The following is a 141,322-nucleotide window of genomic DNA, read 5'->3' as shown; positions in this document are numbered from 1 at the left end:
CAGGAATTCTGCCCCAGGTGCCCCCACAGCCGGGATCGGACCGGGAGGAGATGGGGACAGGGCAGAGCTGGGGGGTGTCTCCTCCACATCCCGATGGAACTGCTCATTTCTGCTGGAATCAGCCCCTCAATGAGCAAAGAAGAGGCTGAGGGAGCTGGAAAGGGGCTGCAGAATCCCTGAGGAGCTGGGAAGGGGCTGCAGAATCCCTGAGGGAGCTGGAAGGGGCTGCAGAATCCCTGAGGAGCTGGAAGGGGCTGCAGAATCCCTGAGGAGCTGAAGGGGCTGAGGCTGGAGCAAAGGAGGCTCAGGGGCCCTTGTGGCTCTGCACAAGGCCCTGCCAGGAGGGCACAGCCGGGGGGGTCGGGCTCTGCTGCCAGGGAACAGGGACAGGAGCAGAGGGAGCGGCCTCAGGCTGGGCCAGGGCAGGCTCAGCTGGGACAGCAGCAGCAATTTGCCCATGGAAAGGGAGCTCAGGCCTTGGCAGGGGCTGCCCAGGGAGCTTTGCAGTGCCCATCCCTGCAGGTGTGCCCTGGAGGTGGCACTGAGTGCTCTGGGCTGGGCACAAGGTGCCCATGGGGCACAGCTGGCACTGCATGGGCTGGCAGGGCTGTGCCAGCCCCAGGGATTTGGGGGTTCTCGGGAATTCCACCACTTTCACTCCAGTGTCCCCCCTGAGGGACTTCAGCCCATGAGCATCTCCATGGGTGCAGCCAGGACTTTCCACAGCACCTCACACAAAAAATCCCAAATCCCCGGGATTGGCACAGCCCTGCCAGCCCATGCAGTGCCAGCTGTGCCCCATGGGCACCTTGTCCCCAGCCCAGAGCACTCAGTGCCACCTCCAGTCATTCCTTGAACAGTTCCAGGTGATTTCCCCACCTGCCTCAGGTGGCTGCAGGAGGCAGAGGGGCTGGGGCTGCACAGACATGGTTTGGTGATCACAGATGAGAATTAACTGATAATTAACGCCATTAAAAGATGACCAGCTGTGGGCACTGATGCAGAAAGTGTCAACACCGGCCCCGGGAAATCCTTGCCCCGTTTGGAGTGACCTGCAGGGCTCCAGAGCTGCCCATCCCTAAAGCTGGCAGCTCAGCCTGTGCTGCTGCTCCTGCTGCTGTCACAGCCCTGCTCTCCAGAACTGTCCCCACGGGCATCACCCTGCAGCTCCCCAGGCCCTGCCTGGTGCCAGGGCTGCCCTGGGGCTCTGGGAGGATCAAATCCCAGCAATGCCAACAGCAGAGGGGCCAATTATCCACTGAGTGCATCTGGAAGTGCCCCTGATTCCCTCTTTTCCCTGTGGTGGTGATGCCTTGGGAAGGCTGAGCCAGAGCAGAGGCTGGGCAGAGCTCCAGAATAAAGCAGGGATTCATTCAAAGCATCTCCTCCATGGATCCACCTTGGGCAGCACCAGAGCCCAGCCAGGGCTGCACCCAAGATGAACCAAAACGGCCCCAAAATGCACGGCCGGGCACGGGGGCTGTCCCTGGGATCAGTTCTGCTCCATTTGCACCTTGCAGTTCATTGTCCCATTCCAGCTTTAGCCCAGGCAGTCCCACCCTGCTTGTTTTTCTCTCTCCAGCCCACGGGGTTTGTGCTCCTGGGCTGAGATTTGGGTCATTTGTCCTTGGTGCCCAGCTGGAGCAGGAATTGTTTTGTGTCCCTGCTCTGTGCACAGAGCTCACCATCCCACAATGTGAACCCAGACCCACACACTAAATCTGAAAAATACAAAAGCCAAACCTGAGGCATCATTTCCCCGTGGCACAGCTGTGATGCTGTGCCTCAGGATCAGTACTGAAGCTCCCTGCAGCTGGGGGTTCCTCTTTCGTTCTGCTTTCCCCCCATTTTCTGCCCCAGGGGAGGCACAGGAGCCCAGCTCAGCATTCCCCATGGATCAGGGAATGTGCTCTGCTGGAAGGACCCCAAGGATCATCCAGCCCAGCCCAGCCCTGCACAGACACCCCAACAACCCCAACACTTTTCCATTGTCTGAAACCCAAGGGCTCGCCCAGCTCCTGCCATCAGCTGGGGAACAAACAAATTGGAAAAACTTGATGAACTTGAAAGCTTTTAGGCCTGAAACTCTGAGTGTTGGACCTTCTGACAGAACAAAATCCTTTCAGTTGCCAGAGGGTACCAATGGTTTATTGTGGAACAGATGTTTATGAAATTATTGGAATCATCTAATAATTCTATATAATTTTTCCCCTGTAAAGGTCTTTAAACATGACTGGTTTTCTGTCTTTGGGCATTTGGCTCTCCTGGTACCTTGGTGTCCTCCTTGTTCCTTCTCTCAGTCTTGATTTTGGGTCCCTTTTCCCAGTAGACCTGGACCCAACCTGGTGCACTTGCAGTAAACCATTAAAACAAACCAAATTGCAGAGCTCAAAATCTCCACAGCAGAGGAATTTCTCCTTGAAAGGATGAAGGTGCCAGTACTGAACTCCTGGGGCTTTTTGGGTTTGTTGCCTTGTTTTTTTGTCACTTTGATCATCAAGTATTTATTGATTTAATTGTTTTAATATGTATTTAATGTTGATATATTAAATTATTTTAATGTTGATTTATTAAATTATTTATGAAATTATTTTAATATGTATTTAATGTTGATTTATTAAGTTTTTTAAATGTCGATTTATCAAATTATTCATAATGTTGATTTAATAATTTTGTTATTAAAAATAATAATTTCAATTATTTAGTAATTTAAAAATAATTTATTTTAATTATATTAAACATTTTAATTTTAATTATCCCAATTGTTTAAAATTCATTTCATCTTTAAAAATATTTTAATTATTTTATTAAAAATAATTTTAAAATATTATTTTATCCTACGTGTGTGCATTAACAGGATTATTTCCAGGATCTGGGATTCCTGGTGGATAAACTGGGCCAGCAGAGTGTCCTGGGTTGGCCAGGAGAGCCCCTGGATCCATTCCCAGCATTGGGAAGGGCATTCCCAGCAGGTCAGGGAGGGGATCCTGCTCCTCTGCTCAGCTCCAGGGAGGCTCACCTGGAGTGTCCTGTTCAGTTCTGGGCTCCACAGCTCAAGGAAGACCAGGAGCTACTGGAGAGGGTCCCGGGAAGGGCACAGAGATGATTTGGGGTCTGGAGCATCTCTGGTGAGGAGAGGCTGTGGGAGCTGAGCCTGGTTGTGGCATTCACTTCTCTGAACAGAGAGAGACACAATTCTCTCCCAGGATTTTCCTGGAAAGGCAGTGAGAACTCAGGGAAGAAGAGAAAATACTGATCTCGATTCACTGCTCCTGTGGTTTGGCACCTGTGGAATGAGTTATGGAGATCGTTCACCCAAAGTGATTTGGGAATTGGACGCAGGTGAGGGTTGTTTGGATTTCCTTGGCCAGTTGGGTCAAAGCTGTGTCCTGGCTGTCCGTCCATCCATCCATCCATCCATCCATCCATCCATCCATCCATCATCCATCCATCATCCATCCATCCATCTATCCATCATCCATCCATCATCCATCCATCATCCATCCATCCATCCATCCATCTATCCATCATCCATCCATCATCCATCCATCATCCATCCATCCATCCATCCATCCATCATCCATCCATCATCCATCCATCCATCCATCCATCCATGCATCCACCCATCATCCATCCATCCATCCATCCATCCATCCATCCATCCATCATCCATCCATCCATCATCCATCCATCCATCCATCCATCCATCATCCATCCATCCATCCATCCATCCAGGTGTCAGGATGGTGCCAGACTCTGCTCAGTGGTGCCAGTGGCAGGACAAGGAGCAATGTGCGGGGACTAAAACACAACAATTGCAGCCCAGCGTGAGGCAGAACTTCCTTCCCTGGAGGGGCAGAGCCCTGGAACAGCTGCCCAGGGAGGGGCTGGAGTCTCTGGAGACATCGCAAACCCCCTGGTCACGTTCCTGTGTCCCTGCTGCCCTGACCCTGCCTGGGCAGGGGCTCGGTGACATCCAGAGCTCCCTCCCCTCGCCCTGCGCTGACTGAGGGATCCTTTCCATCTCCCCAGGATGAACCCCGGCATCATTCCCAAGGCAGGGCCGGTTGCTGCCCCCCAGCCGGGGCAGGCAGCACAATCTGCTCCCTGCGGGCCGTTAATGGCCCATCCCGCAGCCAGGGACCGAGTTTGCGACGGAAAGAGCCCGTATTGTTTGCTTAACAGTCAAGTGACAAATTATTTAATTAGCACATATGCCATTTGTCTCCACAGCTGTGTTCATCGTTCTAATTGCAAAGCAGCCCTAATTTATTGCGCCTATATTGCTCCCTAATACTAACACGGTAATTATATGCTTCCATTAGCCCACTACACCCTATGGAAGCAGGAAAAAACCCGGGAAAAAGAAGATTAATTCCTCCACACGATGTGTTCCTCCTCTGGCAGAAGTATGGGTGGCTCTGCGGGAAGGGGAGCTCAGGCAGCAGCTGGAAAAGCGACACCTTCCCCGGCGTTTTCCTGCCAGCCGCTTTCTTTATAAACTTTGCATTGCCGGGATTTGTCCGTTTGGGCTTTGTTTTGGGAAGCGTTTCCTCGGGCGCACAACCCTGCTTTGAGATCTCCACCTGCTGGAGAAATCCCTGCACGCAGGAAGGAGCTCCGGAAAAACCCCGGCTCCTCCGCGGCCGGACCCGCTTCTCCTCCTCCTCTTCCTCCTCCTCCTCCTCGGCAGAGCTGCTCCGGCCGGGCAAGAAGCGGTGTTTCCCACCTGTCCCATCTTCCCCACCTTTCCCACCTGTCCCACCCTTCCCATTTGTCCCACCTGTCCCACCCATCCCACCTGTCCCACTTTTCCCACCTGTCCCACCTTTCCCACCCATCCCTCCTGTCCCACCTGTCCCACCCGCAGCTATTCCCCTTCCCAGGTGTGTCCCTGGCACTTTGGGACGCTCTGCTCCGGGCAGGAGAGCTCCAAGCCCTCCTCAGGTCACTCTGGAGAAGAACAGAACACCAGCTGATGTTCCTGCTCTGGCAGCTCCTTGGGAACCATCCCAATTTTCTCGCTCCGATGAACCTGGGGTAGTGGAGGGGATTGGAGCTGGATGAGCTTTAAGGTCCCTTCCAGCCCAAATCATTCTGGGATTCTGACATTCTGGAGTTTGGGCATTCTGGAATTCTGGGATTGTGGGGTTTTGGGGTTACAGAATTCTGGGATTCTGGGGTTTTGAGGCTCTGGAATTCTGGGATTCTGGAGTTTTGGTGTTCTGGAATTCTAGGATTCTGGGGTTCTGGGATTCTGGGGTTTTGGGATTCTGTGGTTCTGTAATTCTGGGGTTCTGGAATTCTGGGATTCTGAGGTTCTCAAACGATGCTGTTTCTAACAGGAGGGAAAGCTGGGAGCCAGCACCTCTGTCCGAGCCCCCTCACCAGGACTGGTCCTTGTCCTGAGGGGTGGCCTGAGCCTGCAGGGACGGGAATGCCACTGTCCCAAAGCACAGCAGGAGCTGAGCCGGGGATGCTGTCCCGGGAATGCTGTCCCAGGGATACTGCTCCGGGAATGTCCCAGGGATGCTGTCCCGGGAATGCTGCCCCGGGGATGCTGTCCCAGGGATGCTGCCCCGGGAATGTCCCAGGGATGCTGCCCCGGGGATGCTGCCCCGGGAATGTCCCAGGGATGCTGCCCCGGGAATGTCCCAGGGATGCTGCCCCGGGGATGTCCCAGGGATGCTGCCCCGGGGATGCTGCCCCGGGGATGTCCCAGGGATGCTGCCCCGGGGATGCTGTCCCAGGGATGCTGTCCCAGGAATGCTGCCCCGGGAATGTCCCAGGGATGCTGCCCCGGGAATGCTGTCCCGGGGATGCTGCCCCGGGGATGCTGCCCCGGGCTGGCTCTGCCTGAGCCCCCAGCCAGGGCAGGAAGGCCGGGCCCGGGGCTGCTGTCACCTCAGCCAAGGGGGATCAGATCAGATCACCCCGGACCCCAGCCCAGCCCAACAGCTGCTGCAGCCTCTTCTGCTTAGGCTGAGCCTTTGAGGGCGTCCCCAGCTCGGCAGAGCTCAGCTAAGCCCGTCTGAAGTTGAGAGGGTTTAAGCACATGCCCCTCTCTCCTTGAGGCCGGGTTTAAGCCCCTTGAAGGGCTGCGGAGCTGCTGGGAGCAGGGGCAGCTGCAGGACCTTTTCCTTTCCCCTTTCCTTTCCCCTTTTCCCTTCCCTTCCCTTCCCTTCCCTTCCCTTCCCTTCCCTTCCCTTCCCTTCCCTTCCCTTCCCTTCCCTTCCCTTCCCTTCCCTTTTCCCCCTTTCCTCTTTTATTTCCCCCTTTCCTTTCTCCCTTTTCCCCTTTCTCCCTTTCTCTTTTTCCCCTTACAGACAGTCCGGGGGAAGAGAAGGGAAAGGAAAGGGGAAAGGGGGAAGGGGAAAAGGGAAAGGAAAGAGGGAGGAAAGGAGGAAAGGGAGAAAAAGGGGAAAGGGGAAAGGAAAGGGGGGAAAGCAGGAAAGGAAAGGAAAGGGGAAAGGAGGAGAGGGGAGGGGGTAAAGGGAGAAAGGGGGGAAAGGGGGAAAGGAAAGAGGGAAAGGGGAAAGGAAAGGGGGAAAAGCAGGAAAGGAAAGGGGAAAGAGCGAAAACGGGAAGGGGGAAAGGGGGAAAAGGAGAAAGTGGGAAAGGAAAGGGGGAATGGGGGAAGAAAATGGGAAAGGAAAGGGGGAAAGGGGGAAAGAAAGGAGGAAAGGGTGAAACAGGAAAAAGGGGAAGGGAGAAAGGAAAGGGGGAAAGGGGGAAAGGGGGAAAGGAGAAAGGGGGGAAAGGGAAAGGGGAAAAAGGGAAATGAAAGGGGAAAGGGGGAAAGAAAAGGGGAAAGTGGGAGAGGGGAAAAAGGGAAAAGGGAAAAAGGGCAAAAAGGGAAAAGGGGCAAAAAGGGAAAAGAGAAAAGGGGGAAAAGGAAAAGGGGAAAAGGAAGGGGGAAAGGAGAAAGAGGGAAAGGGGGAAAGGAGAAAGGGGGGAAGAAAAGGGGAAAGGGGGAAAAGGGAAAGGGAAAAAAGGGAAATGAAAGGGGAAAGGGGGAAAGAAAAGGGGAGAGGGGGAAAGGGCAGCGCTCTCAGGTGGCTGCTCCAGCCCTGCCTCCCGCCAGACGCCAGATCCAAGCCGGCAAATGCAGCTCCATTCTTTTTCCCCCCTTTTTCTCCCTTCAATGCGGGCTACAAGGCTACTGCCAAAAACATATCCAGCACAATCAAACATCAGATGGTGACTCCTTTCCCACAGCTTGTGTGAGTGAAAACAGTGAAATTATACCCATGTTTTAGCGGCGAATCCCCTGGTGTTCGAGCGAGGCAAGCCCAGCACAGGGCTCTTGTTCTCCTGCTTTTTGTTCCTGGACTTGCACTGTTTTTAGCACTGGACACCATTCAGCCCCCATTCAGCATTGTATGTCACTTCACATATGGTTCATCCGCTCCAAATGTGTGCATGTACCCAGAAAATGCAGCTTTTCATTATGTATTCTCTATGTAACAGAAAAGATTAAGATGTAAGCCCGGTGAATGCAGCAGGAATTAGTTGGACAGATGAATAAGGGAAAAATGAATCTGGAATGACGGCGGATTTAGTCTAATGATGGTGGGAGGGCGGTAAGAACTTGGTGGTAGGTTTCAGCCCTTTTAATCCCAGCCTGTGTGTGTATTTTGGCAGGAGAAATGTTTCTTCAGAACTGCATCCAGAGGGATACAGTAAAAACACTTTTAACCCGATCCACATGAAAGGCATCAAAATTGTCAGGCAGCGCAGCGCCCGCGCCGCCCCAAACTCCGCTCAAATCTGGGGCAAAACCCCGCAGAATTGGGACAATAAACATAAAAACCCCCCACCTCCCTGAAAGCCTGCAATATCAGCCCTGAATTTATGCATTTCATTCACTTATTCCTCCTCTCGAGATACGATTTCCATGAATATCCGCTAATGAGGAAGCCTTTGATGCCGCTCGGAGAGGGGATTTCGGTTTTTAAAGGAGAATAAAGGGACTGAAGTTTCCTCTCCCCCTCTGCCCACGAACGCTTCCCTCAAACGTGCCCGACGGTGAGTTAAAGGTGCTTTTAAAATTCAGGCGTTTGTGCCACTTCAGGCTGGAAGTGTCAAGGCGTGGATAAATAGAAAAGCGGCTCGTTTGCTAGCGGCCGTTTCCAGCGCTCGACAGAAAACAAGGAGGGAGAGAAACGCCGGCCCTCAATGGGAGCATTTGGAGTTAAGCTCACTTCCTACAACACTTCGCACAGGGAGAAAGAGAGATTTCTCTTTTTTTCTTCTTTTTTCTTTTTTTTTTTTTTGGGGGGGGGGGGGGATTGAAAATGAGCATTTGCATGACAATGGAGATATTTCAAAAGTATAAACACAAAGGGCTGCAGCCTCAGAGGCTGCCGGGTCAGCTGCGCCCCGCTCCCGGGTGTGCGGCGCATCCTCCGCGCCCGGGAAGGGACAGCGGGGCCGGGAATGGCCGGGGCCCAGCGGGGCTGAGGGCTCCCTCAGCGGCTGCTGGGCCCCACAGGGCCTCTAGGGACATTTCTGGGTCTCACAGATCCTTTAGAGACATTTCTGGGTCCCACAGATCCTTTAGAGACATTTCTGGGTCCCACAGATCCTTCAGTGTCCCACAGATCCTTCAGCGACTGCTGGGTCCCACAGATCCTTCAGTGACATTTCTGGGTCCCACAGATCCTTTAGAGACATTTCTGTGTCCCACAGATCCTTCAGTGTCCCACAGATCCTTCAGCGACTGCAGGGTCCCACAGGTCCTCTAGAGACATTTCTGTGTCCCACAGATCCTCTAGGGACATTTCTGGGTCCCACAGATCCTTCAGAGACATTTCTGTGTCCCACAGATCCTTTAGGGCTGCTGGGTCCCACAGATCCTTTACTGACATTTCTGGGTCCCACAGATCCTTTAATGACTTTTCTGTGTCCCACAGATCCTTTAGCAACTTCTGTGTCCCACAGATCCTCCAGTGACTTTTCAGGGTCCCACAAATCCTTTATTGACTTTTCTGTGTCCCACCGATCCCTCAGTGATTTCTGTGTCCAACTGATCCCTTCAGTGACTTTTCTGTGCCCCACAAATCCTTTATTGATTTTTTTGTGTCCCATAGATCCTTCAGTGTCCCACAGATCCTTTAATGACTTTTCTGTGTCCCACAGATCTTTTATTGACTTTTCCGTGTTCCACAGATCCTTTAATGACATTTCTGCGTCCCACAGGTCCCTCAGGGATTTCCGTGTCCAACTGATCCCTTCAGTGACTTTTCCGTGTCCCACAGATCCTTCAGTGACATTTCTGTGTCCCACAAATCCACCAGTGACATTTCTGTGTCGCACAAATCCAAAGCCACCCCTTCAAGTCTGAAATTGAATTTGAATTTTCCCTCCCGTTAGGATTTTAAAATAAAGATTTCATCCAATAGGATTTCAGTGAATGTCACCCTGTTTTTTTAAGCTTTCCCAAGCCTTCTGATGTTTACATTCTTGTAACGAACTTTCACACACACTTTATGTAAATAACTCATTATTTCGCATTCTTTTATGGGAGAAGAGAAATTTGATGTACTGCTGGTTTGTCCAGTGTCATTGGGGAGGTGGCACTGTCACCTTCCAACCCACTGTCACTTTTAGAAACCTATAAATGTTAAAATCAAAAATTAAAAAGTCCCTTTTACCTTGAAAAGAGCACCATGTCCACATCGTGTTATTTCGTGTCCTATAGGAGCAAGTGAATAAAGTTCTCCATTCGAAAAATAAAAACAAATTGATCTGAGCAGGGAAACCTCTGGATAAATAACAATTCCTCCTGCCTGGCACCAAAGATATTCTGACACATCCTGTGCACATGGGTGGCTTTCAGCTGTCCCTGTTAAACACTGACAGCCTGAAAAATAAGGAAAAAAATTCTCCTCCTGGGTCTGTTTGGTACATTTTGACTGAAAAGAAAATCAAGTGGTTTAGAAATCCTGGTAATTTTTTTTTAAAATATCCCTCTGCTTCTCCACAAAAGGATTTTAAGGATTAATCCCTCTAAGAAGCTGAATAAAACCTTTCTAGTCAGTAAACTAGAAAATTAAACATATTAAATATATCTTAAATAACATAATTACACGTATCCTAAATAATATAATTAAATATTTGATTCTGTGAAGAAATTATCTCTTTTTCAAAGCAAAATAAAATTTAATTTTTAATTGAAATTCTTCAATGCCAGAAGGTCAAAATGTGTCAATTTGGTCTTGAGAAATTTCACCACCAAGCCCAGGGGCCTACTCTTTGGGTGGTGGTTGCAGAACTTGGGCTAACATTGTTATATTTGATATTTTCACCTAAATTTCACCATTCTGACAACATTTCCAAAAACTGACCAAAAAAATCAGTGGCCCGACTAAGACAAACCAGTTTGCTTCACCAGTTAATTTCATCAGTTCATTTTACCGGGTAATTTCACCAGTTTATTTCACCAGTTAATTTTACTAGTTAATTTTCACCAGTTAATTTTACCAGGTAATTTCACCAGTTAATTTTGCCAATTAATTCTACCAGTTAATGTCACCAGTTAATATTATCAGTTAACTTTACCAGTTAATTTCACCAGTTGATATTATCAGTTAATTTTAACAGCCAATTTCACCCATTAATATTGCCTGTTAATTTTACCAGTAAATTTCACCAGTTAATATTACCATTTAATTTCACCACTTAATTTTACCAGTTTATTTCACCAGTCTATTTCATCAGTGAATTTCACCAGTTAATTTTACCAGTTAATTTTGCCAGTTAATATCATCAGTTAATTTTACCAGTTAATGTCACCAGTTAATTTACCAGTTATTTCACTAGGTAATTTCACCAGTGAATTTCACCCCCTTTTCCCACCCTCCCACAAGGACTCACACCATGACCTGCAGCTCCTTTCAGCTCCCCCAAACCTGGCTCCTTTTTTGCCTCTTTTCTCGTGGGTACGGATTTAAAATTCAGAACCAGAAACCCCAGCTTGGCACAGCCCAAAGTCAGGCTCACCGCGTGCCCTGCAGCTGCTTTAAGCCAGGCTTAAATCAGGCTCATTTTTGCCTTAAATCAGGCTCTTTTTTGCCTTAAATCAGGCTCATTTTTGCCTTAAATCAGGTTCATTTTTGTCTCTTCCCCCCCAAATTCAGGTTTAGAATGCAGAACCAGAGCAGGGATTCCAGCAGTGCAGTTCCCCTGTGCCAAACTCAATAATTGCAATAATTCCTCCTGAGGATGGGAGGGCTCAGGTCTTGGCCTTTATCCCAGTTTCAGGTCATTTCAAACATTGAATTTATGGGGTTTTGGCCCTGCAGGTAGTTTTCCAACTTTTGCAGTTTTGTTTGTGTTTCCCCCACTTGTCCACCTGGAATTTTTTAGGGGATATTTCCTCCCGTAGGATCGAGTGGCAACTCATTAAGTCAAAATTCTTCATTAAACCAAACTGGAGGCTGCAGGTGCCACCCACAGGGCCCTGGGCTTGTCCTCAGCCTGTTCCTCCTGTGCTGTACTAATAAGTAGATGGGACTTCATTTTTTTGTGTAGAAAGTCTATTTCTTATTTACATAATTCATTTTTCATACAGTTTTTCACATACTTAGTGTTGAATTGTCTAGTAGTTTTCTCCTTACTCAATTTATTGCTTAGTAAATGGCATTTTACATGTTTATTAAATCTCCTTATTCTTGGACTGTTTACATATCTTCTTTATTGATTCTTATGGGATCGATTTCTTGGGTTTTAGGGGTAAAGTTATTTTTCACACACAAACAAATTGGCGTGTTAACTGATTTTTATTTTCATAATTTTTTTCCACGGTAACAAATAGATTAGCTGTTATCTGTGCTTAGATGAATTAGTAGGTTATGATATTATAAGGCTTTTTTAAATAAGATTTTTACTTGTAAACAACAATTATCTGATTGCTTGGAATGTGGTCTGGAGGTTGCTCGCCCACAGGTGCATCCTTGATTGGTTCCATGTGAATTGTTTTTAATTAATGACCAATCCCAGCCCAGCTGGGTCAGACTCTGGTCAGTCACAGGTTTTTATTATTCATTCTTGTCCAGCCTTCTGATGTATCCTTTCTCTTTCTTTAGTATAGTTTTAGTGTAGAATTTTGGTAGGGTAATATATAATATAATATAATATAATATAATATAATATAATATAATATAATATAATATAATATAATATAATATAATAATCAGCCTGCTGAGAACTTGGAGTCAAATTCTCATCTCTCACCTCATCCTGGGCACCCTCACACCTACACCACAACACTGATCCATCAAAGTAAAAATGGAAGAATTTAATTTTTTATGTCATTTTCTCCAGGAAAGCTGTGCCTGACACATTTGGTGCCTTGAGAGGCAGACCTGGGACAGAGGCTGGACAGAGTTACAGGAATAAAGCAGGGATTTATTAAAAGGCCTTTAAAGGATGCACCTTGGGCAGCACAAGGGCCTGGCCGTGGCTCCACCCAAGATGGACCCTCAGTCAGGAGCTTTCACACTTTTATAAGTTTTGCTCCATTTCCTTATTTGGGTTAATTACAATTACAGCCCCAGGTGATGCAGTCGCACCCTCACAGTTTGTTCTCCTCAATTCACTGTTTTTACTCTTTTTGGGGCTGAAGCTGCAGCCCCAGGCAAAACCAGATCTCCTAAAACCATAAAATGTTTTTTATACCCTTTTGTGTCATTAAATAAAAAGTCCCCATTGTGGGCATGGATGGTTGGGTATTGGGTTAAAAGTGACAATAATTGAGGTGTAATTTCTTAATTGGACAGTTTATCCTTCAAAGGCCTTGGAGAGAGAGACAGGGCTGCTCATCCCTCACTGCCCTGGCACCTCTCTGGGCTCTGAACATTCCCCAGCCCCTGGCCTGTGCCAGCTGCCCTGGGCACAAGTTCCCAGTGTGAAAAACACCAATCACTTGTTTTTAAAATGTTAAAAGTTTATTAGTAATAAAATGGTTATTAAAATAGCTATATCATTACAGTAATAATAATTTGGACAATTTGGATTAGGACAATATGAGACCATAAAAACAAAGAGTTACAGACAGTCTGGGTACCTTTTCTGGGCAAAATAAGCCCAAAAAAGGACCCACGTTAACAGAGGATTAACCCTTAAAAACAAAAACCTGTTGCATATTCATACAGCTCATCCATGATGCATAAATTCCATTCAAACACAGGATTCTGGCTGGGCAGTGTCAGCTCCTTCCTCTGAATCCTGATGGTGTCTCCAGGGCTGAGTGAGGCAGGAGGAAGTTCATTTCTTCTGATAATGGAGCAATAAATTCCCTTTCTCTGAAAGATTCAGGTGTCCTGTGGCTGCTATCTGGTGTGAGTCCTTTCTTTAAAAAGTATATTACATAGCAGAGTTTCTACTTTAACATTTTGTTATAACCTAAACTCTATTTAACATGCTATTTAAAAAAATTAACACAGCATAAGTTTCTAACATAACACAAAAAATATTTATTTTAATATTTGCCAAAAGCCCATCATAAAGTACCCATTTTTGAGAGCAGCCTGGTGGCAGCCCTGCAGGCTGGAGCTGGAGCAGTTTGACAGAGCTGAGGAAATCTGGCGCCGCCGTTGGGCCCTTTGAGCTCGCCCTCAGCTGTGCTCATTTTTTGTCACCATATTGGGGCAAGCCGGGCTGTTTTGTCACTGCACGCTAATCTGACATCTGATGTCTGCCTCGCATCATTGTCTGGGGCACAGCTGGATCCAGCCCAGCAACACCCACCGCACTCGCACCCTTTAATTCTCATTTTCCAGCGCTCGGGGCCTTGTTTGTGGGAGGCCAAAAGGGCTGGAAAAAATCAATTACTGCTGCAACAGCCCTTGGCACCCACTCTGCACGGGCAGGTACGAGGGGGAGCAGTGTGGGGATGGTGCTGCTGCCCCTTGGCACACGGGGGGCTGAGTCCGACCAGTTAAACCAGTGAGTTAAACTGGGGGAGCGCTTTAGGGGGTCCCAAAATCTTCTGGCAGCTTTGCTTGTAGGGGAGCAGCCTTTGAGTTGTGTTTCTTTGAGTTGTGTTTCTTTGAGTTGTGTTTCTTTTAGATTTTCCTCCTGTTCCTTTTCCCTCTCCCCAGCCTGGCAGCCCCAGCCCCTTTGAGCGGAGGACTCGATTATCCCGGTTATTAGTAGGAATCTCCAGTTGGACCTTTAAGGAAAGGCAGCGACTCCAAAGCATCTTTCAGCTGTGTTTCTTTGAGTTGTGTTTCTTTGAGTTTTGTTTCTTTGAGCTGTGTTTCTTTTCCTCCTGCTCCCTTTCCCTCTCCCCAGCCTGGCAGCCCCAGCCCCGCGGCACGGATGACTCGATTATCCCGGTTATTAGCGGGAATCTCCAGTTGGACCTTTAAGGAAAGGCAGCGAGGTGTCAGTTGTTAACTTAACACAGCTCTGCAGCGGGCTGAGAGCTCGGGTCGTGACCCTATAATGGCCAGCCAGCCTATTAGTTCAGCAAAGCCGGGCTCAAATGTCATTTCAGCACCCGGCGGATGCTTGAATTTATTACCCGGGAAGCTCCCGACTTGAAAACGATAGGATTTCTCCTCCAGCAGCTGCTGGAAGTCCCCTTTTTCAAAATAATAGGGACAAATCTGCACTTTCAACGTTCTTAACTGGTGGGGTGACCTGTGGTGAACGAGGAGGCCGAGCAGGTACAGCAGATCATGGAACCTCCAGGAAAAGGGGGGGCAAAGGAAGGATAAAGGCAAAAAGAAATGCCAATCAAATTGAAATGATGAGCCCATTAAAGAATGATTTTCGCTCGGGCCTCACCTTCCGCAGTGCTCACATTTTTATGGTTAAAACCCACAGGAAGCAAACTCTGCCCCTTCATGGCACTCCCTCCCGCCCGTTATTAATTCCTGATATTTGGTGATAATTTTAGTCGAGGGGGAGAGAGGGGAGAAAAAAAAAAAAAAAAGAAGAGGAAAAAAACCCAACCCAACCAAAAAAATCTCGCTGCATTCAGTCCCCTGAGAATGTTGGGTCGAGTTTTTTGATCCCTGTTGCTCATTGATTTGAGGGCTGATGTAGTGCAAGGGGTCCCTATTAGTGGCGTCTGTCACTGCTGTAATGTTTTTGTTATTTTTCCTCATTTGTTCGCTCTGACATCATGTCATTACAGAATGGTGCTGTTCAGGCCCTGCCTTGGCTGTTCGTTAGCGTGTGTTTAATGAGCAGCTTAATTGAGCTGTCTACTAGGCCACCTGTCACCCTCCGGACTTATTAACATACTAATGGCCTGACATTGTCCTCGCTGACAGGCAACAGGGTTTACCGATTTGATGTCTGGACATGGGGATTTTATGCAGGAATGAGAGAGGATATTGGGAAGGAGGTTTAAAAACGCAAATTAACTCTTTGGTATCTCCGTATTTACGGCTGGCTCGGAAAAGTTCAACACAAAGTGGCCGGGGGTGGGATGGGGTGGGCTGGGGGGAGCAGCCCTGCTTAGGCAGAGCCACTTTGTCACCGATGGCAGCACGTTTGTGCAGGGGAAAATCTGCTCGGGGTAAGAGGAGCGGGCTTTACTTCTATTACAGTATTATTGTTGGGGCTGCTTCAAAGGAGAAATCTCCTTAAGCCCACAGGAAAGTTTTGTGACTGGGCTTTTCTCCACTGTGGCTAAACAAGTGAAAGGCACGAAATTTTCCAGTGAAGGGATTTAAGTGCACGACATTGTCCCCACCTTTTAAAGCCAGATGAGGACATTCATCCCCGCTGAACGCTGGGCTGGGCTCTAAAGGTTCAAAGGGGTGCCTTAAGTGCGTGCAAGTTTAATAAAAACACTTGTTTTTGCTTGTTTCTGCTGGTTGCTGTTGGATGGGTTTTTCCCGACCTTCTGCCGGCGCTGAGCTCGGCTTTGCGGAGATCCCACATCCAGATGGGGCTTCCCTGAGCCCGGCCTAGCTGTAAACCCAGCTCTGGGGCCGGGGGCTTGGGTGCTGGGGGTGTTCTTGCAGGAGGGAACGTTCGAGTTGGTGGGGCTCGTGAAAAACGCCTATTTGATCATTGGCTTTTGGCAAAAACTAAAATGAATGTTACATGTGTTGTGCTAGAAACTTATGCTGTGTTAATTCTCTTAAGTAGCGTGTTAAATATATCTGTAGGTTATAACAAAATGTTAAAGTAGAAACTATGCTATGTAAGATACTTTTTTCCTAAAGAAAGGACTCGCACCAGACAGCAGCCACAGGACACCTGAATCTTTCAGAGAAAGAGAATTTATTGCTCCATTACCAGGAGAAATGAACTTCCTCCTGCCTCACTCAGCCCTGGAGACGCCATCAGGATTCAGAGGAAGGAGCTGACACTGCCCAGCCAGAATCCTGTGTTTGAATGGAATTTATGCATCATGGATGAGGTGTATGAATATGCAACAGGTTTTTGTTTTTAAGGATTAATCCTCTGTTAACGTGGGGCCTTTTTTGGGCTTATTTTGCCCAGAAAGAGGTAGCTGGACTGTCTGTAACTCTTTGCTTTTATGGTCTCGTCCTAATCCAAATTGTCCAAATTATTATTACTCTAATTATATTGCTATTTTTAAATCATTTTATTACTATTAAACTTCTAAAATTTTAAGAACAAGTGATTGGCGTTTTTCACAGGCTCAGCTGGAGCTTCCAGGAGCCAGAGGGAGCAGAGCAGGGGGAACCCTGAGGAGCAGTTTGCTGCTGGGCACTGGTAAAAACAAGAGCAGGCTCCCGGTGCTAAAGTGATTTCAGCATTTATTAAGAATATAATAAAAGAAAGGCTAAAAGCCAGGGGGCCCGGGCTGAGCAGGAGCGTTCCCTCAAGGATGTGCAAGGCCTGTAGTGATGGCCCCGATGGAGCAGCACGGATTCCCTGGGTCAGGAGCCCCTTTTTATCCTGTTTTTTGTCCCTCTGGATTGGTTTCTGTTTGCACCCTTCATTTGGATGAGGGTTTTAGGCCTTGATTGGCCATTACAGCTGTGTCCAGGCTGACTGTGGTGCACTTTACTGAGGTGTGTGATGGTACCTGGAGCACTGGATTTCTTACAACTACCCTTTAACCCTTTCACAATGTAATAACCAAACTAACAGTTCATGTTAAAAACGAGAGCAGGCTCCTGGTACAAAAGTGAGTTCAGCATTTATTATAATAAAAGAAAGGCCCAAAGCAAGGAGGCCTGGGCCCAGCAGGAGCGGATGCTGCAGGGCCTGTAGCGATGGCCCCAATGTCCCAGGGGAACTGCATGGATTCAGTGGGTCAGAAGCCCCTTTTATCCTGTTTTTTTGTCCCTCTGGATTGGTTTCTGTTTGGATCCTTCATTTGCATGAAGGTTTAAGGTGATTTGATTGACCCATTACAGCTCTGTCCAGGCTGGCTCGTGATGCACTTCACTGAGGTGTGTGATGGTACACTGAGTGCCATATTTCCTATAACTGCCATTTTAACCCCTTTTACAATATAAAAACCAAACTAACAGTACTGTGCTTAACGATCTATCTACTATTTTACAGCAGTTTCTAATCTATTTTTACCATTTCAGGGGGCTGGGATGTGCCCAAGCCATCCTTCCCTGCTGGGGACACCTCAGGGAGCCACCGTGTCCCACCTGAGGCATCAGGACAGTGGAAGAGGAATGAAGGTATGAATGAGCTCAGGGGAAAAACCGAGTTCCAGGCCTATTTATCCCAAAACAGGCAGCGACGCTCCCAGCCTCCAGCAGCTGGGCAGGACCTGGAGCTGCTGCAGGAGAGGGATGGGACTTCCTCAAAACCTCCCTGCTGAGCCAAACTGCTCCTGCCAGGAGAGCAGGAGAGCTCTATCAGCAGCTTGGGACCCTGAGCCCAAACCTGCCTTACCCCACACCAGGACCTGCCTCCTCCTGCCTGGCCCTGCTGCCCAAAATGTGTGATGTGGATCCTGCCCACCCCAGAGCCTGGCTGGAGGGATCAGCCCTGCACAGGCAGAAATTCAACAGGAACTATTAAATTCATCACTCTCACTGTCAGCAAAGGAGTAATTTCTGTTGGTTTGAAAAATCCAGCCCTGAGGGACTTGTAGGAAATGGGGATGTGGCACCTCTTTCCTTCCTGCAGTTTATTGTGTACAAAATGCAGTTTATTGTATACAAAATGCAGTTTATTGTGTACAAAATGCAGTTTATTCTATACAAAATGCAGTTTATTCCATCCAAGGCATTACAGCCGCCCAGGGTTGTGTGTGACAGAGCTGTGCCCACAGCTGTCAGCTCCAGCTGCAGGCAGGCCTGGAGACCCTTTGGTTTTGGTTCCAACCCATTATATACTTTTCTTTTGGTTACAATGCATTATTTACTTTTCTTTTGGTTCCAATGCATTATATTCTTTTCTGTGCTGAGCGTCTTCATACAGCAGAACCAATCTATACCTGAACTATTATCTCTAGCCCATCATAACTACTGGAATTACCATATTCATGTTACTGTTCTCCAGCCACTCAAAGTCAGTACATTATAATTTAAGCTAGAAGTTGTTTTTCAGTTTTCTTGCAGTGGAAAATTCTGAGACCTTTTTTCTACTTGCAACTTTGCTGCCTTGTTTGCCTGTGCTCTCTTTCTGCTTGGTAAAAACATCTTCTTGCCTGAGGTGGGTTTATCCTTTGCTCTAAGACATAAAAACTCCTCTAACTAACACACCTTTGCCTCCTTGGTTATCCAGTGAGACTGGCTCAGCAATTCTTTTCTTCTCTATCAAAACTTGCTTCCATCTCTATTCTTTCATCAGACTCTACATTCAAAAATCTTTCTGCCAAGCATCTGTGAGACTTTCTTGTCAAAATTTTATCCTTCCCAGCACTGTTCCCTGAGGGGGGGTCACATCCCAGCAGCATTCCTGATCCCTCTGTGCCTCCCTGAGCCCCATCCTGGGGCTGCCTGAGGTGAGCAGATCCCTCATTCCCAGAGATCTCCATGGGAATTTGTGGCATTTTCAGGGTCCCCAGGACAAAGGAGGAATTGAGAATCTGACTCCATGTTCTTAGAACGTTAATTTATTATGTATATATTATATTATATTATATTATATTATGTTATGTTATGTTATGTTATGTTATATTATATTATATTATATTATATTATATTATATTATATTATATTATATTATATTCAAAACCTATACTAAAGAACAGTGAAAGGACACAGACAGAAGGTTACCAAGAATGACAGTGAAACTCATGACTGCTTCCAGAGTCCTGACACAGCTGGACAGTGACTGACCATTAAGTCAAACCAATTCACATGAAACCAATCAAACACCCACCTGTTGGATAAACAATCTCCAGACCCCATCCCAAAGCAGCAAAACAAGGAGAAGCAATCAGATAATATTGTTTTCCTTTTTCTCTGAGGCCTCTCAGCTTCCCAGGAGAAGAACCCCGGGCAAAGAGGATTTTTCAGGGAATGTGATGGGGACAGGAACCTGCTGTCCCACAGGAGCCCTCCCAGCAGCAGCTGCCCTGCACAGGGACAGCCCCAGTGAGCACAGAGAGCTCATCCCAGAGGGCAGCCCTGTGCCCTCCTGTGCTGCGGGGCAGCCTGGGCCATGCTGAGGTCAGGCCAGGGCTGCTCGCTGCTCTGAACCCTGCTCTGAACCCTGCTCTGAACCCTGCCTGGGTCACCATGTGGCTCTGGCTGGGAACGGAGCCCCAGTGACCCTGGAAGGGGCAGGGCTGGGGATGCTCCTGCAGGCATGAGGAAATGCTCCTGCAGCACTGAGGGGGCTGGGGGTGCTCCTGCAGCCATGAGGAAATGCTCCTGCAGCACTGAGGGGGCTGGGGATGCTCCTGCAGGCATGAGGAAATGCTCCTGCAGCACTGAGGGGGCTGGGGGTGCTCCTGCAGCCGTGGGCAGGGCTGGGGACGCTCCTGCAGCCATGGGCAGGGCTGCTCCTGCTCTGGGGAACACGGGGACAGCAGGACAGCAGATGGCAGGAGCAGCCAGCGCAGATGGCCTGGAGCCCTGTCCTGCTCCCAGCCCCACAGCACCAGGTCCTGCTCAGAGGTGCTCTCAGGGAATGCTCAGCCTGGTGCTGTTTTTGCAGTTCCTGTGCCCAGGGAGCAGGAGCAGACAGGATCCACTCTGCTTGGATGGAATTTGGAAGAAAGGAAGTGGCAGCAATCTGTGATGTCCCAGTGCCCACCTTGTCAGTGGCTGCTGTTCAGTGCCACAGCTGGGAGATTCATTGTCCCCACAGCTTGGGTTTGGGACCCTCTTGTCCCCTCCCTGCAGCCAGCCTTTGGTCACAGCCCCTGGCAGGGCCTGCAGGGGCTCCAGCAGAGCTGCAGAGGGACTGGGGACAAGGCCTGCAGGGACAGCACCCAGGGAATGGCTGCCAGTGCCAGAGGGCAGGGCTGGGTGGGATCTGGGCAGTGAGGAATTGTTCCCTGGCAGGGTGGGCAGGCCCTGGCACAGGGTGCCCAGAGCAGCTGGGGCTGCCCCTGCATCCCTGGCAGTGCCCAAGGCCAGGCTGGGCACTGGGACAGTGGGAGGCGTCCCTGCCATGGCAGGGGTGGCACTGGGTGGGATTTGAGATCCCTTCTTCCTCCTCTTCCTCTGCCCTCCTGGACTGGCCAGATCCATCACTGGTGAGTGACCCAAAATTACCAGTGGTGGTAGCTCAGTGCTCCTGTTCCTCCCTGAGGATGGGGCCTGGCCATGGCAGCCCCAAGGACAAAGCTCCTGTCCCAGGGAGCAGCTCTGGGTGCTGTCACCTCCACAGGAGCCAGCGTCACATCCCCTCCCTTCCCTGGGGGCTGTAGGACAGAGGGACAGTGGGGACAGGGGGGTCTCATCGTGGTGCCCTGTGAGGCTGAGCCAGAGCAGGGCTCCAGAATAAAGCAGGGATTCATTCACAGCATCTCCTCCGTGGATGCACCTTGGGCAGCACCAGAGCCCAGCCAGGGCTGCACCCAAGATGAACCAAAATGGCCCCAAAATGCACGAGCGCTCTGAGGGCACCTGTGCAGGTAACCCAGCTGCTCCTGCCGGGTGGGCACGGGCAGAGCGAGGTGAGGGGCTGCTGCCCCCACCCTCCTGCCCCAGCCCCTCCTGCCAGGGAATCCCTGCAGGAACCAGGGGCAGAAAAGTTGGGAGCAGCCCTGGAGAGGGGCAGTGGCGACCGAGGGCTCCCAGGGAGCTTTTCCTGTGGATTCTTTGCTCTTTTCAGCCAGGGTGGGGATTAAATGTGTGAGAGGGGATTTCTTGTTGGCACTCAGATGTTTATCAGTTCTTGTCTCTGTCACAGTCCCACAAACCCTGAGTTCTGCAGCACTTCACTCCAACAAACTAAAAATGGAGCCCTGTCTCTCTCTCTCCCTACAAGGCCTTTGAAGGATAAATTGTCCAATTAAGAAATGAAACCTCAATTATTTTTGCTTTTAACCCAACACCCAACCACCCGTGCCCTGCAATGGGGACGTTTTTATCCAATTCCACAAAACAGCCCGGGGGTAAAGCTGGTACTAATGCTGGGGACGCCTGGCCTGGCCCAGCCACTCCCTGAGCCCCAGAGCACAGCCCAAACTGAGCCTGGCCTAACTCTGAGCGCAGCCTGAGCTGAGCTGGGACTAACAGTGAGCACAGCCTGAACTGAGCCCAAACTAACGCTGAGCTCAGTCCCTGAACTGAGCCTGGCCTAACGCTAAGCGCAGCCTGAACTGAGCCTGGCCTAACACTGAGCACAGCCTGAGCTGAGCTGGGACTAACAGTGAGCACAGCCTGAACTGAGCCCAAACTAACGCTGAGCTCAGTCCCTGAACTGAGCCTGGCCTAACACTGAGCGCAGTCTGAACTGAGCTGGGACTAACAGTGAGCACAGCCTGAACTGAGCCCAAACTAACGCTGAGCTCAGTCCCTGAACTGAGCCTGGCCTAACGCTGAGCGCAGCCTGAACTGAGCCTGGCCTAACACTGAGCACAGCCTGAACTGAGCTGGGACTAACAGTGAGCACAGCCTGAACTGAGCCTAGCCTAACACTGAGCGCAGCCTGAACTGAGCCTGGCCTAACACTGAGCTCAGTCCCTGAACTGAGCCTGGCCTAACGCTAAGCGCAGCCTGAACTGAGCCTGGCCTAACGCTGAGCATGGCCTGAACTGAGCCTGGCCTAACGCTGAGCATGGCCTGAACTGAGCCCAAACTAACGCTGAGCACAGCCTGAGCTGAGCTGGGACTAACAGTGAGCACAGCCTGAACTGAGCCTGGCCTAACACTGAGCGCAGCCTGAACTGAGCCTGGCCTAACACTGAGCTCAGTCCCTGAACTGAGCCTGGCCTAACGCTAAGCGCAGCCTGAACTGAGCCTGGCCTAACACTGAGCATGGCCTGAACTGAGCCTGGCCTAACACTGAGCGCAGCCTGAACTGAGCTGGGACTAACACTGATTGCAGCCCAAGCAATCCTCCAGCAGGAGGGGATGCTCACGGGATGCAGGAGGGTGTCCCCATCGTATTTTCTGGAAAAATGCCTTTGCCAGGATTCTTTACCTGGGAAGCTGAGAAGCCTCAGACAAAAAGGAAAACAATATTAAACAATATGATCTGATTTGCTTCTCCTGTGTTTTGCTGCTTGGGAATGTGGTTGGAGATTGTTTATCCAACAATTGTGTGAATTGTTTTGACTTGATGACCAATCACGGTCAGGCCGTGTCAGACTCTGGAAGGAGTCAGGAGTTTTTAGTTAGTATCTTGTTAAGCCTTCTGTCTGTTCCCTTTCTCTGTTCTTTAGTATAGTTTAGTATAGGATTCTATAATTTAATATAGATCATAAAATAATAAATGAGCCTTCTGAGAACATGGAGTCAGATTCATCATTTCCTTCCTGCCATGGGGGACCCCAAAAATACCACAGGAGGGGATGCACAGGGGATGCAGGGGGAGATGCAGGAGGGGATGCAGAGGAGGCTGCAGGGAGATGCAAGGGGGGATGCACAGGGCATGCACAGGGGATGCAGGGGGGAATGCAGGGGGATGCAGGAGCCCGAGCTCACTCCCGCATCCTCTCCCCGAGGCACGGAACCATCCCAAACCCTGCCCGATCCCAAACCCTGCCCCATCCCAAACCCTGCCCCATCCCAGACCCTGCCCCGTCCCAGACCCTGCCCTGTCCCAAACCCTGCCCCATCCCAGACCCTGCCCCATCCCAAACCCTGCCCCACCCCAAACCCTGCCCCGTCCCAGACCCTGCCCCGTCCCAGACCCTGCCCCGTCCCAGACCCTGCCCCGTCCCAGACCCTGCCCCACCCCAGACCCTGCCCCATCCCAGACCCTGCCCGATCCCAAACCCTGCCCGATCCCAAACCCTGCCCGATCCCAAACCCTGCCCCGTCCCAGACCCTGCCCCGTCCCAAACCTTGCCCCGTCCCAGACCCTGCCCGATCCCAAACCCTGCCCGATCCCAAACCCTGCCCGATCCCAGACCCTGCCCGATCCCAGACCCTGCCCCGTCCCAGACCCTGCCCCGTCCCAGACCCTGCCCGATCCCAAACCCTGCCCGATCCCAGACCCTGCCCCGTCCCAAACCCTGCCCGATCCCAGACCCTGCCCCAGCCCAAACCCTGCCCCGTCCCAGACCCTGCCCGATCCCAAACCCTGCCCCACCCCAAACCCTGCCCCGTCCCAGACCCTGCCCCAGCCCAAACCCTGCCCGGCCGTCCCAGCCCTTCCCTTCGGGACCATCATCTCTCGCCCCTCCCGCTCTGACAATTAGTCCCTATCATTCACACTGTGCAATCAGCTGTTAAATCCTCGTTTATGCTAATTGGAATGTGAATGTGCTGCTCGGCGAAATGTTAGATTGCCATGTTTACAAATATACTCCAGGTATTTGGAAATTTAGATGATCCAAACCATACTGCTTAAGCTACTGGTGCTGCCAGTTTAAAGAACTTAAGCCTATTTATCGGTTATTTAACAATTCTTTGCACATTCCGCCGTTTTATTTGTGCAGCCCCTTGCCACACGATCTCGCTGCTTTAAAAAATCCATATATAATCTAATAATTGGTAATTTCAATGGCAGGATTTAATTGCCTGCAGCCTCGACGTGGGTAGCACGATTTACCCAAAACATGTTTTCCTAATCCATGAAAGCGTCCTTTAAAGCTGTTGCATTTGGAAATAAAGAGGAAAATCACCTCTTTGGCTTAGCTGCACCTCGGAGACCGCAATATGTCCGCGGAAAGTGATTTCCCCGAAGCTATTACAGCATAATAAGCTCAAGAATTAGTTTCAAGTGAAAGTTTATCTCATTATGAGCTCTGACCTGTGTGCAGCTCACACTCCCATCAAAGGCTGAGCTCTCCTAATGGCTCTGCTGGGATGGAGAGGGGAAGGTGAGGCCACCCAGAGCCACGGAGTGCGCTGGGCCTGGAACATCCCCTGGTTTAGGAACATCCCCTGGTTTAGGAACCCTCCCCTGGCCCAGGAACATCCCCTGGTTCAGGAACTCTCCCTGGTTTAGGAACATCCCCTGGTTTAGGAACATCCCCTGGCCCTGCTGCAGCAGCTCCGGAGCCAGGGCAGCTCCTGATGGGGGTCAGGGCCCCATCGTGCTTCCCCCGAGGGGTTTGGTGGGTCCAAAACAAAATCCCCAAATCCCCGGGGCTGGCACAGCCCTGCCAGCCCATGCAGTGCCAGCTGTGCCCACCTTGTGCCCAGCGCAGAGCACTCAGTGCCACCTCCAGGGCACACCTGCAGGGATGGGCACTGCAAAGCTCCCTGGGCAGCCCCTGCCAAGGCCTGAGCTCCCTTTCCATGGGCAAATTGCTGCTGCTGTCCCAGCTGAGCCTGCCCTGGCCCAGCCTGAGGCCACTCCCTCTGCTCCTGTCCCTGTTCCCTGGCAGCAGAGCCCGACCCCCCCGGCTGTGCCCTCCTGGCAGGGCCTTGTGCAGAGCCACAAGGGCCCCTGAGCCTCCTTTGCTCCAGCCTCAGCCCCTTCCAGCTCCCTCAGCTGCTCCTCACAGGATTTACAATTTGAGGAGTCAGGGTGAGACCCAACCTGCTCCTAATCCCCTCCTTGGGAAAACAATTAATTCAATAACGAGGAGTGGAAGCTGCATCTCGCTCTGGAGGCTTCTGATAAAGCTGTGGGTTGTGCACCAGGCCCTGGGCAGCCCCTGCTCACTGGGGGTCCCACTTCCCTTTGTCCCTGGGCACACTGAAAAGAGCAAGTCCCTAATTCTGGCTGTGAGTGGATCCTCACCGCAGCAGTGCCAGACTTCCCTGGCGCCCTGCTCCATCTGCAGCCCCACGGGCACCCCAAACCTCTGAGAGAGGCAGGGGGTGAATCCATGGGATGGTTTGTGTTGGAGGGACAGCACAGCACAGAGCTGCTCTGGGCACCTGGGGCTGCCCTGCATCCCTGGCAGTGCCCAAGGCCAGGCTGGACACTGGGGACAGTGGGAGGTGTCCCTGCCATGGCAGGGGTGGCACTGGGTGGGATTTAAGGTCCCTCCCTACCAAAACCAGTCTGGAACCTCACAGTCTCAAAAGGAAGCTGCTGAGCAGAACCTCACACAGGGAGCTGGAAACATTCCAGGGAGCAGGGCTGAGATCCTGGGGCAGGGGAGCCGTGCAGGAGGCACATGGGCAGTGCTGGGGCAGCTCCAGGGCAGCAGATCACAGCACCCACAGCCCCTACAGCACCCACAGCACCCCAAACACCCCCAGGTGTGGCACAGCAGCACCCCCAGCGCACGTGGGGCGGCATCCCCCACGCACATTCACTGAATCCCCGAATCCCTGGCGCTGGCACAGCCCTGCCAGCCCATGCAGTGCCAGCTGTGCCCCATGGGCACCTTGTCCCCAGCCCAGAGCACTCAGTGCCACGTCCCCTCACGCAGGGACAGTTTGCTGTGCCAGTCTCTGCCCACATCTGGGAGGTGTCTGTGTCTCTTTGTCACCTGCAAACAGACACAAACCAAGGTCAGGTCACTCTCGGGGTGTTTTGGCTGAGCAGGGCAGGAGCTTTGGGGGTCCCAGCTCCATTCCCACCTCGGGGTCTCTGCAGGAAGGACCCAGGCCCAGCCTGGCAAAACTGCCAGCCATGGGAACGAGGAGGATGAAGATAAAAACCGCTCAGGGCTTCAGGCCAAGCCCTGGAAGCAGAACAGGGAGCTGGGATCCACCTGGGTGCTCTGGGACCTGCGCTTCCCACCTGGAGTGTTCCCCACAACCTCTGTCCCTTTCCACCTGTCCCACTGGGGGACTGTCACCTGAAACTGGGACTGACCCCTGGCTTATCCCAGAGCCTGGCATCATCCATGCCTGGCATCATCCATGCCTGGCATCATCCATGCCTGGGCCTCCAGGAGGGCAAAGAGGTGCAAAGAGCAGCGGTGCAGGGAGGAGGCTGCTGTCCCCTCTGCTGTCCCCTCTGCTGTCCCCTCTGCTGTCCCCAGCCCTCTCACCCCAGCTGAGTGACTGCAGAACCATGGAACAGCCAGGATTGGAAGGAGCACACAGACCATCTCATTCCAGCAATATTCCAGCAACATTCCAGCTCCCCAGTGCCCACCAGAGCAGGAGAGCTGCACAATTCCTGCTGTCCCAGCACCCCCAAGCCCTGGCCTGCAGAGCCCTCCCTGTGACACATCCTGGCTCTGGTTTCTGATGTTTTGGGTCCATTTCATGCCCTTCCTTGCCTCTGTCCTGGGTGGGAGCTGGGACGATCGGCAGAGCAGGGCAGCTGAAGGCGCTCCAGGTGCTTTCTGTCAGCAAATCCCTCCCTCAGAGAATCCTCCTGCAGCCTCCCAGCCCAGCAACGGGCGCTGCTGGGGAAAATAACATATTTGTTACACTTATTTAGAAGTAGAACCAAGGGGGGGAAAACCCAACAACATTTTTTTTCCCCTAAAACCACCTCTTTTTTAAGGATGAAAAGTCAGTCATTCAGCCAACCTTCAAAGTGCTCGACTTAATCCTCGGGGGGACCGGGTCTCGCTTTTCTCGGGCCAGCTTTTCGCCCCTTGTTCACACACCTTGAGACAAAGGCCGCAGGAAGGAAGGAAGGAGGCGGGGGGGGAAGCCAGGGGTGTTTTTTGTGCGGGACTCGGAGCAAATTTATTCCGGAGAGCGCCTGAAGCGGCGCCCGGCAATGCGAAGTGTCCTCGGCGAGGAGAAAAGGAGAAAAGAGCCCCGAGCAAAGCGGGCCGGGCCATTCAGGAGATTTGCTCGGGCACTCGAGGAGCGGGGCGGGAAGAAAGGAGAAGCTGTTGTCAGGTTCGGGGCGTTTATCGGCTCCCCTCGAGACACTTGACCCGCGCTGGGACCCCCTAATCCGCGCTCTGCATGCGCGGCCGGCCGGGCGCTGCCGGCGCTGCCCATTGTGTGCCCATTGTGTGCCCATTGTGTGCCCGCCGCCCCCCCGGGGCCGTTCCGCTCGCAAGCGCTCCCACAAGTTGTTTGGGCTGGCTCTGCCGAGGGGATTGTGCTCCTAATGAAACAGTCTGGTCATTATACAGCGGCCGGGCCCGGGGACAAAGGGGCAGCGGCGGGGACGGCCTGGCACACAAAGAGTTACTGCCCGTGCCGCGGGACCGGGGGGATCACGGCGTGGGGCTGCCTCGGTGGGACACCCTGGTGAGCACAAAGCGGCCCCGGGGTGTTCGCTGAGGGGGGAAAAGCACCAAAAACCCCCTGGTTTGGGGCTGGTTCCTTCCCAAGGAAAAGGGGCAAGGGAAGAAGGAATCACCTCCGCTGGATGAAGATGGAAAAGCACCAATACCCTCGGTTTAGGGCAATTTCCTTCCCAAGGAAAAGGGGCAGGGGAAGGAATCACCTCCGCTGGCAAAGAACCCCCTTGGCAGAGCTGCTTCTCCCCTCAAACACCCCGATTGAGTTAATTCCCAAAGCCTGGGGAATTGTTGTTTGCTGAAGGGGGAGAAGCACCAAAAATCCTTGGTTTGGGGCAGGTTCCTTCCCAAGGAAAAGGGGCAAGGGGGAAAGGAATCACCTCCTCTGGATGAAGGGGAAAAAGCACCAAAAACCTGGTTTGGGGCAGGAGAAGTTTCCTTCCCAAGGAAAATGGGCAGGAGAAGGAATCACCTCCGCTGGATGAAGGGGGAAAAGCACCAAAAACCCCTGGTTTAGGGCAATTTCCTTCCCAAGGAAAAGGGGCAGGGGAAGAAGGAATCACCTCCACTGGCAAAGAACCCCCTTGGCAGAGCTGCTTCTCCCCTCAAACACCCCGATCGAGTTAATTCCCAGAGCCCGGGGATTTGCAGCATTCATTTCCATGATTTTTAATACCTGCTGATCAAAACTGTTTGCAATATTTTTTTAGGTTTTTAATTGCATTAATCATTAGCTGTAATTATTTCGATTTAGGAGCTCCTTTGTTCAGCAGCCAAGCGCAAACTCGGTGGAAACAGCTTGATTTTCACGAGGCAGGGTGACTTGCTTCACTTCACGGATTGAACCGAGCGGAAACCCCAGAGCAGGAGCGGGCCGGGAAATTTTCACCAGGTGATTTATCACCGGAGGGACACTTTAAATCTGGATCAGTTTTATTAAATCTGCCAGGCATTTATTAAAGCCAGAGCAGGAATAATAGCTGGCTGCAATATCACATAATGACCGTCATTGCACAAAGCCCCAAAATAGCAGCTGAATATGGTTTGGAAGTAACAAACAAGGATAATCCCGGGACGTGTCTGAAATAACTTGTGAGCTCCTGAGCCGGGTTGGGATCCCAGCCCCTCCAGGGCTCTCCTGCAGGACCAGAACTGGGCACAGCCCTCGAGGGGTCCCAGCACAGGGGACAATCCCAGCCTTGGTCCCCACAACAGTTTGGAACAATTCTCCATGCCGGTGCTGTTGAGCTTTTCACCTCTTAATTTAAAGCGTTCAAACCCTCTTGATGTGAATTTACCTTTTGGTTTGGAGCTCTCCCAGACCCCCAGGCAGCAGCTCCTGTACCTGGGACGTTTCTGTGCTGCTAAACCAGGCTGGAACTCTGTTCCCACTGAACACAGAGAGACAACAGAGCCCAGGGGTGTTTATTAGTGTGAGGAAGAAGGGAAACAGGGATTTTTATTCACTGCAGCTAAAGGTCTGTGCACAGGAGTTCAACAGTAGGATTTTTAAAATTCAAAACATACGAATGAGCAGCACTTCATTGCAGAGTTGAAAGATAATTGTGCAATTAACGGTAGAAGGTCAATCATGCCAGAGCTAGATGCTTCTGACAGATAGGGATAATCAATCCAGCCTCCATATGAAAGGCTCGGAGGTAGCAATGGAAAAATAACACAGTGCCAATGTTTCTGTGCCCTAATGAACACCAGACTAGTCATTATTGACTGGTTTTTACTTATTTTAAGTGCCAGAGCACAAGTATCTGCTTTGATTAAATGGAACTTCAGAATTCAGCCTGCAGTCCAGCTTGTGTCCTGGTGTAAGCAGGGACATTAATTTGGGAATGCAGCAAAGTCTCCCCATGGCAGCTGCAGTGTTTGCTCAGGAAAAGCCTCGTGGCAGCATTGCAGCTGCACAGGAGAAGCTGCAGGGAGAGCTCAGAGCCCCTGGCAGGGCCTGCAGGGGCTCCAGCAGAGCTGCAGAGGGACTGGGGACAAGGCCTGCAGGGACAGCACCCAGGGAATGGCTGCCAGTGCCAGAGGGCAGGGCTGGCTGGGATCTTGGCAATGAGGAATTGTTCCCTGGCAGGGTGGGCAGGCCCTGGCACAGGGTGCCCAGAGCAGCTGGGGCTGCCCCTGCATCCCTGGCAGTGCCCGAGGCCAGGCTGGGCACTGGGGACAGTGGGAGGTGTCCCTGCCACGGCAGGGGTGGCACTGGGTGGGATTTGGGGTCCCTCCCAACCCAAACCTTTCCCTGTTTCAGTGATTTCACTGAAAATAATGAACCACCCCCCAAAGAAGGCAGTGTCAGTACAGATAATTTGAAGGCTGGTGCTAAAGCTGGGCAGGAGCCTCACCTCTTCCATTTGTTCCCCCTTGGCTGTGCTGGGCATTGGGGCCTGCCCAGCACCTGCAGAGCAGAGCTGGGATCCCCCTGTGACTCCAGCTGGCCCTGAGGGTGCCCCAAACCCCAAACGTCCCTGTGGGGGAGCTCTGGGCTGTCCTGGGCCACTGCAGCCCCCTCTCTTGGCCCTCAGCTGGGACAGCAGCAGCAATTTGCCCATGGAAAGGGAGCTCAGGCCTTGGCAGGGGCTGCCCAGGGAGCTTTGCAGTGCCCATCCCTGCAGGTGTCCCCTGGAGGTGGCACTGAGTGCTCTGGGCTGGGCACAAGGTGCCCATGGGGCACAGCTGGCACTGCATGGGCTGGCAGGGCTGTGCCAGCCCCAGGGATTTGGGATCTGTGGAACTGCAGGACACTGTCACTGTCACTGTCCCATTGTCACTGTCCCACTGTCATTGTCCCACTGTCACTGTCCCGCTGTCACTGCCCCACTGTCACTGTCACTGCCCCACTGTCACTGTCCCACTGTCACTGTCCCGCTGTCACTGTCCCACTGTCACTGTCCCACTGTCATTGTCCCACTGTCACTGTCCCGCTGTCACTGCCCCACTGTCACTGTCCCACTGTCACTGCCCCACTGTCACTGCCCCACTGTCCCACTGTCACTGTCCCACTGTCATTGTCCCACTGTCACTGTCCCACTGTCACTGTCCCGCTGTCACTGTCCCACTGTCACTGTCCCACTGTCCCACTGTCACTGTCCCACTGTCACTGTCACTGTCCCGCTGTCACTGCCCCACTGTCACTGTCCCACTGTCCCACTGTCACTGTCCCACTGTCATTGTCCCACTGTCACTGTCCCGCTGTCACTGTCCCACTGTCACTGTCACTGCCCCACTGTCACTGTCCCACCACACAATCCCAACCCCTCCCAGACCTTTCCCATCCATCTCCTCCCTTGGCCAGGACCCCCCTGCAGGTGCCCACCCCACACATCCCCTCCTGCCACCCCTGCCACCCCCAAACCCCCCAGAGCCAAAATCCCTCCTTTTCCTTGGACAGTGGTGCACAATCCCGCTCCTGCTTGGATGGAGAAATCGGGAACTGCAGCGGGAGTGAAGGAAAGGGAAAGGCTCGGCCTCACCTGCGGTCCGGGGCAAAAATCACCTCCCTTTTCCAGCGGGATGGGAGGAGGAAAAGGAGCTTTTGGGAGCTCTTTCTCATCGGAGAGCGAGTCGGCAATTAAAGCTGACTCCGCTTATTCATTAGATCGCATTAAAAACCGCAGCAAAAGCGGAGGGGGAACTCTCTAAACAAATTTGGGCCACTCTGCCCTCATTCATCGCCAGTTAGGAGCCGTCAATGCGCTCCATTTGTGCTCTAACTGCTTCTGAAGCGCAACCATATGGTTGCGTTAAAAACATCTTTTTCGTGCTTAATTTGAGGCACTGATGGTCCCTAATCAGCCGTGTGCGGATGAGCCCCCTAATTGATGGCTAATGAGTCACGTGCGTCCCGAATTAATCCCGTTAATCACCGGCCTTGGGTGGCGCTTCCAGCGGCCGCGTCCCGGCTGCTGCAGGTGGAGGGGATGGGGATGGGGATGGGGATGGGAATGAGGATGGGGATGGGAATGAGGATGGGAATGAAGATGAGGATGGGGATGGGGCTGGGGATGGGGCTGCCCCTTTCCCTGCTCCTGTCCATGTCCCTGCTCCTCTCCCGCTTTTCCCGGGCTCAGAGGGGCTCAGCAGGACTTTGGGATGGGGCTGTGGCTGTGCTGGTACAGAGGGATTTGAGTTCCCTCGGTGTCAGCCGTCCCCGTGATCCCTGTCCCAGCTTATCAGGGAAAGGTTTGGGTTGGGGGTGACCCCAAATCCCACCCAGGGCCACCCCTGCCATGGCAGGGACACCTCCCACTGTCCCCAGTGCCCAGCCTGGCCTTGGGCACTGCCAGGGATGCAGGGGCAGCCTTTCCTTGTGTCCTGGAGCGAGGAGGGGACGATCCCTGAGGGCTGGATTGGACACCCTGGGGATGGATGGATGAGGAGGAACAGAGGGATCTGGGGGACCCTCGGGGGTTCCCTGGGGCTGATCCCTGCAGGGCTGGCTGGGGAGGGATCCCATCACCTTCCCCAGCAGCAGGAAGGGACCCAGCTGCAGGTGTCGGTCCCACCTGACCTTCCCCAGCAGGATTTGCAGGTGTCGGTCCCACCTGACCTTCCCCAGCAGGATTTGCAGGTGTCGGTCACACCTGACCTTCCCCAGCAGGATTTGCAGGTGTCGGTCACACCTGACAAATCCCAGTGCAGAGGGACTCGGTGGCAGTGGGGACACGGCTCTCCTGCCATGATGCCATGTGGGCACTGTCACCACCGGGTCCTTCCCATCACCTGGCTCTAATGAAGCCCTGAGCCCCCTGTGCTGTCAGCGGGGCCCTCAGGAGAAGCCCCCTTGTCACAAAATTTGGGAACAAGCTGCTCTTGAATGGGCCCAGGAGCAGGAGGGGGCTGTTCCCTCCCTAATCCCACATCTCATAGCACGGGCTGGGGACAAAAGGCAGCTCCTGCAGCTTCCTGTGCCCTGACTGGCTCGTGTGACACATCCCTGCTCGTGTGACACATCCCTGGCTCGTGTGACACGACCCTGACTCGTGTGACACAGCCAGCCTGCCCCGCTCCAGCCCCACGCTGCTCCTGGAATGTCCTGGAGCTGAACCAGCCCCAAAAGGGACCCGGAACACCCCTGGAACACCCGGGCTGGTCGGGCTTTCCCCCTCCTGGTGCTCCTGGGAGGATGTGACTGCACCCACGAAGTCCAGGATGATCAGATTTTGCCATGGCAACGCGTTATTATAAATGCAAATGGGGAGCGGGAAAGGGGGAAGCCTTTGGTGCTCCTAATGAGGTGACAAAAGGGGATAACAGGGAAATATTCCATGTACTTGGAATCTGGAAAAATCCTCCTCTCCTCTGCCATCTTCTTTTCTGGAGAGCTGCTCAAGAGCTTTTGGCTGCAGCCCATGGAAAAGATAATGTGGTTTAATGTTATTTTTCTTTAGTGAGTGGCGGGGTTGACACTCACCTGCACCACTGGAGGTCTGAGTGGCTGCTGCTGCTTCGGGGATTCGATCTCCAGAAGGACCAGAAGGAAAAGATCAGTGGGAACATCACTCCTTTTAAAGCAGCATCTCACCACCAGAAGCTGCTCTACCCTGACCTTTCATCTGTGTTTACAGCACCTGAGCCACTCCCACGTTCATTAGGCATTTTCTGCATGTGGAACAAGGGAACTAATTGGGTTTAATTGTGACAAAGAGAAGCCCTAGTTCGTTAAGAGTGAAATGCTGTGCAGGACCTTGCACAGAGAGCACCTGTAGCACGGTTTTTTCCTAATTATCCGTCAGTATTTACCTTCTTCACTTGTGCAAAAAACTTTGGGGAGCACCATGAAAGCGGCAGCGAGCAGCCTCAGTGCCAGGTAGGGAGGAGAGGTTGGAATCACTGCACGCGCCAATCCCAGCCCCTTTCCATGGAAAAGAAAGGCAAACTCCGGATGCTGTCACGGATTTCCACATGCGAACAGCAGCGTGTGGGGACGCTTCCCCCTTGGGGCTCTGCAGAGATGCTGTCTGCACAGCCAGCAGCCCTGCAGGCACTCCCAGAGGTTCGGGGCTGGGTACCAGGGCTGGAACAGCTGCTCCTCACTCGCTGCCCTGCTCCGCCTGCAAACCAACCGGGGGCTCCCCCATTCACGAGCCCCTTTCAAGGTCCTTCCAAAATCCATGTCTTTAATGCTCCTGCAAACTCTCCCTGCCGCACAGCCTTTTTTTTTTTGCCTTTTTTTTTTTTTTTTGCTAATTTGATGAAGACCACACACATAAAATCAAACGCTTTTGTCATTTGCTTCTCATTGTCGCCCCTCGGTGAAAGGGAGCATCGCCTGCGTGGCGCGATCATAAACATGGGAGCCCAGAGCCTGGCACCTCTCCAAATGTTCATTTCTCGGGGCAGCACTGCGGATAACCGGGGGCTGCGTGGTAACTCTCACCTTGGGAGTGGCCGGAAGCACCGGGACAGTTCTTGTGTGCTGGGAGTGTCCAGGGCAGGGAATGGGGCTGGAAGGGGCTGCAGAATCCCTGAGGAGCTGGGAAGGGATGAATAACCCCCCATGTTTGTACAATGTCTGTATTCATTTTCTGTGCTTTATCTATTCTGCAGAAGGGATTTTCTCCAGAACTGTTCCCTCTGACTCGCAGGAATGGCACACAGAGGTGAGCCCCTTCCAGCTGGGAACATTCCTGCTCTCTGAGGATCCACCTGCTCCCTGAAACTGGGAGATTTTCCCTTCTCAGTCTCTATTTCAGCTCCTCACTTCTTGTGGCAGGTGGATTTGTGGGTGGGTTTGTTCTTTGGTTGGGAATCGCTGCTGGAGGAATATTTGGGATCCGATAAACTGAAATAAACCTGAGTTTGTTCCTCTAAGTGCCTAAAAATGGTCACATCCAGAAAAACAATTACACTTACACTAGTTATTCCAAAGGACCAGACACAGATCCCAGAATTCCCAAATCCCTGGGGCTGGCACAGCCCTGCCAGGAGCCCATGCAGTGCCAGCTGTGCCCCATGGGCACCCTGTCCCCAGCCCAGAGCACTCAGTGCCACCTCCAGGGGACACCTGCAGGGATGTTTCCCCTGCCCTGAGCTGTCCCCTCAGTGCCCCTGTCTCCTTCTCCCTGTCCTATATCCCCAGTGCCCTGTCTCATTTCCCCTGTCCTGAGCTGCCCACCCAGTGCTCCTGTCCTGTCTCCCGTCCCATTCCCCCATTCCCCACTCCCCCTCTCCAAGCAGCTCCCACGAGGATCTGCCCTGGCAGCCCAGCAGCTGCCCCGGGCCCGTCCCCTCCGGTTTGCGGTGACAGAGCCGTGCCCCGGGGGCCACCGGAGCATCCCGGGGACCCAGCGGGGGCTGAAGGGAAATTCCAACACGAGGAAAACCCGAGCCCCCTCCGTGCTGCCCGGCTGTCCCGCACGGCCAGGGAAGGCCAGGGAAGGCCAGGGAAGCCGGGCTGGGCCGGGCAGCGCTGCCGGAGCCCCCCGGGAGCTTTGGGGCGGCCCCAACTGCAGAGCCCGCGGGAGGAACCGGGACTGAGCCACGGCGAGCCCTGCTCGGGGCCGGGAGCTCGGGCCGGGCTGGGTCACGTTCGGGGAGGTCAGGGAAGGTTTTGGGGCCATTCGGGGCCATTTGGGGACGGTCGGGACCGGGACACCCGGGGGGGGGCGGGGCGCGCGCCCAACGGCCCCGCGGCGGCCGCGCCACCAGCGCCCCCCGGCGGCGCCGCGCGAAACTGCAGGAGCCGCGGAACCACCGGGACCGGGACAGGGAACAGAACCGGGACCGGGAACAGAACCGGGACCGGGGAACAGAACCGGGAACGGGGAATAGAACCGGGACCAGGGAACTGAACCGGAACCGGGAACAGAACCGGGATCGGCACCGAGACCAGAGCCGGGACCGGGAACAGAACCGGGATTGGGGAACAGAACCGGGACCGGGGAACAGAACCGGGGAACAGAACCGGGAGCGGGAACAGAACCGGGACCAGGGAACAGAACCGGGGAACAGAACCGGGAGCGGCACCGAGAACAGAACCGGGAACGGGAACAGAACCGGGACCGGGGAACAGAACCGGGATCGGCACTGGGGAACGGAACCGGGACCGGGGCACAGAACCGGGACGAGGAACAGAACCGGGAGCGGGAACAGAACCGCGACCGGGGACCAGAACCGGCACTGGGGCTCGAATGCTGGGAACAGAACCGGGACCGGGGTTTGAGCACTGGGACAGAACCGGCACTGAGGCTCAAGTGCTGGGAGAGAACCGGGACCGGGACTCGAGGGCTGGGACAGAACCGGCACTGGCACTGGGGTTCGAGTGCTGGGAACAGAACTGGGACCAGCACCGGGGTTTGGGTGCTGGGGACAGAACTGGGACCAGGGTTCGAGTTCTGGGACAGAACCAGGACTGAGGCTCAAGTGCTGGGGACAGAACCAGCACCGGGGTTGGTGAGCTCAGGACAGAACCAGAACCAGAACCAGCACCGGGGTTGGTGAGCTCGGGACAGAACCAGAACCAGAACCAGCACCAGCACTGGAGTTGGTGAGCTCAGGACAGAACCAGAACCAGAACCAGAACCAGCACCGGGGTTGGTGAGCTCGGGACAGAACCAGCACCAGCACTGGGGTTGGTGAGCTCAGGACAGAACCAGCACTGGGGTTGGTGAGCTCGGGACAGAAGCAGCACCGGGGTTGGTGAGCTCGGGACAGAAGCAGCACCAGCACTGGGGTTGGTGAGCTCGGGACAGAACCAGAACCAGCACCGGGGTTGGTGAGCTCGGGACAGAACCAGCACCGGGGTTGGTGAGCTCGGGACAGAAGCAGAACCAGCACCGGGGTTGGTGAGCTCGGGACAGAAGCAGAACCAGCACCGGGGTTGGTGAGCTCGGGACAGAAGCAGCACCAGCACCGGGGTTGGTGAGCTCAGGACAGAACCAGAACCAGCACTGGGGTTGGTGAGCTCGGGACAGAAGCAGCACCAGCACCGGGGTTGGTGAGCTCGGGACAGAAGCAGCACCAGCACCGGGGTTGGTGAGCTCGGGACAGAAGCAGCACCAGCACCGGGGTTGGTGAGCTCAGGACAGAACCAGAACCAGAACCAGCACTGGGGTTGGTGAGCTCGGGACAGAAGCAGCACCAGCACCGGGGTTGGTGAGCTCAGGACAGAACCAGCACCGGGGTTGGTGAGCTCGGGACAGAACCAGCACCGGGGTTGGTGAGCTCGGGACAGAAGCAGAACCAGCACTGGGGTTGGTGAGCTCGGGACAGAAGCAGAACCAGCACCGGGGTTGGTGAGCTCAGGACAGAACCAGAACCAGCACCAGGGTTGGTGAGCTCGGGACAGAACCAGAACCAGAACCAGCACTGGGGTTGGTGAGCTCGGGACAGAACCAGCACCGGGGTTGGTGAGCTCGGGACAGAAGCAGCACCAGCACCGGGGTTGGTGAGCTCGGGACAGAACCAGAACCAGCACCGGGGTTGGTGAGCTCAGGACAGAACCAGAACCAGCACTGGGGTTGGTGAGCTCGGGACAGAAGCAGAACCAGCACTGGGGTTGGTGAGCTCGGGACAGAAGCAGGCCCAGCCTGGGGCCGTTCCCTCTGCTCCTGTCCCCTTCCCTGGGAGCAGAGCCCAGCTCCCAGCTGTCCCCTCCTGCCAGGAGCCCTGCAGACGGACAGAGGGACAGAGTCTCCGTGCCCCTGTGGAAAGCAGCCCAGGAGCAGCAGCAGGAACCTGTGAGCACAGCACAGATGCTCGGTGTCCATCCCCACCAGGAGCGTTCCCAAGAGCAGCAGCCACTCCTTGGACATTCCGTGTTTTATTGAGCTGGGACTCGGGGTGGGTGAGGTCCATGAGTTCAATAAATACTGCAGAACTGCCTGAAGCCCCACGGAGTTCGAGCAGGGAGGGAATGCAGGAGCAGTAAATTGGTAAGAGGTTTAAAAAATCTAACAACTACCTGAGGAGTGGAGCTCCCTGAAAAGAGATGGCAGGTGACCTTCAGCAATGGCACGTGGCCCTCACAGAATGGCACCTGACCTGTGGCCAAGGACAGCACTGGCTCCCCTGCCGGGAAACTGCCAAGCAATTAGATCAAATTAGTGAATTTAATGCAGAATTAAACGCAGGGCAGCAGCTCTGCCTTTCCTGGCCCCGCTGGAGGACACTCAGGCAGTGCCAGGCTGTCTGGCCAGCTGGGGGAGAAGAGCCCAGGAAGCAGCACCCCTTCCACCCACCTGCTCCTTCCAAGGGCGCTCTGGAAAGGCAGAGCAGGGACAAGGAGAGGGAGCAGCAGTGGGACACAGGCTCTGGCAGGGTGGGGACACTGCAGGTGTGCCAGCAGCTGTCCCTGTGCCCTGGCAGCCACTGAACACACCCACCCTGGGGGCTCCCAGCCAAGGAAAAGGGACCAGCCAGGTGTGCCGCCCCTCTGGCACACCTGGAGCAGTCTTTGGTGACTGCAAGGCACAGTGTGGAGCGCCCAGGACAGACCTGTGAGTGGCACCAGCACGTCCCTGTCCCCAGTGCCACCTGCAGGGCTCCATGGAAGGCCACCCAGAGCACTGAAACGCCTGGTAACCCAGCTACTACAGCTATGCTCACCCCATCCCTGTGCGTGGGGAAGCCACAGCACCCCTCCCAGCCCAGCCCAGCCCCAGCACCCTCCCGTTCCTGCAGACGCTCCTGTCCCAGCAGCTCCAGCCAGGGGCAGGGGCTGTGCCGGATCCCTGGGGGGGCCCTTAGGAGCCACACATGAGGCACTCCTCCCTGTTCTCCAGGGAGCACACCATGGCTGCCTTGTTCCTCTCCTTCTCCTCCTCCTCCCTGGACGCCTTCTCCCGCTCGCGCAGCTTCTCCTTGTTCAGGGTGAACTGGATGGGGTTGGCAGCCGGCTTCGTCCTCAGGTAGTACATGCCAGTCTTCAGGCCCTGGGGACAGGGGAGCTCAGGGCTGGGACAGGACAGGGACCCCAGCTCTGGGGACAGGACAGGGACCCCAGCTCTGGGGACAGGACAGGGACCCCCAGCTCTGGGGACAGGACACGGACCCCAGCTCTGGGGACACTCCAGTGCAGCACCCCCAGCTCTGGGGACACTCCAGAGAGGCACCCCCAGCTCTGGGGACACTCCAGGGCAAAACAGGATTCTTGGAAGAAAACAGCCATTTGCCCTTCCCAAAATCACTGAGACCAACTTGCTGTGCCAGAACTTACCAGTCCCTGTGTGCCAAACTCACCAGGCCCCACTTGTTGGGAACAACCTCCCCCAGTCCCAGGTACAGCTTTTGTTTTTTGGGAACAGGCCCTCCAATCCCAAACACTGCCCCTGTTTGTTGGGAACAAGCCTTAATCCCAGGTAATGCCCCTGCTTTTGGGAACAAGCCCCCAGCCCCAGCTGATGCCCCATTTTGGGGAAGGAGCCCCAATAATCCCAGTTGATGCCCTGTTTGTGGGCAAGGAGCCCCAGTAATCCCTGTTTATGGGGAAGGAGCCCCAAGAATCCCTGTTTTGGGGAAGGAGCCCCAAGAATCCCTGTTTGTGGGGAAGGAACCCCAATAACCCCAGCTGATGCCCCATTTTGGGGAAGGAGCCCCAGCAATCCCAGCTGATTCTCCCATTGTGGGAAAAGAGCCCCAAGAACCCCTGTTTGTGGGGAAGGAGCCCCAGTAATGCCAGGTGACACCCCATTTGGGGAAGGAGCCAGCTGTACCTGTTTCCAGCCATAGAAGTGCATGCTGGTGAGCTTGCCGTAGTTGGGCTCAGCAATGTGGATGTTCAGGGACTGGCTCTGGTCGATGAAGGCCCCTCTGTCTGCAGCCATCTTCAGGATGGTTTTCTGGGAGATCTCCCACACGGTCTTGTAGAGCTGCTTCAGGTCATCGGGGATCTCGGGGATGTTCTGGAAGAACAGGAGGAGTTTGGCAGGGTGGGAAGCACTGAGTGCCCATATATCCCCATTTATAACATGGAATTCTTCAGTGACTGCTGGGGCTCCAGCAATCCTGACTGGAACTGAGGCCTGTACAGCTGAGCTCTATCCCTGAGTCCAAACACAGAATCCCAGACTGGTTTGGGTCTGGAGGGACCTTAAAGTTCAGCTCATCCCTGGCAGGGACACCTCTCACTGTCCCAGGCTGCTCCAGCCCCAGTGCCCAGCCTGGCCTTGGGCACTGCCAGGGATGCAGGGCAGCCCCAGCTGCTCTGGGCACCCTGTGCCAGGGCCTGCCCACCCTGCCAGGGAACAATTCCTCATTGCCAAATTCCCAAAAAACAGAGTCCCTCATCCTCTGGCACTGAGAGCCATTTCCTGTGTCCTGTCCCTCCATCCCTTGTAAACTGTCCCTCTCCATGTTTCCTGTTGGCTCCTTTAGGCCCTGGAAGGCCACAATTAGATCACCCTGGAGCCTTCTCCAGCTGAACAATCCCAATTCCCTCAGCCCTTCCTTGCAGGAGAGGTGCTCCATCCCTCTGATAACCTGGTGGCCTCCTCTGGACATCCTGGGTCTGTGAGCACCTGCAAACCCCCTCAGCTCCCCCTCAGCACTTACACGTGGAGATCAGGAAAGGTTCTTGCCCAGAGGGTGCTGGCACTGCCCAGGGAATGGGCACGGCCCCGAGGCTGCCACAGCTCCAGCAGCCTTTGGCCAGCGCTGCCAGGGCTGCCCAGGCTGGCCTTGGTGGGCTCTGGGCAGGGCAGGGCTGGCACTGGGGGTCCCTGGGGGTCCCTGCAGCTCAGGACATTCCATGATACTCCCTGCTGTGGAACCAGCCCTTTGTCTGCTCCTGCTGAGGGGGAATCCAGAGGGAGCAGGAGGTGCCTGGCAGCAGTGCTGCCCCTGTACCTGGATGGAGCCGTTGTTGGCGATGATCTGGTTCTTCATCTCCTCGTTCCACAGGCCCCTCTCCGTGAGGTCCTTCAGCAGGTGGGGATTCACAACCTGGCAGGGGCAGAGCCAAAGGTTTTTAAATGGCTGAACAAGATCCTGCACGTTCCTGACTGACCCTCACCCCTGGGAGAGTCCCAGGCCAGGCTGGAGGCACCCTGGGGTGGTGGAAGGGGTCCCTGCCATGGCAGGGCTGGAGCTACATGATCTCTGAGGTCCCTCCAAACCATGCTGGGATTCTGCTGGACATGGCAAATGAGAAGGGGGCTGCATGGAACTGCCCTGCATGAGGAACTCCAAAAGATGGGAAAAGGAGAGATCTCACCCTCAGTTACAGGGGCACTGGCCACAACCTGAGCTCCTAAAGAAGAGTGTGAACATCCAAGACTGATGTCAGGAGGGGAGAGAACAGAACAGGGGCAGGCTGAGTACTGGGAAGAAAACACAGCCCCCTTTTCCTGCTTTCCTGCTGGGACTGGGGTTCCTGTCCCCCAGCCCCACACAGGGAGGCAGGGCAATGATCCTCCTGTTCCACCTCCCCACTCCTGATCCTGCAGCCAGCAGGAATGGAGAGCACTGAGACACCCCAGAGGGGATGGACACACCTCCCAAACAGGGACAGCCTCCCTTTGTCTGCACAGGGGGCTTTGCTAACTCCAGCCTCCAGAACCCAACCTGTTTCACTCCCTTTCCTGCCTGACAGACCCCTCTGAGCCCGTGGAGCTCTTCCATGGCCCCTTCAGACCCTCGAGTGCTTCACAGCTCGTTCTCAGGACCATGGTCTCAGCTTCTCTTCCCATATCCCTCCCATGACATCCCCACCCCCTCAGCAGTTATTCCTGCAGCCCACCCTGAGGCCCCACAAAGGCTTTTCCCAGACAAAAGCAGCACTTGTTCATCATTTCTCCTATTGCCTGGCGACTGTGGGACACACAGAGCTGGACTCCTGCAGCAGCCAGTGCTCCAGGTCCCCTTGGGCACAAACACCAGAATGAACCGAGCCCCAGGTGTGAGGCCTCCCCTTGTCCTCCTGAGCCATAACACGTCAGGCAGGAGCAGAGCTGGGGCCCAGAGCTCACCTGGAACTCCCCCGAGAGCACCCTGCGTGTGTAGATGTTGCTGGTGTAGGGCTCGATGGACTCGTTGTTGCCCAGGATCTGGGCAGTGGAGGCCGTGGGCATGGGGGAGATGAGCAGGCTGTTCCTGACACCGTACCTGGGGACAACAGGACACGTCAGGGACCGGCAGCCAAGGGACACAGCACAGGGAAGGGCCAGGGACAGCAGGGAAATCAATCTGGGATAACCTGCAAAGCCTCACATCGCCCACAGGGAGCAGGGAAGCACCGCTGAACTGGCACGGGGGGTCAAGTGCAAGTGGAACTGGGGGCTTTGCTGCTCTCATCCTCACCAAATGATTCAGTCATGGGAGGGGTGCAGGGAAGACAATCTGCCAGGCACTGCACCATCCCCAGCCCTGAGGCAGAGCTGAACCAGCAGCCCATGAAGAGGCTGAAACCTCTCCACACACAGGACAGGGGACAGATTTACCACGTTTAAAACTCAGAGCCAAACAGCCAGAATCAGTCCATGAGAGGCACTTCACACTTCAGGGATTCCTGTCCTCAGGATGTTCAAGGCTCAGCTTTTCCCTGGCAGCAGGGAAGAGCCCCAGGGCCAGCTCATGGCTCACTCCTCACTGTGTTTGTTCAATGGGAACACAAATCCTCCTGCTGGATGCACCCAAAATGGAATTAGAGCTCAGCTAAAGCAGAGCAGTGAGGGTGGGCTCCTCGGCTTTGGAAAGACAAAAAGGAAAGAAAGCCACCCAAAAAACAGCTCAAAGGAAAGATCTGCTGGGTGGGGGGGACACATGGGGCTGTTTGCACACTTGGGCCCTGCCTTCAGCTCTCAGTAGACAGAACACATCAAATCCTTACCCAAAGCCAGGCTGGATGGGGCTGGGAGCAGCCTGGGACAGTGGAGGTGTCCCTGCCATGGGAGGGGTGGCACTGGGTGGGCTTTGAGGTTCTTCCCACCCAACCCGGTCTGGGTTTTATCTGACATCTGCTACAAACCATGCAGGGTTACTCACTTGGCAATCTTCTCCTTCAGAGCCTTCCAGTCCCACAGGTCAGAGGGGGTGACATTCCACATGTCATACTGAAGGATCTGAGGAACACAGTTTGGTCCAAGTTAGAGAGGGCACTCTTTTCTCCATTTTTTATAAAGCCCATTGGAAATGGACCTGTCATTCCTCTTAATTCGTCTATCCCATTAGATCTCAGTGAAGCTCTGGTATGACCTAACAAACACTCCATCTTGTGACTGCTCCAGGGCACAGCCAGCACAGGCTGAGTCTGCTTGTCTTTTCAAATCACAGAATCCCAGAATGTCCCGAGCTGCAGGGACCCCCAGGGACCCCCCAGTGCCAGCCCTGCCCTGCCCAGAGCCCACCAAGCCCAGCCTGGGCATCCCTGGCAGCGCTGGCCAAAGGCTGCTGGAGCTGTGGCAGCCTCGGGGCCGTGCCCATTCCCTGGGCAGTGCCAGCACCCTCTGGGCAAGAACCTTGCCCTGCTGTGCAGCCTGAGCTGGCCTGGCCCGGCCCCAGGCGCTCCCTGGTGCTGTCCCTGTTCCAGAGCAGAGCTCGGAGCTGTCCCTGCGCTGCCCCTCGGGAGGAGCTGCAGCCCCGGGGAGCTCTGAGCTCAGGCTGCTCCAGCCTGGGCTGCCCAGGGCACCTCGGGGCCCTCTGACCCTGCCCCAGCCCCGGGGAGCTCTGAGCTCAGGCTGCTCCAGCCTGGGCTGCCCAGGGCACTCGGGGCCCTCCTGACCCTGCCCCAGCCCCGTGTCCCTGCTCTGGGCTCTCTCCTGGCTCTCTCTACTACTGAGACACCCAGAGGTGAGGTGAGGCCAGCCCAGCCCAGAGCAGAGTGGGACAATCCCTTCCCTCTGGGCAGCGATGGTGTCCCCAGGACAGGGATGTCCCTCCTGCTGCAGGGCACTGCTGACTCAGATGCTGCTGCCCAGGAACCGGGTCCCTGCAGGTCTCTGCAGCAGCCCGGGCACAGGATCAGCTCCCAGCTGCCCATCCCCGGCACTCACCCCCTGGCTGACCGGCGAGCCCTGGTAGGTGTCGTAGGGGCCCTGCTCCCTGGCCAGCTCACAGCTGGCCTCCAGGGCCCCGTAGTAGATGGTCTCGAAGATGTGCTGGTTGAGGCGCTGAGCCTCGGCGCTCTCGAAGGGGAAGCGCATCAGGATGAAGGCGTCGGCCAGGCCCTGCACGCCGATGCCGATGGGCCGGTGCCGCCGGTTGGAGCGCTCCGCCTGCGGGACAAGGACATGTCACCTAGGGGACAGGGCATGTCACCTCCGGCATGGACACATCATCTCCAGCACAGGACATGTCACCTCCGGCATGGACACACGTCATCTCCAGCACAGGGCATGTCACAGCACGGACATGTCACCGACAGGACAGGGCATGTCACCTCCGGCACGGACACATAACAGCACAGACACATCACCACCAGCACAGGGCACGTCACCTCCAGCACGGTCACACCACCTCCAGCACAGGACACATCACAGCACGGACACATCACCTCCAGCACGGACATGCCACCACCTCCAGCATGGTCACACCATCTCCAGCACAAGGCATGTCACCTCCAGCACAGGGCATGTCACCTCCAGTATGGACACATCACAGCACACACATGTCACCTCCAGCATGGACACACCACCACCTTCAGCACAGGGCATGTCACCTCCAGCACAGGGCACACTTCACCTCCAGCACAGGACATGTCACAGCACAGACAGTCACCTCCAGCACAGGGCACACGTCACCACCTCCAGCACAGGACATGTCACAGCACAGACAGTCACCTCCAGCACACACAATGTCACCACCTCCAGCACAGGACATGTCACAGCACAGACAGTCACCTCCAGCACACACAATGTCACCTCCAGCACAGGACATGTCACAGCACAGACAGTCACCTCCAGCACAGGGCACACTTCACCTCCAGCACAGGACATGTCACAGCACAGACAGTCACCTCCAGCACACACGATGTCACCACCTCCAGCACAGGACATGTCACAGCACAGACAGTCACCTCCAGCACACACAATGTCACCACCAGCACAGGACATGTCACAGCACAGACAGTCACCTCCAGCACACACAATGTCACCACCAGCACAGGACATGTCACAGCACAGACAGTCACCTCCGGCACACACAATGTCACCACCTCCAGCACAGGACATGTCACAGCACAGACAGTCACCTCCGGCACACACAATGTCACCACCTCCAGCACAGGACATGTCACAGCACAGACAGTCACCTCCGGCACAAACAATGTCACCACCAGCACAGGACATGTCACAGCACAGACAGTCACCTCCGGCACACACAATGTCACCTCCAGCACAGGACATGTCACAGCACAGACAGTCACCTCCGGCACACACAATGTCACCTCCAGCACAGGACATGTCACAGCACAGACAGTCACCTCCAGCACACACAATGTCACCTCCAGCACAGGACATGTCACAGCACAGACAGTCACCTCCAGCACACACAATGTCACCACCTCCAGCACAGGACATGTCACAGCACAGACAGTCACCTCCAGCACACACAATGTCACCACCTCCAGCACAGGACATGTCACAGCACAGACAGTCACCTCCAGCACACACAATGTCACCTCCAGCACAGGACATGTCACAGCACAGACAGTCACCTCCGGCACACACAATGTCACCACCTCCAGCACAGGACATGTCACAGCACAGACAGTCACCTCCAGCACACACAATGTCACCTCCAGCACAGGACATGTCACAGCACAGACAGTCACCTCCGGCACACACAATGTCACCTCCAGCACAGGACATGTCACAGCACAGACAGTCACCTCCAGCACACACAATGTCACCTCCAGCACAGGACATGTCACAGCACAGACAGTCACCTCCAGCACAGGGCACACTTCACCTCCAGCACAGGACATGTCACAGCACAGACAGTCACCTCCGGCACACACAATGTCACCACCTCCAGCACAGGACATGTCACAGCACAGACAGTCACCTCCAAGCACACACAATGTCACCTCCAGCACAGGACATGTCACAGCACAGACAGTCACCTCCGGCACACACAATGTCACCACCTCCAGCACAGGACATGTCACAGCACAGACAGTCACCTCCAGCACACACAATGTCACCTCCAGCACAGGACATGTCACAGCACAGACAGTCACCTCCAGCACACACAATGTCACCACCTCCAGCACAGGACATGTCACAGCACAGACAGTCACCTCCAAGCACACACAATGTCACCTCCAGCACAGGACATGTCACAGCACAGACAGTCACCTCCAGCACAGGGCACACTTCACCTCCAGCACAGGACATGTCACAGCACAGACAGTCACCTCCAGCACACACAATGTCACCACCTCCAGCACAGGACATGTCACAGCACAGACAGTCACCTCCGGCACACACAATGTCACCTCCAGCACAGGACATGTCACAGCACAGACAGTCACCTCCAGCACAGGGCACACTTCACCTCCAGCACAGGACATGTCACAGCACAGACAGTCACCTCCGGCACACACAATGTCACCACCTCCAGCACAGGACATGTCACAGCACAGACAGTCACCTCCAGCACACACAATGTCACCTCCAGCACAGGACATGTCACAGCACAGACAGTGACCTCCGGCACACACAATGTCACCTCCAGCACAGGACATGTCACAGCACAGACAGTCACCTCCAGCACACACAATGTCACCTCCAGCACAGGACATGTCACAGCACAGACAGTCACCTCCGGCACACACAATGTCACCACCTCCAGCACAGGACATGTCACAGCACAGACAGTCACCTCCGGCACACACAATGTCACCTCCAGCACAGGACATGTCACAGCACAGACAGTCACCTCCAGCACACACAATGTCACCTCCAGCACAGGACATGTCACAGCACAGACAGTCACCTCCAGCACAGGGCACACTTCACCTCCAGCACAGGACATGTCACAGCACAGACAGTCACCTCCAGCACACACGATGTCACCACCTCCAGCACAGGACATGTCACAGCACAGACAGTCACCTCCGGCACACACAATGTCACCTCCAGCACAGGACATGTCACAGCACAGACAGTGACCTCCGGCACACACAATGTCACCTCCAGCACAGGACATGTCACAGCACAGACAGTCACCTCCAGCACACACAATGTCACCACCTCCAGCACAGGACATGTCACAGCACAGACAGTCACCTCCAGCACACACAATGTCACCACCTCCAGCACAGGACATGTCACAGCACAGACAGTCACCTCCAGCACACACAATGTCACCACCTCCAGCACAGGACATGTCACAGCACAGACAGTCACCTCCAGCACACACAATGTCACCTCCAGCACAGGACATGTCACAGCACAGACAGTCACCTCCGGCACACACAATGTCACCTCCAGCACAGGACATGTCACAGCACAGACAGTCACCTCCAGCACAGGGCACACGTCACCACCTCCAGCACAGGACATGTCACAGCACAGACAGTCACCTCCAGCACAGGGCACACGTCACCACCTCCAGCACAGGACATGTCACAGCACAGACAGTCACCTCCAGCACACACAATGTCACCACCTCCAGCACAGGACATGTCACAGCACAGACAGTCACCTCCAGCACACACAATGTCACCTCCAGCACAGGACATGTCACAGCACAGACAGTCACCTCCAGCACACACAATGTCACCACCTCCAGCACAGGACATGTCACAGCACAGACAGTCACCTCCAAGCACACACAATGTCACCACCAGCACAGGACATGTCACAGCACAGACAGTCACCTCCAGCACAGGGCACACTTCACCTCCAGCACAGGACATGTCACAGCACAGACAGTCACCTCCGGCACACACAATGTCACCTCCAGCACAGGACATGTCACAGCACAGACAGTCACCTCCAGCACAGGGCACACTTCACCTCCAGCACAGGACATGTCACAGCACAGACAGTCACCTCCGGCACACACAATGTCACCACCTCCAGCACAGGACATGTCACAGCACAGACAGTCACCTCCGGCACACACAATGTCACCACCAGCACAGGACATGTCACAGCACAGACAGTCACCTCCAGCACACACAATGTCACCTCCAGCACAGGACATGTCACAGCACAGACAGTCACCTCCAGCACACACAATGTCACCTCCAGCACAGGACATGTCACAGCACAGACAGTGACCTCCGGCACACACAATGTCACCTCCAGCACAGGACATGTCACAGCACAGACAGTCACCTCCAGCACACACAATGTCACCTCCAGCACAGGACATGTCACAGCACAGACAGTCACCTCCAGCACACACAATGTCACCACCTCCAGCACAGGACATGTCACAGCACAGACAGTCACCTCCGGCACACACAATGTCACCTCCAGCACAGGACATGTCACAGCACAGACAGTCACCTCCAGCACACACAATGTCACCACCAGCACAGGACATGTCACAGCACAGACAGTCACCTCCGGCACACACAATGTCACCACCTCCAGCACAGGACATGTCACAGCACAGACAGTCACCTCCAGCACACACAATGTCACCACCTCCAGCACAGGACATGTCACAGCACAGACAGTCACCTCCAGCACACACAATGTCACCTCCAGCACAGGACATGTCACAGCACAGACAGTCACCTCCGGCACACACAATGTCACCTCCAGCACAGGACATGTCACAGCACAGACAGTCACCTCCAGCACACACAATGTCACCACCAGCACAGGACATGTCACAGCACAGACAGTCACCTCCAGCACACACAATGTCACCACCAGCACAGGACATGTCACAGCACAGACAGTCACCTCCAGCACACACAATGTCACCTCCAGCACAGGACATGTCACAGCACAGACAGTCACCTCCAGCACAGGGCACACTTCACCTCCAGCACAGGACATGTCACAGCACAGACAGTCACCTCCGGCACACACAATGTCACCACCTCCAGCACAGGACATGTCACAGCACAGACAGTCACCTCCAGCACACACAATGTCACCACCTCCAGCACAGGACATGTCACAGCACAGACAGTCACCTCCAGCACACACAATGTCACCTCCAGCACAGGACATGTCACAGCACAGACAGTCACCTCCAGCACAGGGCACACGTCACCACCTCCAGCACAGGACATGTCACAGCACAGACAGTCACCTCCGGCACACACAATGTCACCTCCAGCACAGGACATGTCACAGCACAGACAGTCACCTCCAGCACAGGGCACACTTCACCTCCAGCACAGGACATGTCACAGCACAGACAGTCACCTCCAGCACAGGGCACACGTCACCACCTCCAGCACAGGACATGTCACAGCACAGACAGTCACCTCCGGCACACACAATGTCACCTCCAGCACAGGACATGTCACAGCACAGACAGTCACCTCCAGCACACACAATGTCACCACCTCCAGCAGAGCTGGGAAGGGCCCCAGGGAGCAAAGCCTCCTGCTGCAGCGTGCCGTGAGCTGTGCATCAGCACTCCTTCCATCCTGCCACGGCTTGCTGAGCCCTGACTGAGTTTGTCACACCTTAGCACAGACTGGGATTGCTTAACCCAGGAAAGGGAGCCAGGATTTAGAAGAAAACAGTCAGCATTTTCTGATAAATGAAGACATTTAATAGGGCAGAATCACTGAGGTTGGAAAACCCCTTGGAGCCTACCAAGTCCAACTGTTCCCCAGCAGAGCCAAGGCCACCACTGACCTGACACATCCACATGGATATTAAATCCCCTCCAGAGATGAGGACTTCACTGCCCTGGGCATTCTGTGCCAGGGCTGGACAGCCCTTTCCATCAAGACATTTTTCCTAATGTTCAACTTAAACCTCCCCTGGCACAGGTCAAGGCCATTTCCTCATGTCCTTTTCCTCGCTTTCTGTGGGCAGAGTATGACCCCCACCTGGCTGCCCTCTCCTGTCAGGGAGCTTTAAAATCAGCCAAAATGAGTTACACTTTCTCAGGATCTTTCCAGGATCCTTCTCTCTGTTCTGCTTCCCTCTTTGTCCCTAGTGCTGGTCTGTGCTTCATGGAAATCCCCACACATGCAAAAATTCCAGTGGCAGAAGCAGAGTGGAAAGCTCTCTTACAACTGCTCCCCCACAGAGCTGCACTGGGCTGAAGCTCAGGCAGGCACTGACAGGTCCCACCTGGGAACAGGGGGTTCACAGAGCTCCCAACAGGTCCATGGAGTTCCTCTGTGACTCCTGGTGTCCCAGACTGCTCTGGGATTGCCCTGGGCAGGACTCAGCCCTACTCACCTCTGGCACAGGGTAGTAGTTGATGTCAATGATTTTGTTGAGGTTTCTGACGATGACCTTGGTGACCTCAGCCAGCTTCTTGAAGTCGTAGGTGTGCTCAGGGGTCACGTACATGTTCAGGGCGATGGAGGCCAGGTTACACACGGCCACCTGTGGGCAGAGACAGGGGATCACTGGGAATGGGCCCAGAACACACAGCTCTGCCCCAAACCCATGGGAACAACCTGCCAGGGAACCTGCCAGGCTGGGAAAGTGCACCCCTTGGTCCTCTGGCACGTCAGAACTTGTGCAAAAGGCAACCACAGTTCAGGAAGGTTCAATAGAAATTGGTATGACCAAAAAAATCCTGCCCTGGTCAGTCCTACTGCCTGGAAACCATCCTTACACAGAATCCCAGAGGGATCTGGGTTGGAAGGAATTTTTAAGCCTGATTTGTTCCTTGTCACTTTCCCTTTGAAGGGTGTCTCGTGTCATCCCAAATCCCCCATGGGAGTGGGAAGGGAACCCACAGTTAGTGGAAGGGCTGTGAGTACTCATCAGGTCAGGAGTTTCTCAGCTGCCTGCTCCCTTCCTAAGCAACATCAGACATATCCCAGAGAGCTGCCCCAGGAGCACAGCCGGGCAGGCAGGGAGCTCCACAGGAGCATTCCCAGGCAGAGCTGCCCCAGGAGCCCTCCCAGCCTGCCCAGCACCCCGAGCTCCCGCTCCGCACCCACCTCGTCCTTGCTGGTGTACTCCACGATCTCGGTGCACAGGTTGCTGCACTTGATGGTGCCCAGGTTCTGCTGGTTGCTCTTCCTGTTGCAGGAGTCCTTGTAGAGCATGTAGGGGGTGCCAGTCTCGGTCTGGGACTCGATGATGGCGTACCAGAGCTGCTGGGCCTTCACCACCCTGCGCACGCGGCCCTGCCGCTCGTAGCTGCGGCACACGGGGAGGGAGCCCCGTCAGCCCCCAGCCCCAAACACCGGGGAGAGGCTCTGAGCTCCTCGGCACCTCCTCCCTGGGAGCCCTCACAGCAGGGCAGCAGCACTGCCCTTGTTTATGGGAGCCAGTCTTTCACCACAGCAGCCACACAAAGCCACGGAGTGCCCTGAGTGGGGATCGCTCCAGGATGTCCCTCTAAGGGGGCACTGTCCCCCTAACAGGCTGAAATGGTCATCCACACACAGCTCCACCCTGACAGGTCACAGTGTGGAGGACACAGCCCCATCCTCACACTTTTATCCATCTGACAGTGAGCCCAGTGGGCACCTCTGAGCCCTTGCCACAAACCTGTGCCACGGCCCCACATCCCACAGGACACAGGCAGCTCTGGGAGAGGATGGCACCACTTCCAGGTCTGCTCCCTCCTCTCACCTCTCATAGAGCTTCTCAAATTCCTCTCCCCAGACATCATCCAGGCCAGGACACTCATTTGGGCACATTAAGGACCAGTCCTGTACGGGGGAAAAAATATTCAGAGGAAATCTTTAGGCACCCTGTTAATTAAAGCTGTGGCTACCCCACCCCTGGAAGAGTCCAAGGCCAGGCTGGATGGGGTTTGGAGCAATCTGGCACAGTGGAAGATGTCCCTGCCCACGGCAGAGGGTGGCACTGGATGAGTTTTAAGGTCCCTCCCAAACCAAACCAGTCTGGGATTCTGTGAAATACAAGCAGGCATAAGAACAATTTACTGAGAAAACGCTGATGCTTCAAGGAAACCCCAGAGCCCAAAAATCCAAGAACAAGTGAGATTAAGGCCTGAAGCAAAACATTGAGTTGCAGCTGCCCAGTTCCATTCTCCACCTGCACAGCCAAGTTCTCAAACAAGGTGCAACAGCTCCTCCAGGAAGGTCCTGGAAGGAACAAGGAGCAAAGCAGCTCTGCAGCCCTTGCTGAGCTCCTTCAGGGCTGCTCACCTGCTCCTCCACTACCAGACCTTTTCTGTGCCAGCCAAGTTCTCACCTGGTTGGTTTCCACTCGCTTCATGAAGAGATCAGGGATCCAGAGGGCAAAGAACAGGTCCCTGGCTCGCTGCTCTTCTTTCCCTGTGTTCTTCTTCAAGTCCAGGAACTCAAAGATGTCCAAGTGCCACGGCTCCAGGTAGATGGCAAAAGCGCCAGGTCTCTGGAACACAATCTGGGTCAGAACAAACTGTCCTTGGAAAGAAACCTCCTGCCCTTCTATTGAGTGCCCACAACACCCCAAACCAGCTGGGAACTGGGGGCAGCACCCGATACCAGCACAAGGGGAAAAACGCCCCGTTATGATTTATAGAACACATTTATGATGTGTCACCCACAGCCACCCCATCAGCTCCCTGACGGTCATGGGACAGCCCCTGCAGTGTGGAAGCTCTCCCACTACCCCAGGCTCCCTGCTGGACCTCATTTAAGGTACCTTGTTTCCACCTTGATCCACGTAGCGGGCGGTGTTGTTGTACACCCTCAGCATGGGAACGAGCCCGTTGGAGTTCCCGTTTGTCTGCAGAGGCACAGGAAAACCATCAGCCAAACTCCCTGCAGGGCTGCCCTGCACCTCCTGTGGGTCTTCCTCAGGCTGCAGAGCTCTTACACTGAGCACCACCAATTATTTCTAGTCCCTTCCCCACACCTTTTATAACAAATATGTATATTTGAGCCACGTGTCCCAGAGTTAATAAAATGTCCCTCCTAACTTCTGTGCCCTACATTATGTCACCTAAAGGCTTGCAGGGTTTACCCACACTGTGACAAGAAACCCCAAACGTCTGGGGCAGTCAGAGACACAGAAAGGCAAAGGGCTGGTGCACAAATCTCTGGGCATACTCCTAGGCTGCTAACAGACAAACATGGAATTGTCTGACCAAACAGTGCAATAAGATCCTCTTTCTGGAAAGGTTTCTGTGAGGAAGCCAAAACCCCGAGGAAAACCAACCTTCCTGCCTTAGGCCAAGGGACACCTGAGGGAGGCCCAGTGATGTAAGGGAGAGGCAGCAGTGGTTTGGCATCTCCTGGGAGCAGCAGCAGTGTCCCTGTGCTGTCCCTGTCCCTGGGGTGCCCCAGAGCAGGACAGGCACTCACCCCAGCAATGTAGCTGCCCGTGGCACGGATGCAGCTCACGGCAAGGCCAATGCCCCCAGCAGACTTGGAGATGAGGGCACACTGCTTCAGGGTGTCGTAGATGCCTTCGATGCTGTCGTCCTTCATGCACAGCAGGAAGCAGCTGAAGGACACAAATGGTTTCAGCACACAGAGGTGGGAAGGAAAAGTCAGAAGTGTTTCAACAGGCTGCAGAAACCAGGGCAAACACGGGACCTTTAGCGTGCTCCACAAAGCAATCCCACAAGTGTGGAATAAAGGACAAACAAGAAAATATCATGAGCAGTACTTGTACTGCTGATACCTCTGCTACCAAACATTTTTAATCAAGGAATCGTGCAATACCCTGAGCTGGAAGGGACTCACAAGGATCAGAGTCCAATTTATGGTCCTGCACAATCCCACCCTGGGCATCCCTGGCAGCCTTGGGGCTGTGCCCATTGCCTGGGGAGCCTGGGCAGTGCCCAGCACCCTCTGGGGAAGAACCTTTTCCCAATACATTGATACAAACCTTTATAAAAATATAATCCTTTTCCTGATATATATGATATCAAAAAACATATCAGATATGCTTTTAGGAAACTAAATTTTTAGAAACTAATTTTTAGAAAATTACCAGGATTCATTTGGTAACCCATAGCAGACTGTGCACATCAGGAACTTTCTAATATAACAGAGTCATGCAAAGGTTTCTAATATCTCTAGAGCTGACAGAAACCTGGGCATTATTCCCCAAAGACAGCTAAACCTTGACAGCAGCCCCTGAAAACATCACAAAACACACGCAGGAACTCAGCTGCTCGTTTCAGAGGCTGTGCTAGCATCTCTCTTGAGCAGATGTGATCCCGAGGGGCTCCCTGTGGCCAGGGGGCAGGCAGAGCAGAGCAGAGCAGAGCAGAGCACCTGGAGAGCTGGGGGCGGTTGGTGCCCGCGTTGAAGAGCGTGGGCGAGGCGTGGGTGAACCAGCGCTCCGACAGCAGGTTGTAGGTCTCGATGGCCGCCTCGATGTCGCCCTTGTGGATGCCCACGGCCACCCTCATCAGCATGTGCTGGGGACGCTCAGCAACTGCAGGGACAGAGCCAGCAATGCCAGGGCTGCCCTGGGAGAGACCTCACAGACACCCAGTGCCACCCCTGCCACGGCAGGGACACCTCCCACTGTGCCAGGCTGCTCCAGCCTGGCCTTGGCACTGCCAGGGATGCAGGGGCAGCCCCAGCTGCTCTGGGAATTCCAGCCCAGCCCTGCCCCCCCTGCCAGGGAACAATTCCTCATTGCCAGGATCCCACCCAGCCCTGCCCTCTGGCACTGGCAGCCATTCCCTGGGTGCTGTCCCTGCATCCCCTGGCAATTGTCTCTCTCCAGCTTTCCTGGGGCTCCTCCAGGCCCTGCAAGGCCACCCTGAGCTCAGCCCAAAGCTTCTCCTGTGCAGGTGAGCAATGCCAGCTGTGCCAGCCTTTCCTGCCAGCAGAGCTGCTCCATCCCTCTGCCCATCCTGGAGCCTCCTCTGGGCTCTCTGCAGCAGCTCCAGCTCCTCCCTGCGCTGGGGCAGCTCTGCAGGTGGGGAATCACCTTTGGGGGCACAATCCCCCTCTCCTGCTGCCCACCCTGTGGGATCAGCCCAGGGCACAGGGATTTTGGGATGCCAAGGCAGGTGGCTGGGGCATGCCCAGCCCCTCAGCCACCAAGCAAACCAGAAGGCGAGGGAGGAACAAGACTCCATGTGACAGTCACAGGGTCACAGCTGCAAGCTCCCAACGCTGCAGTGGGACACCTGAGCCAGAGTTTTCATGGAATCACAGAGTGATCAGGGTTGGAAGGAACTTGAGTTCTCCAGCCCAACTGCTGCTCAGACAGCACCAGATCTGTTTATTCAGGACTGCATCCCATCAGGCTTTGGAAAACTCAAGGAACAATCTGCTCCAATGCTCAGCTGCTCTCATGGAGGAGGGAAAACCCCCACCTGTATTGACAGTTTAATTCAAATATGCAACCCAGAATCCAATTATGTTTCAGCTTTATGATATTATAATTAATCTCTGACCCTTCTGGTGTCCCAGGATATCCAAGCCGAGGGCCTGCATCACAGTACCTAAACTTAGCTTTAATTGAATTTAAATTTACTCAGATTTTTTAAGAAGTGCTCAGCACTAGGAACAGCCCTTACCTTTGGAGTTGATTTTCAGCAAGTAGGAGCGTTCCAGAGTCTTTAAGAGAGAGGATGGATTTTAGCAAACAGGCAGATTTGAATTTTTTAAAAAACACTGTCAACTCTAAACTCAATCATCCACATAGCCCTCATCCCAGGCTTCACCAGCCCTGCACTCTGCTGCTCCTCTCTTTATCAGCTTAATGAGGTGATTAATGACTGAAAATACACAATTCCATGGGAAGATTCCAACACTGCTTTGGATTACAGAGTGTGGAGCAGGGCAGGAGGTCCCACAATGTCCTGGACCCACAGGAGCTCCCTGCTCAGAACCCTAAACCTGAGGCAGAGCCAAAGCACAGCAGCACAGCTGAGCTGGGTGTGGGGCGGCAGAGCAGCCCCTGGGGTGCTGTGGGGAGATGTTCCAGCAGCACAGGGAGGATAAATGTGAGATGTGAATGTAAACCCTGAGAGAACTGCTCCACTGAACAATGGGAACAGCAAAAATCCCTTCTCTGGCTAACTGAGGATTAGAGTATTTCCTTTAGGAACGGCATCCTACAACGCTGACTGGGATCTGCTGTGAAAGCCAGCCCAACAGTTAGAATATTCCAGCAGCAAGGAAACTCCATGACTCATCCCACTGGACATCTTCACAGCCCCACTGGTGTGCCACCCCCTCCTGTGCCCCCCTTTGCCCAGTCCAGATGATTCCACAACGATCCCACCCTTCCCAGCAGAGTCAGGAGCAACGTGCTCTTTACCTTAAAGCCAAAGTAGTTGTAGGAGAAGTCCCTGTCGTAGATGATGGCAGAGTTCAGGCGCTGGCAGGAAATAACAAAATTGATTTTTACAAGGTGTAACAATGCTATCTACACCTGTTGGCATCCCTGGCCCCAGAGCTCAGGTGTGCGAGGGGCACCAGAGCACAGGAATGAAGCAGGAACAGCACTTCCCCCAAAACAACAAAAGCACAGCTTCAACAACTTTTCTCACTCAGTTTTTGGCTGAATTTACTGAAATCTGATTGGACAACAAGAAACAAAACACAGAACCAAAGGACAAAAGGAACTTCCCAGACAGAACACAGACCTGGAATGACCTGGAGACTGAACCCAAATCTTTTATCTCCCTCCTGTGCTGCCTCACTTTGCTGCAGCACGAGGTACTTCTTCTCAAATTAATTACTTGTGCTGATCATGGCAGTGGGAACACCCAAAGAAACAAATTTTACTACAGAAAAGCCCATAGAGGAAGAAAACTCCTGTATCCCCCCTTACACTCTCCACTCGTGCCCTGCACTGGCTTCTGTGTTGGCTTTTTACTCTAAAACAGCATGGCTTGCTTAAAAAAATAAGAAAAGCAAAGGATTTAAGTTTTCAAAATTCAGTGCAGTGGTTCAGAAGTGAAAAGAACCCCAGAACTTACATCTTTGTTGGCCAGAACTATGTCCAGAGTCTCTTTGGAGATCATAGGGGAGTGCTTCCCGTTGTGGGGGTTGATGTAGGTGTAGAGATCCTCCATCACATCTGCAGGGAAAGGGATGTGAGCAGGACATGTCCAGGCCTGTCCCTGCAGCACCTGGCAGTGGGATTCAGGGGCAGGCAAGGCAGGAAAGCCCTTGGGAAGAATCCCTCCAGCCCTTCAAACACACAGCTGCTCTTCTGCTGCTCAGCAATGCCAAGCCGAGCAATCCCCTTCTACTACATATTCTGTCAAAACCCCACTGTGAAAAGTAACAAATGGGGAGGAAGGTGGCTAGAACCCGATCTCAATCCATCACACTTTTCACCATGCCATTTCTACAACTGCTTTTCACAAACCAGGCAATTCTGTTTGCCTTGGGAAACTCGTGGGTTTCATCTCCATGGCGTTTTCAGCCAGCCTGGGCTCTCAGGAGCTCCCACTGGAGAGGTTTCCCTGTTTCTGTGCCCCAAACCCGTCCCTCTGTGTCTCCCCCCAGCAGCTGGAGGCGATCACCCACCACTGAAGACTTTCTTGGTCTCCTTGTGCAGGTTGGAGACGGCGATGCGGGCGGCCAGGATGGCGTAGTCGGGGTGCTTGGTGGTCAGCGTGGCCGCGGTCTCTGCGGCCAGAGTGTCCAGCTCCACCGTGGTGACCCCGCTGTAGAGCCCCTGGATCACCTTCATGGTGATCTGAGCCTGCAGGAGGGAGAGGCCGAGCTCAGGGAGGGCCTGGAACAGAGGGATCCAGCACCGCGAGCTGGGTGGGGGAGAGCAAACTGGGACAGACTGGGACAGGGACTGGGAATGGAGCAAACTGGGATAGAGACTGGGAATGGAGCAAACTGGGACAGGGACTGGGAACGGAGCAAAGTGGGACAGGGACTGGGAACGGAGCAAACTGGGACAGGGACTGGGAACGGAGCAAACTGGGACAGACACTGGGAATGGAGCAAACTGGGACAGGGACTGGGAATGGAGCAAACTGGGACAGGGACTGGGAATGGAGCAAACTGGGACAGACACTGGGAATGGAGCAAACTGGGACAGGGACTGGGAACGGAGCAAACTGGGACAGGGACTGGGAATGCTCCAGGACACGGACTGGGGACAAGGCCTGCAGGGACAGCACCCAGGGAATGGCTGCCAGTGCCAGAGGGCAGGGCTGGGTGGGACATTGGCAATGAGGAATTGTTCCCTGGCAGGGTGGGCAGGCCCTGGCACAGGGTGCCCAGAGCAGCTGGGGCTGCCCCTGCATCCCTGGCAGTGCCCAAGGCCAGGCTGGACACTGGGGACAGTGGGAGGTGTCCCTGCCTTGGCAGGGGTGGCACTGGGTGGCTTTAAAACTTCATTCCAACCCAAACCCTGCTGGGACTCTGTCAGGATGGTTTCCTGGCAATAGGATTGACCAGTCTCTACTGAACTGCTGCTACTTTTGCACAACTCATGGGATTTACAGCCTCACAGGGAGCATTAGCACAGGGTTTGGGAGGGGCACTGCTGGCCTGGGAAGCTTCTGGCACAAGCAGGTCCAAGTGCCAAAGGAGAAACTGAGCTCCAGGGAAAGAGGTCACACACAAGTGCAGAATAAATAAGAATTCAGGGGCACAAGGCGGCAGGAGGACTCGGAATTTCCCTTCTGTCCTCAGCATCAATTTCCAGTCACTGGGGGCAATTCAGGGCACTTCATGCTGTGGTCACCAAGTCACCAGTGTCCTTCTCCTGCCATCCATCCCAAAGAGTTTTGGGTACAGGACCAATGAATGGCAACTGGAATTTTAGACAGGAGAATGGATCATGAGAAGATGGGAGATGTGAAGAGCCTTAACTGGTGACTCCAGATGGCCAGAATGGGTCTGGAACCTGCATAAACATCTCACAGACCCAGTGGATCCAATGGGGAGTTATCCTGGGCACAGGCTTTGGAAGGAGAAGCCTCCAGGAGTGGGATCAATGCCCACCCCAAATCAGCTCAGAAAACCAAGCAGAGATGTGGCAATGGCAGGGAATTCTGTCCTGCTGCTTGACCAGGAGGGGATCCAGAGCTACTTCCATGTGGCATTGCTCCAGCTTTGCAGGCTGACCCTGGCAGCAACTTACCAAATCCAAAATATGGGAACTGGAGCAACACAACTTGTTTTTTAACTACCAGGGGCTCAATGGCTTCTCCAAGGTCGGAAAGGGATCTATGGCACGGAAAGGGGATTTTCCCCTCCACAGTCTCTGCAGCTGGGAAGCAAAACACCTCAGAGCACAAAAATTCCAACAAACCCATTGTGGATGCGCCTGCCAAGAGTTCAGGGAACCACAGAACGTCCTGAGCAGGAGGGGACCCCCACGAACCCCCAAACCCAGCCCGGGACACCCCAGGAACTCCTGCCCAGGAGAGGAGGGGTCAGGCAGGGGATGGCACTCACGGGATCCACGAAGTCGGCGTTGAGGCCGTAGCAGAGCTTCTGGATGCGCGAGGTGATCTTGTCAAACATGACCCGCTCCTGGCGCCCGTCTGCAACACACACACACACACACACACGGGGCAGCCCAGTGAGAGCCAGCTCAGAACACAGCAGCCCCAGTAAGAACCAGCAGAGCACAGAACAGCCCCCACCCCATCACACCAGTGCAGCCCCAGTAAGAACAAGTTCAGAACAGAACAGCCCCGCCCAGGCTCACCAGTGCTGCACCAGTAACAACCAGCCAGCACAGAGCACCCCAGTGCTGCCCCAGTAAAAAACAGCCAGCACAGAGCACCCCAGTGCAGCCCCAGTAAGAACCAGTTCAGCACAGAGCACCCCAGTGATGCCCCAGTAAGAACCAGCCAGCACAGAGCACCCCAGTGATGCCCCAGTAAGAACCAGTTCAGCACAGAGCACCCCAGTGCAGCCCCAGTAAGAACCAGTTCAGCACAGAGCACCCCAGTAAGAACCAGCCAGCACAGAGCACCCCAGTAAGAACCAGTCCAGCACAGAACGCCCCTGCCCAGCCCCTCCTGTGTGGGAATTCGGTGTGGGAATCACCAGGGAGTAGGGTGGGGTGCTTGGGTGGGGTACAATGAAAGGGGAGGCTCCCCCTCCACCCCAAGAATCCCCACCTAAAACTGCACCGACCCAATTCCCAGGGTGGGGAACCAGCTGAGGGTCACCTCCCACCTCAGCCTGGGGAGCCCTGGGACCAAATGGGTGGGGACCAACCCAAAGCTCCTGCCATGGCACCCAAACCAGAGGAGAGGTCTCACCCCTCACTCTGGGTGTCGGGGGGAGCTTCCTCACTCTGGGCTCCCCCAAAGCCGAGGGGAGCCCATCTCCTCCCATAGGCTCCCCTCAGAGCCGAGGGGATCCATCCTCCCATGGAGGAGAGGGGGCACCCCCTCTGCTCCCTGTGGTGCCGTGAGGGGGAGCCCCAAAGCCAAAGGGGTCACACCACACCATGCGCCATAGGGTACCCCCAAAGCTGAGGGGGACCCATCCCTCACGGGCCATGAGGGACCCTTCCAAAATGGGGGGATCCCCATCTGCTTACCTTGGGTGCCACGCAAGGGCCCCCCAAAGCAGAGGGAATCCCAGAATGGGGCAGGGATTCCCCTTCAGGTGTCCCGAGGGACCCCTAAAGCCGAGGGGTCTCGTACCCACCCCTGGTCAGGACAGAGCCCCCCATCCCCGACACTCGGTACCCCCAGGGCAGCGGGGCTCCCCCTCATGGGCCCCCCGGCACCCCCGGGGCGGGGGAGTGCTCACCCCGCTTCACGACGTGCATGGTGGCGGCGGGTTCCCCTCAGCCCCTCTCGATGTCCCCCTCGGTCCCTCCCGGTGCCCCTCAGCCCCTCTCGGTGCCTCCGCGCCCGCCGCTTCCCGCGCCCGCCGCGCGCGCCCCGCCCCGCTGAGGCGGCCGCCGCCATCTTGCCTGCGGGCACGGCTCCCTGCCTGGCCCCTTCCCGCACCGCCCGGCTCTCGGCGCTGCCCGTGGCCGCGGGCGGACACCGATCCCGGCCCTCATCCCGATAGTGTCCCCGCTTTTCCCCCGGGAATCGTCGCCGCTCCGGGAAACAGCACGGATCCTGCCCGCTTCAAAGATGGCGGCGCCAGCGCTCCCCCCACCACCACCGGGGAGGAGCCGGAGGGACAGGACGGGACTGAGGGCGCCAAAGACAGAGCCCGCCGAGGGACAAAAACCTCGAACTGAAACGCTAACACAGTAATTACGTTAAATTTAATTATCCTGAATCAAGGCCCAGGCGTGAAATGTGTGATTAAACTTTGAGTCCCACTGCCTAGGGAGCTGGTGGAGTCCCCGTCCCTGCAGGTGTCTAAGGAACAACTGCACAGGAACATCTGAGGCTCTGCTGTGGAACGGGCCCAGGGCACAGGAGATGCAGGGAAAGAGATTAAATTACAGAAAGTTCTGTCCCAAAAGCAGCAGAGCTGCACCTGCAGAGCCTCCAGCCCTGGGACACCAGCAGCAGGAGCACCTGGAGCTGCTGCAGAGAGCCCAGAGGGGCTGGAGCCAGGCTGGGAGAGCTGGGGGTGCTCACCTGGGGAGGAGAAGCTGCAGGGAGAGCTCCGAGCCCCTGGCAGGGCCTGCAGGGGCTCCAGCAGAGCTGCAGAGGGACTGGGGACAAGGCCTGCAGGGACAGCACCCAGGGAATGGCTGCCAGTGCCAGAGGGCAGGGCTGGGTGGGATCTTGGCAATGAGGAATTGTTCCCTGGCAGGGTGGGCAGGCCCTGGCACAGGGTGCCCAGAGCAGCTGGGGCTGCCCCTGCATCCCTGGCAGTGCCCAAGGCCAGGCTGGGCACTGGGGACAGTGGGAGGCGTCCCTGCCATGGCAGGGTGGGATGGGATGAGATTTAAGCTCCCTCCCAATGCAAACCATTCCATGGATCTGCAGGTCCCGTCAGGGCTCAGGGCAGCAGCACCAAAGCCCTGCTGAGGTTCCTGTGCAGAACCCAAACCCAAACACCATCAGCTCTCCCCCAGTCCCACTCTTGAGTGTCCCTGTGGCACTGGGGAGCCCAGGCTGGCAGGGACACACCTCCTGGCTGTGGTTGCAGCCTGTGAGGTTCCCCCTTCCCCACGCTGGGAGGAACAGGAGCCACAGCCAAATGTGGCAGCACACCAGAAATGCTGAGGTTTGCTCCCTGACAGGACAATGAACCATCAACCCTTGGGCTGAGGCTGATCCTGAGGTGCTCAGAGAGACATCCTAGGGCTCAAAGGGGCTGGAAATTCTGTTTTTTATTGCTTGTGGATGGGGCTCTGTCCCTTCTGAGGTGAGGGCATTGGTTCAGGTTCCAAGTTCAGATTCCAAGCCAGAAGCACTGGGGGTTCCTCAGCCCCCAGGGTGGGTGGGAAGTGCCCAATGCACCAGGTGAGCCTGGTCCTGCTCAGAGAGAGCGTCCCTCAAAGATGGGACACAGGGAATGTTTGGAACTGACCAGGAAATGGCAATGAAGCTGGGCTGGTGCCTCTGTTTACCAGAAAAGGGCCTACAGAAGGAAAATAATCCCAAATGGCATTTTGGGCTGGCTGGAGCCCAAGCTGCACTCACAGATGTTTGCCCCCATGTTCTTCTCTGAGTTTTGATCCCCTGCTCTGAGAGCAGGAGGGCGTGGAGCAGCGGGTTCATTTCTGAGGTGGCTGCAGAGCAAAGGAAAGCCTGGGTGCTGTTCCAGGACAGCTCCCACGGGAGGGCCGCGGGCAGGAACCGGAGCCATGGCACCCCCTCTGAGCCCTGCCAGGCCTCACCTGCTGCCAGCCCTGCCAGAGCCCTGGGCCCTGCTCCCACAGCGAAATGGAGACGTTATCCCTGCCCAAACTCCCTGCCGGGAGGGCTGGGGACAGAGCCAGCACCACGGGCAGGGCAGGGACACGCCAGTGCCAACGCCCCAGAGGTGTCCTGGTGCCCTGAGCCATTCCTGGGGGCTGATCCCCTGGATGGCCGCGTGGAGGCAGCAGGCCCTAATGAGTGTTAATGAGCGCTAATGAGCGCCAGGCTAAAGAGGATGCCAGTGTGCTGTGGGATGGATGCTGCCCTTGTGCCATCCCATGGGATAACTGCTGCCCCTGTGCCTTCATCCTGTGGCATTTCTGCGGCTGCTGTCCCTGTGCCATCGCCATCCCCCAGCCCGGCTGATGCCACCCACAGATGCCAGTGTGTGTTTCGCTGTTTGTCCTGGGCACGTCCTGCCCCTCAGAGGTGACTCTGGGGCACCCTGGGAGCAGCACCCAGCTCTGGGCCCTCAGTTTGGGAAGGACACTGGGACACTGAGCACATCCAGAGGGGCCAACGAGGCTGGAGAGGGAACACAAACCCTGTGAGGAAGCCCTGAGGGAGCTGGGGGTGCTCGGCCTGGAGAAAAGGAGACTCAGGGCTGCCCCCATCACTCTCACAGCTCCTGAAAGGGGCCTGTGCTCACCTGGGGCTGGGCTCTGTCTGCAGCAGCACTGACACACCCAGAGCACACAGCCTCGAGCTGCACCAAGGGAAATACAGGCTGGAGAGCAGGGAAAAGGTTTTTCCAGCAAGGGTGAGAAAGTTCTGGAATGGCTGCCCGGGGAGGTGGTGGAGTCCCCATCCCTGGGTGTGTTTAACAGAGCCTGGATGTGGCACTGGGGGCCAGGGTTTGGTTGGGGCTGGGCTGGACTCGATGGTCTTGGAGGTCTCTCCCAGCCTGGTCATTCTGGGATTCTGTGACCCGCTGCCCACGGAGCTGCCCCACCTCCTGAAGCAGTTTGGGGGTGGCTGTCCCTGTCCCAGCTGTCAGCAGTGTCCCCATGGCAGTGACAGTGCCAGGATGTCCCCGGGGTGGATCCACTGTGCCTGTGGATCCAATTCCCACGGCAGAGGACACTGGCAGGGCCCTGGTGCAGGGGGCAGCCAGGGTGTCCCTCTGTCCCCACTGACCTGGCCAGGAACACATCCCCAGCAGGCACAGAGTTCCAACCCCACTGTGCTGGAAGCCTGGCAAGGGCTGCAAGAAAAAAGCAGCAGCCATGGGCTCGTAAAATAGACTACATGCTTTATTGGATTGAAAAGTTTTATGAAATGACAAAAAACAAAAAACAAAAACCACCTTAAATCAAGAGTTGGCAGATGTGTCAACAGTTGCCGTTTGGTGGATCCCCAACCTCTTCTCCAGAAGCATCCACAGGTCTCTGCCACCACAAGCAGCTCTGGCCCCGACCCCCCTGGCCCCGCTCCCGGGGCCCTGCCCGTGAATGCAGGGTGCCCACAAATTGGGGTGCCCACAGATCAGCGTGCCAATAAATTGAGGTGCCCACAGATTGGGGTACCCATACATCAGGGTACCCAAAAACTGAGGTGCCCACAAATCAGGGTGCCCACAGATCGGGGTGCCCACAGATCAGGGAGCCAATAAATCAGGGTGCCCACAGATTGGGGTACCCATAAATCAGGGTGCCCATAAATTGAGGTGCCCACAAATCAGGGAGCCAATAAATCGGGGTGCCCATAAATCAGGTTACCCACAGATCAGAGTACCCATGAATCGGGGTGCCCACAGATTGCGGTGCCCACGGATCAGGGTGCCCATGGAATCGGGATGCCCAGGCAGCAGCCCCTGTTGTGGGGCCGAGAGCGTTTCCCCCATCCCCAGGGAAATGCAGGCACTTAAAGTCATTGAGAGGAATTTTTCACTTATCCCAAAGCAACAGTGAAATCATTTAACTCCCGCCTACGGAACATAAAACACCTTTGTAGCCCTTCCCGAATTGTCAAGACACAAATATATTACTCTGGCATAAAGCAAGGCCCCGGGGGCTCTCGGCCTCTTCTTCCTCCTCCCCCCGTCGTGCATCCTCCTCTGCCTCGGCAGGAGCAGCCCCTGCCCACCCCAAGCAGTGTGGGACGGTGGTCTGGGGACGGAGGGGGTGCTGAGGACAGGGACCCCGGGCTGGGGAGTCCTGTGGTGCCAGGGAGCCCCCTCGAGTGGGGTGGGAGGGGGCTTGGGGGGCAAGGGATGGGGCAGGACCCAGGGATGGGGCAGGGCTCACCCCTCGGTGCTCGTCCCTCGGGCCGGGCTCGGCCCTCGCAGGGAGTGGGCTCGCTGCAGCTGCTGCCCTCAGTGGGGACCCCGCAGTGGCCGGGGCTGTGCTGGGGGCTGTGAGCAGCAGGATGTGACCCCCAATGTGCCGAGGGAGAATGGGAGAGCCCCTGGGAGCGGCTCAGGCTGGACTGAGCCCCGGGGCAGGCTGGCACAGCCAGGGACACCCCGGTGTGTCAGGGCAAGGGGGACGCTGCCTGTGTGAGCGTCCCTCGGGGGGCACAGAGCCCTCAGCGCCCGGCCTGCTCCAGGGGAGGACTCTGTCATGGTCCTGCCCCCCAGGCACAGCCTGGCCCCTGCCCCGGACAGCCCTGCTGTGTCCTGGTCCCTCCCTCTGGCCCTGCCCAGCCACGACAGGGGACACGGGACAGGGGACAGGCTCTGCTCCCGGGAGCCTTCTCCTCTCCATGTGGATGTGGCGGCTGGACCTGGCTCTGCACCCACATCCCTCGGGACGGCCTTCCCTCACCATCCCTGCCACCAGGGCCCTTCCCTCCCTGTCCCTGTCACCAGGGTGGTTCCCTCACTGTCCCTGTCACCAGGGCCCTTCCCTCCCTGTCCCTGCCACCAGGGTGGTTCCCTCACTGTCCGGGTGGTTCCCTCCCTGTCCCCAGGGTCCCCAGCCGGGTCCCGGGCACGGTGGGTTCGGAGCAGCGCAGGGCACCGGGGAAGCACAGCCGGGGCCAGGCGTGTCCCTGCCCCGTGTCCCGACCTCCCCGGGCACCGGGCAGGACAGTGCGGGGACGGCCCCGTCCCCGCGGCCCCCGGCGGCACCGGGAGCACACAAGTACCGGCGGCAAGGGCGGAGTCCTCCCCTGCTCCTGCGCAGCGAGAGCTGCTCGGGACGGGATCCAGGGAAAGCGACTCGGAGCAATGAGGGAGAGAGAACCGCTGCGAGGGGAGTCACCCCGGGGGCAGCGCCGAGCGGCCCCGGCCCGCCCTCAGCCTGTGCAAAAGTCGGAGGAGGCAGGAAAACAATAACAATAATAAAAAATAAAATTAAAAAAAAATAAAACCACATTGAAACCAAACCCAAAGGCCGCGTGGCTGAGCAGAGCAGGAGTAACTGGAAGCCATGCACAGCAAAGCCGGGACCGCAGCGGTCGGAGGGAGGGCAGGGGCGGCTCTTCTCGCGAGGAGCCGGCGGCGTCGCGCTTCTCGTCTCGGAGATGAGGAAATAAATAAGTTTAAATAGCTCCTCCCGTGCCGGCGCCGGGGTGACTCGGGGAGCGGAGCGAGCCGGGGCCGCGCTGCGTTCCCGGTGCACGGCCGGCCCCGGGCCCGGCGGGACGCGTCCGGGGGGCTCCCCCCCTACTTCTTGGGCTTCTTGAAGATCTTTAGGGGGAACTTTTTCTTGCTCTGGCCGAGGTCAACCTCGTCGCCCGTCAGGCTGCTGTCCTCGTCCCCCGGGCTCTTCTTGGCGGCCAGCTGCGGGATGCGGGTGTTCCTGGCGCCGCTGGGCCGGCAGTCAGAGATGGGGGAGGGGGTGTCGGGGTCGGTGGAGCTGGGGCTGTGCGACCGGGACGAATCCGAGTGGCTGGGCTTGCCGCCCGTCGGGTGGTGGCTGATCTCCCCCAGGCTGGAGGACTTCTCCATGCCGTGGTTCACCGTCATCATCTTCTTCATCGCCATGGGGCTCTCGGGCAGCCGCTCCTGCAAGGCCGCCAGGGCGGAGGGCTCCCCGTGCCGGCTGCCGCCGTTGGGCGTGGGCGCGCCGGGGCCCGGGGCCGCGGGGGCAGCCTCCTCCACGGACCGGGTCAGCAGCGTGGGCCGCGCAGCCAGCAGCTTGGGCGCCGAGCTGGGGATACGCTGGTGGTCGCTCAGGTGCGGGATGGAGGAGTCGGAGTCGCAGCGAGTTAAATCTCTGCGGTGGAGAGCGCGGGAGAGAGCGGTCAGTGCCCGCCCGGCCCGGCCCGGCCCCGCACACACGGATGGCAGCAGCGGCTGAGGGCACCCAGTGACCCCGAGGGGCTGGCACTGAGCCCCTGAGCCCCTGCCCGCCCGGCCCCCGCTCGGCCCCTCTCTGTGCCCCAGGGTCGGGGATCCCCAGGCGGGGGCTCACCTCGAGCAGCTCGAGGGAGCGAGGCCATGGAACAGGGATGGAAGCTCAATCCTCCCCATGGATACAGGAGATCCCTCAGTGTGTGACGGGATCCATCCTCCCCATGGATCCCTCGGTCTGAGCTAGGATCCATCCCTCCCCGTGGATCCCTGGGGTTACCCCAGTCCAGGATGGGATCCCCCCCTCCACCTGGATCCCAGCTGCCCCCAGGCCCGGTGTCCCCCCACATTCCCCGCGGGTCCCTCAGCCATCGCCCCATCCGTGTGTGCCCGCGCCCCCCGCGCCCCCGCCCGTGCCCCACGCCCGGCTCAGCCGGCGCCAAGCTCCAATCCCGGCGGGAGGAACTGGAGCTTGGCCATGCCCACACGAAGCCATGCCCAGCCCCGCCGCTGCTCGAGGTTTGTGCCCAGCCTGTGCCTACCGGTGACGGCCCACGGGGCTCCGGAGCCCCTCTGCGGTGGGAGGCAGGAGCACGAGGGAAATGACAAGTCACAGCTCGCTCCTCCCGGCTGGATGCTGCTGGCCCCCTCCCCAGGGCCCCTGTGCAGGTGCCAGCGTGCCCAGACAGCCAAACCGGGGGCTCCAGTGCTGCCCACGGACCCCAGGGCACGGGCAGAGCTGCCCCCGGCAGGGGATGGGTGAGGGACCCCGGCCCTGCCCACGCACAGGAGGGAGCAGCGGAATGGAAGGCAATGGAAAGGAGCAGGGGAAGAGAAGCGAGAGGGGGTGGGAAGAGGTGGGAGGTGCTGACCTGTCCCTCACCCTGGAGCCCCCCGATCTCTGTTCCTGGCACAGACCCCTGCACACGGCCCACCAAACCTGCCTGGCACTGCACAGAGCCCCCAGATCATCTCCTAAGGTACCACCATCACCATCAGCCTGGAGGCAGCCAAAGAGTCCAGAAAGACGAGGGAAAACCTCCTCAACAGAGCTGGAGACATCCAGGGAGAACTGCAGAGATGTTCAGGAATCCCAGACTGGTTTGGGTGACAAGGAACCGGGAGGATCATCCAGTGCCACCCGTGCCATGGCAGGGACACCTCCCACTGTCCCCAGTGCCCAGCCTGGCCTTGGGCACTGCCAGGGATGCAGGGGCAGCCCCAGCTGCTCTGGGCACCCTGTGCCAGGCCCTGCCCACCCTGCCAGGGAACAATTCCTCATGGCCAAGATCCCACCCAGCCCTGCCCTCTGGCACTGGCAGCCATTCCCTGGGTGCTGTCCCTGCATCCCCTGGCCATTGTCTCTCTCCAGCTTTCCTGGGGCTCCTCCAGGCCCTGCAAGGCCACCCTGAGCTCAGCCCAAAGCTTCTCCTGTGCAGGTGAGCAATGCCAGCTGTGCCAGCCTTTCCTGCCAGCAGAGCTGCTCCATCCCTCTGCCCATCCTGGAGCCTCCTCTGGGCTCTCTGCAGCAGCTCCAGCTCCTCCTGGGCTGGGGCAGCTCTGCAGGTGGGAAATCACCTGGACACAGGGACACAATCCCAATGCCTTTCCTGCTGCCCACGCTGTGGGATCAGCCCAGGGCACAGGGATTTCAGGTCCCAGTGCTCATGGCCAGGGCCTGTGCAGCTTCTCCCACCAATCCCCAGCTCCTTCTCCCAGGGCTGCTCCCAGCCCATTGTCCCCAGGCTGTGTTTGTGCTGGCATTGCCCCCAGCCAGCTACAGGCCCTGCCCTTGGTCCTGCTGGGCTGCACGAGGCTGGCACGGTCCCAGCTCTCCAGGCTGCCCAGGTGCCTCTGGATGCCCCATCCCTTCCCTGCAGGGTGTGCCCACAGCACCAGCTCTGTGTCACTGCCAGGCTGGGGCTGCCCTGGATCCCAGTGTCCCTGCCCTGGATCCCTGTCCCTGTATCCCTGTCCCTGTCCCTGGATCCCTGTCCCTGCCCAGGATCCCTGTCCCTGCCCAGGATCCCAGTGTCCCTGCCCCTGGATCCCTGTCCCTGATGACGTTTCCCCGCACTGGCTCCAGTCCTGGCCTCCTCATGCTCTCCACCAAGTGCTGGCCCATGCTGGAGTCCTGCTGGTGCCGGGACAGGCCCAGAACCTTCTCCTCGTGCTGGAACAGAGCATTCCTTTAACAGAGCCCATGGAATACAGCCGGGCCCTCCTTCAGCAGCTCCGGGGAACACGGAGAGGAAAAGGGGATCCTGTGCGTGGCTGGCACTCAGCCCTGGATCTGCTGGGGGAGCACAGCTGTGCAGACACCTCAGCTCTCCTCCTGCCCAGCAGCAAAGAGCCCTGGGCACGGCTGGCATTGTCCTTGTCCTTGCTGGAGCCCAGCCTGGCCGTGTCCGAGCCACATCCCGGGTGAGCTGCTGGGAGAAGGGAACAGTCCGGTGGTGTGGGATCCCAGCGGTTCTGAGTGGGCAGCTGCAGCCCTCCGAGGGACACGAGTGCCACCATCACATGCGTGGGGCCACCCAGCTCCCAGGGCCACCAGGGGATGGTCACTGTCAGGAGGCCACTGTCCCAGCCGATGGCCCACAGCTGTCACTGGGGGAACTGCAGTAACTGGGACAACTGGGGTAACTGGGGTAACTGGGATCACTGGGGAGCAGCAGCAGCCACAGAACACAGTGGGGCTGAACTCGGGGTGTTGGAGCTGACCCCCAAAACGGGGACACACGCACAGGCCTGGGCTGGGACACCTGGGGATGCTGCCAGTGCCTGCAGACAGGCTGTCACTGCCATGGCAGCCTCCAGCCCCTTCAGGGAATTCGGGAATCTCCTGCCCTTCCCAGATGTTTCTACTCGTGGCTTACCACACCTGCAAAGGGGAATTCCTGCTGGAACTCCTGCCTGGACACTACTCTCCCAGGGAAGGTGGCAGAAGCCCTCACCTGCACACGCTGAGCCCTTGCTGAGAACACCCAGTTCCAGGGGTTTGTGAGCTCCACAAATCCCTGGAAGGTGCCCCTTTCCAGGAGAACAAGGCAGCCCTTGGCTGCAGGGGCTGGCACCAGCCCAAGGCCGGGAGTGGCCGGGGCTGGGTCCCAGCAGGGCTGGAGAAGGAGCCAGGCTGTGGGCAGAAGCTGGGCACAGGAACGGTGCTGGGCAGAGGCAGGGTCAGGGCCAGGCAGGATGGGATCCTGGCAGGAATGCAGGGCCCACTCTGGACCCACGGAGGGAGTGGGAGAGCCCTGAGGGGCCCTGCGTGCCCTGGCTGGGGATGGGGGCACAGCAACACCCGCTCCCTTCGCAGGCAGTGCCCCAGCTCCACCAGGAAATCCAGAAATGCAGCCCGTCCCTTCTGGCTGCCACAGTCCCACAGGGAGAGAGAGATCCGGGTCAGGGTCTGTGACAGAAATCCTTGCTAACAGCAAGAGGGCAGCAAATACAGGAGAAAATGGATTTCCTTCAGACCGAGGAGACTCCAAGGCTGTGTGGGGAGGGCGAGTGCTCCCTGCGGGGCTCCGTGGAGCTGCTCCCTCTCCTGCAGGTTTCAGTGCAGCAGGGACCAAAGCAGCGCTGGCAGCGGGCGCAGCAAAGGACAACAGCAGATGGGAGCCATGCTCTGCTCCACGAGGCTCTTCTGTCTGGAGAGCAGAGTGGGAACCTGATCCCAGGACAGCTGCTCCCACACTGCAGGAGTGGGCAGGGCCTTGGTGCCAGCAGGGCCACCGTGTCCCCTCCTGGGCCGCTCTGGCTGCAGCACAGGCTCCGTGTCCCCCCTCCGGGGCTGGCTGTTCTCTGGGATCCTCACCCTGGAGCGGGTGCACCAATGGGTTCCACCTCCTGCGAGCCCCAGCTCAGCCCTCTGGGCTCATCCAGGGGGCTGATGCCCAAGGGAACACAATTCCCAAATATTCCTGCTCTGCTCTACACAATCCCTCCAGCTCTAAGTCAGGACAATATTCCTGAAGGACACAGGGAGGAGCTGGTGACTGCAGCACCCACCAGAGCAGCTGCAGTGCCCACCCTGCTGTGCCAGGCTCTGGGGACATCCTGGCACACAGGACACAGCCACCACAGCAGGGACAATCCAAGGGACACCTGGCACAGGCACAGGGACCTCCTGCATTCCTACTGGAGCACCCACGGGCTGATTTTGGGAGCTGAACACCAATGGCCAGGAATTTCTGGGATTTTCTTCAGCCTCAAATGAGCCTTTTCCTGGTGGTTCCCACAAGGAAGTGCACAACAGCAGGGACAGGACTCCTGCGATCACACTCACAGCAAGAGGAGTGGACACTCCTCAGTCCATGCCAGGACAACAAGGAGGAAAGAGCATTCCCAGGATACTGCCATCATCCCCGATGAGGCTCAGCAAGGCCTGGGCTATATCCCACTGATTTCCATGAGGATTATGCTCCTGAAATGTTCCAGCACACTTTCAAGAGGAAAAGCTATCCCAGGACAGGCTGGCCTTAATGGGATCCCAGGCAGGGATCAGAGGAGGTGTTTTTGTGGAGCAGCAGGAGCCCCTGACAGCTCATCCCTCCTGGAAACCAGAGAGCAGCAACTGGACAGGGAATTACCTGGGATCCCGAGCTCTCCTCCATGCCAGCAGTGCTCCCTGCTCTTTTCCATGGATCCAGGCACCCCAGCACCTCCAGAGTGACCCTGCCTGAGGCAGGACGGACCTGCTTCCTCCTGGCTTCCTCCCACCCCACCAGGATCCACCCGAGCCGGGAGGGAGGGAGGGTGAGGAGATGGGGATGGTGGACAAAAGAAGCAGAGAGCAAAGCATGGAAAAGGAAAGCCTGGAGTACAGGAAGCCTGGGAGGGGAGGAGGAGCAGGGGAGGAGCAGCAGGAGGATGGAGAACAAACACCTATCTTTCCCCAGCTCTGCAGCCCACGAGGGATTTCTCTGGGTGTTCCCCCTGGGGTGTAGCCCAGCATGGCCCGGGAGCTGCCCTGGCTGCCCCATCCCCCTGTGTCTGGCTCTGAGAGCACCCTCGGCTGCTGGGCTCTGTGTGTGGCACCAGGGACCAAGGCTTTTCTTAAGGCAAAGTCCCAAATTTGCTGTGGGGCTGAGCTTGGCACAGCCTCAACGCACACCCAAGAGCAGCTTCCTCCGTTCCCCCCTGCTTGAGCTGTGAATTACTCATTTCCCTGGGTTCCTGATCTCTCCCTTCCCTGAGCTTTGGCTGCCGCCTCCCTTCCTGGTTGGAGGAGGGCCTGGGCATTTGGTGCCACGCTCCCATCTCCGTGGGTTCCGTGCACTGAGGCAGGCCCTGGCAGCAGAAACCCCTGCGCACACGCAGCCCCCCCAGCCCCTCTCCCCCCGGGGACCCCGCAGCCGCTCGGGCCCGGAACCGCTCTGACCTTATTGGCGCCGGATCCTCTGCAGCCAATTGCAAAAGAGAAGCAGAGAGTGAGGAGGTGAGGGAGAGGCTCCCTGCCAGGACAGCCCCAGCAGGACTCCGGAGACAGCGATCCCCAGCCTCGCTCCTCGGGGAGGACTCTCCTGCGAGCTCTGCCCAGCCCGGGCTCTGCTGGGCGTGCAGGGGCTAAAGAGCTCCGGCAGCCCCAGGGTGGCACCTTCCTCCTACCAAGGGAGCCGGGACTCTGGGGCTCTGCTCCTTGCAGCGGCTCCCTGAAGGCCTTTCCGAGCTCCCCAGGAGGCTGAGGGATGTAAGGAAAGGCCTCCAGGAGCGGGGGTGTCAGGGAGGGGCAGCAATCCATCGGCCTGGCAGCGGCGCTTTAGGGGTGCATCAAAGCAGGCTCTGCTAGTGATGCAGCTGCATTAAACAGTTATCAGCACACCACAAACCCACATCCCGGGGCACCCAGCTCCTCATGCCTGCTGCCGGCCTGAGCAGGGATGGTGAGGTGGGGGAGCTGCCTGCTGAGGCGCAGCTGGAGCGAGTCCCAGCTGGGAGGTTCTGACTCCATCCCCTCTCCTGTATCACCGGCTGGCTTTGCCATGGAGCAGGGACAGGACAGATCTGCTGGCACCCAGCGGTGACCAGCTGGGCTCTGACCAGGGCAGGCCCCACTTATTCCCTCCTCTGGCACTGTGCCCTTCCCTTCCTGGGGTCCCCACACTGGATCCTGTTTCCCTCTGCCACTCTCAGGGGGTCTGCAGGGACTCAGGCTGTGTCCTGGGCAGGAATTCCACGTGCCAGGGGCCTCGGTGGAAATAAATCACATTTAAACAGCTGTTGTGGACACGGGACATGAGCCCCAGGCTGGCAGGATGAGCCCTCCCTCCTGCAAGTCAGGGAGGCAATGGAAGCAGGGACCAGCAGCCTTCCCAGCTCTCACCAGTCCAACTGGGACAGCTGCAATTGAGCTCCCACTGGTAGGAGTTAATTAATTACACTGCTTCTCATCATCCCCAACCAACCATTACTGAATTAACTGAGATGCTGCTCTTTAATTCTCCATTGTGGAGCAGGTGCAGCAATTTCCCCCTCGGTATTCCAGACTCCAGGATGTGCCTGGGGCTGCTCAGCCTGGAGACACAGGGACAGGGAGGGGGTGGAACATCCAAACCAGAGACTGTGAACAAGGCCAGGAGAGATCCAGCACCTGAGGGCCGGGGACCCACAGGTGAGGGGACAATGGGACATTGTGCTGGGATGGGTGAAGATGTGGTGACTGGGAATGTTTGCCTGCCTGGAGAAATGATGGTGGAAGGACATTTCCCCTCTCCCCTGCCTCACCCAGGGACTTGCAGCCTTCTCCCAGCAGCCGGCTCCCAGTACTGAGGGTCAGCAGACTGGTTTTAACTTTGCCATGGAGAAAGCATGGAACGGAGATGGAATGACCTGGCAGGGACAGGATTCCCTGGCCCATCACAGCCTCCCCACTGCCTGCATCGAGTGCCTGGCACAGCTGAGGCCACGGGCACACACCCCAGTGCCCCAGGGGGATCCCACAGGGACACAACGCCTCGGGACTGGCTGCACCCAACCCTGTGGGACCAGGACGTGTGGGGTCTCACTGGGGTGAAAGCCACCCCAGGGCCTGACCCTGTGCTTGGGACACACAGCATTCCTGCCAGGCTGTCAGGGCCCCCTTGGAGCACCAGGCAGGATTCCTGCGGCTCCCTGTCACCAGCACCATGAACTGGGACAGCTCTGGCATTGAGGGATGCAGGATAACCAGTCCCTAGGATGGACCAAAGAGCCAACTGAAAGGGACCAAGCTAAAGCCAACAGGAGCAGCTCCAGCTCCCTCCTCAGACATTCCCTGGCCAAAACACCCCATCCTCATCCCTACAGACCAGAGGAGGAGTCACTCCAGAACACATTCCTGAACCGCCACTCTAGCACCTCTGAAAACATCCTAGACTTCTCCAGCTGCTACCTGGTGGTCCCCACCCACCAGGTTCCCTTTGCAATTCACTTGTGAGGACCCCAGGGAGGTCCAGGCTTCAGATCAGGTCAGGTTTGGTGATGAGCTCTGTTACCTCCTCACATGCCCTTGTTCGGGGAACACTGAGCACCTGGGAATCCTCACTTGCTCAGCTGCAGTAAAACAGCAGCAGAGCACCTCGGGAACGCCCCCTCTGAGCTCCTGGGCGTGGGGATGGCCCACGGAATCCTCCTGAGAGGCTCCAGCGGCTCGGGAGAGCAGCGGGAGGAACGAGAGCGGATGAATCACGGAACAAAGGCCCAAAAGAAAAGGGCAGGAGGAAGGCGAGAGAAAGAGCACCCCAGCAAGCATCGGCTCCGAGGCACGGCAGGCAGGAGGCAGCTAGAAAAGAAACAGCAATATACCCAAAGCTCCCAGCGCGACAGCGAACTCCAGAGGTGACATCAGGAGGGGGCAGGTCGGGGATGGAATCCATCTGGAGGAAATAAGAGGTGGTGTGATGGTAATAGATAGGGTGGACATGGCAAGCAGGAGCAGGCGCGGTGGTGGCGGATGAGGAGCAGGAGGTGGAGGAGGTGGAGGCAGGCGATGGGCCGGAGCCGGGCGGGTCGGAGCCGAAGGACTGTCCGGAGGTGAGGCTGTGCATTCGGCGCAGGGACGCTCGGCCCGCGCGCAGCGGGGCCACGGGGCCCGCCTCGGGCTGCCCCGGCACGAGACTCTCTACCAACCTCTGCGATCCGTGGCCGTGCTGCGGCTCCACCAGGCGCTGCCGGACTGTGCTGGGCAAGGCCGGAGCTGCAACGACACGGGGGGACGGTGAGGGGAGGGCACGGCCCGCGGAGCTCCACAGGAGAGGGCGAGGGCACGGCCTGCGGAGCTCCACAGGAGAGGGCGAGGGCACGGCCCGGCCTGTGGAGCTCTGCCAGCAGAGAGTGAGGGCACATCCCAGTCTGTGGAGCTCCACCAGGACTGAGCGAGGGCACAGCCCAGCCCAGCCTGTGGAGCTCCACCAGGTCTGGCACTGGCCCGCTGGCACCATGAGAGCAGCACCACCCCATTAGCACCACCCCACTGGCACCATCCCCATCCCACTGGCACCAACCACAGCAGCACCACCCCACTGACACCATCCCACCATCCCAGTCCCACCGACACCATCCCAGCAGCACCATCCCCGTGCCACCAGCACTGTCGCACCTCGTGCCAGCAGTTAAGGCCTGTTTAATGCAGAAGCAGCTTTAAGCTGGTGCTGAACATGCTGGATTAATGCCCAGCCCACGGAGAACTCCAGCATTGCTGATGTAGGTGCCTCTGAACACCTTATCTGAGCATCTTGCCTGACGCAGAGAGCGGCTCTGTGTGATCCATCCCACCTAGAGCCACCAGCCGGCTCCTGGAGAGCCAGGAACGGGGCACTCCCAGGGCCACTCACCCTCACAGCCCTCATGGCTCCAGTCCTGCTCCTGGCTGGGACCGCACAGCCCAAAGCAGGAGCCCCAGGTGAGCAGGTCAGTGTTGGCACCTGAAGCTCCACTCACAGAGCTCACTTCTGCTCAGTTCACTGTGCAGGGGCAGCACCAGGAGCAGAGCCCTGGCAGCATGGAATCATTCAGGGATTGGGCTGGGAGGAACCTTAAAGATCACCTCTTCCCAGCCTTGCCATGGCAGGGACACGTCCCACTGTCCCAGTGTCCAGCCTGCCCTTGGGCACTGCCAGGGATGCAGGGGCAGTTCCCTGGTTGGTTGAAAATATTGGGGTTGAGGATATTGGCAATGAGGAATTGTTCCCTGGCACAGGGTGCCCAGAGCAGCTGGGGCTGCCCCTGCATCCCTGGCAGTGCCCAAGGCCAGGCTGGGCACTGGGGACAGTGGGAGGTGTCCCTGCCATGGCAGGGGTGGCACTGGGTGGATTTAGGGTCACTCCCAACCCAAACTTTCTGGGATTCATGCCTGATTCCCCTGTGCCTGAACTGATGACTCTGGCCCCAGAGCTCCCAGCCTGTTCCACGACCACTGTGACTGATCAGAAACCCCCTCAACCTGAGAAATATTCTCCTGTGGTTGCCAATTCCCCTGGGTTTGGGGAACCACACGGGAATGTCCTTTGGAGCTCCAGCACCAGTCCCTGAACTGCCTGCAGAGCTCCCTGGGCTCTCTCCAGCCCAGCACCCCCTGAGCAGCTGCCTGTGCCCCACACCTGCCCCAGGGCCACCCCCAGAGCCAGGGGAGGCCCCTTCACCTGCCTGGAGCCTGGGCAATGCTCCCCTCCACCATGGAGGGCTGCACCCCATCCCCAGCTGGCTTTATTCCATCCCCATCCCACACAAGATGATCTCCTCTGGCAGGAGATAAGGTGTTCAGGATTGCTCAGGATTTCTTATGTGCATGAGAAATTAATGTACAAATGGGTTAAAAGATGCAGAGACAGGAAAGCTCAGAAAGGGAGGAGGAGGAGAGCTCCTTTGGGAGTGGAAGAACCAGCAATCCCTGCTCTGGAAAATCCCAGCTGAGCACGCAGGGCTCCTCTGGCAGGACTGAAAAGATCCACAGGGACATATTTCCAGTGGAAGGAAGAATAAGAAGGAATAATTCTGGCAACTTGGCTGTCTCCAGAGCCCCAAGGTGAATCCCAGTCATCCCCACTGCTCCTTGCTCCCTACAGTGCCCATCCATGAACTTGGAATTTTACACCATCTATTCTATTGCAAGATTTTTTTTCAGCTCCAGAGCTGCAATTCCAATTTGGGAATCTCATCGTGGAGGGTTCACAAGGATCTGACTGCAGAGTAGCTCGCTGGGGTGATGGGTTTCTGCTACACTTTTTCTTCCCTTGGGCCAAGCTTTTTTCCTTAAGGATTCCCCATTTTTTCCTGGTGTTCCACCCCTCATTTCCCAATGAGGAATGCAATCTTCCCATCTTCATGCTCTCCAAGACTTACCCTGCAATGAGCTCTGGAGCAGGGGCTGGGACCTCACTTCCCAGACCCACCACTTCCCTCCAGACACCCGTTTTACCAACATTCCCCAAATTCCCTGCCCAGCATCCCAAGGAAAAGCCCTCCCTGCTCGAGGCTGGCACATCCACCTGCTCTGTCTCCCTCTGAAGGGGAGGTTTCCAAAGGAAGCCAAGGCCTGGAGGCTGTGTGCCATCCCCAGGTTCAGGATTCCCTAAGAGTGTCCCTGCTCAGTTTATTTAGGGATCCTGAGGGAACAGGGCACCAGCAGCACCTGCGGGCAGGGATGGGGCAGGGAATGCTGTCACCGCCTCCTGGCCTCACTGGCTCCTTCATCTCCTCCTCAGGGGTAAAATGGAGCGAGTCCAACCCCCAGATTCCCCAACTGCTCCCGGCAGCACGTGGGAGCTGCAGCTGAGATTCTTCTTCATCCCACCAGACTCTTCCCGGGGTTAGTGCAGGTGGCTCAGTGAGGACAGATACATTCATTAGTTCCCGTGCCAGAAAGATGGAAAATTGGTGGATGTATTTTAGTCCAGAAAAAGGCCAGAAGGCAGAATAAAAAAAGGAGAATAAAACTGAAGAGAACCAAACCAGGGTATTTCCAGAGGGACTGATCCTCCGAGGACAGCGAGGAGCGGTCGCTGAACCTGCGCCCGAAAAGCCAGGCTGCATCTGGGGGGCAGCCGGGGGGAACAGGAGAGAGAGAGATGGCATTTACTGGGAGCAGCACCACAGCCCTCACACCACACCTGGGCAGCAGAAACGCTGCTCTGCCGAGGCAGGGATTGCACACAAAGCAAGGAAATCCTACAGGGAAAGGCTGCCTTGCTTTGGGAACTGGAGTGCCCAGTGCTTGCCACAGGTGTGTCACCTGCAGGTCAGCAGCTGGGCACACAGGTGGGCACGAGGCTGGGCAGGCTCTCTGCCCACCTCTGGCATGATGGAACTGAAGTGCTCCCTGGAAATGTCTCACTCGAGGTGTCTCGAGTGCCAAGAAGCTGAAATTGGGGCTGGAGGCTCACAGCTGGGCCAGCTCAGGGCCTCAGGTGTCACCTGGGACTGCCCCAGCATCCCTGCCACCAGTGCCCAGCTGGGGCTGGGCCAGGGCTTTAGCAGAGATGTCCTGATTCTGAGGGTGACCGGTAATGAACAGGAGCAGGATGTCTCCATTCCCTGCAGCTTTAATGGCCCCAAGCACAGCTGACCCCACAAACTGCGGCTGCAGCCCCCGTGTCTGCAGAGCCCTGGGAACACACAGGTACCCCCATGTCTGCAGAGCCCTGGGAACACACAGGTACCCCCATTCCTGCCCCAACTCCTGGGAACACACAGGTACCCCCATTCCTGCAGAGCCCTGGGAACACACAGGTACCCCCATTCCTGGGAACACACAGGTACCCCCATTCCTGGGAACACACAGGTACCCCCATTCCTGCCCCAACTCCTGGGAACACACAGGTACCCCCATTCCTGCAGAGCCCTGGGAACACACAGGTACCCCCATTCCTGGGAACACACAGGTACCCCCATTCCTGGGAACACACAGGTACCCCCATTCCTGCCCCAACTCCTGGGAACACACAGGTACCCCCATTCCTGCAGAGCCCTGGGAACACACAGGTACCCCCATTCCTGGGAACACACAGGTACCCCCATTCCTGGGAACACACAGGTACCCCCATTCCTGCCCCAACTCCTGGGAACACACAGGTACCCCCATTCCTGCAGAGCCCTGGGAACACACAGGTACCCCCATTCCTGGGAACACACAGGTACCCCCATTCCTGCCCCAACTCCTGGGAACACACAGGTACCCCCATTCCTGGGAACACACAGGTACCCCCATTCCTGCCCCCTTCCTGGGAACACACAGGTACCCCCATTCCTGGGAACACACAGGTACCCCCATTCCTGCCCCAACTCCTGGGAACACACAGGTACCCCCATTCCTGGGAACACACAGGTACCCCCATTCCTGCCCCAACTCCTGGGAACACACAGGTACCCCCATTCCTGGGAACACACAGGTACCCCCATTCCTGCCCCAACTCCTGGGAACACACAGGTACCCCCATTCCTGGGAACACACAGGTACCCCCATTCCTGCCCCCATTCCTGGGAACACACAGGTACCCCCATTCCTGGGAACACACAGGTACCCCCATTCCTGCCCCCTTCCTGGGAACACACAGGTACCCCCATTCCTGCAGAGCCCTGGGAACACACAGGTACCCCCATTCCTGGGAACACACAGGTACCCCCATTCCTGCCCCAACTCCTGGGAACACACAGGTACCCCCATTCCTGGGAACACACAGGTACCCCCATTCCTGCCCCCTTCCTGGGAACACACAGGTACCCCCATGTCTGCAGAGCCCTGGGAACACACAGGTACCCCCCTTCCTCCTGCCCTACCCAAAGCCTCCAAGCTCTGCCTCCCCTGGGCCCTGCCCTGAGCTCCCCCAGGCTGAGGGGACGTGGGCCTGGCATAGAGGGCACCCCTGCAGCACACAGTGCCAGCCCTGACACCCTCCTGCTGCTCCAAGCAGCCCGGCTTGGATTAAATTGTCCAGAGTGGCCCAGAGCAGCTGGGGCTGCCCCTGCATCCCTGGCAGTGCCCAGGGCCAGGCTGGGCACTGGGGACAGTGGGAGGTGTCCCTGCCATGGCAGGGGTGGCACTGGGTGGGCTTTAAGGTCCTTCCAAGCCAATCCACTCTGTGATTCCATGATCCCATGACAGTGCCTGGATCAGGGAGTTGTGCCCTGCCAGGTGCTGCTCCTGTGCCCCCAGGCCCTGTCCCTGCTCTACCCAAAGTGAAACTATTTGGAAAATGCCTTTTGGGAGAAGGAGGCAGGACCTGAGCCAGCTGCAGGCAGGAACAGCAGCCAGGGCTGGCTCCCAGCTGCTGCAGAGAAGGTGACAGTGCCACCCAGCCCTGTGACACTAATTCCAGCAGCTGGGGGCTCACAGGCACAGGGTGATCCATGCTCTCCCTCTCTCTGTGGGGTCTGGGCTTGGCAGAGCAGGGAGAGCCACCCTGGGAGTGCTGCTCTCTGTCACCAACCCAGAGGGCCAGGAGGTGTCCCTGGCTGAGCCCAGGCCTGCACAGAGCTGGGATCTGGGGCAGCCTGGGCTCCAGGGAGTGTTCAACAGCTCCCTGAGGCTGGAGGAGGGCTGCTCCCACCTGGAATGCTGCAGGTCCAGCTGGGCCCCAGGAGGGGCACCTTTGAGTCCTTTCAATCCCAAACACGTGCTCAGGCCAAGGGGACACGGGGATAATCCCCTTTCCTGTCCCACTGCCATGTCTACCCATGCCTTTGGTTGGGGTTTTTGGTAAATGCTTAAATCACTGAGCTGACCAGAAAAGCACAAATAGAGGGAAATGATGATCAACAATTTCTAAATTACCAGTCATGCTGAAATCATCAGGCTCCAAACCACCCCAGCAGTGGGGCCTGGCCTGTTAGGGATGTTCTGACCCTGATGGACTAACTGTGGCCTTTGGGCATGGAAACCCCAGCTTGGATCAATTAACCCCTCCTGATACAGGTGAACTACAGATCCAGGTCTGCTCTGTGCCACAGCCCCAACCCCTGCACACACAGCCCCTGCTCCCAGGGAGCCCCCATTGCCCCATTCCCAGGGAGCTCCCCCATTCCCAGGGGGCCCCCCATTCCCAGGGAGCCCCCAGAGCCCCACTCCCAGGGAGCCCCCATTGCCCCATTCCCAGGCCCCCCATCCGTTCCCACGGCTGCCTACATTGCATGGACATGGGTGACACCAGCTCCTCGTCCAGGTCATCCACGTCGTCGGTGATGATGAAGTGCGAGGGGTTGGGCCGGGGCGTGCCCATCCAGCCCGGGTCGATGTTGAGGGCCGAGGCCAGCGAGGGGATGCCGGGGTTGTTGACGATCTGGAAGCCGCAGAGCAGCTCGATCTGCTGCCAGCGGTGCAGCCGCTCCCGCAGCGCCGCCGTCACCTCGCTCAGCGCCTGTCTGTGGGGACAGGGACAGGGGACAATGCAGGGAGGGACGGGGACACTGACCCTGCACTGTCTGTGGGGACAGGGACAGGGGACAATGCAGGGAGGGACGGGGACACTGACCCTGCACTGTCTGTGGGGACAGGGACAGGGGACAATGCAGGGAGGGACGGGGACACTGACCCTGCATTGTCTGTGGGGACAGGGACATGGGGACAATGCAGGTGGGCACTGGGGACACAGCCCTGCACTGCCTGGGGACAGGGACACGGGGACAATGCAGGTGGGCATGGGGGCACTGACCCTGCACTGCCCGGGGTGCACTTGGATTTTGTACAAAACAAGGCCACAACTGAATTTTCTTTTGTTAACACACAGATGTGAAGATTAAAAAAAAAAAATCTAAAAAAAAGTATTTTTAGTTTTTAAAATTTATAAATAAAATTATTTATAATTGTATAAATATATATTTATATTATATATATAGATATATATAAAATAATGTAAGAATAATTAGGTTGGAAGAGACCTCTAAAATCATCAAGTCCAACCTATAATGTAATGCAATATAATATAATAGATATATATATATATATATAATTTATATATAATGTATATAGAAATATATATTAAAATTTTATCTAATCACTCAGTATCTATTTACAAAAACATCCCAACAAAAATGTATCAAAAATTAAAGTTGATAATAAAACTTAGTTAAATAGCTGATTTAATAAATAAAATCTAACATCGTAAATAAAAAACACTTAAATGAATTTATAGATTTTAGTCATCATAATAGTTGTACTATTATACAACTAGTAGTACAACTATAATAGCTGTACCATTGTAAAACTATTACAGTTGTACTACTAGTTGTACTATAGTCGTACTACTAATCATAGTACCTTATTTACTCCAATACATTCAACAAATAATTAAGAGAACTATTAAAAAAGTCTTCATAGTTTAAAGAGGAAGGGGAGATATCGGGGTCAGCTGGGCATCCTGACATGTGAGACACTTTTCATGCCATCTCCAGGAATACAGCAATTAAAAAATGCAGCAGCAGCTGAAGCACCCAGGGACAACAACAAGGGGGAATGGCTGCCAGTGCCAGAGGGCAGGGCTGGGTGGGATCTTGGCAATGAGGAATTGTTCCCTGGCAGGGTGGGCAGGCCCTGGCACAGGGTGCCCAGAGCAGCTGGGGCTGCCCCTGCATCCCTGGCAGTGCCCAAGGCCAGGCTGGACACTGGGGACAGTGGGAGGTGTCCCTGCCATGGCAGGGGTGGCACTGGGTGGGATTTGGGGTCCCTCCCAGCTCAAGTCATTCCATGACAATCCCTTAAGCGTCCTGCAGCCTCCTGGAACCTCGTTTGGGCAGGACTTTTAATTGCTCCATGTCACTGTGGTCCCGTTTCTCACAGGTAAAATCAGGTTATTGATGAAGAAGAGCAAGTCCAACCCCAGGTCACTGAGGACAACAGAAAATGAGCCCCAGAGCCCCTGCAGAGGTGAGGTCACTCCTGCCTGGGACAGGGGAGGGGTGAAGAGGGAGGTGCTGAGCAGACACTCACTTTGCAGTTAGGATTTTATGATCCACATCATCCAGAGAGGAACTGTGAGCGACGTGGAACGTCCCAAAAAGGGTGTTTCGCTTCTTTTTGATCTTTTCAGCCTGGAATACCAACAGAGAAAGGTCAGAGGAAGAAGAGAACCTGAAGTTTCCTCCAGGCCATGGACGTCCTGGATGGGCTGGGACAGGAACAGCCCCTGCAGCTGCCTGCACATGTGGGAATGGTGGGAATGGTGCTGTTACTGAGGAATGCTGCTCTCCCTGGCACTGGCATGAGGAATTCCCCAGCAGCAAGTAGCAGGTTGGGGATTTCATGCTCCCTTCTCCCAGCTTCCCAAAAATCAGAGGGAACTGCACTGAAAGGCTGAACTGTCAGAGCAGAGCTGGAGCCCCCATCCCTGGAGGGATTTCACAGCCCTGTGCACGTGGCACCTGGGGACATGGGGCAGTGGTGGCCTTGGCACTGCTCAGGGAGTAGGTGGACATGAAGGTGTCCCAGGGTTTCTCCAACCCAAGCCATTCCATGATTCCATGAGGCAGTACCTCACCCAGTGAAGGGCTCTCACACACTGGCTCATCCCTCCCCGAATAACCACCAAACACACCCAGGGCGTGGGCCGAGGAGGATTTCTGGTTTGAGGCTGAGTTTGCGCCATTGTATCAGAAATTAAAGTCTCCTCCCACAGCTCTTCCACTCCCAGCTCCAGTGCATGAACCTGGCACTTAGGAGAGCCAAGGATGCGGGTGCAAGAAGTGACACAGCCAAAGGAAAACTGTTGGAATGTTAAAATGCTCCCAATCAAAGCAGATGAAGGCAGACAGATTTCCCTGCTGCCAGCTCAGCTCCATATGGCCATGGGGACGAGTCACAACAGCTCCCTGGGCTCATCCCTCAGGGCTGGCACACAAATCCCAGAGCAGGAATGCAGCGATGATTCAGGACCTGGGGTTCCACTGCCTGTGCATGCTCATCACCCTGAGCAGGGACGGTGCTCAAAGCCTCCTGCTCACCCCAGCAACCCCTGCCCCAGATTCCCAGGGCTCCAGGCTCCAGCAGTGCCCAGGGTGGGACCTGCCCACCCTGAGAGCCCAAGGCTCAGGAGCACCATCCTCATCCTCATCCTGCTCGGCCCCTGCTCACACCTCTCTTGTGCTGCACTTCTACAAGATGCAAATTTAAGGCATGAAGAGAGAAACTGCCCTTGAGCTGAGGGAAGGCAGGGCTGGGTGGGATCTCGGCAATGAGGAATTGTTCCCTGGCAGGGTGGGCAGGCCCTGGACTAGAACTCCCAGAGCAGCTGGGGCTGCCCCTGCATCCCTGGCAGTGCCCAAGGCCAGGCTGGACACGGGGCTGGGAGCAGCCTGGGATAAAATCAAAGGTGTCCCTGCCCACAGAATGAGATGAACTTTGAGGTCCTTCCTAACCCAAGCCACTCTGGGACTCCACGATGCCACAAAGCCAAGAAGATGAGGAGATCCATCTCTGCAGGTTCAGCCCCCAGACCTCCCCAGGACTCAGCATGAGGCTGCTCCAGCTCTCACCCCTTCCTTGGCCACCAGCAGCTGCTTCTCCGCGTTCTGCTTCTTGATGTTGTAGTACTGCACCTCCACCTCGTGGGTCAGCTGCAGCCACTTCTGCAGGGCCTCGGGGGCAGCCCAGCTGCAGTGGGACTCCAGCTCCTTCTCCGCGTTCTTCAGCGCCATCCGCACCTGGGGAGAGGCACCGGGACACATGGAGCGGCTGTGGGGACGTGGTCATCCCACAGCTCATCCCCTCTGCTGCCACCCCCTGCCCAGGCACCTGCACCAGGCCTGGCAGCAGGAAACCCCTCTGGAGGAGTGCTGGCATCCTGGGGGCTGCAGGAGAGGAGCCCCCCACAGGGCAGGCTGCTGCTGCGAGCACCAGAACCTCCCACAGACCATTCCTGCCACCCTGAGCTGAGCTCCTTCCCCAGAAACTGCCAGCCAGCACCGTGCTCCGAGCACCAGAACCTCCCACAGACCATTCCTGCCACCCTGAGCTGAGCTCCTTCCCCAGACACTCCCAGCCAGCACTGTGCTCCAAGCAGCAGAACCTCCAGAACCGCCCAGGAACCATTCCTGCCACCCTACAACTGAGTTCTTTCCCCAGAAGTTCTCAGCCAGGACCATGCTGAGCTCCCTCTCGACCCCTCCTCATCACCAGGAGCCACAGGAAACCCCTCTGGAGCCCATGGCACAGCGCATGAGGTGGTTAAAAGGGAATGAAGCTCGCAGAGGGGATGCTCTGGGGTTTCTGCAGCCTCTAGAAGCTCTGCAGAGCTTGCTGCCTGTCTGTAACTCCCCCTGCGGAGGCAGAGCCCCTGACAGGCAATCCCTGTCTCACCACAGCTCCCAGACAAGCCCAGGGAGCTCGTCAGGAGACGACTTCCACACTGCACAAAGTGAGAAAAATATTTAGACACAAAACATGTGCTGCCGGTCAGGAAAAGAAACAGCCTGGCTGCATCAGCCACTCCTGGGGCGTCTCCCTCATCGCAGCCCAGGCTCCTGCACACCCTGACACCCACAGAGACAGGATTAGAAGGGCCTGGCTGGGAAGCCAGCTGAGCACACTGCAGCCTCACAGAAAAGCTGTAGTGGTGCAGACCCCCAGGAATGAACTGGTGTGCTGCAGTGCCCACCCTGTGGAGAGGCTCTCACAGCCTGGCCAGCCCTGCAGGAAGGGAAGGTGTGCCAGCCTGGAGCGGCAGCAGGATGGCACCACAACCCCAGGGCACACTGCAGGGATGGGCACTGTGCCACCACAGCACCCTGGGGCTCAGGGGGCTCTGTGGGTGCACCCTGCACAGCAGCTCTGCTGCCACCCCAGCACTGCCCTGCTCCTGCCACCCCAGCCCTGCCCTGCTGCTGCTCCTGCCACCCCACACTGCCCTGCTCCTGCCACCCCACACTGCCCTGCTGCTGCTCCTGCCACCCCAGCCCTGCCCTGCCCCTGCTCCTGCCACCCCAGCACTGCCCTGCCCCTGCTCCTGCCACCCCACACTGCCCTGCTCCTGCCACCCCAGCCCTGCCCTGCTGCTGCTCCTGCCACCCCACACTGCCCTGCCGCTGCAGCTGCCACCCCACACTGCCCTGCTGCTGCTCCTGCTACCCCACACTGCCCTGCTGCTGCTCCTGCCACCCCAGCCCTGCCCTGCTCCTGCCACCCCACACTGCCCTGCCGCTGCAGCTGCCACCCCAGCCCTGCCCTGCCGCTGCTCCTGCCACCCCACACTGCCCTGCCGCTGCAGCTGCCACCCCACACTGCCCTGCTGCTGCTCCTGCCACCCCACACTGCCCTGCTGCTGCAGCTGCCACCCCACACTGCCCTGCTCCTGCTCCTGCCACCCCACACTGCCCTGCTGCTGCTCCTGCCACCCCAGCCCTGCCCTGCTGCTGCTCCTGCCACCCCAGCACTGCCCTGCTCCTGCTCCTGCCACCCCACACTGCCCTGCTCCTGCCACCCCACACTGCCCTGCTGCTGCTCCTGCCACCCCACACTGCCCTGCTCCTGCTCCTGCCACCCCACACTGCCCTGCCGCTGCTCCTGCCAGCCCAGCACTGCCCTGCTCCTGCTCCTGCCACCCCACACTGCCCTGCTCCTGCCACCCCAGCACTGCCCTGCTCCTGCCACCCCAGCCCTCACCTGCTCCTGCCACCCCACACTGCCCTGCCGCTGCAGCTGCCAGCCCACGGGCACGGCCGTGCCTGGCGGCGGTGGGCGGATGCAGAGCAGGGTTTTTGTGCAGCGTTGCTCACTCTTGGAGCTTTTCCCTGCAGCTTTTCCCTGGATGTGCTCTTCCTTAACTCAGGCACGTTCCACCCAGCCCAGCCTGGGGGTTTAGGGAGCCAAGAGCCCCGGGGTCCAGGCAGATCTCTGAAATTGTGTATTTTACCCAGAAGGAGCATCCATCCAGAAGCAGCCCAGAGGCACCACACACCACAGGTCAGACACTTGTACCACTTGTGATACCAGTTGTACCTGTGTGGTTTAGGGCTGTTCAGTATAAAACTGCCTAAATCAGTCCCAAATTCAGTCCCAGCCCCTGGCTTTTCCCATTGGGCACCAGCGGCACCAGCCAGGTGCTGCTCCCACCTCAGCAGGACTCTGACCATCACCCACAGGCATCTGGGATTTGGGAATACAGAGGAAACACGGGTAGGAAATCTGGTTGTTATGGGTAGAGGAGTGCTCATAACACTCACAGGAACGAGGTTTTTAGGGAATGGTGGGAAAGGGAAGTGCTGTGGAACAGGCAAGGACCAGTGGCTAAAATGAGTGTCCACAACCCAAACTCTTGTGGTTCTGCAGGGAATCTGTGCAAACACGAGTTATTTTGTGTGTGTCTCCATTCTCCTGGGAAGACCTTTAAGACCCCATTTGGATCACTAAGAGCAACAATTTATAGGGAAATTGATATGAAAGTTATACTGAGCCCTGATGAGACCCCACCTGCAGAGCCTGCAGCCTGGGGTGCAGGAGGATGTGGGGCTCCAGGAGCCAGCCCAGAGGAGCCAGGGAGCTGCTCCAGGGCTGGAGCCCCTCTGCAGCCAGGCTGGGAGAGCTGGGGGGGCTCACCTGCACAGGAGAAGCTGCAGGGAGAGCTCCGAGCCCCTGGCAGGGCCTGCAGGGGCTCCAGCAGAGCTGCAGAGGGACTGGGGACAAGGCCTGCAGGGACAGCACCCAGGGAATGGCTGCCAGTGCCAGAGGGCAGGGCTGGGTGGGATCTTGGCAGTGAGGAATTGTTCCCTGGCAGGGTGGGCAGGCCCTGGCACAGGGTGCCCAGAGCAGCTGGGGCTGCCCCTGCATCCCTGGCAGTGCCCGAGGCCAGGCTGGGCACTGGGGACAGTGGGAGGCGTCCCTGCCATGGCAGGGGTGGGGTGGGATGGGATTTAAGGTCTCTCCAGCCCAAACCAGTCTGAGGTCCTGTTCCTCAATTCCCTCAGTGCTCTCTGTGGCCCCACTGGGGTCTGTGGAGGGTGCCCCAGTGAGGAGGGAGGGAGGGAGGGATGGATGAAGATCCTGGGAACAGGACATTTCCATCCCATACACCCAAGTCCTGCAGCGCGGCCTGGGTGCTCAGAACCCTGGTGCAGAGCAGGTCTGTGTCACCTCTCCCTGGAGCAGGGGCTGTGCTGGGGGGCCAGGGGGTGACAGGTTAATGTCACAGGTGTCCTGGGCAGGGGGGCAGTGCTGGGGTTACGGTCACACAGTGCTGTGGGACACCGCAGTACTCACCTGCCTCCGGCCTGGCAGCTCTCAGCTCACATCAGCTCCTGGGCTCCTTGATGGCAACGCAGGGCAAGGGCAGGGTGAGAGCTGGGCTGCTCCAGAGTGGGCACCCAGCCCACTGTGCCCAAACACACTGCCCAGGGTCTGTCTGTGCCAGCAGGGACACCCCAGAACCCAGGAGGATGGATAAGGGCACTCCCGAGGGGCTCGGGGCTGCTGCAGCCCCAGGCAGGAAGGGAATTTGCTGCCTGTCCCCCTGCACTGCCACAGGGCTCCCAGGACAATTGGTCCTGCCTTGCCAGGGGAAGCCCTGGATTCCTGCCTTGGTTTCCTCCCTGCCCTCCATGGTGGCAAAAAATCCTGGACACAGCTGGGAGGATACATACACACACACACACACACACACACACACACACACGGCCTTGGAACACCCAAGGAACCTGCCTGGCTCCTGCAGGTCTGGCTCCAGACTCAGTTTAAACTGATCTGTGACTTGCAGCCAGGTGAGAACTGTCCCTCAGGTGAGACAGGAAGCAGCTACTGGGATTGTGTGTTTGGGCTCCTTGTAGGTTTGGGGAGGTTAAGGTTGGACACTGGGTAAATTTCCTCATGGAAAGGGTTGTCCAGGCCTGGCACAGCTGCCCAGGGCCATGCTGGGGTCACATCCATGGAGGGATTTCACAGGATGTGCCAACTGGGGACATGGTCAGTGGTGGCCTTGGCAGTGCTGGGAAAGGGCTGGACTGGATGGTCCCAGAGGGCTGCTCCAACTCTTGCACACCCTCTGATCCACGAGAAAACATGGAAAGTAACTGAACTCATTCTAAATCTGTCCTAAATCCATGAACAGAGATACAGAGAGACTGCACAGGCCGGGGAGGGAGTCAGAAATGCCAGAGGCTGCAGCTCCAGGGCACGTCCAACCCCTCTGCTCCTGCTGGGATGTCACAAGGTGCCAGCACCTGCCCTGTCCAGCACCACAGCAGTGACTGGGATGAGTAATGGACACCATGGAAAAGAGGTTTGGAGCTTTCCCACCACAAAGGAGAGTGGGAAAGCAAAGGCAGAAGAGCAGCAGCATCACTGGATTCAGGGAGTTGGAGAGCAGTGAGGACTGGAGTCCCTCAGAAGCCAAGACTGGCACTGGAAATGTCTTTGATGGTGACAGGAACAGGGATCCTGGGCAGGGACAGGGGGATCCAGGGCAAGGACAGGGTTACAGGGACAGGGATACAGGGCAGGGACACTGGGATCCTGGGCAGGGACAGGGTTACAGGGACAGGGATACAGGGCAGGGACACTGGGATCCTGGGCAGGGACAGGGATACAGGGACAGGGATCCAGGGCAGGGACACTGGGATCCAGGGCAGCCCCAGCCTGGCAGTGACACGGAGCTGGTGCTGTGGGCACACCCTGCAGGGAAGGGATGGGGCATCCAGAGGCACCTGGGCAGCCTGGAGAGCTGGGACCGTGCCAGCCTCGTGCAGCCCAGCAGGACCAAGGGCAGGGCCTGCAGCTGGCTGGGGGCAATGCCAGCACAAACACAGCCTGGGGACAATGAGCTGGGAGCAGCCCTGGGAGAAGGAGCTGGGGATTGGTGGGAGAAGCTGCACAGGCCCTGGCCATGAGCACTGGGACCTGCAATCCCTGTGCCCTGGGCTGATCCCACAGGGTGGGCAGCAGGAAAGGGACTGGGATTAAATCCCTGTGCCCTGTTCAGGTGAGAGCAGAGCAGCTGGGGCTGCCCTGCATCCCTGGCAGTGCCCAGGGCAGGCTGGGCACTGGGGCTGGAGCAGCCTGGGGCAGTGGGAGGTGTCCCTGCCATGGCAGGGGTGGCACTGGACGGGATTTAGAGCCCTCCCAAGGCAGCATTGTGCGTTTCTGTGACTCCTCACGGGATGCAGCAGCACTGCCCTCAGTGGCAAGCGTGTGCAGGTGCCTGCCCAGGTGAGGCTCACCTGCTCCAGCTCCTGCTCAGCGTATTTCTGCCGGCTGAGCTCGTTCTCGGTGCCCTCGCGCAGCTCCCGCAGCCGGTGCGCCTCCTGCTTGGCGATGCTGATCTCGTCCTGCAGCTTCTTCTCCAGGTGCACCTTCTCCACCTCCACAGAACGGTGCTCCTCCTGCGCCTTCTGCAGCCTGCAGCACACACAGAGGGACAGGGCTGGGCTGGGACAGCTCCCTGAGCCCTGCAGGGCCAGGACCAGGGCTGCCCTCCAGAAACAGAAACATTTCTGCTCTGCCCTCCAAAGCCAGCTCTGCTCTGCCCACCAGAGTCATTCCTGCTCTGCTCTGCCCACCAAAACCAGTTCTGTGCTCTGCTCTGCCCTCCAGGTCTAGCCCTGCCCTGCTCACAGAACCAGTCCTGTGCTCTGCCCACCAAAACCAGCCCCGCTCTGTTCTGCTCTCCAGAGCCGGCCCTCTGCTCTGCCCACCAGATCCAGCTCTGCTCTACTCTGTCCACTAGAGCCAGCCCTGCTCTGCTCCCCAAAACCAGCTCTGTGCCCTGCTCTGCTCCCCAAAACCAGCTCTGTGCCCTGCTCTGCCCTCCAGAGCCAGCCCTGCCCTGCTCTGGCCACAGGCATGGCAGGGAGAGTTCAGTGTGGCTGGGAAGAAAGGAAATTGTCAACTGCTTGGTCTCAGTTTGATTCATTTATCAAATGCTCAGGATGCATTTTCTTCATTTCCCACAGCACACCCAGATTTCCTCTAATGAGTCTCAAATTAAGCTCAAGTTTTGGTATTTTCACCCAAGTGAAGACTTTGATAAAGGAAAGAGGGGAAGATCTGCCAGAGCCCATCAGACCCCCCAGATGGGATGGATCCATGTTCCTCCCACAAAATCCTGCAAATTCAGACATGGCTTAATCCTGCCTGGACATTCTTCTTCCTCCTCATGACAGACTGAATCAGCAGGAATAGATGGCAGCAATGAAAGCCTGGATCCCCATGGATCAGTGGGATCTTCCCCGAGGAGCTGGCCTGTGCTGGGGCTCCCTGCAGGGCTGTGAGGCTGGCAGGGCACCAGCTGGGCCAGCGACCCTCACAGAGGATCCAGTGTCACCTGTCCCAGGGAGACTGCACCCACCTGGGGCTGTCCCCGGGGAGACTGCACCCACCTGGGGCTGTCCCAGGGAGACTGCACCCACCTGGGGCTGTCCCCGGGGAGACTGCACCCACCTGGAGCTGTCCCCAGGGGAGACTGCACCCACCTGGGGCTGTCCCCAGGGGAGACTGCACCCACCTGGGGCTGTCCCCAGGGAGACTGCACCCACCTGGAGCTGTCCCTGGGGAGACTGCACCCACCTGGAGCTGTCCCAGGGAGACTGCACCCACCTGGGGCTGTCCCAGGGGAGACTGCACCCACCTGGAGCTGTCCCCAGGGGAGACTGCACCCACCTGGGGCTGTCCCAGGGAGACTGCACCCACCTGGGGCTGTCCCCAGGGGAGACTGCACCCACCTGGGGCTGTCCCCAGGAGACTGCACCCACCTGGAGCTGTCCCAGGGAGACTGCACCCACCTGGAGCTGTCCCCAGGGGAGACTGCACCCACCTGGGGCTGTCCCAGGGAGACTGCACCCACCTGGAGCTGTCCCAGGGAGACTGCACCCACCTGGGGCTGTCCCCAGGGGAGACTGCACCCACCTGGAGCTGTCCCCAGGGGAGACTGCACCCACCTGGGGCTGTCCCAGGGAGACTGCACCCACCTGGGGCTGTCCCAGGGAGACTGCACCCACCTGGAGCTGTCCCCAGGAGACTGCACCCACCTGGAGCTGTCCCAGGGAGACTGCACCCACCTGGGGCTGTCCCCAGGGGAGACTGCACCCACCTGGGGCTGTCCCCAGGAGACTGCACCCACCTGGGGCTGTCCCAGGGAGACTGCACCCACCTGGAGCTGTCCCCAGGGGAGACTGCACCCACCTGGGGCTGTTCCTGGGGAGACTGCACCCACCTGGGGCTGTCCCAGGGGAGACTGCACCCACCTGGGGCTGTCCCAGGGGAGACTGCACCCACCTGGAGCTGTCCCCGGGGAGACTGCACCCACCTGGGGCTGTCCCAGGGAGACTGCACCCACCTGGGGCTGTCCCCGGGGATTGAACAGACACCAAGAGCAGCCCCAAGGGACAGACACCATTGGCCAAGACCATTACCAAGGGGAATTGAACAGAGACACGGAGCTGTCCCAAAGTGAAGATGACAGTGACAAAGAGCTGCTGCCAAACTGAGAACACATGTCTGACACCAGCTGGGACAGGCCCTGCTGGCACAGGCTGGCACAGCCCTGCAGTCACCAGGACACCCCACATGCCTTGATGGCACAGCCCTGCAGTCACCAGGACACCCCACACGCCCGGCTGGCACATCCCTGGGTCCTGCCATGCCCCACACCCAATGCCCACTCACACAAGTGACACACTGGTGACGTGTCCCCCTCATGCCTGGCCATGGGGATCTGGGGGCACAGTTGAGGGGTCGGTTTGGTCATTTTTAGCTGAGCAGGCAGCACACAAGGACAGGCCATGCCCAGGCACCAGGGCCCAGCTGCTGCAGCTGGCTCAGGGCGGTGCCTGAGGCTCCCACTCCTGCAGGCTGGAACAGAACAGACCTGCCCCAGCACCAGGACCAGCAGTGAGGCCACCCCTGCCACGGCAGGGACACCTCCCCCTGTGCCAGGCTGCTCCTCAGTGCCCAGCCTGGCCCTGGGCACTGCCAGGGATGCAGGGGCAGCCCCAGCTGCTCTGGGCAAGCAGGGAGCTCACATTCCAGGAGCTTCCGTCCAATCCACACATCTCCAAAACAGACATGCCCACTCCTTTCAGTAGGATGTGCCGAGGCTCGATGATGTTGATGAGTCACTTAATGGCCTGGGAAGTGTCACTGCTGCAGGGTGTTCTCCAGGGTGCTCTGGAGATGAATAAAGGCTGGGGGTTGGTAGGAACGTTCCCAGCTCCTCAGGAGCAGGTCTGAGCTGCTCAGCACATTCCAGCAGCACTGGCACTGCAGGGGCACCCCGTGCCTTCCAGAGGGCTGCTCAGCACCGAGCCTCACCCAGCCAGCACAGCAGGGCCTTCAAGCTCTGAAAGTGAAGTCTCTGAGCAGAACTGCAGCACAACTGCTCCACAAGTCCTGGAGCACTGGGGCTGTCTGGAGTTTTCACTGCTCCTGGGGCAGCTGAAGACCCCAGCTGGACCCCTCTGGGCAAGGATGAGGAAGAGAAGGGACATTTCCCTCTAGAGGCCTCCCAAGGCCCCAGTTCACCTCTTTTCCTCCCAAGGATGAGGAAGGGAAGGGACACTTCCCCTCAAGAGGCCTCCCAAGCCCTCAGCTCTCCTCATTTTCTCCCAGGAATGAGGAAGGGAAGGGACATTTCCCCTGGAGGCCTCCCAAGCCCCCAGATCTCTTCCCAGCCCCTGATCTCCTGCTCAGTGCCCTCTGTGGAGGACAGGCCCTGCTGAGCTGCTCTGGCTCAAGGCTGTGCCGAGTCCCAGAGGTTTTGTGTTTCTTCCTGAGGGGCTTTAGAGCATTAGTTGAACTTCCCAGGAACATCCATCCACTTGTTTACGTGGCTGTGCCCTCAGCAGCAGGGCCCAAGGTCGTTCCTCACAGGCTCATTCCAGTTTGGAGCTCAGAGGTGACACCCAGCCCTGGACAGCGCTGCTGCAGGGATGGACACGGAGAAGGGATCCCTGTCTCCTTCCAGATGCAGGAAAAATCCATCAAACCTTCTTTGGGAGCGCTTCCAAGCTGTAACATGAAACTCCACGAGGCTGTGTGGAACCAGCTGTGGGCTGGAGCCACAGAGGGGAGCGGGTTTGTGCCAGGGGAACGTGCCCAGCGTGGCTCCATCACCGGGGAGCTCTCTCCTCAGGGACACCAGCTGGTGCCACCTCACTGGGGACAGGAGCCCTTCCAGCAACACTCAGGGGCAGGGTGAACCCCTGCAGGCTCTAATGGGCTCCTAGGCCATTGCAGTGGGGCTGCAGAGCTGGGGGTGCACAGCACACACTCCCAAAAGCTGGCTGGCTGCAGGCCTGACACCCTCAGGACCCTGGTGCCTGCACAGGGCACTCCTCACACCCCGTGACTGGCCTGGCATCAAACCCATGCTCACAGAAGGCACTGGAAATGCAGCCATCAGCTCGCAGGGCAGCCTAGTTAATGTTTATCCTCCCAAATTCCACTGAAACCTCACAGAAAATAGCTCAAGGCCCACACCATCCTGCTCTGTTATTTGCAAAATCTGCCCTTAAAATATTCCATTACCAGAGCACCCCACGGGTTTGTCACCACCAGGGCTGAAGGCTCTTCCCTGTCCCAGAAGATCCCTATGTCCAGAGGCTCTTCTGGAGCCTGTTCTCCCATCAGTAGCTCTACTGGAACCACTGCAGTGATTCCTGTGAGCAGAGACCCCATTCCCGAGGCTGCAGGCTTTGATCCATATGCCAAGAGCCCAGATATTCCTGTTTAATACTCCAAAATGATGTATTTTTTTCACTTTCCAAGCAACACCCTTCGACTCAGGTATTGCTTCCCCACACAGCTCCAAGAATTCAAGAGGGGATGTGTAAATCCCCGATTGCTCCCACACACTTTTTCCCCACCAAAAGCCAAGGTGAAAGAAGCTTGGATGACAAATTCCACGTGAGATGGATTGCACGGCAGGAATGGGACTGGACAAGCTCTAAGGCCCCTTGGAACCCGAAGCATTCCCTGGTTCTGTGACTAGGAAAGAACAGCCGGTCCAGGAGTCCCTGCAGGAGGAGGCAGGCCCCATCTGAGCTCCAGAGGCTGCTGGCAGCTTTGCCAGTCCCTCAGGAAGGGGCTGACTCTGGTGTGAGGCACCAGGACAGCCAAAAACAGCTAAAAACAGCTCAAAACCGGCATTTCCTGAAACCCGAAGGAACAGAAGCGTGCAGGAAGAGCTGAGCGCTCCAGCTGGATGGACAATGGGAACCTACCTCTCCTGCAGGTCATGGAGAGACTGCTCAGCCCTGTGGAGACCCTCCAGGTCCTTCATCATCTTCTTCATGTGCTCCTTGGAGTAGCGGTTCTGGATGTAGGCGAACCAGCAGCCGCCCACGCCGATGACGATGGACACCACCAGCATGAAGTCCTTGAGGTGGTTGTGACGAGTCACTGCAAGAGACCAGAGACACGGCTGGGGCCAAAGGAGCACTGGAGAGCTCCAAAGGGCTCCAAAGAGCCAGGGTGGGACAGCAGAACTCAGGGCAGTCCTGTAAGGAATTGTGGCACAGGATTCACCGAGGGGAAAGTTGAGCTGTTTCAATGTTTCAGGAGAAAAACAGAAGCTTGACAATATTTATTCAGTTTGGAGACAGCAACAGCAACAATGGAGATAAACTCCAAATCTTCCAGCTCCAATTTGCCTGGCAGTAAGCGGTACAGGGGAAACTGCACAGAGCCACTCCCCACCAGAATGGCTGTGATCTCACAGGGCAGCACAGGTGACTAAGGACAAAATAAACACTTGGAAAAACACTGCAAGAGACCAGAGACACGGCTGGGGCCAAAGCAGCACTGGGAGACTCCAAAGGGCTCTGCTGCACCAGAGCAGGACAGGAGAACTCAGGGCAGTCCTATAGGGAATTGTGGCACAGGATTCACTGAGGGGAAAGTTGAGCTGGGTCAATATTTCAGAGGGAAACCAGAAGCTTGACAACACTTATTCAATTTAGAGACAGCAACAACAACAAAAAAGGTGAAATTGCAAATCTTCCAGCTCCAATTAGCCTGGCAATAAGTGATAGAGGGGAAACTGCACAGAGGAACCCCTCCAGAATGGCTGTGATCTCACAGGGCAGCACAGGTAACTAAGGACAAAATAAACACTTGGACAAACACTGCTGAGATCACAGAGCTGGGGCAGCTCAAGTGTCCAACTGTCAAGCTGCCAAGCTTTCCATCAGAATCACAACTCAGTGTGGAAATTCCCTTATTCAACAGTAAATTCAAAAAAAGGTGTTGATGCATGTGAGAGGATGAAAGTAATTAAGTGGGGGCTCAAGTGCTAAACAAAGCCCAAAAGATGAGTCAAGCAGATTTTTTCCTGTAACTCAACCAAGTGTGTGGTAGAAAAGCCACAAATGAAAGAGCAGCTCAGTCCAGAGAGCTGGGACTTAATGATCAGTATCCACTGGTTTTGAACAAACAACAGGCAATTCACACCAGATCCAGGGAAAAAAATATCTGTACTGAGGGGGCAGGCCTTGGCACAGGGTGCCCAGAGAAGCTGTGGCTGTGGAGGAGTCCCTGCCATGGCAGGGGTGGGTTAGACGGGAGCTGCAGCCCCTCCCAAGCCCAGCTGTTCTCTGGTCACAGCTAAATCACATCTGGCACAGCTGGGGGGACACGAGGGGACCTGGCAGGTGGAAACCTGAACTGGGAAGGCAGAGCACAGCACAGACTGACCTGGATGGACACATGAGGACAGGGCTGCTGCTCCCTGCCCACACTGCAGAGCCTTCCCCTCACAGGGAGAGGGACAGGAGCCCTCCCCAGGCCCAGGAGCCAGGCAAGCAGCACCTGCGATCCATCAGTCCCTGCAAGCAGCCCGGGTAACTCCAGCCCTCAGAGCCAAACAAGGGGAGCGCTGGCCCCGCTCCCCTCCGGACGGATCAGCACAACATCCCCTTCCGAGGGAGCAGCTCCTGGCAATGCCTGCAGCTCCCAGCTGGGGAGTGCTGTGTGTCCCACCCTCCCACAGCCCCGCTCTCCGGCCCCCCTGGGCCATTCCCTGCCAGCCCCCCCAGCTGGGCCTGCCCCTGGTGCCAGCGGGGCTCAGCTCCGGCACAGCAGCACTGCACACATCCTGCCTCTGCACCAGCCCTGGCCAAAGACATGTGTCTCCCTGATTTTTTAAGTTTCTCTAAGCCTTCTAATGTTTACATTCTTGTAGAAAACTTTTTCACACACTTTATGTGAATAACTTATTCTTTTATGGAGGAAGAGAAATTGATGGACTGTTGGTTTGTCCAGTGTCATTGGAGAGGTGGCACTGTCACCCTCCAAACCACTGTCACTTTTAGAAATCTATAAATGGTGGAGTCAGAAAATAAACTTCCCTTTTTTGCCTTGAGAACAGCAGTGTGTATGCACATCGTGTCATTTCGTGTCCTATAGTGACAGACACGGGCATGAGGAAACTCTGAGGAAAACTCAGCTTGGAAGGAAATGTAGAGCATGAAATGCCAGGATGGTTTGGGTTGGGAGGGACCCTAAATCCAGCCCAGTGCCACCCCTGCCATGGCAGGGACACCTCCCACTGTCCCCAGTGCCCAGCCTGGCCTTGGGCACTGCCAGGGATGCAGGGGCAGCCCCAGCTGCTCTGGGCACCCTGTGCCAGGGCCTGCCCACCCTGCCAGGGAACAATTCCTCATTGCCCAGATCCCACCCAGCCCTGCCCTCTGGCACTGGCAGCCATGCCCCCTCGGCCTGGCACCCCAGAGCAGAGGGGCTCTAACCCTGGGAGCATCTCCATTTTCTCACCTTCATTGTAGATGCTTTTTTCTGGTATCTAATCCCAACCAACCCTCCTGCAGCTCCAGACCTTCCTCCCTTTTTGAATCATTTCACTTATTTCAAACACCAAGCCCAGGCAGAGCTGCAAGCCCAGCAGGACATCAAGTCCTGCAGCTGAGCACAACAATCAGTCTGTGATAAAACTGTGCCCGCTCTCCCTCCTTTCCCAAAACAAGGCAATGGGGAAGTGGGAGAAGCCTGTTTTCCATGGGGCACGTGGCTGTTCCTGCAGCCTGTGCAGGTGTAGGGTGAGCCCAGGCCTGCCTGCTGCTGGGAGCAGGACAGGCCGTGCCAACCCTGCCGAGGGCCAGGGACAAAGCCAGGGCATTTAAATCACAATCCAGTGCACAGGAACAATCTGAGGGTGCCCTCAGCCTGTGGCCCAGGGCACAGGAGCAGCAGGGAAAGAGATCAAATTACAGAAAGTTCTGTCCCAAAAGCAGCAGAGCTGCACCTGCAGAGCCTCCAGCCCTGGGACACCAGCAGCAGGAGCACCTGGAGCTGCTGCAGAGAGCCCAGAGGGGCTGGAGCCAGGCTGGGAGAGCTGGGGGGGCTCACCTGGGGAGGAGAAGCTGCAGGGAGAGCTCCGAGCCCCTGGCAGGGCCTGCAGGGGCTCCAGCAGAGCTGCAGAGGGACTGGGGACAAGGATGGAGGGACAGCACCCAGGGAATGGCTGCCAGTGCCAGAGGGCAGGGCTGGGTGGGATCTTGGCAGTGAGGAATTGTTCCCTGGCAGGGTGGGCAGGGCCTGGCACAGGGTGCCCAGAGCAGCTGGGGCTGCCCCTGCATCCCTGGCAGTGCCCAAGGCCAGGCTGGACACTGGGGACAGTGGGAGGTGTCCCTGCCATGGCAGGGGTGGCACTGGGTGGGATTTAGGGTCCCTCCCTACCCAAAGCAGTCTGGGATTCCATGTTTCACCTGAAGTTGTGCTATTTTGTGCCAGATCAATTCCTGAACCACAGGAACCGGACCCCAAAGGGACAGACACAGGAGGAATCATCTCATGTTGCTCAGATTATAATTGCACCACGCACCCTTGCACTTGGATTAATTACAGAGCTGAAGTGGTCAGACCTGTTTGCTGGAGGAGATGGCAGGGCTGGAGCCTGGCAGCAGGGACCAGACCTGGAGGGATGGCAGGAGCCTGCAGATCCACATGGAAACCGGCCATGGAATCTGGCTGGAACCTCTGCCACGGGCCAGACACCCACCCCTGGAGGCCTGGGCTGGGAAAGCTTCCCCCAGCAGCAGGAACAGCACTGTGTCCACCTGCTGTGATCCCCATGGGCAGCAGGTCTGCATTTAGGAGCCTGCAGGACGCCTGGGGCTCCAACTGAGGCTGCTTTTATCAAAGCTTTTACACCAGTGGTGAACAGAGCTTCAAGGGAGGAGACAAACCCTTGAACTGTGCACCTGTGCACCACATCCCCCTGCCAGCAGCTCAGAGAGCCCCAGAGCCCAGCTCCCCTCCAGAGCCACCTCCCCTGAGCACGGCAAGGAGGTGTAAAGCAGCTTCTGCAGCTTGGAAGGTCACCGAGCACTGCCCAAGCTGCCACTTGCTGCTGGCTCCTGCAAGCGTTGTGCAATCCATTCCTGCAGGAATTGGTTTAGATAAACAACCTCTCCCCTTGAATGGAGACAAAGCCATTCAGGTGACCAGAAACCAGCCAATTTTGCCTTCTGAAAAGGGATCAATCCCTCCTTCAGCTGCAGATTTAAAGTGTATTTCCACTTCTAAGACACCCTGGATATAGAACCATGGAATGGTTTGGGTTGGGAGGGACCTCCAAGCCCATCCCACCCCAGCTCCTGCGAGGTGCTGAGAGCAGGGGCACCTCCCAGCAGCCCAGGCTGGCCTGGAGAGCTCCAGCAGGAGTGAGAGGGTGTGAGCAGCCCCACGGCTCCCTGCACACTCTGATCTCTGTGCCCAGGGAGGGCCAGGCTGCAGGGCCAGGGAGCTGCAGGGCAGAACAAACAGCTCCAGCGTGGCAACGGCCATTAACTCCCAGCCAGCACAAGCCATTCACTCTGCCCTTTACACAGCACAACGACTCTGCAGAAGTTCTGCCCCCAGCACAGGAGTCGCTGGGCTGGAGCCACCCAGGCATCAAAAAGCTTCACATTTACCACAGGCAATAAATAAACACCAAACTGTGCCTGTGCAAAAAGAGGCTTGTCAGTAACTGTGACCAAAATGGCTGATTGTGCAAGCCAGGCTGGTGATTTGCTCCCTGTGGCCCTGCCAAGCCTCACACTGTGGCTCACACTGCTCAGGCAGCTTCCCAGGATTGGGTGGGAATGGCTGGAGAGCAGCCCTGGGCAGAAGGACTTGGGGGTGCTGGGGTGGGAGAGGCCAGAAATGCCCCAGCCATGAGCACTGGGACCCCAAAATTCCCCAGCATGGGCAGCAGAAAGGGGGGTTCCACCCCTCTGCACCCAAAGCCCAGAGGAGCAGAGAGACAAAAGCGCCTTCAATAGGGAGCAGACAGGAGCCAGAGGGAGCACCTGGAGCGTGGAGACACACATCAGAGAGCTTGAGATCCTGATAAGGCATCAAAGGAGCCCCGGGCCTCCCAGCACCACCCTAAACTTCCCATCCAGCCTGCTGCCCCTCCCCTCCTCCAGAGGTGGGCAGGTTTACAGCCTGAGTCACCAGCAGAGCCTCAGGACAGGACAGTGGAGCCCCAGGAAAGCCCAGGAGATGCTGACAGAGCTCCAGGACATGGCAGCAGCTGCCCTGGGAGCAGGCAGGATTGCTGCCCTCCAGCACCATCAGCACCACAGAGGGGCAGCAGGCTTTATTTACCCTGTGGACACAGGAGATCCCAGCAGCACAGTGGGAGATGCCAGCTGCACCTCTGGGAGAGCCCTCTGAGATGGGAATGCCAGCCCAGGATGCTCCAGGCTACAGAGCTGCTCCCACAAACCCAGGACCAACCATTCCTGCTCCAGGGTATCTGTGCTGGGATGACTCCCCTGGTGAGGCTGTGCTGGGCACTCTGTGTCACCCAGAAGTGGCTCCGGTGGCCCTGGGGGTGGTTCCCAGGGCTGGCAGGTGGGGTTGGGTACTCACACAGAGGAGGCCCAAAGAGCACCGTGTCCAGGGCCTTGAGCTGCAGCTTCTGCCGGTGGCTGCGGTCGGTCATCTTCAGCACCGTGCCCATCATGGTGGCGTTGTTCACTGCCAGCCTGCACAACAGGGGACAAAAACTGCTGTGGGCACAGCCACCAGGGCCGGCAGGCATCAGGGAGATGCACAGCGGGGCCTGGAGCTCCCTGCTACCAGGGCACATCCCTCACTGCTGTTGTCTCTAACCACACACTTTGCAGCAGCATTTCTAGGACTGGAAGAGAGCAGGAAAAACCAGGGCCAGGCCTAATTCATTACCTGACAGCATGAGGAACTGATATCCCATCAAAACCCATCTTTTGGTGTCCTACCAATCACTATTAAGTGTTTTTTAACCAAATCTCCATTGGCTTTCCATCCTGTGTCACAGACCACAAACCACAGTTCTCCCTTGGAAGGGATGTGGACACTCATTGTGCTGCCTCAAAACCATCCTCATTTTATCCCCAGTAATTCTCTCCTTCCCAGTCAGCTGAAAAGGCCCTTTTCCAGCAACAGGAACCTTTATCCAAAAAAGCTGCACTGACATTTTTCAAACCTGTTTATGTTGAATCACAGCCAGTGCTACTCTTCCATGGAATCATGGAATGGTTTGGGTTGGGAGGGATTTTAAATCCCACCCAGTGCCACTCCTGCCATGGCAGGGACACCTCCCACTGTCCCAGGCTGCTCCGACCCCAGTGCCCAGCCTGGCCTCGGGCACTGCCAGGGATGCAGGGGCAGCCCCAGCTCCTCTGGGCACCCTGTGCCAGGGCCTGCCCACCCTGCCAGGGAGAGCACAACTGACCTGGCCATGGCACTGACCTGGGACTGGCACTAACACAGGCCTGGCACTGCCCCTGGCACAGCACTGACCTGGGCATGGCACTGAGCCAGGACGGGCACTGACCTGGGCATGGCGTGGCCGCTGAGCTGCAGCTTGCGGAAGGTCTCCTCGTACTGGGGCAGCTCCACGTAGGAGATGAGCCACTGCACCACCTCGTCCACCGTCCAGTTGTACACTGCAGAGAGCACAACAGCACAGCTCGTGGGGGGCACGGGCACCAGGGAGCCACAGCCTGGGGCTGGCAGGGACCTCACAGCCACCCAGTGCCACCCCTGCCATGGCAGGGACACCTCCCACCGTCCCCAGTGCCCAGCCTGGCCTTGGGCACTGCCAGGGATGCAGGGGCAGCCCCAGCTGCTCTGGGCACCCTGTGCCAGGGCCTGCCCACCCTGCCAGGGAACAATTCCTCATTGCCAAGATCCCACCCAGCCCTGCCCTCTGGCACTGGGACAATCCAGGTAGTCCTGCAGGACCTCAGCCTCCCCCCTGTGGGACCATTTTTGCCCATGAGGAGCTCCTGAGGTTCTGCTGCCCCTGAGCCCCCACAGACCCCTCATGCCATGGGAGGAGCTGCCTGGAGCTTTCTCTGTCACAACACACCTTTCCCAGGGCTGCTTTGCCCCCGTGCTCCCAGTTCCCAGAATTAACACATGCAATGAGGCCATCAGATAGAGGAGCAGAGGAGGCCCCACCTCGTGCCATCGCACCAGCAGGGCTCGGGCTGGGCACCCTGGCAGGGCAACACCCAAAGCACTGGCAGGTGACCCAAAGCTGGCATCACTGGGGTTTCCATCAGCCAGGGGATCCTGCTGCCTCCACACTCCAACAGGGAAAGCTCATCCTCAGCACGTGCCCAAAGGTCCTGAATTCTGGGGTCAGCTCCCAAAGCCTCACTCCCTGCTCCAGGCTCTGGCACAGGGTGCCCAGAGCAGCTGGGGCTGCCCTGCATCCCTGGCAGTGCCCAAGGCCAGGTTGGACACTGGGGACAGTGGGAGGCGTCCCTGCCATGGCAGGGGTGGCACTGGGTGGCTGTGAGGTCCCTCCCAACCCAAACTGGGACCTCTGTGATTCTGGGATTCCCTGAGCTTTGACTAAGCAAAGCTCACGGAGCTGTGCTGGAAAAAAACCCATTGGAAGCAGCTTGAGAAAGGATCTGAGGGAGGAGGTGGAGCAGGTGCTGCAGCCCAAGTGAACCAGGTGAACTCTGCTCCCTAACCTCCTCCCCGAGCATCTGTGCATTATTTATGGAGCCATAAGTGAGGAAACCTTAGGAAATCAAGCTCCTGCCTTTGCTGCTTTGTTGTGCTGCACTTAGAGCAATGATCTGAAGGCAAACACAATCCCAGAATCCCAGACTGGTTTGGGTTGGGAGGGACCTAAAATCCTACCCAGTGCCACCCCTGCCATGGCAGGGACCCTTCCGCTGTCCCAGTGCCATGTCCAACCTGGCCTGGGACACAGCAGATGTGTTTGTTGGACAGAAGGGACTTAATTGCACTTGAGTTTATCATCCCCTGGCCCTGGCAGGGCTGCCTGGCTCTGCTGCAATGCAACCCTGACTGGGCACACGAGCACAGAAACATCTGCTCAAGCTCCAGGGAGCCCAGTGCCTCCCATGGGGAGCTGAGGGGTGAGGGAGAGGAGGGATGGGTGATCTGGGAGAGACGAGGGAGCTGGGGGACACAGAGGAGCTGAGAGAGAGGAGGGAGATGGAGCTCAGAGAAATGAGATGAGAGATCTGGGAGAGATGAGGGAGATGGAGCTGTGACAGATGGGGGAGCTGAGAGAGATGAGCAAGCTCAGAGAGCTGATTGAACTGATGAAGAGGAGAAAGATGAAGATGAGGAAGCTGAGAGAGCTCACAGAGCTGAGAGAGATGGAGCTCAGAGAATGACACAGATGAGAGAGACGAGGGATCTGGGAGAGACAAGTGAGCTCAGAGCTAACTGAGTGGATGAAGCTGAGATGATGAAGCTGATGAAGCTGAGGGAGCAGAGGAAGAGCCCAGCACCAAGCAAGGATAGCAAGGCTCCAAAGGAAGGTGCCATCCCCACAGACGCTGGCACGGTGACCCAGGTGGAGGGTGGCACAGACGAGGCCACCAACCCTCCCTACAGTGCTGGTCACTGTCCCACACATGGGGTGACACCTGCGGCTGTGGGCACCAGCAGGATGCCAATGATGGGAGGATGGGAGAAGCCACCTCTCCCATGTGGCACTTGCCACAGGGAGTGAGGCCACATCCCCAGGCAGCAGCACTGCCAGTCCTGGGCTCCTCTCACTGCCATGAGGCCACATCCCCATCTCCAGAGCCCCTGGCTCCTCTCACTGCCATGAGAACACATCCCCATCTCCAGAGGCCCTGGCTCCTCTCGCTGCCATGAGAACACATCCCCATCTCCAGAGCCCCTGGCTCCTCTCACTGCCATGAGAACACATCCCCATCCTCCAGAGCCCCTGGGCTCCTCTCACTGCCATGAGAACACATCCCCATCTCCAGAGCCCCTGGCTCCTCTCACTGCCATGAGAACACATCCCCATCCTCCAGAGGCCCTGGCTCCTCTCGCTGCCATGAGAACACATCCCCATCTCCAGAGCCCCTGGCTCCTCTCACTGCCATGAGAACACATCCCCATCCTCCAGAGCCCCTGGCTCCTCTCACTGCCATGAGAACACATCCCCATCTCCAGAGCCCCTGGCTCCTCTCACTGCCATGAGAACACATCCCCATCTCCAGAGCCCCTGGCTCCTCTCACTGCCATGAGAACACATCCCCATCTCCAGAGCCCCTGGCTCCTCTCACTGCCATGAGGCCACATCCCCATCCTCCAGAGCCCCTGGCTCCTCTCGCTTCCATGAGAACACATCCCCATCTCCAGAGCCCCTGGCTCCTCTCACTGCCATGAGAACACATCCCCATCTCCAGAGCCCCTGGCTCCTCTCACTGCCATGCACAGCCGTGTTTCTTTGGGGAAGAATCCCTGAGAAGCACAGGCACAGATGGGCAGGACCCTGCCCTGCCTCCTCACCCAGGGGCTGATCTGCCATCACTTCCAACAGCTTTGGCAGAGCCAGGCTCACGCAGGTGCCATCCCTCAGACCCAGCACCTCGTAAGGGCATCACAGCCTTTATCTTCTGCCATAACTCACGGGCAGAAATATCTTTTTACTTTCCACATGTGCCCAGGAACAGCAGCAATGGAAGGAAGGAAAAGCAACGCCCTGAAAAGAAATGACACAGGCCCAGCCACCCCATCCCTGTGGGATGTCAGGGCCCTTCACAGCTGCTTTTCACACGCCCAGGAGGGAGCAGACCTTTCCTACAAGCCTGATTCATGACTTCAGCTCAAACTCCAAAATCAGGCTTCACGTTTCCCTGGCAGTGTCCCAGGCCAGGCTGGGCACTGGGGCTGGGAGCAGCCTGGCACGGTGGAAGGCTCCCTGCCTGGCAGGGGTGGCACTGGCTGGGATTTGAGGTCACTCCCATCCCAAACTCTCTGTGATTCCATGACATCAGGGTGCCCTTCAGAATCCAGTCACTCATTCTATCAGCCAGATCTAAAGATGATGAAAGGCAAAACAAGAGCAGGAGCTGAGTGCAGCACTGGACACCCACAGTGCCATGGCAGCCCTGCCAGGCCCTGGGTGTGCTGGGGGCAGGGACAGAGCCAGGGCAGCTCAGCAGTTAGGGGCCTGCTGAGTATCAAGGGATGTTCTCCTCCGTTCCTTAATGGTTTCGACCCTTTCCCAGCTGACAGCAAAACACACTCCAGGCAAAGCCACATGTAAACAGCCTGTAATGGGATAAATATTTCTTACAGGAGACACTCCTGGCATACAAGAGGCACAGGGACTCAGTCATGGAATCACAGCACCCCTTTGGCTGGAAAACCCGTCTGAGCCCAGAGTCCAGCCACCCTCAGCACGGCCAAGGCCACCCCTGACCGTGTTCCCAAGTGCCACATCCAGAGGGCTGTGACATCCCCCCAGGATGTGCTTCCCTCCCTGTCCTGGGCAACTGTGCCACTCTCCTAGAGTGCTGTGGGCAAGAATTGTCAACACATCCCTGTCCAGCTCCATGGGAGAGTCTGGTCTGGGATACACAGCTCTGGAATTGTCACACGGATATCACAGAAACAGGGAAAGCTTTGGGTTGGCAGGGACCCCAAATCCCACCCAGTGCCACCCCTGCCATGGCAGGGACACCTCCCACTGTCCCCAGTGTCCAGCCTGGCCTTGGGCACTGCCAGGGATGCAGGGGCAGCCCCAGCTGCTCTGGGCACCCTGTGCCAGGGCCTGCCCACCCTGCCAGGGAACAATTCCTCATTGCCAAGATCCCACCCAGCCCTGCCCTCTGGCACTGGCAGCCATTCCCTGGGTGCTGTCCCTGCAGGCCTTGTCCCCAGTCCCTCTGCAGCTCTGCTGGAGCCCCTGCAGGCCCTGCCAGGGGCTCGGAGCTCTCCCTGCAGCTTCTCCTCTCCACTGTTTCCAATCCCTGCTGCAGATGCTGCCCCTCACTCAGAGCTCCTGGGAATGGGAGGGGCTGCTGCACTCCCTGCAGCTGCACCCACAGCTCTGAAACACAGAGCACATCCCCCCACAGGAATTTAAGGGCTAATACAGAAAAGTCAAACACCAACAGGACACCAATGAGAAACTGAAATTTCTGTGGCTGGTGAACTGATTAGAAGATTAACATCCATTATTTCAGGGATGGACATACACAGAACTCCTCTTTTAGAGATGAGGAGCACTGAAAAAAAACTGGATTAATGATTTCTGTGGAATTCAGTGTGAAAGCACTGGGGAAGCACTTGCCAATCTTAAACTTTGTTCCAAGATTCCCAGGTTTCAGGAAGTTTCTCAGCAGAGGCTGAACTCCCACCACCTCCCTGGGTGCTGGGATAAATAACAGCATTTTGGAACAGCTAAAAGTTATTTCCACATGGAGTGTACTTATGACACTTCCTGGATTTTATTCTCCCTTCTTTTCACTGTGAAGGAGCTTTTCAGGTTAAAAACATTTCTTTTAAAGAAAACACAACCTGCAGAAAAGCTCCCAAGCAGCTCTACTGAATATTTAGGATATCTACTGAATATTTAGGATAAATCACTCCATTACAATTCCATCTGGAACTAGGTGTGTGAAGAACCTGAATTTGGCCGTATTTTACACACATTTCTAGGGCAGAGGAACAAAACAAGAACTGATCCTTTGGTGGCCACCCTCAGGTGCAGCAGGAACAGTTTGGAACGACCAACCCTGAGGAAATCCTGGGAATCCACACCTCAAAAAGGGAGCTGGAAGGGCACAAGGCCTGGTACAAGGGAGGAAAAGCAGCACAATCCTCTTGAGATGCACGCCCTGCCCAGGGCATCTGCAATCCAAACTGTCTGGCACTCTTGGGAAAGGATTTCTTGGCTTTTTGCCCTTTTTTACCTTCTGATGTTTTCCAGGCCTTCCAGAGGTCCTCCACACTGATGAGCTTGTCCTCTCCATGGAAAGTGCTGTGCTTGACTGCTGGGTCATGGTAATTCAAGTCTTCCCTCAAGAACTAGGAGAGGAATTAACAGCAGGATTAAGCTTTGGTTCATCTTTTAGGGAGATGAGGAGCATAAAAAAATTCTGAAGAGTAATAGTTTTGATGGGAAAGTCATAGCAAATCTGAATTAAAAAAAACCCCATAAATATAATAGATATACTAGATTTATACATCTATCTTTTATACAGATATAAGTATATTCCCTGCAGTACCCCTGAAAATCTCTGTTCCTGGGAAGATGAGCCAGGAAGTACTCAATAAGTAAATACAATAAATTCCTTTTAATACAGAGAAGGGATAATTAATTAGAACCTTCAGTCTTGGGATTCCAGACTTTTCTTTGAATTATAGTAACACCAAAAATTCACCTAAGTGGCACAATGAAACCAGCTTTATGTCACTGGAGTAAGAACCCAAGAATTATTACTGGATTTGACCTGCACCTTCAAATCCAAGCTGGAACAAATGCCACGGGCAGGAGGGGAGGCAGTTGCACTGAAAAATAGAAATAAATCTATGTATCCCAGCTCAGTGGGGGCCCAGAGCAGCTGGGGCTGCCCCTGCATCCCTGGCAGTGCCCAAGGCCAGGCTGGACACTGGGGACAGTGGGAGGTGTCCCTGCCATGGCAGGGGTGGCACTGGGTGGGCTCTGAGGTCCTTCCCAACCCAAATCCACCAGCAGACAGAGAACCACTCACACTCCAGTGCCCAACAGGTGGGACCAAGTTCAAGGATAATTCCACATTCCCACTCCCCAGGACATGATCCCCACACACACAGCTTCATCCCTGGGCTCTTCCACGTCCAACAGGATGATACCCACACCCAAAAAACACCTCAGAGCCATAGATGGTGTTTTTACATCATACAGGGCAGAAAGGAGATCTGGGCAGCTTTAGATGCCAGGCTCCCTGCAAAGCCAGGGAGGCAGCTCCAGCCTGGGGCTCTGCCCTGCTGCCCAAAGGCTGCCAGCGCAATTCCTGCCCCCCAGAACACAGGAAAATGGAAAATGTGGGGAAACGTGGGGAAACGTGGGGAAACGTGGGGAAACGTGGGGAAACGTGGGGAAATGGGGAAACTGGATAATTGGGGAAATGTCAAAACTGGAGAATGTGGGGAAATGTGGAAACTGGATAATTGGGGAAATGTGGAAAATTGGACAATTTGGGGAAATGTGGAAAATGGGAGAATATGGGGAAATGTGGAAACTGGAGAATTGGGGAAATGGGGAAACTGGAGAATTGGGGAGAATGGGAGAATAGGAGAATGTGGGGAAATGTGGAAAATGGGAGAATTTGGAGAAATGTGGAAACTGGAGAATTGGGGAAATGTGGAAACTGGAGAATTGGGGAAATGGGGAAACTGGAGAATTGGGGAAGTGGGGAAAAATGGGAGAATGTGGGGAAATGTGGAAACTGGAGAATTGGGGAAGTGGGGAGAATGGGAGAACGTGGGGAAATGTGGAAACTGGGAGAATGTGGGGAAATGTGGAAACTGGAGAATTGGGGAAATGGGGAAACCGGGAGAATGTGGGGAAATGTGGAAACTGGGAGAATTTGGGGAAATGTGGATAATGGGAGAATGTAGATAAAATGTCTGTCTCAGCAGGGGCTGAGCCTCGGGGCTCCAGCTGTGCCAAGCCCTGTCCCCGTGGGTGCCGCCGTGACCGAGTGGGAACATGGCAATGTCACCAATGTCACCGATGCCACCAATGTCACCGGCCCTGCTCCAGCCCCAGCTCCCAGCACAGCAGTCAGCTGCTGCTCTGTATATTTAGCTCGGGAGCACAGAAAGGAAAGGTGATCCCTCAGCCTCCCTTGGGCTCATGGGGGCCAGAGCAAACCTGAGGACTCGGCGCAGGGGACGGAGCCAGGCTGGGGAATGTCCCGATAAATGAGCAGGGAGAGGATGCACGATGGGGCTGGGGGAGCTGGCTGAGCCCACCAAAGCCCAGACAGACCTTAAAGCACATTTGCCACCAGTAGCTTCTGGGGAAAAGACAAAATCATGGAGTCCCAGACTAGTTTGGGTTGGGAAGGACCTTAGAGTCCACCCAGTCCCACCCTGGCACGGACAGGAGCACCTTCCACTATCCCAGATACTGCAAACCCCAGGCACACGAAGCACTGTGCAGAGCACTGCCCTCCTTGCAAACCACTGACAAGCAGCACTTCCCAGTGTTAAAGATCCCACTGCTCCCGGGCCTGGAGACACCCAAAGCTCTGAGCCCTGGACACAGGGTGGGCCAGACCATTGCCAAGGTCCCACAGACCATCTCCGGGATCCCATCCAGACCGCCCCAGCCTCAGCCAGGCTGTGAATCCACAAGGAAACTCAGTCAGACCTGAGTCTCCCCACCAAGTGCAGGAAAGGCAAACCCTGGTCAAACCAGCCAAAAGCAACAGGACCAGAACCACTGGTACAAACCCCAGGAGGAGCTGGGATCACAGTGGGAAGACTCAGCCTGGGAATGCTGATCTTGGTGCTCTGGGGCCTCCAACAGCAGGAGGACCTGCAGCTGCTGGAGAGAGCCCAGAGGAGCCATGGGGCTGTTCCAGGGCTGGAGCCCCTCTGCAGCCAGGCTGGAGAGCTGGGGGTGCTCACCTGCACAGGAGAAGCTGCAGGGAGAGCTCAGAGCCCCTGGCAGGGCCTGAAGGGGCTCCAGCAGAGCTGCAGAGGGACTGGGGACAAACATGCTGGCTGAAGGCACACTCAGAAATGAGCAGATCCACTAAATGGGATTTTCTGGAGGGTTTTTTTTCCATAGAATCACAGAATCTCCTCAGTTGGGAGGGACCCAAAGGGATCAAGTCCAAGTCCTGGCTCTGCACAGCCCCAACAACCCCACCTTGTGCCTGAGAGCCTTGTCCAACCTCCCCTTGAACTCTGTTCTGTGGTTTTTTTATCTGCAGAAACTGCAGCTACTGGAGTGATTTTTCAAGGCTTCCCATCCCTCCCACAGCCCTGGATGTGTGCCACCCTCCTTCCCTAGCACCAGCTCCTGCTGAGCCCAGCCAAGGGCCGGACCCAGGCACGTGCTGGCAGCTCCCTGTGCTCCCCAACCCCAGCAGCTGCCCCAGAGGGACACAAAGCTCCTGGCTCCAAGGCCTTCCCCAGCCAGCGAGCCCAGGCAGCGGGACCCGGCTCTGGGAGGAGCTGGGCAGCAACACAAACCTTGTTTCCTGAGGAAACCAGGCTGGCAGCATCCCAGAGCCCTGGCACCGGGCAGCCACAGCCCGAAGAGCCAGAGCTGCCTTTGCTGTGAGCGTGCAGACAGGAATAGATCCCTAATTAGAAGATTTCCCCATGAGGGACAGTTCTTTTACTTTAATTGAGGCCATTGATGTCATCTGAAACTTCACTGAAACTGCAAGGATGATGTATGGACAGCGTGAAGCTGTGGGACACAACCCCACCCATCATTTATTTTAAAAATACCTGTGCTGTCTGTGTGTCCCCTTCTGCCCAGGCAGGGGTGTCAGCCCCAACAAAACACTCCCATCACTGACCCCCAAAGGGTAGGGGCCAAAATAATAAATGAAAATATCAAGTTCTCAGCCAATCAGGAAAATGCCCATCCCTGGAAGTGTTCCAATCCAGGCTAGACCAGGCTTAGAGCAACCTGGGATAATGGAAGGTGTCTCTGCCCATGGCAGGTGGTGGGGCTGGATGAGGCTAAAAGTCCCTCCCAACCAGAGCATCCTGGAAGCCCACGAACCCCATAAAAGGTTTAAATTTGAGCCTCCTGCATTCTTCCCAATAATCCCCCAGCAGCTGTCCCCCCACAGCCCAGAGTCAAACCTGACTGCAGGGTCCATGTGGGGGACAGTGATAACCTTGACAGGGAGAACACGGCAGAGCCAGCTCAGAGAGGGAAATTCCTGCAATGCCTCACTGAGAGGCTCCAGAGCTCATTGACAGGTGAGCCTAATGCAACTTCAATGAAAGCTTAGCAGAGGTAAAGCAGCAGCTGCATGGATGGAATCCAGGGACAGGGAACCACTAAGTCAGAAAAGACTTCCAAAATCATGGAGTCCAACTGTAAATGCAACAACCTGAGTGCTCTGGCTGGGGGCAATGCCAGCACAAACACAGCCTGGGGACAATGAGCTGGGAGCAGCCCTGGGAGAAGGAGCTGGGGATTGGTGGGAGAAGCTGCACAGGCCCTGGCCATGAGCACTGGGACCTGCAATCCCTGTGCCCTGGGCTGATCCCACAGCGTGGGCAGCAGGAAGGGGATTGGGATTAAATCCCTGTGCCCTGGGCTGATCCCACAGGGTGGGCAGCAGGAAAGGGATTGGGATTGTGCCCCTGTGCCCCACTCAGGCTGGACAGCCCTTTCCAGGAGGAATTTTCCCAGTGTCCAAGCTGAACTCCCCTGGCTCAATTAAGGCCGCTCCCTCTGCTCCTGTCCCTGTTCCCTGGCAGCAGAGCCCGACCCCCCCGGCTGTGCCCTCCTGGCAGGGCCTTGTGCAGAGCCACAAGGGCCCCTGAGCCCCCTTTGCTCCAGCCTCAGCCCCCTCTCAGCCTCTCCTGGTGCTCCAGATCCTTTTCCAGGCCTGTTCTGTGCTGAAAGCAGAGCAGAGGTGTGGGAGCAGGAGCAGCCCTGCAGGGCTCAGAGGGGTTTGGGGAGTGCCTGTAGGAGCACCAAGGCACTGATTCTGCAGCCTCCTGGAAAATCCCACTGAATCCTCCCACCCTGGCAGTGTCCCTGTGCCAAGGCTCTGAGCACACGTTCCCAGCAGGGTTTGTACCAGGGGCTCCCAATGACTCCAGTGAGAGCAGGGGCAAGATTTGCTCAGAGACATAATACTGCCAGCTCAGCCCAGCCCTAAGGACACGAGAATTATTCCTAATTTAATGCCAGGGAACAGCACACTTGGGCTGAGCTGGGCTGCCCGAGGCTGCCCCAGTCCCTGGGAGAGGCTGAGCCACCCAGGCCAGGGAGCTGCCTCCAGGGAAACACCTCAAGAGGTGGAGGACATGCAACTGGAAGCCTTTCAATTGTTTTCATTACTCAGTCAAGTGGGATTGAGGCAGAGGGAACAGCCCTGCCAGCTGGGAACAGCCACCCAAAACCAGCAGCTGCTGGCACCAGGGCCTGTGCCGTGTCCCTGGGGACTGCCACTGCTCCAGAGGGACACTGGGATGGCTGGGCTTGCAAGAGCAGCTGGGGCTGCCCCTGGATCCCTGGACACTGGGGCTGGAGCAGCCTGGGGCAGTGGGAGGTGTCCCTGCCATGGCAGGGGTGGCACTGGGTGGATTTAAGGTCTCTTCCAGCCCAAAGCAGTCTGGGGTTCTGTCACCTGGGACTGCAGAGCTACCCCTGAGTGGCAGCACATCCCTGCACCCACGTGCTTCTTTCTGCTTCCAACACTCTGCCTTTCCTGTTTAGCTGCCAGTCCTCCCTACAAGACAGAATTCCTCACCTCCAACGAGCACCCACCACAACTGAGGCAACACTGCAAACAAAGAGCTTTCCCTTTTCCTGCAGACTCTTGTTTCCATCGCTGCTTGTGTAAACAAAGAACAACAACTTCCTTTCTCTTCAATCTTTTATCAGCTAAAATCTCTAAGGCTAACACAACAAAAAGCTGCTCCTTTTTTAGCAGTGAGCACACACGGACTGAAACTGCTTTAGTTGGCTGCCGCAAGAATGCAGTAAACATAAAATCATGGAATGGTTTGGGTTGGGAGGGACATTAGAGCTCATTTAATTCCATCCCCTGCCATGGGCAGGGACACCTTCCACTATCCCAGGTTGCTCCAAGCCTCATCCAACCTGGCCTTGGACATTTTTAGGGATAGGACACCCACAGCTGCTCTGACAACAATGAAGTGACTACAAACCCCCAGCAGGGAGGAGAAGCCCCAGCCAGCACTGGTGACAGTGCTGAGACATCCCCTGGATCATCTCAAGGTGACACGTGGCTTCCTCTGTGCTGAGGAAGAGGCACCAAGCCCAAGTGCAGCCTCACTGTGAGAGCAGGCCCAGCACTGGGCTGGACAAGGCCCTGGTGATACCTTGGGTTTTAGGTTTCTCTGTTCTGTTTTGGTGTGCAGATTTTACCTTTATATTAAGTGTTACTAGGATCTTTTCACAGGGTGGGGAAGACAAAACCATCCTATTCCAGCTGGAGACTCAAGGACAATCTCTTCTAACTTCAGGCCCAAAGCACAAACAACATAAAAAGATGAGGGTGGGCAAGCGAGCAAGGAGGATGAAACTTCATCATTTGAAGCTATTAGTTGGACAGTTAGCTCCTGTATGCAAATGGACTAAAACTTATAAAAATGTGACATCTCATGACCAAGCTCTTTTGCTTCCATCTTGGAGCCGCTTGGGCAGAGCCAGGACTGTGGCTGCGGTCCTGCCAGGGTGTGGCCTTTGAAGTCTCTTCAATAAATACCCTCTTTGCTGCCCATAACTCCATGTAACCCCTGTTCCAGCTGCTCAAGGCCCCACCGGGCACAGCTTAGCCCTGCACCAACCTCGTCGCTCTCCTCCACGTCCACGTTGCCGTTGGCGTCGTCGTCCATCTGTTTGTGGATGTTGCGCACGGCCTCGAAGCTCAGCTGCTCGTCCTCATCGTGGCACAGGGCCTTGTCGATGCGGCAGAACTCTGTGGGGCAACAGCAGCACATCAGGCAGCAGAACCGGCCCCTGAGGCAGCACCGACCCCTCAGGCGGCAGCACCGACCCCTCAGGCGGCAGCACCGACCCCCTGAGGCAGCAGCAATCCCCTGGTGGGTCCCTGCAGCTGGCCGGGCATGGAGCCTGGCTCCAGCAGAGCAGGGCAGGGGTTCCTCTCACCCCAGCCCTCCACACTCCACCAGGGCAGCTCTCCCAGCACGGGCTGCCCCCTGCCCACAGCCCCAGCAGGGCAGGGCAGGTGTTCCTCTCACCCCAACCCTCCACTCTCCCAGCAGGGGCTGGCTCCTGCCCACAGCCCCAGCTCCACGTCTCCCTTGGAGGCTGCTGGTGTTGGCACCAAGAGCAGTCAGGGCGTTTGGGGAGGAAGAGCTGCGTGTTTATAAAACATGGCAATTAAAACCCTTCCCTCTTCCTGATTATCGAACGGGCTCTTCTGGCTGCTTTTCACATAATTTTCTACTTTCTAAGACTAACACTTGATGTTTTGCTGTGTGCCCGAGTCCACGCAAGCACCAAACAGGGCTGATCCAGCCCTTCCATGGCACTGCCAGGTGGTGACAGAGACCCAGGGATGGGCAATCCTCAGGGACCTGGGCAGGCTGGAGAGCTGGGACCATGCCAAGGCCATGGAGTTCAGCAGGGCCAAGTGCAAGGTGCGGCAGGGGCTGGGAGAGCTGGGGGTGCTCACCTGGAGAGGAGATACCTGAGAGCCCCTGCCAGGGCTAAAGGGGCTCCAGGAGAGCTGGAGAGGGACTGGGGACAAGGGAATGGCTTCCCACTGACAAGAGGGCCCGGACAATGATGCAGCCTCCTGCAGAGGCAGGGCTGGTGCCCTGCTGCTCCCAAACCTCGGGGAGTTCACTCCCTGCTAACTCAGGTCTGCCCATGTGGCCAGGGGTGCCAGCAGTGCTGTGAGCTGGGGACCAAACCAGTGAGTGAACTGGGGCCCTTCCCCAGGGCTCTCTGCTGCCCCAGGCCGCTCCTGAAGGGACACCCAGAACCACATGGACCTCGGAAGAACACTGCACACCCTGGGGCTGATTTGGGGAGATCTGGGGCTCCTCTCCTCCCCTGCCAGAGCTCTCTGGTGGCTCAGAGCTTTGGCTGGGCCTTTCTGTGCTGGCTGCTCCCGTTATCTCCGAGGCAGCGAGCAAGGACACGAGATGGTCTCTGTGTTTATGCTGCCCTTGGACACGACTCCAGAAGGAAAAATGAAGCCAGGCTAAACGATATCTCCCAAAATATGACATGGTTATCTTGTTCCGAGCCTGTGCTTGTTGTTGCAGGGGAGAATGTGGCAACGCCGTAGCAAAGTTTGGATTATAGGAAGGGAAGGTCATGTTATTGTAAAAGTGGGTTTATTCAGATTAACCCCCTCCTGACCACGGGACTCCTGAGCCTTGGCTCACATCTGTCCAAGGGTTAAACCAGGGAGAGACCTGAAGGGATGAAGGATTGGGGGAGTCGAGGATTGACAGATCGTGCCACCCCAAGGACAGCCCCCGGGTATTTGCAGCACAAATGCCAGGAATGAAGATTGACTGAGAGCAGCAGCAAGAGCAACAAAACAAGGCTTTCAAGAGCTGCCAGGTGCCGATAATCAACTGCACCATCAACAGCAATCAAACCAAACCCGAGAGGAATCTGGTGCTTTCATCAAGACCAAAAGGAGCCTGAATATGGGGCACAAGTGATTTAATCAGCAGACAACCCTGAAGTGACAACAGAACGGTCCCAACCTTTCAGCAGCCACTCTGGGCTCTTCATTCCCCTCCCTGTTATCTCCCTTCCTCTCCCTGTTATCTCCACGGGCACGAATACCCAAATGAAGGAACAAAGACCAGCACCAGCCACTTTGCCTGTGACTGATGAAAGATTAAGCCTGAAGATCATAGCATAGAACCGTCCTCTGTGTGGGAAGGGACCTTTAAAGCTCATCCACACCTTCCACTGCCCCAGGCTGCTCCAAGCAGGCCTGGAATACAGCAATCAGGCTATTCCAACACACCTTCAGCGAACAAAAGTCTCAAAATGAGTGCGAAATTGGCTTTGTTTAAGTAAATCTCCCTCTCCAGAACGTCCAGCCCTGACTTTTGGTCCAGCAGCTTGCCCAAGAGACACCCGCTGATCGTGCCTGGTCCTCAGCGGGGCAGTGACTCCTGAGGAGCAGCACCATCACCTCCACTCCCACCCCGCCCTCTGAGTCACGGGGAGCCTTCTGTCTCCATCCCGCTGTTCGGTGGCTCCAGGCTGCTCCTTATCTCCCACCGTCGACTCACAGGCTGCATCTGCCCCGCCGGGCAGAACAAAGAGTCCCTTGTCCCTCCCAAGGGGTGTCCTTGATGGGCCATTCACCGGGCCACACCAACACGGGCCGGCCTCACAGCCCTCCTGCTGCTCCTTCCATCCCTCCTTGCCCCTTCCCTCCCTCCTGCTGCTCCTTCCATCCCTCCTTGCCCCTTCCATCCCCTCCTGCTGCTCCTTCCATCCCTCCTTGCCCCTTCCATCCCTCCTTGCCCCTTCCATCCCCTCCTGCTGCTCCTTCCATCCCCTCCTGCTGCTCCTTCCATCCCCTCCTGCTGCTCCTTCCATCCCTCCTTGCCCCTTCCCTCCCTCCTGCTGCTCCTTCCATCCCTTCTTGCCCCTTCCATCCCCTCCTGCTGCTCCTTCCATCCCCTCCTGCTGCTCCTTCCATCCCCTCCTGCTGCTCCTTCCATCCCCTCCTGCCATCCCTTCCATCCCTCACCCCTCGGGGCTCGCTGTCCCCACCAAAGGCTCTCTGCAGTCCCCACCAAAGGTCGTGCTGCCACTCCAAAGGTGCCCCCACCCAGATCATCAAAGGACCCTGAGGCCAAAGTGCTAAAGCAGAGCTGGAATTTCACCAAGCCATCGAGCTTGGAAAAAGCTTGGACACCATCGAGTCCAGGTGTTCCCCAGCACGGGGACCAAGGCCAAGGCCACCACTGACCGTGTCCCCAGGTGCCACCACACCTGTGAAATCCATCCAGGGATGTGGCTGCACCTGTGCCACGGCTGGACAACATCTTCCATTAAGGAATTCTTCCCAATACCCACCCTGAAGCTCCCCGGTGCAATTTGAAGCCACTTTCACCTCCCATGGAAGGCAGTTGGGGTGCTTTTGTAACAGATGACAAAGATGTGCCTTAAGGTGGTTCTGGCTGGCACAAGTCACCCAGACTTGTTTTGTTACTCTTGTTTTGGGGGGCTCCAGCCATTAGCCACCCAAAACTCAACAGGACATGGACATGGCCCTGGACCAGCAGCTCTGCCTGGGGAGGGGTGGAGGGGACGATCTCCAGAGCTCCCCTGCAACATCACTTCATTCCAGACCTTCCCTTTCTCATGGGAGAGTCTCTCTAACAAGGATTTTGTTTGTTTAATTTCCCTTGATTTCCTTCTTTGAGGTCCCATTATCTCCAATAATGCCCCAAGCCCCTGCAGCTCCAAGCTCTGCAGCAGCAGCAGCCCTGGGGACAGCACTGAACAGCAGCTTAATTATTACAATTGTCATTTACATAACTGGCTTTTATAAACACCGGGAGGGCAGCCAAGGAAAAAAGCCCTATATTTGGGGAAAAAGAACTGTTTACATATTTCACCCGTGTAAACAAGGGCTCAGTTGAACTTCCGTGCTCAGGGTTCCTCCCCTGGAACTCTGGGTTTCAACTAAAAAATGCCAAGGACAACTTCAGGAATTTTAACGAAGGCACTAAGCTGTGAGGGATGCATCCAGAGATTTCCATTCCCTGTGGGGGGTAAGGAATAGCAAGGGGAACCCTGGAAACCCTGACATCTTGCAAGGCTCAGAGCAGCAGCACACAGAGCAAGGCTCAAAGGGCACAGCAATAATCCTGGGTTTGCAGCTCTGGTTCCCAAACATCAGAGCCTGATGGAGCTACGAGAGCATCCAGCCATTCCCACTGTCAGGAAAGTCCTCAGAGGGGTTCTATACTTCAAGCTGACACTGACAGCTTGTTTACTACAGAGACAACTGTCAGACCACACTCGGCCACACGTGAAATTCACATACAAATACTTTCTGTCAAAAAAAGAAAAAAGGATTTACCAAACAGAATCGGGATTTTAGTACATGCTCGTTCTCCTGCTCCTTCTGACCTACTTTCCCTGGCAGACTCCTTTCCTGGGAGGGGCAGAGCCAGGGCACCGAGTCCTGCTCTGGGCAAGCAGCGACCCAGAGGGCAGGGCTGGATCAGGGATTCTTGGCAACGAGGAATTGTTCCCTGGCACAGGGTGCCCAGAGCGGCTGGGGCTGCCCCTGCATCCCTGGCAGTGCCCAAGGCCAGGGTGGACACTGGGGACAGTGGGAGGTGTCCCTGCCATGGCAGGGGTGGCACTGCGTGGCTGTGAGGTCCCTTCCAACCCAAACCAGCCTGTTCCATGACCAGCAGGGACCTCATCCATGTTCCCACCTCCCTCCTAGTGTGGAAACTCCTAGAGTGACTCTCCCAGCAGTTTTGGGATGTAGGACCTGGCAGCTGAGGGGAGTTTGCTCAGCGCAGACCAAGGAGAGCATTCAATTATCTGCTCAACAGGGTCTGGAACAGCTCAGCAGGGACTCACTGCACTCAGCCAGCTTTCCATGGAATCACACACTGGCTGGGGTTGGGAGGGACCCTAAAGCCCATCCAGTGCCACCCCCAGCCAGCCCCAGGTTGCTCCAACCTTCAGTGACTGTTGAAGTTTCAGCAGGAGTTCAAGGAGACTTTTTTTCCCTCTAAGGGAGCTCCTTGCACAATGCAAAAAACCAAATCCTTGTACCCAAGTCAGATTAAACAGTCTAGAAAAAATGTAAATCCAAGCAGAGGTTGGGCTGTTTGATCTCCCAGAGACTTTCAAAGAAGTACCAACGCCCTGGGGTGTCTCTGCTGGAAAGGCCAACCCTGAATGCTCACAAACCATTTACTAACAGTGCCCAGGGAACCAGGCTGTACCCAGCTCCTGGGGCCAAAGCTGTCTGTGCTGGGAGTGCCCCTGTCTGAGGATCAGCATGACAAAGCCACACCGGTCACACACATGCAGGAGGAAGCCCTGTGAGATGTGGAGCCCTTGTGCACCACCACAGCTGAACAGAGCCACAGGAAGGAATTAAGCAGCAAAGGGAGGTTATTGTACAGTCATGAACTTACACTCAATTAAAACCTTAAAATTCCTTCCCCAAATGGGCTCCTCTCCTTGGCACACGCTCAGCATTTATTTACTACCATCAATTCTCTCACCACCGAGTGCAATCAGCCTTTTTCATCCTCTCCATGCACCAATTTACTGATTTAATGTCAGCCCATTGCTTCCAGACATCCTCCCCCTTCCCGCTGCAGCAGCACAGCCCTTTCATTCCTGGCTTCCACCCAGTCCCCCCACCAGAACTCTGTCACCCTACTTTTCATTAAGTGCTTCGCTCTTTCCACCCCATTAAAACAACACACACCCCCAAATCACACACGACCCCCAACAAACAAAGCTGTTCTCTGTCGGAGTGGGAACACATGGCCCCATGCCATCCCAATCCCCATGCCATCCCCAGCCTGTCCTGGCAGTGCCCACCCCTCCTGCCCATGCTGTCCCAGCACACCATCCCCTCTATCTGGGAACACCCCCCCGTGTCCAGCAGAGTTTTTGGGAATGACTCCACCCTCTCTGTGGCTCCCAAACCTCCCCAGAGCAGATCTGGGCACCCTGGCCTGGGTGCTCTGGCCTCCCAGTGCCAGCTTCACCCATTTCCTTCCGCAGGGATCTCGGTGTGCTTTCCTCAGCCCAGCCTGGGGGACATTTCTCCTGGGCTGAACAAATAAGATAACAGAGGTGGTTCTGGTACCACCCTGTCAGGCACAGCGGCTCTGCCCACGGGCAGCTCCAAATACCACGTCAGGGCCTTCTCTGAGGAGCAGCAGAAGCCAAAATATCCCGTGGGCAGGGAAGTTGAAAGGAGCTGAAATAACTGGAGATTGGGTTACTTCATAACCATAAACCACGTAATCTGAGCGCTGACACATTCCTGCCCCACTGTGTGGAACAAAACTGAATCATTTGAACTGCAGCCACAGCCAGGGCCATCCAAAACTGACGGGAGAGGGACTTTTCACATGGGCAGACTCTAACAGGACATGGCAAAATGGTTTTAAACTAAGAGGGGAGACTTAGATTGGAGCCTGGGGGAGGTCTTCCCCTGTGAGAGTGGTGAGGCCTTGGCCCAGCGGACGGCCCAGCTGTGGCTGCCCCTGGACCCCTGCAAGTGCCCAAGGATGGGCTTTGGAGCAACCTGGGAGAGTGGAAGGTGTCCTGCCCATGGCAGGGGGTGGCAGCAGATGGGCTTTGTGGTTCCTTCCAGCTCAAACCACTGTAGGATTCTGTGATTCCATGTGTTGGGAATGCTCTGCAGAGCCCTGGCAGTGCTGGGCACCAGAGGAATCCACGGGACTGCACAATCGCAGGGACCCAGGATCAACATTCCCACTCTGCAGAGAGACAGGATTATCCCACGGCCCTCACCAGCTCTCCAGTGACTTTCACAGAATCCCCAAACGGTTTGGGTTGGGAAGAACCTCAACAATCATTGAGTCTCACCCACTGCCATGGGCGGGGACACCTTCCACTGTCCCAGGCTGCTCCCAGCCCCATCCAGGGTGGCCTTGGACACTTGCAGGGATCCAGGGGCAGCCAGAGCTGCTGTTCAGGGTACTCTGACAGGCTCCCAGTGAGGAGTGGGAAGGAATCCAAGTCCCCCTGAGCCCCGTGCCAGCCGTGAGTCACCGCTCCAGGCAGCCCCAGCCCACGGCACCCAGCACCGGCTGCTGCACGCTGGGATCCAAAGCCATAATCATGGAGTGAAAGAGAAATCTGAAAGTCAGGAAACCACATAATGGATGAGTGAGTCATCCCTGCCTGAAAAACTGAAGATGCCAAAGAAAGCTTAGAAATCAAAGAAAAACCCACACCACCATTGCTGCTGTTCCACCCCGCCACCCCTGAGCCAGGAGATCCATCCCTGCAGCACTGCCTGCCCAAGGCCAGCATTCCAAGGACAGCCCTGGGCCAAGAACACCTGGAGCAGGAAGAGCTCAAGAAACAGAAACAAAAACTGTGGTAGCTCTGACAAGGTAACAGAAGTACAGAATTGCTCTCTTGCTGTCAGGATTTACTGAGAAACCACGGAATGGCAGAAAGGCTCATGCTGGGAGGGACCTCACAGCCCACGCAGTGCCACCCCTGCCATGGCAGGGACACCTCCCACTGTCCCCAGTGCCCAGCCTGGCCTTGGGCACTGCCAGGGATGCAGGGGCAGCCCCAGCTGCTCTGGGCACCCTGTGCCAGGGCCTGCCCACCCTGCCAGGGAACAATTCCTCACTGCCAAGATCCCACCCAGCCCTGCCCTCTGGCACTGGCAGCCATTCCCTGGGTGCTGTCCCTGCAGGCCTTGTCCCCAGCCCCTCTGCAGCTCTGCTGGAGCCCCTGCAGGCCCTGCCAGGGGCTCTGAGCTCTCCCTGCAGCTTCTCCTCTCCAGGTGAGCACCCCCAGCTCTCCCAGCCTGGCTCCAGCTCTTGGAGCCCCTCCGTGGCCTCCTCTGGAGTTGTTCCCACAGCTCCATGTCCTTCCCAAGCAGGAGGCCCGGGATGGAGAGCTCAGAGCTGACCCCAAATCCAGGCTCACAGCCCAGTTCTGTCTCACCATCACAGCCTCACAGGATGGCTGAGGGAGCCCAGGGCCCCAGGAGCAATGTGGACCTTCAGGGGAGCTCTTGCCTGCATTTCCTGGCCTCTTCCTCCTCCTCCCCAGCAGCCCAGGCCCCAAGGACTGCCCTGCTCCCTTCCCAGACACGCTCTGCATAGTCAATCCCAGGGCAGCAGCGCCATTCCCACACTGCCGTACAAGGACAGCTTCTCCCAATTCCAGCCTTATTTATCCCTCCTGTGTCTCCCCAAGAACTGATGATTCTCATGTTCACAGGAGCCCTGCAGAGCAGGACACAGGGTGACAACAGCCCCTGCCTTGGCCATGGCACACGCTGCACAATCTGCTTTTCCTCCAGCCAGAAGGAACGAGCTGCTCCCAAGCCACCCACACTGCTGCAGCCAGCTCGTGCCTTTCCCAGCAAAGCCCTTCCCTTCCATTGAAGAACAGGATTCCAGGAGGGCAAGGTGCTGCCTGTCCCCAGATTGCTGCAGCTCATCCCACAGGAAATCCCTAACCTCAATTATCCAACCTCAACAACAGCCTGCAGCCATCACCTTGACTTCTTTGGGAATGAAAACCCTTCCCAGTGATCCCGTTATCCTCTACTTCTCCAAACTCCAGCAAAGCCGCTCTCCTGCATAATTCCCTTCCCACAAGGATCAGGACAGCAGCAAAGGGGGGCCCAAGGCAGATGTGGATCCTGGCACACACGGAGCAGGAGAAAGCCAAAGGCACGGGAAGAAGGCAGAGGAAAGGAGGAGGAGGAGGAGGAAGGAAGGAGCTTGTGAATAACACAAGTCCACAAGAAAGCCAAGTTCTGTTATTCTTGGTGCTCACAGACCTGCTCAGTTCCAGGCACAAATGGCCACAGTGGGAATCCCAAAAGAAGAACAAGATCCTGGATGTGCCAGGCACAGCCTGTGCAGTGCCTCAGCAATGGAATGCCACCAGATCCCACATGGGACAAGCTCAGCGACATGGCAGGACAAGGGGTTAGAGGTACATGGGGAAGAAAGGAACATCTCCCTGCAGGACAGGCTGCAGCAGAGTGGCCACACTGCTCCCCAAGGGGAACCCTGACCTCCACTCACACATGGGGAGGAGAAAGACTCTTCCCACAAAACCCCACTCATCTTTTTTCCACTAAGTGTCACTATAAAAAATCAACCCAAATCCCAAGTACCTCCTTTCCCCATGCCCAGTCACTGCTAGGGAACACCACACAGCACACGGGGTGGCAGAGTGTGAAAAGCAGCAATTTAGGGGCAGCACCAGCAGCACAAATTAATATAAATCCCTGTTCTAGCAGGGAAAGATCATTCACATTAGGAAAGCAGCAGTTTGAAAGTATTTTCCCTTCCTTGCCAGCCAGACACGAGCACTTTGGGTTACATCAGGACCACGAGAATGAGAAAATCCCAGAATATCCTGAGCTGCAGGGACCCCCAGGGACCCCCCAGTGCCAGCCCTGCCCTGCCCAGAGCCCACCAAGCCCAGCCTGGGCATCCCTGGCAGCGCTGGCCAAAGGCTGCTGGAGCTGTGGCAGCCTCGGGGCCGTGCCCATTCCCTGGGCAGCCTGGGCAGTGCCAGCACCCTCTGGGCAAGAACCTGTCCCTAAAACCCAACCTAAACCCCTCCAGGCCCAGCCCCAGCCACTCCCTCAGGTAGAAAAAAATCTCCCCTGGATGGGATGGGCAAACAGCACTGATCCCAAACGTGCTGCTACAAGGCAGGTGTTCCTGAATTCTAGACTTCTGCCCCAAGGTGAGACTGCTGGTTTTGAATCCAATGGGGAAATGAGAAGCCCCCCCAGCTCTGAGTGGCACCGTGCCAGCAGTGAATGAGCCCTGCCTGCCTGGAGCTGCCTCACTGAAAAGGTTGTTACTAAAAAAACAATTTAAAAAGAAAGTCTTGAAATGAGTCACTGTGGAATCAGGATTAAATTGTGAATTTTATGCTTTGCTACACTGGAAGATGGAAATGCTACTTTTGGAGGAGGCAGTGGGGAGATTCACCCCTCGGATAAAAAACACCTCCTGAAGTGGCTGTTTTCTGAGGGTGCTGAGGGAAAGAGGAACTTTCTAGAACAGATACAGACCAAGAGCAGCACTGGGACCCTGAGGCTCCTCATCCCAGCAGGGCCCTGGCAGTGCTGGGGCAGCAAAAGGTGACACAAAACGCGAGGTGTCACTTCTAGGCCATGAAACCTGGGGGGTGAGAGCAGGAGCTGCCAAAACCAGAAGTGAATCCCCAAATCCCTGAGGCTGGAAAAGACCCCCCAAGCGCCCATGCAGTGCCAGCTGTGCCCCACGGGCACCTTGTGCCCAGCCCAGAGCACTCAGTGCCACCTCCAGGGCACACCTGCAGGGATGGGCACTGCAAAGCTCCCTGGGCAGCCCCTGCCAAGGCCTGAGCTCCCTTTCCATGGGCAAATTGCTGCTGCTGTCCCAGCTGAGCCTGCCCTGGCCCAGCCTGAGGCCAATCCTCTTGTGCTCAAGAGGGAAGGAGAGATGGGAGTAGTGGAAGAGGGAAGGAGGGATGGAGGGAATGCTTTCCAGAGATGACAAGTGCTGATTCCATCAGCTCAGCAGCTCCTGAAACCTCACCCTTGGTCTGAAAGTCCCACATGGACAGGTAGCTCCCACACCTGGCTTCCCTGAGGACCAGGAGACACATGGCCACTTGTGCTTTAGGAACAGCAGGGATTCCAGAGTGATCCCAAACCTCAGATGCTCCTTCCTTAAACCTGGACTTTCCAAAATCCTCCAGGCCCTTTGCAGTAATGAAGAGGCTTCAAAAGACAAGCTGGGAACTTGAACAACATGCTTTTCACCCTTAGCACACAGGGAAGAGGTCTGGCATGATGTAACCCCTGTACAGCACTTTAAACTGATGTTGTGTAACCAAAAACCCAAGGAAGGAAACCCCCAAACCTTCCCTGAGCCCAGCTCCAGTGCCACCTCACAGCTGCTCCTCCTCTGCCTGTGCTAAACCCAGCTCAACCCTCCCTGAGACTGTCCAGAGTCACCTGGGAACACTGAGTGTAGAATGTCCAGAAACTCCTTAAATTTGAGCAGATCTGGGCTTCCCCCAGATCAGGCAGCTCTCACCTTTTCCCCATCATTCCCAAACCATGGTTTAGCTGTGGCTTTCCCCAGATAGCTGGAGAGGCACTGCAGGGTTTGGAATGTGCCCTTGTTCTAAGCCCTGTGCGGAGAGGAGTTGGTTTTAGGGGAAGTTGAGGCTGGAAAGGGGCATTTTCCAAAGCCCAGTCACTGGGATTCAGACTGGGACAGCCCAGCCATGGAAATGCCAGACTGGTTTGGGTTGGGAGGGATCTTAAATCCCACCCAGTGCCACCCCTGCCATGGCAGGGACACCTCCCACTGTCCCCAGTGTCCAGCCTGGCCTTGGGCACTGCCAGGGATGCAGGGGCAGCCCCAGCTGCTCTGGGCACCCTGTGCCAGGCCCTGCCCACCCTGCCAGGGAACAATTCCTCATTCCCATGAATTCCCGATCCATCCCTGCCCTCCATCCCTTGTACCACATACCTGCACACGCACCTTTTACTGCCCCAAGTGCCCCTGAGGCCGCAGGGATGTGCACTCCAGGAGCTTCTTTTCTCCCTGTCCTACAGCTCACTCCATGCCCAGACCCCACTGTGCTGCTGCTTTCCCCACAGCCCACCCAGACCCCACTGTGCTGCTGCTTCCCCCACAGCCCCACAGCTCACCCAGACCGCACCATGCCGTTGTTTTCCCCACAGCCCCACAGCCCACCCACACCCCACTGTGATGCTGCTTTCCCCACAGCATACCCAGACCCCATTGTGCTGCTTTCCCCACAGCTCACCCAGACCCCACCATGCCGTTGTTTTCCCCACAGCCCACGTCCCCCGTGGTTCCCCAGCGCTGAGGGGGAACGCGCCATGCAGAGCGCCCCAGCAGCAGCCAGGCCAGCGCGGCTGGCTCTGCCCCCACAGCACCGGGGCTGAACAAACAGAGCCTTCCCACAGGCAGTGCCTCGCTAAGGAAATGCCCCCCGGAGCTTCAGTGAAAGGATAAATCACTCGGAGCTTCAGGGAGGGGATAAATCACTGCGCAGGGAACGGCACAGGCACACGGCCTGCAGGGACCCGAGGCACAGGCAGTGCTCGGTGCAGCACTCCAAGGGCAAACAAATAAATTCCTCAGGCGCCTTCCTCAGCGCTCCATAAATCCTTCAGGCACACAGGGGCAGAAGGTGGGAGCTCTGTGCATGGGAGCCGTGCCCAACAGAGCTGCAGGTCTGCTCTGGGAGCAGCGCGGCTCTCCCTCCCCTCATGGCCCCGGCCCTGCCTCACAAAGCACAAACCCAGAGCTGAGGGGGCTCAGAGCCATGGACAGGGCTCTGGGATCCCTCTCCTGGAAGGATGGGGCTCTGGGATCCCTCTCCTGCATGCACAGGGCTCTGGGATCCCTCTCCTGCATGCACAGGGCTCTGGGATCCCTCTCCTGCATGCACAGGGCTCTGGGATCCCATTCCTGCATGGACGGGGCTCTGGGATCCCACTCCTGCATGGACGGGGCTCTGGGATCCCATTCCTGCATGCACAGGGCTCTGGGATCCCACTCCTGCATGGACAGGGCTCTGGGATCCCATTCCTGCATGGACGGGGCTCTGGGATCCCTCTCCTGCACAGACAGGGCTCTGGGATCCCATTCCTGCACAGACAGGGCTCTGGGATCCCATTCCTACATAGACAGGGCTCTGGGATCCCACTCCTGCATGGACGGGGCTCTGGGATCCCACTCCTGCATGCACAGGGTTCTGGGATCCCATTCCTGCATGCACAGGGCTCTGGGATCCCATTCCTACATAGACAGGGCTCTGGGATCCCATTCCTGCACAGACAGGGCTCTGGGATCCCATTCCTGCATGCACAGGGCTCTGGGATCCCTCTCCTGCATGGACGGGGCTCTGGGATCCCTCTCCTGCATGCACAGGGCTCTGGGATCCCTCTCCTGCATGCACAGGGCTCTGGGATCCCCTTCCTGCACAGACAGGGCTCTGGGATCCCATTCCTGCACAGACAGGGCTCTGGGATCCCATTCCTGCATGGACGGGGCTCTGGGATCCCTCTCCTTGTTCCAATCCCGAGGCTGGGCAGCTGCACTGGAATATTCCCCGTGGGAGCAGCGCCCTGGCAGTGACAGCCCTGTCACCCAGAGCAGCCCCTTAGCAGAACACACAGACCACAGGACAGCTCAAACTGCCCCAGACCACAGGACAGACAGCTCAAAGTGTCCCAAACTGCAGCTGGGGAGGGTTTGGGACCACCCTGGGAACACAGCACAGTGTCTGTGGCTGCCATGGGCACAGAACACTTTGTTTAGCAGAATTAATTACAGACCAGCACAGCTTCCAGCGAGCTGAGGCTGCCTCGGAGATGTGCTTCAAATCACAGAAAGTGGCCTTGACTTATTTGAAAATATTCTTGTTCCCAAACACAGTGGGAGGGACCAAGACTTTCTGCATGACATCAACCACCAAACTTGAGAATACAGCAGCTTTCCATGTGCAAATTAAAAATAAAATAACTTCATTACTGAAAAAAAAGCCAACCAACAAAACAACAAGACTTAGCAGAACATTATTATTATTGTCATGAACAGCTTAAAAGTTAAATTCTTAAAAAACCTACACCTCGTCTCTTCTTCAAAGAGACACTGAAATCCATCCAGTGCCACCCCTGCCATGGCAGGGACGCCTCCCACTGTCCCCAGTGTCCAGCCTGGCCTTGGGCACTGCCAGGGATGCAGGGGCAGCCCCAGCTGCTCTGGGCACCCTGTGCCAGGGCCTGCCCACCCTGCCAGGGAACAATTCCTGCCCAAGATCCCATCAAATCCTACTTTGAAGCCATTCCCTGGGTGCTGTCCCTGCAGGCCTTGTCCCCAGTCCCTCTGCAGCTCTGCTGGAGCCCCTGCAGGCCCTGCCAGGGGCTCTGAGCTCTCCCTGCAGCTTCTCCTCTCAGGGCTGGCCCAGAGGGGCTCCAGCCCTGGAGCAGCTCCGGGGCTCCTCTGGGCTCTCTCCAGCAGCTCCAGGTCCCTCCTATGCAGGGAACCCCAAACTGGAGCAGCTCTGCTGTGGGGTCCGCCCAGGGAAGGGGTTTTGGGACTGGAGGAGAACAGAGCCCATCCCAGCCAACCCCACTCCCAGATCACCTGGCTGGAAGCTTTATTTGCCCAGAGTTTTGGACACTTCACTTGGAGGGGAAAAAAGCCTTATTTGTAAGGAAAAATAAATGTTACTTCTTCATGTAAGTCTTGTATCTTCTCAGGCTACATCAGCTGATCTGAAAAAAGTCCCCAAAAGCCAAAAAAGGAAGCTGAGTCTCTCTCTATCAGCTCTCCGGCCCAGTAGCAGCACAGGACACAGGCACTGGCTGTACTGGTGGTATTTCTTTCCCAAGAGCAGAAGTGTCACCTCTGCAGCACTTCCGTGCCCAGCCAGAGCACACAGGACTAAGTTTAGCCATCGTTAGGCCACAGAGAAATCCCTGCTAAGCCCTGTCCCCTCCCAGAGCCAAGGAGGCACCGGCAAACCAAACCATCTGCAGAGGGCTCTGCATTCACCCCAATCTGACTCCTTAAACTCATTATTCAGGGCTGATTCCTTGCAGCCCTTCCAGGAGCAGAGGAGCAGCAGCCCTGGGGTCTGAGCAGCAACACTTGGGGATGTTGGGCTGCAGAAATCCTGCCAGAGTGTGAAATTCTGGGTTATTCCTGCGGGGCTGTGCTGACTCGGCATCCAGCACCAGCCACAGCCACGCTGAAGGACTGTGTTTACCAAAGGGATAACTCTGGCTACCAGGGAAGCTCCCTGCCAAATCCTAACACAAACACTCAGGTGACTCAGGAGGATGAGCCCAGACTCCTCTGGATCTTCTTTAATACCTCATTAATTCAGGGAAAAAACACTCCATACCCTCCAGGCAGAAAATATTCTTCCCAGCAGCTGCATAAAGGGGAAAAGGAGCCACGAGCTTTCTTTCCTTCCTCCTCTGCTGCAAACAGGGAACTTCCCTGCAGCTTCCCTGAAAATTCCTGTCCAAACCAACTGCAAGTGGCCCAGGCTGCCAGGGCAGGGAGGCAGGGATGGAATCCCATCCCTGGAGGGATCTAACAGCGCTGTGGATGTGGCACTTGGGGACATGGCTTAGTAAACTCTGCAAGGGCTTTCCCAACCTCAATAATTCCAGGATAGTCCCCAGTAAACCCAGCCCTTTCTCACCTTGTGCACCAAAGCCTGCACGAGTATTTCTGCCAATGCTGGCACAATGACTCTAGTGAACAATAAAGCCTTTTTGCTCCTCCTTTCCAACACAAATTCCCTTGTTTCTCTGGGACAGAAGGTGCTGGATTCCCTCCCAGGGCCAGGGCAGGTGTCAGTGAAGCCTTACTGGGAATGCTGGATGTGCCGCCCTTGGGGAGGGTCTCAGGTCCCTGCTCTGCCAGGTGACTCCTGCACAGCAGTGACATCTCTGCACGTCACTCCTGCCTCAGGAACAGGAATCCTGCCTTCCACACCCCACAGCACCACGAGCTTACACACCCAGAGCCCATGCGGAACTCCAAGGAGCTGAAGTGACATTCCCAGCACAGGTGGTTGGCAGACACTGAAGAAGCCACCTGAGCTTGAACCACAGAGCAAGACTTGGGTCTGGTTGAACAATTCCTGCTCCCAGAGTGAACAGCAGCTGGAGTTTCTCCCAACCCCAAGGGAATCATGAGAATGAACCCACTACACATTGTCAGTGGGAGTAAGGATGAGCTGGGGTGAAACGTCCCCTTTTCCCTCAGGCAACCTCCACCCCAGTTCCAGTGCTCCTGGAACAGCACAGCTCCAAGAGCAGCACATCCCACACCCCTGGGGGCACTGCAGGCCCGGGCTGATCCTTGGCTTTCCTGCCGCTTCTCCCACCTAGAGCTTGCCTTTGTCCTGGATCCTGCCACGCTCCCAGCCTCAGGAGGGCACCAGGGCCATCACACTGCTGGGACTTGGGGCTCCCTGTGCTCTGGGTGCCTGTGCAGAGCCCAGGCAGCTCCTCCAAACCCCTGAGTGCTGCCAGCACAGCAAACAGCCAAAGGTGCTGCAGAGCTGGGATGAGCTGGGACAGTGGGACAGCAGGATACTGCGACAGCAGGACACCTCCTCCCAGCAGAGTCCCAGGGACAGGCAAGCATCTCAGCCATTTCACCTTGTTAGGCTGAGCACTGAAAATAGCCCCGGGATGAAAAACAAACCAGCTGGACAAGCTCTCCACAGCAGGAGGCTCTGGCCAGCAGTGAGCGAGCTCTGTCCTGCCCTGAGCTCTGTTCTGTCCCCTGCCCAGGAAGCTCTGTCCTGTCCCCTGCCCTGAGCTGTGTCCCCTGTCCTGAGCTCTGTCCTCTGCCCTGTCCCCTTCCCTGAGCTCTGTCCTGTCCTGAGCCTTTGTCCTGTCCCCTGCCCTGAGCTCTGTCCTGTCCCCTGCCCTGTCCCCACCCCAGGGAGCTCCAGAGGGGTCAGTGCCACTGCAGCACGCCCCCAGGCCAGCCCTGGGGAGGGAGGGCTGGCAGGGAGGGCAGTGCCCCATCCAGCACACCTCTGAAGATATCCATCTGCAGGATGGCCCAGCAACGCCAGACATTCCCAGTAAGGACTAAGGACGTGACAAACTCCAAGGGCTGAGCCTCACCCTTTGAAGCATGAAGCACTTTTTCTCCTTTCCCAAGAAGAAAAATAAAAGATGGGAGAAAAAATAACCAGCAACCCCACTTATCACACCAATTGCTGTCAGGAAAACTTCTCTAGGAATCATCCTGCAGTGTGGGAGAACAGCACTGAATGGCCCCCAAATATCCCCTTCCACCCTGTTTTTGTGTTAATGATACAGCAAATGAAATGAACAGGAAAACCTGTTTATCTCCAAAACCCAGCGTGCAAATCTCCAGGAAACAGTGTGGTCCATGAGAAACCTCTGAGAGCAGCAGGAGGGCAGGGATAGGATGGGATAGAAATGGGATGGGATGGGAACAGCCTTGGGGTGGCACAGGGACAGCACCCACGGTGGGATGAGTAGAGCCCCCATCACTGCCCCTCCAAGAGATCCCTGTGCCAGGTGTGCTGCCATCACCATTCCCATAAAACCAGCAGCATTCCAACTCAGCTCCCACACTTCTGGAGCATGCCCTCTTTCACCCAGAGGCCCTCCAGGACACAGCTGAGTTCACTGACCCTCAGCAGGCCAGGCTGCACGAGTGGCACTCCCTGAGGAAGCTGAGGCCCCCCTTCATCCTGCCAGCCCTGCAGGGCACACTCACTCCTCTGGGGACAGAGCCAGCCTGGGCTCCAGGAGGCAGCTGGGAAGATAAAAACTCTGAGACCCCGGCTATCAGGCCAAAGCAGAGCTGGGGCTGCTCTGGCAGAGCCTGGCACAACCCGCATCCCCTGGCAGCAGCAGCTGGGCTGGGTTTGTGCCTTGGTCCTGGCTGGGGACAAACCAACGTGAGCCCCCAGGCAGAGCCTCCTGGATGCACACACCACACAGATAAATGCATGGCATGGACAAGAACGTCCTTCCTGGCCCTTCCTCAGGTTTGGGAAAGATCTCCTGGATTCTGCAGTTGACAGCCCAGACCCACTGTGAAAGCCCAGAACACCAAACTGCTGCCACCTTCCCAAACACTCCGAGGTGCTCACACCTTCCATCAGCCACGCCCCCATGAACACGTCATCCCTGGACTTGCATCCAGCTCCAGAAATGCCAACCAGAGGAGGAAGCTGGGAAGCTCCAGAGGGATCTGCCCTGCCTGAGATGGGATCAGGTCCCTCAGCAGCATCCCCTGAGCTCAGCCCCAGCAGGTGGGAAAAGCACCACACGGGGATTAAAAGGGAATAACCCTTCTGGCCTGGAGCTCTCCTCACCCCACCTGCAGTCCTGGAGCTGCTCTGTGACAAGCACGAGGCCTTCAGGCCAGCACCTGGATTTTTGCCTTCCAGCTGCCAAACTCCAGAACAAACCCACCCAGGCACCCTGAACGACAGCAGCTGCTTGGAGCAGAATACTTCCAGAATTATTGCTGTCCCCCCAGAAGTTCGTTTCTATCCTCCATCCATCTCTATCCAGTTAAAAAAATAACTTTTTTTCCCTTTGGCTTACTCACCCATTAATTATGTCCTGGCACTCTTACAGATCTAAACACATGCATTGCTTAGCAGCTTTAATCCTGAATTATTCCTCCCTTTCCTGCAATCCAAAGCCTGCCTTGCCTAGGAAGGGGCAGGCTGTTCCAACCAGCAAGCTGTTCCTTTGTAACTCAGAGAGGAACATTCCTCAAGTTCTCCTGTTTATTGCGTTTTTATCCTCCCAGAGCAGCCGAATTTACGGCACCGGAGCTCCAAACCTGCAGAGAAGAATTAAACTGACCTTAAACTCCATCCTTCAGGGAAAAACAAACACTGGGCTACAAAAATAGTGCCTTTTCCTGCAAGACGTGTGTGTGTGTTACCAAACATCCCCGTTTCCACCTGCACTGCTGCTGCTCCCACTGTGTGAGAGCTGCTGGGAAAGGCCAGAGGAGGGGAAGGGGTGGTGGCACTGACAACAGGCAGAGCTCCTTGGTGGGATAAAGAGCACTTCCAAGGAGCTGCCTCTGTGCATCCTGCAAGTGTCTCTTGTGGCAAACCTCAGCAAGGTGGGGATAAAAACATATATACCAAATAATATATAGATGTGCCAGAGGCAGCCCCTCTCCCCCTCAGGGTGGTGAGAGACTTGCAAGGAGCACTTGGTGGCTCCCAAAGTCAAACCCCACAGATGTCCGTGCCACACAGCGAGTTAATGCATTTTCCAAAGTGGAAAAAATAGGTTACTTAAAAATAGGCCCATAATCCAAACAAACAAGCACCCCGGTACTATTTCACAGAGGGAAAACAAGCAGGCAGGGACAGTCTGGGACACAACCAGGCATGGCTCCCCTGTGACTTCTCATGCTCCCTTCAAGGCTTTCCATCCACTGCAGGGCTGGGCACTTGGGCCAGGACAAGCTCCTGGGCACAGTCCTGCCATCACTCCTGACCATTAATTATATTAATTAGGATTATTGCAGAGAGCTCCGAGCCCCTGGCAGGGCCTGCAGGGGCTCCAGCAGAGCTGCAGAGGGACTGGGGACAAGGCCTGCAGGGACAGCACCCAGGGAATGGCTGCCAGTGCCAGAGGGCAGGGCTGGGTGGGATCTTGGCCATGAGGAATTGTTCCCTGGCAGGGGGGGCAGGCCCTGGCACAACGTGAGGCAGGAGCTCCTCAAGGCTCCCATGTGCTGCACAAGTGACAGAGCAATGGCTTTAATTAAAGAGTCCTTGTCCCTGCCAGCACCAGCTCCTAAAACTGAACCGGAGCTCGGGAGGTGCCACAACATTAATCAGGCACGGCTGCAGGGGCTGGGGAAATGAAGGGGAGGGACAATTAAAGTGCTCCAGAGAGCCCAGCATGGATCAGCCATGGGAGCAGAGCAGACTCAGCACGACAGTGATGCCTCCACAGGAAACATCCCCAAATTCCAGCAGCCAAGAGTCTGGAGAGCAGGAGGGAGAAGCAGCAGGTCCCAGGGCTGCACCTGGCAACAGGGAGAAGGCAGAAAAGAGGCCAAACCCCACTGTTCACAGCATCCCACACTGGACTGGGCTCAGAGGCCCCTGAAGTCACCCCATCCCACCCCTGCCATGGCAGGGACACCTCCCACTGTCCCCAGTGCCCAGCCTGGCCTTGGGCACTGCCAGGGATGCAGGGGCAGCCCCGGCTGCTCTGGGCACCCTGTGCCAGGGCCTGCCCACCCTGCCAGGGAAGGATTTCTCCCCAGTAGGACCTGACTGACACAAGGAGGGCTGATGGAATCTCCTTCCCCAGCCGGGGGCAAGGGGATCCCCAGAGCCTCACCCAAGGACAGTGAAGGTGCCAGCTCCTGTTTCCAGAACGTTCCTGCCCCTGCAGTTACCCACAGCAGGGCTGCACACAGCGGGGCCGGCCAGAACAGGAACCAGCCTGGTCCCAAAGGGCCTTCCCAGAGGCAATCCCGAGCTGCCCAGGGAGAGCCACGACTCCTCCATGGTAGCTGGTGTCAGTCACACTCTCCTGCCTGCCAGGAGTTTATTTCTCCCTCTCTGGATTCAAAGCAAAGCTAATTAATGGAGGAAACAGCCTTTTTAACACTAATCAGTTTGTGCAATTAGGGCTCTGAGGAGCAGGATGCCAGGCTGGGCACGGTCCAGCACCGAAGGGTGGCCAGGGCTGGCACTGCCCCCGGGCTTGGAAGCACCAGGGCCATGAGGCACTGCCAGCACAGCCTCCAAGTGGGACAAGCAGCAGGACAGGGATAACCCCAGGGAAGTGCTGCTGATCACCCACCAGCTCACAGAAGCGGATATTTTACTAAGAAATGCCCAAATCCCTGGGGCTGGCACAGCCCTGCCAGCCCATGCAGTGCCAGCTGTGCCCACCTTGTCCCCAGCGCAGAGCACTCAGTGCCACCTCCAGGGCACACCTGCAGGGATGGGCACTGCAAAGCTCCCTGGGCAGCCCCTAAATACCAGGATGGGCTTTTAGCTGCCCTCCCTCCCCAAAGGCAGGCAGATCATGAACCACAGCTCCCTGGAGGGCACCTCAGCTCCCCTGGGCTGTCCCCAGACACTCACCCATCCCTCCAGGCCCTGCCCCAAGGAGGAGAGAGCTCCCACAGGGAACTGTGGTGTACCAACACGCCCAGGCAGCCCACGGGCCACAGAAACACAAAGTGCTTCTCTTCTCACCCTCCTGGGATGAGGCTCTGCTCCAGGACCACCAGGGCATCCCAGAGCCTGCAGCTGCACCACAAGGGATGCCAGGAGGCTCCTTCCTCACACACTGTGTGCTCCATGCCCTCCTGAGAGCAAAGGATGGAAAGGACTGAGGGATTGCTGCCTTGGACATCCACGTGGGAGTGTGTATCCCTGCCCCACGGTGGGAAAGGCCAACCCAAAGCCCGGTTTGGAGCAGGAGCTGCAGCCCCAGCCGTGCCCCAGCAGCTCCCCCTGCACCCTCCTGCAGGAAGGGACCACCCCAGGGGCACAGCAGACATGGAGACAGCTGCTTTCCAAGGCAGCAAATAAATAAATCTAACAAGAAATTAAATTAAGAGCCTCTCTCTGATCCAGCTCAGCATTACTCCAAGTTCCTGGGCCAAGCAGGGAAGGGAATGAGCTGGAGGGAGCCAGGAGCTCCCCAGCAGCCCCAGCGCTGCCCAGCCGGCCCTGCTCCTCCTCCTTCTCCACATGAGGCCCCTTTGCTGCCAAAACACGATTTTTCCAGCCCTCAGAATGGCAATTCCTCGAGATGAGTTCCATTCCCGAAGGAAGCCGAGACTGTGCTTCCAGCTGAGCCGGGGAAGAACACGGACTTTTCCCTGGCAGAGCCTCCAGGTATTCCCACAACTGCTTCCTCTCCCTCACCCAACCCAAAGCTGCTGCTCACAGGTGCAACTTCTACTCAGTGAACCCCCCGAAGGAATGAATTTAACAGCAGAATCTCCCTTACAAGGCATTTTACCAAAGCAAGGAGGGCACAGCGGGTCACTGTGCCCCGTGAACTCCCCCAGGTGTGTGGAAGGGCAGAGACCCAGCCTGTCCCACCCTGCAGGGTGAGCCATCCCTGAGCTCCCCACGGCTCCACTGAGGCCTCCTCCTGCTCACAGCACAAAATCCCTCCTGCTGCTTTGAAGCCCAAACCCAGCACTTGCCAAGGCAGAGGTTTTGCAGTGAAGGATTCACTTCCAATGAATCCCTGGGCCCTGGGACGGCAAGGACAGACAGGGCTTGGGCACAGCCTCCTTACACAGAAATTCACATTGTCCCCTCTGGAATCACTGACAGTCACCAGCCTGTGGCTGCAGCCCCCCTTCCTCACCCTGACTTTGTCCCACAGGATGCTCCAGGGTTCAGGGGCAGCTCCAGGCAAACACAGAACAGCCCTGGGCACAGCCCTCCAGCCTTGGGCACTGACACGATCACGATGTGGTTTCAACTCGTTCTTTAAAGCACTGAGATAAGAGCAAAGATGACTCAAGAAGGGCTGTGAGAAGGAATAAGTGAAGCAGGAGACAGGGCAGGAGAAGGAGCAAGGATGAGAAAGAGGAGCTGCTGTGGAGAGAGGAAAAGCCACCAAACCTGTGCCAGCCCTGCACCAGAGCCCAGCCCTTGCCACCCTCTGAGGCATCACCCAAAAATGCCTCCACCCAACACAGAACTCAGAGCCCACCTCCGAGCTGCTGCAGGAAAGAGGGAAAATCCACACCACGATCCCTGACCTGCCTCAAGGACCCCAGAACAGGGACCCCAGGAGGCCCCAGATCCCTGTGGATGCCAGACCCCAGGAGGGAATTCCCTGCACAATGAAATAAGGCTCAGGGCAATGCAGACTGCCACCACTTCCATATTACTGCAGGGGGATCTGGGTCCCCCTGGATCTGCAGGAGAAACTGTCACCATTGAGGGAGCCAGGGATGAGCCCCAGCCACCCAAACCCCCAATCCTCCACAGCCAGGATCCCCTACAAACACACCTGGGATTGTTTGGGAACCAGGGATGAGCCCCAGCCACCCAAACCCCCAATCCTCCACAGCCAGCTTTCCTTGGATCTCCAACAAGCACACCTGGGAGTGCCCACCGGTGCTGGGATGCACAGAGGGCAAGCAATTAAAATAAAAACAACCCTAAATCCCGCACACTGGCTCCAGGTGATGTGATTTAAGGAGCAAGACCCCACTGAGCAAGACTAGTATTTTAAATGAGATGAAGTTTAAGACAATTAACCCAAACAATGGGGCACATTTTTGACGGCCCACATGTAAAACACTGACCACAGCCCCGGAGGATGTTCTGATAAGGGCCAGAAAAAGCACCAAAACCTGCCTGATCTGGGCAACAGCCAGAGTACAGCAAATGAGCAGAAAGAGGGGGGGAAATTCCTGGAAGTCCAGTTTGTCCCCGAGGAGCCTGGTTTGCCCCCTTTTAGGGGGTGTGAAAAGGTCCCAGGCCGGGTTGCAGCCTGACAAATTCGGGCTAAAAATAACCAGGGCCGGTGCAAACAATGCCGCGGGGCCGTCACACATCCTGTGACAGCGGCAGGAGCCCAGGCCGGGCTCGGGCAGGGCCAGGGGCTCCCAAGCCCCACAGCTCCTTACAGGGCTCCTGTGCTGCCGAGTGGAACCAAACCTCAGCGCGATCCCGGCAGGAAAGGATTACAGATCAGAGATTAAGGCCTCAATTCGCCTCTGAGCGAGTCAAAGCCAGGAGAAAATCTGGTTTTCCCCGGGGTTCAGTCACCAACTCTTATCTTCCTGCATGGATAAACCCACCCATTTCAGACTCTTGCTTAAAATATCTCCCAAACTATGAATTGGGATCATTCCCTAATCCTGTAAAAAACCTGCTGATGCATCCATCCCCTGAGTGTGCAGAGCAGCCCCAGCAGCCCAAGCAGTGCTGCAGCTCAGGCTCCTGCTCTCTGCAAGCACTTCCCTGCACTGCCTGAGAAACGTCCCCGGTGCTGACGTTTTAACGTTAAAATCCTGCCATCCTAATTTAAAAATTAAAAAAAAAAAAAAGAAACCTTTGCACGTTGGAGCAAAGGTGTCAGAGCCGAGCACTTTCACTTTCAAAAACGTCCAGCACTCACCTCCGCCTCCCACCGAGCAGCCAACACCTTCTGCTTCCAGGGAAAGCAGCGGGAAAAGCGTGTCCTGTGCGGGCTGGGGACATTCCCTGCTGGGAGCCACCACAGCCCAGAGAGCTCCGAACGCAGCGGCCAAGAGACCTCGCGGACCCGCGGCAGCAGAGGGCACGGAGCCGTCCCGGGGCACGGGACACGGAGCGGGGGACACCGACCCCTCCCTGGCCCCATTCCTGCACTTTGGGGCTGCAGCCCAGCCAGGCAGGAGCCCCACGGCGGCTCGGAGCCGAACCACGGCCCAGCGTGACCCGGAGCGCCGGAGCAGCCGCGGCGGGGGCAGCGCTGCCGCCCGTGCCGGGGCTGCCTCCGCTCGCCAAGAGCACAGCCAGCAGCTGAATCACCCAGGCTGCCACACTTCTGCAGGGCCTCCAAAAATAACCGCGCTGGAAATTCCTCGGAGGCACAAACCTTGCTTCACAAGGACTGCGGAGATCCAGTTTCCTTAGTGGAGCGCACTGGATGCGAACGGGCCCGAGGGTTCAGGGGCACGGCCAGAGGGGATGAGGAGCCCTCGTCCCGGGGACAGCGAGTGATGGATCCCATCCTGGGTCGGGATGGAGCCGCCGAGGTGCCCGGGCTCCCACCCCGAGCTGCCCTTGGTTCTGCTTCTCCCCCGCTCCAGGGCCGGCTCCTTGCCCCGCTCCTTGCCCCCGGCAAGCCCCGGGCTCAGAGCCGAGCCCTTGCCAGGGCTCCGCTGCGGCGCCTTCCATCAAACAGCAGCATCCGAACACGGCCCCAGCCCCTTCCCCGCGCCCGCATCCCCCGAGCCGCCCCCAGGCAGGCCTGCCCGGGCCGGGCTGCACCCGCGGGTCCCGGCAGCGGGGCTCGGCACTGCCGCTGCCCGCAGCCGCCCGGGGCTGGGCCCGGCCCGGACACACCGCTCCGGCTGACCTCGGGCACCGCCACAAGGACACGGAGCCCACGGAGCCGGCTCCGGGGCAATCCCGCAGCGTGCGGGGCTCGGCTCCCGCTGCCCGCCCGGCTCTCGGGGCGGAGGGGATGGCAACGGGGCGAGCAGAGCGCCGGGGCTGCGCTGCCCGTGCTCCTCAGGTGGGACTGCTGCTCCTGCACCGCCGGGCTCCCACAGCCGGAACGGCCCGGAGCAGCCCATGAGGAACCCCCGGCTCCCCAGCTCCCGGCACCGCTCTCGTTACCGCGGGGCGAACCAGTAAATAACACTAATTATCCTAAATCCCGCCAACCGCTCCCGGTCGATGCCATTTAACGAAGAAGAGCGCAATACTGTAAATGAGCTGAAATTTCAAACTTTTGACCCAACCAGCCGGAGCCCGCCGCAGGAACACCCCGGGGTTATTTCGGTCCTTGCGGGGTCCCGAAGCGGGGATCGCCGCAGCTCTTGCCCGAAAGGCGGAGGAATGGCCCCAAAAGGGAGTGCGGAGGGGGCTGGCACGGCCTTCCCCGGGCAGCGCCCGGCGGGGCGGGCAGGGCACCGCGGGGCCCTGCCGGGACTCACCTGCGATGGCCGAGTCGTCCAGGTGGGAGCCGGGGGCCCGCTCGGCGCGCCCGGGATGCTGCAGGACGAGGAGGAGGAGAAGGAGGAAGAGGCCGCACAGCGCCCGCACGGCCCGGCCCGGCCGCGGCTCCATTTCCGCGTCCCCGCCGCCGTCAGCTGCTCCTCGGCATCGGCACCGGCTGGGGGCCCGCGGGGTGTCCCGGTTATCCCGGCTATCCCGACTATCCCGGCACCGCCGCCAGCTGCGGCCGCGCACCGGCTACCGGAACCCTCTGCCCCCCTCGCCCCGCAGTGGTCTCTCCCAGGACAGCCTCCCCCCCCCGCCGCAGTGGTCTCTCCCCGGACAGCCCCCGTCCCCCCGCCCTCAGTGGTCTCTTCCCGGGGTAACCCCGCCGGCCCCTCTCCGCTCTGCCGGGATAACCCCGCTTCCCGCCACCTCCGCTAACGCCTCCCCGGCCCGCTCCGTCCCTCCGCCGCCTCCTGTCAGCGACGCCTCCCGGAAAACCTCGCTCTGTCTGTGCCGGGACAGCCCCGCACCCCCCCCCCCCCGCCCGCCGCCACGGTGGTCTCGTCCGCCCCCCCGCGCGCCGCCCTACGCACCGGGCCCTGGCGCCGCCGCGCGCGCGCTGACAGGGGGAGTGGCCAAGCGCCGCCGGGTCACACCCACCAGGGCGGAGCCGACGGGGCGGGCACGTGGCCACGCCCCCTCCCGCCCGCACGCGCACGGCGCTGGCGCGCAGCGACCTCTGGTGGGCGGAGAGGGGAATGGCGGGACTGGGGGGACAGGGACGCAGCGGGACGGGGGACACGGTGCGATAGGGGACACGGTGCGATAGGGGACACACCGGGACAGGGGACACGGTGCGATAGGGGACACGGTGTGATAGGGGACACAGCGGGACGGGGGACACAACGGGACGGGGACACAGCGGGACGGGGGACATGGTGCGACAGGAGAGACACCGGGACAGGGGACACAACGGGACAGGGGACACAGCGGGACAGGGGACACGGTGCGATAGGGGACACGGTGTGATAGGGGACACGGTGAGACAGGAGAGACACCGGGACAGGGGACACATCGCGACAGGAGACACACCGGGACGGGGGACACAGCGGGACAGGGGACACGGTGCGGTAGGGGACACAGTGGGACAGGGGAGACTGTGCGATAGGGGACACGGTGCGACAGGAGAGACACCGGGACAGGGGACACACCGGGACGGGGGACACAGTGCGATAGGGGACACGGTGCGATAGGGGACACACCGCGATAGGGGAGACAGCCCATGGGACACAGCGCGACAGGAGTGACACCGGGACAGGGGACACAGTGACAGGGGACACACTGACCTGGGACACACCGACATGGGACACACCTCGATAGGGGAGACAGCCCAAGGGACACATCGCGACAGGAGAGACACCGGCAGAGGGGATACATCGCGACAGGGGACACAGCGACAGGGGACGCAGAGACAGGGGACGTAGCAACAGGGGACACACCACGACAGGGGACACGCAGGGACAGGGGACGCATCGCGACAGGGGACACAGCGACAGGGGACACAGCAACGTGGGACACACCGACATGGGGCACACCGCGACAGGGTACACACCTAACATGTGACACCCCCATGTGACACACTGCAACATGTGACACATCACAGCATGGGACACACCATGACACCACGGGACACAGCCCGACATGTCACCCACCCCGACGTGTCCCCCAGCCCGGCCCTCTGGGCAGTGACACCTTGGGGTCCCAGCACGCGGCTCCTGGTTCGCAGCGGGGCTGAGGAGATCGTGACACCTCCCAGAGCTGGGACACCTCCAGGGCCACCAACTCCGGGTGGCACGGCTGGAGCGTGACCTGAGGCCACCAGTGTGCCCTGAGGCCAGCGGCTGCGAGGGGACGGGGATCTCACATCTGTCCCAGCCCTCACATCTGTCCCACTGGGCCGGGGTGCTCCGGGCAGTGACAGCCCTGTCACTGTGTGTCCCCTGTCGCTGTCGCTGTGTGTCCCCTGTCGCTGTCGCTGTCTGTCCCCTGCCCCTGTCGCTGTGTGTCCCCTGTCCCTGTCGCTGTGTGTCCCTGTCCCTGTCGCTGTGTGTCCCCTGTCGCTGTCGCTGTCTGTCCCCTGTCCCTGTCACTGTGTGTCCCCTGTCGCTGTCGCTGTGTGTCCCCTGCCCCTGTCGCTGTCTGTCCCCTGTCCCTGTCGCTGTGTGTCCCTGTCCCTGTCGCTGTGTGTCCCCTGTCGCTGTCGCTGTCTGTCCCCTGCCCCTGTCGCTGTGTGTCCCCTGTCCCTGTGGCTGTGTGTCCCCTGTCGCTGTCGCTGTCTGTCCCCTGTCCCTGTCGCTGTGTGTCCCCTGTCCCTGTCGCTGTCTGTCCCCTGTCGCTGTCGCTGTCTGTCCCCTGTCCCTGTCGCTGTCTGTCCCCTGCCCCTGTGGCTGTGTGTCCCCTGTCGCTGTCGCTGTCTGTCCCCTGTCCCTGTCGCTGTCTGTCCCCTGTCCCCGGAGCAGGCTCCTCCCAGCCAGGTGCCCACGCCCCCGCTCTGGGCTGGGGGTCCCAGGCCGGCCCCACACGGGGTCCCCCGGCCATGGCGGTGTCCAGGCTGGGACGCGGGGCTGGCTCCTGTCCAGTGTCCCTTGGTTCTGGTCCCCGTGCTGGCACTGGGGAGGATGCTGCCTGTGGGCAGGGTGCCACACCTGCAGACCCCGAGATGAGGATGGGGACAGGCCACTGGCATGGGGACAGGCCACTGGCATGGGGACGGGCCACTCTGATGGGGACAGGCCACTGGGATGGAGACAGGTCACTCTGATGGGGACAGGTCACTCTGATGGGGACAGGTCACTGGGATGGGGACAGGCCACTGGGGTGGGGACAGGCCACTCTGATGGGGACCGGTCACTGGGATGGGGACAGGTCACTCTGATGGGGACAGACCACTGGCATGGGGAC

At 56.9% G+C, this 141,322-nt stretch overlaps 2 protein-coding genes across 9 annotated transcripts; both read right to left on the bottom strand.

Annotated features, from left to right (window-relative positions):
* Window positions 1–37,357: 37,357 nt before the first annotated feature.
* RRM1 (ribonucleotide reductase catalytic subunit M1) lies at window positions 37,358–60,367 on the bottom strand. Its single transcript, XM_054293765.1, has 19 exons — window positions 60,282–60,367; window positions 58,965–59,053; window positions 57,069–57,246; window positions 56,513–56,613; window positions 55,849–55,908; window positions 55,103–55,142; window positions 53,841–54,003; window positions 52,920–53,061; window positions 52,258–52,341; window positions 51,823–51,984; window positions 51,235–51,314; window positions 50,595–50,796; window positions 49,879–50,028; window positions 43,540–43,761; window positions 42,533–42,609; window positions 41,518–41,653; window positions 40,397–40,492; window positions 39,265–39,453; window positions 37,358–38,484 (listed from the first exon to the last, which is right to left on the bottom strand). The coding sequence occupies exons 1-19, from the start codon at window positions 60,298–60,300 to the stop codon at window positions 38,296–38,298; spliced, it is 2,379 nt and encodes a 792-aa protein (XP_054149740.1). The 5' UTR covers window positions 60,301–60,367; the 3' UTR covers window positions 37,358–38,295.
* Window positions 60,368–65,464: 5,097 nt separating this feature from the next.
* STIM1 (stromal interaction molecule 1) lies at window positions 65,465–138,632 on the bottom strand. 8 transcript variants are annotated; one of them, XM_054293758.1, is made up of 14 exons: window positions 138,355–138,632; window positions 113,227–113,357; window positions 106,632–106,746; window positions 101,255–101,366; window positions 100,309–100,424; window positions 94,656–94,833; window positions 89,658–89,835; window positions 83,988–84,155; window positions 82,447–82,547; window positions 80,647–80,882; window positions 74,658–74,724; window positions 74,334–74,404; window positions 71,932–71,950; window positions 65,465–66,468 (listed from the first exon to the last, which is right to left on the bottom strand). In XM_054293758.1, the coding sequence occupies exons 1-14, from the start codon at window positions 138,485–138,487 to the stop codon at window positions 65,916–65,918; spliced, it is 2,178 nt and encodes a 725-aa protein (XP_054149733.1). In that variant the 5' UTR covers window positions 138,488–138,632; the 3' UTR covers window positions 65,465–65,915. The 8 variants fall into 8 exon arrangements, with proteins under 8 accessions (XP_054149733.1, XP_054149731.1, XP_054149735.1 ...); XM_054293755.1 differs by having other exon boundaries at window positions 65,972–66,468; window positions 71,932–72,154; window positions 74,334–74,724; XM_054293757.1 differs by having other exon boundaries at window positions 65,972–66,468; window positions 74,334–74,724.
* Window positions 138,633–141,322: the final 2,690 nt, after the last annotated feature.

This window comes from Melozone crissalis, unplaced genomic scaffold (genome assembly GCF_028551555.1).
Source record: "Melozone crissalis strain CALT ecotype California unplaced genomic scaffold, PUWL_Pcris_2 ptg000187l_1, whole genome shotgun sequence".
Taxonomy (NCBI): domain Eukaryota; kingdom Metazoa; phylum Chordata; class Aves; order Passeriformes; family Passerellidae; genus Melozone; species Melozone crissalis.
Note: the sequence above shows the minus strand (reverse complement) of the source record. Positions and strands in the feature narration are given on the sequence as shown.

Excerpts from the sequence above, each read along its gene's own strand:
- RRM1 (XM_054293765.1), bottom strand. Across the intron at positions 56,614-57,068 it reads GACCAAGAAAGTCTTCAGTG|ATGTGATGGAGGATCTCTAC; the intron begins GTGGGTGATCGC and ends CTTTCCCTGCAG. Across the intron at positions 55,909-56,512 it reads TAGTTCTGGCCAACAAAGAT|CGCCTGAACTCTGCCATCAT; the intron begins GTAAGTTCTGGG and ends ATTTCCTGCCAG.
- STIM1 (XM_054293755.1), bottom strand. The coding sequence starts at position 138,487 with ATGGAGCCGCGGCCGGGCCGGGCCGTGCGGGCGCTGTGCGGCCTCTTC. Across the intron at positions 84,156-89,657 it reads CTGAGCAGGAGCTGGAGCAG|GTGCGGATGGCGCTGAAGAA; the intron begins GTGAGCCTCACC and ends GCCTCTCCCCAG. Across the intron at positions 82,548-83,987 it reads TGCTGGTGGCCAAGGAAGGG|GCTGAAAAGATCAAAAAGAA; the intron begins GTGAGAGCTGGA and ends TTGGTATTCCAG.